General features: G+C 47.8%; 3 protein-coding genes across 5 annotated transcripts in view; all 3 read left to right on the top strand.

The window, feature by feature from the left end:
- Positions 1-1792, top strand: part of LOC109885152 (uncharacterized) — a 5293-nt gene extending 3501 nt beyond the window's left edge. The window contains exon 3 of the mRNA XM_020477006.2: positions 1-1792. This exon is cut by the window's left edge and continues 1559 nt beyond it. The gene's annotated coding sequence lies outside the window, so the exon portion shown is untranslated.
- Positions 1793-11624: 9832 nt separating this feature from the next.
- On the top strand, positions 11625-71919 carry abcb6b (ATP binding cassette subfamily B member 6 (LAN blood group) b). The gene is made up of 17 exons (XM_031803374.1): positions 11625-11850; positions 15552-15644; positions 18248-18440; positions 18732-18853; positions 20619-20728; positions 20865-20930; positions 21482-21607; positions 22608-22684; positions 23178-23241; positions 28621-28706; positions 29570-29627; positions 30213-30317; positions 46128-46302; positions 46376-46488; positions 48232-48326; positions 58836-58904; positions 70804-71919. Exons 1-17 carry the CDS (start codon positions 11652-11654, stop codon positions 70937-70939), a joined length of 1887 nt encoding a protein of 628 aa, XP_031659234.1. The 5' UTR covers positions 11625-11651; the 3' UTR covers positions 70940-71919.
- A 1098-nt stretch (positions 71920-73017) lies between these two features.
- On the top strand, positions 73018-113547 carry ttll4 (tubulin tyrosine ligase-like family, member 4). 3 transcript variants are annotated; one of them, XM_031801790.1, is made up of 19 exons: positions 73018-73213; positions 74033-75912; positions 76223-76332; positions 77334-77394; positions 81173-81297; positions 84261-84371; positions 84499-84575; positions 87905-88099; positions 96688-96770; positions 97007-97135; positions 97587-97709; positions 98428-98526; positions 103215-103349; positions 104280-104408; positions 105227-105386; positions 107831-108041; positions 109612-109679; positions 112505-112566; positions 112722-113357. In XM_031801790.1, exons 2-19 carry the CDS (start codon positions 74114-74116, stop codon positions 112870-112872), a joined length of 3828 nt encoding a protein of 1275 aa, XP_031657650.1. In that variant the 5' UTR covers positions 73018-73213; positions 74033-74113; the 3' UTR covers positions 112873-113357. The 3 variants fall into 3 exon arrangements, with proteins under 3 accessions (XP_031657650.1, XP_031657645.1, XP_031657658.1); XM_031801785.1 differs by having other exon boundaries at positions 73020-73213; positions 77331-77394; XM_031801798.1 differs by having other exon boundaries at positions 73023-73213; positions 77331-77394; positions 105227-105323; positions 112722-113547.
- Positions 113548-141171: the final 27624 nt, after the last annotated feature.

The raw sequence follows: 141171 nt of genomic DNA on the forward strand, positions 1-141171 counted from the left end.
CTACTCTGCCAGTTCTACTCTACCAGTACCAGTTATACTCTACCAGGTCTACTCTACCAGTACCAGTTATACTCTACCAGGTCTACTCTACCAGTACCAGTTCTACTCTACCAGTTCTACTCTACCAGTACCAGGTCTACTCTACCAGTACCAGGTCTACTCTACCAGTACCAGTTCTACTCTACTCTACCAGTTCTACTCTACCAGTTCCAGTTATACTCTACCAGGTCTACTCTACCAGTACCAGTTATACTCTACCAGGTCTACTCTACCAGTACCAGTTCTACTCTACCAGTTCTACTCTACCAGTACCAGGTCTACTCTACCAGTACCAGGTCTACTCTACCAGTACCAGTTCTACTCTACCAGGTCTACTCTACCAGTTCTACTCTACCAGTACCAGTTCTACTCTACCAGTTCTACTCTACCAGTACCAGTTCTACACTACCAGTTCTACTCTACCAGTACCAGTCCTACTCTACCAGTACCAGTTCTACTCTACCAGGTCTACTCTACCAGTACCAGTGCTACTCTGCCAGTTCTACTCTACCAGTACCAGTTCTACTCTACCAGTACCAGGTCTACTCTACCAGTACCAGTTCTACTCTACCAGGTCTACTCTACCAGTACCAGGTCTACTCTACCAGGTCTACTCTACCAGTTCTACTCTACCAGTACCAGTACTACTCTACCAGTTCTACTCTACCAGTACCAGTTCTACTCTACCAGTACCAGTTCTACTCTACCAGTACCAGTTCTACTCTACCAGTACCAGTACTACTCTACCAGTTCTACTCTACCAGTACCAGTTCTACTCTACCAGTAACAATAGAGCAAATGATTTGTTTTGTGGAGTCACTCCGTTGTATGGCACCCTATTCTCTATGTAGTGCACTATGTTTGACAAAGGTCTTTATGGCTCTGGTCAAAAGTAGTGCACAATATAGGGTATAGGGTGTCATTTTCAGACACAGCCTATGCCTTCTGATGCAGGGCCAATAACATGAGATATTTCAAGGGGAATTGTGTGAATGCAAAATGATCTAAATTGCCTGTGACAAATTGATCAAAAAGGCTTTTATTTTAGGATAACAGCCTAATAATGATAATTTAATTGCTTTTTTTTTAATTACCTGAGAATGTTTTAATGTACAACAACAGTATTTTTATTAAAACACATTATTTATGTTAACTTGAATAATGACCATCCCTACATGTCTTGAAATATGGAGTATAAATCACTGTACTTGGATAACTGATAGAATCGTCTTGCATCTAGGTCAAACTAATGATTTTATTTGGCAAACTTCATTGTCAATATTATTTAATCAACTGTTATTTATACATTGTATTGCTCTGCAACTGGATTTAAATCATGATAATAATATGAATAAGCTCTATTCAGATATAGGCCTATTCAATGGCATAATAGGAAACTATCCAATACATTATGAGTCACTTTTTAGAGTTATGGCCTAGTCTTTGATCAGATGGAATTTCTCTTGCTTCATTCCTCTTGTCCCTACTTGATAGTTTCATTAGCAGTGTTCAAGGTGAACAGCTGTTTCCATGAACCTGTCCTGTCAGTTATGTTTTGACAGCATTTAGAAAGTTTGCATAGAAAATAGATGGGACAATTTCCTGTTACTGTGCGTTTCCATTGTTCATGAAAACAGCTGGATGGAATGACGTCACACCTATAAAAAACACTTAGAGAAAACCGAGTGTGGAATGAAAAGGAAGTGGTTTCCATGATTGTGCGTTAATAAAATGGCGATAGCCACATCCCACCGATCTGTTTCATGTCTCAGGGAGCTGGATGGCAGAAGGATACGTTCTCTGGTGAAGAACAACCCCTTCACAACAGTTGGCCAGATCAAGAACACCCTCAAGGAGGTAGGATTATCTGTGTCAAAGTCTAGGAGGGAGCCGTATCTGTGTCAAGGAGGTAGGTCTACCTGTGTCAAAGTCTAGGAGGTAGGTGTATCTGTGTCAAGGAGGTAGGTGTATCTGTCAAGGAGGTAGGTGTATTTGTGTCAAGGAGGTAGGTGTATCTGTCGAGGTAGGTGTATTTGTGTCAAAGTCAACGAGGTAGGTGTATCTGTGTCAAGGAGGTTGGTGTATCTGTGTCAAAGTCACCAGTCAAGAGAAGACTTCACCAGAGTAAATACAGAGCGTTTACCACAAGATGCAAACCATTGGTCAGCTTGTGTAGTACTGAGAACAGTCCGACCCGGTTGATGCAAACCATTGGTCAGCTTGTGTAGTACTGAGAACAGTCCGACCCGGTTGATGTAAACCATTGGTCAGCTTGTGTAGTACTGAGAACAGTCCGACCCGGTTGATGTAAACCATTGGTCAGCTTGTGTAGTACTGAGAACAGTCCGACCCGGTTGATGTAAACCATTGGTCAGCTTGTGTAGTACTGAGAACAGTCCGACCCGGTTGATGCAAACCATTGGTCAGCTTGTGTAGTACTGAGAACAGTCCGACCCGGTTGATGTAAACCATTGGTCAGCTTGTGTAGTACTGAGAACAGTCCGACCCGATTGATGTAAACCATTGGTCAGCTTGTGTAGTACTGAGAACAGTCCGACCCGGTTGATGTAAACCATTGGTCAGCTTGTGTAGTACTGAGAACAGTCCGACCCGGTTGATGTAAACCATTGGTCAGCTTGTGTAGTACTGAGAACAGTCCGACCCGGTTGATGTAAACCATTGGTCAGCTTGTGTAGTACTGAGAACAGTCCGACCCGGTTGATGTAAACCATTGGTCAGCTTGTGTAGTACTGAGAACAGTCCGACCCGGTTGATGTAAACCATTGGTCAGCTTGTGTAGTACTGAGAACAGTCCGACCCGGTTGATGTAAACCATTGGTCAGCTTGTGTAGTACTGAGAACAGTCCGACCCGGTTGATGTAAACCATTGGTCAGCCTCAATAACAGGAAGAGCAGATTAGAGTGTTTCAAACAACATCTAAAAGCATCCTATGGACAGATGAGACAAAGATCAACTTGTACCAGAATGATGGGAAGAGAAGAGTATGGAGAAGGGAAGGAACTGCTCATCATCAGAGCATACCACCTCATCTGTGAAGCATGGAGGAGGTGGTGTTACGCTGTGGGAATGTATGGCTGCCAATGGAACTGCTTTCCTTGTATTTAGTGATGATGTGACTGCTGACAAAAACAGCAGGATGAATTCTGAAGTGTTTACGGCTGATGTTATTATCTGCTCAGATTGGACGGCGCATCACAGTGACAATGACCCAAAGCATACTGCGAAAGCAACCCAATACTTTGTTAAGGCAAAGAAGTGGAATGTTCTGCAATGGCCAAGTCAATCACCTGACCGGAATCCAACTGAGCAGGCATTTCACTTGCTGAAGGCAAAACACTCCAAGTACAAGCAGGAAGTGAAGACAGAGCGTCACCAGGGAAGAAACCCAGCATCTGGTGATGTCTATGGGTTCCCCTCAACCCCCCAACCCCTCCCATCTATCTCTGACCACCATCCAGTCCCATCCTTCAGCTACCCTCAACCCCTCCCATCTATCTCTGAACACCATCCAGTCCCATCCTTCAGCTACCCTCAACCCCTCCCATCTATCTCTGAACACCATCCAGTCCCATCCTTCAGCTCCCCTCAACCCCTCCCATCTATCTCTGACCACCATCCAGTCCCATCCTTCAGCTCCCCTCAACCCCTCCCATCTATCTCTGACCACCATCCAGTCCCATCCTTCAGCTACCCTCAACCCCTCCCATCTATCTCTGAACACCATCCAGTCCCATCCTTCAGCTACCCTCAACCCCTCCCATCTATCTCTGAACACCATCCAGTCCCATCCTTCAGCTCCCCTCAACCCCTCCCATCTATCTCTGACCACCATCCAGTCCCATCCTTCAGCTCCCCTCAACCCCTCCCATCTATCTCTGACCACCATCCAGTCCCATCCTTCAGCTACCCTCAACCCCTCCCATCTATCTCTGAACACCATCCAGTCCCATCCTTCAGCTACCCTCAACCCCTCCCATCTATCTCTGAACCCCATCCAGTCCTTCAGCTACCCTCAACCCCTCCCATCTATCTCTGAACCCCATCCAGTCCTTCAGCTACCCTCAACCCCTCCCATCTATCTCTGAACCCCATCCAGTCCTTCAGCTCCCCTCAACCCCTCCCATCTATCTCTGAACCCCATCCAGTCCTTCAGCTCCCCTCAACCTCTCCCATCTATCTCTGAACCCCATCCAGTCCTTCAGCTCCCCTCAACCCCTCCCATCTATCTCTGAACCCCATCCAGTCCTTCAGCTCCCCCCAACCCCTCCCATCTATCTCTGACCACCATCCAGTCCTTCAGCTCCCCTCAACCCCTCCCATCTATCTCTGAACCCCATCCAGTCCCAGCTCCCCTCAACCCCTCCCATCTATCTCTGACCACCATCCAGTCCTTCAGCTCCCCTCAACCCCTCCCATCTATCTCTGAACCCCATCCAGTCCTTCAGCTCCCCTCAACCCCTCCCATCTATCTCTGAACCCCATCCAGTCCTTCAGCTCCCCTCAACCCCTCCCATCTATCTCTGACCACCATCCAGTCCTTCAGCTCCCCTCAACCCCTCCCATCTATCTCTGAACCCCATCCAGTCCCAGCTCCCCTCAACCCCTCCCATCTATCTCTGACCACCATCCAGTCCTTCAGCTCCCCTCAACCCCTCCCATCTATCTCTGAACCCCATCCAGTCCCAGCTCCCCTCAACCCCTCCCATCTATCTCTGAACCCCATCCAGTCCCAGCTCCCCTCAACCCCTCCCATCTATCTCTGACCACCATCCAGTCCTTCAGCTCCCCTCAACCCCTCCCATCTATCTCTGAACCCCATCCAGTCCTTCAGCTCCCCTCAACCCCTCCCATCTATCTCTGAACCCCATCCAGTCCTTCAGCTCCCCTCAACCCCTCCCATCTATCTCTGAACCCCATCCAGTCCCAGCTCCCCTCAACCCCTCCCATCTATCTCTGAACCCCATCCAGTCCCAGCTCCCCTCAACCCCTCCCATCTATCTCTGACCACCATCCAGTCCTTCAGCTCCCCTCAACCCCTCCCATCTATCTCTGAACCCCATCCAGTCCCAGCTCCCCTCAACCCCTCCCATCTATCTCTGAACCCCATCCAGTCCCAGCTCCCCTCAACCCCTCCCATCTATCTCTGACCACCATCCAGTCCTTCAGCTCCCCTCAACCCCTCCCATCTATCTCTGAACCCCATCCAGTCCTTCAGCTCCCCTCAACCCCTCCCATCTATCTCTGAACCCCATCCAGTCCTTCAGCTCCCCTCAACCCCTCCCATCTATCTCTGACCACCATCCAGTCCTTCAGCTCCCCTCAACCCCTCCCATCTATCTCTGAACCCCATCCAGTCCCAGCTCCCCTCAACCCCTCCCATCTATCTCTGACCACCATCCAGTCCTTCAGCTCCCCTCAACCCCTCCCATCTATCTCTGAACCCCATCCAGTCCCAGCTCCCCTCAACCCCTCCCATCTATCTCTGACCACCATCCAGTCCTTCAGCTCCCCTCAACCCCTCCCATCTATCTCTGAACCCCATCCAGTCCTTCAGCTCCCCTCAACCCCTCCCATCTATCTCTGAACCCCATCCAGTCCTTCAGCTCCCCTCAACCCCTCCCATCTATCTCTGAACCCCATCCAGTCCTTCAGCTACCCTCAACCCCTCCCATCTATCTCTGAACCCCATCCAGTCCTTCAGCTCCCCCCAACCCCTCCCATCTATCTCTGAACCCCATCCAGTCCCAGCTCCCCTCAACCCCTCCCATCTATCTCTGAACCCCATCCTTCAGCTCCCCTCAACCCCTCCCATCTATCTCTGACCACCATCCAGTCCTTCAGCTCCCCTCAACCCCTCCCATCTATCTCTGACCACCATCCAGTCCTTCAGCTCCCCTCAACCCCTCCCATCTATCTCTGAACCCCATCCAGTCCTTCAGCTCCCCTCAACCCCTCCCATCTATCTCTGAACCCCATCCAGTCCCAGCTCCCCTCAACCCCTCCCATCTATCTCTGAACCCCATCCAGTCCTTCAGCTCCCCCCAACCCCTCCCATCTATCTCTGAACCCCATCCAGTCCTTCAGCTACCCTCAACCCCTCCCATCTATCTCTGAACCCCATCCAGTCCCATCCTTCAGCTCCCCTCAACCCCTCCCATCTATCTCTGAACCCCATCCTTCAGCTCCCCTCAACCCCTCCCATCTATCTCTGAACCCCATCCAGTCCTTCAGCTCCCCTCAACCCCTCCCATCTATCTCTGAACCCCAACCTTCAGCTCCCCTCAACCCCTCCCATCTATCTCTGAACCCCATCCTTCAGCTCCCCTCAACCCCTCCCATCTATCTCTGACCACCATCCAGTTTTGATTTCTAGCTGACATATATTTTTTAACTGCTGTGATGTTTGCCAAAATATCTCAACCTTTCTATTCTCAGAGTTCCTACAGATTGTAAATTAAAGATAACATTTTTGAGTATGATTATATCATTGATCGATTGACTATGACTTTTTAAATCACCCAGTAGTGCTATTTTGCAGAGTTAGCTCCAAGTAAATGTTGCCATTCCTGAACCTGCGACCAAAAACAAGCTACATATGGGCAGTACCAAAACAAGCTACATATGGGCAGTACCAAAACAAGCTACATATGGGCAGTACCAAAACAAGCTACATATGGGCAGTACCAAAACAAGCTACATATGAACAGTACCAAAACAAGCTACATATGAACAGTACCAAAACAAGCTACATATGAACAGTACCAAAACAAGCTACATATGGGCAGTACCAAAACAAGTGATCTAATGGTTCTGTCTCTTCGCAGCAAAATCTGCAGAGCAGGGAAGGTTGTATCAACCTATTATATGACATTCTATTGGTTGCAAGAATTTTGTACAATAATTTAAATTGGAAAAACTCAAGTTTTGAGTCCGGCGTTTTGCGTATCAGTTCATAAACCATGTGCCATGGAATCGGTACGTCGAAAATCCCCTCCCAACTATTTTGCAATTTATATGACACAGCTGTCAACCTGTATGGACCAGCTGTCAACCTGTATGGAACAGCTGTCAACCTGTATGGAACAGCAGTCAACCTGTATGGACCAGCTGTCAACCTGTATGGACCAGCAGTCAACCTGTATGGACCAGCAGTCAACCTGTATGGACCAGCAGTCAACCTGTATGGAACACCTGTATGGACCAGCTGTCAATGTCAAGGTTACTGCAGGGTGTTACTGCAGGGGGTTACTGCATGGTGTTACTGCAGGGTGTTACTGCAGGGTGTTACTGCAGGGGGTTACTGCAGGGTGTTACTGCAGGGTGTTACTGCAGGGTGTTACTGCAGGGGGTTACTGCAGGGTGTTACTGCAGGGGGTTACTGCAGGGGGTTACTGCAGGGGGTTACTGCAGGGGTTACTGCAGGGGTTACTGCTGTTGGATCCTGTATTTTACATTATAGCCATTAGATATATGATTAAATATGATCTGATGTTGGTTGTGTGAGGTGTCTACATTTGTGCACTGGAGCATCATTATGAGATTAAACAACTGCTTGCTACTTGCCTGTGTGTGTGTGACCTGCATGTTGCAAAACTGTAGATAACAGCCCAGCAGATGCTTTGTCCTTGTGTTTGTATGTAACAATATTGAGCACATGGTGTGACTTGCTGTATCTTACAAAGTTGTGATAGGGAGGGGTAGTCATCACGAGGTTTAACAACTTCTAGGAGAAAACACACAGGAGACAACGATACAATGTAACAATGATATAACATGTAACAACTTCTAGGAGAAAACACACAGGAGACAACGATACAATGTAACAATGATATAACATGTAACAACTTCTAGGAGAAAAACACACAGGAGACAACGATACAATGTAACAATGATATAACATGTAACAACTTCTAGGAGAAAACACACAGGAGACAACGATACAATGTAACAATGATATAACATGTAACAACTTCTAGGAGAAAACACACAGGAGACAACGATACAATGTAACAATGATATAACATGTAACAACTTCTAGGAGAAAACACACAGGAGACAACGATACAATGTAACAATGATATAACATGTAACAACTTCTAGGAGAAAACACACAGGAGACAACGATACAATGTAACAATGATATAACATGTAACAACTTCTAGGAGAAAACACACAGGAGACAACGATACAATGTAACAATGATATAACATGTAACAACTTCTAGGAGAAAACACACAGGAGACAACGATACAATGTAACAATGATACAACATGTAACAACTTCTAGGAGAAAACACACAGGAGACAACGATACAATGTAACAATGATATAACATGTAACAACTTCTAGGAGAAAACACACAGGAGACAACGATACAATGTAACAATGATACAACATGTAACAACTTCTAGGAGAAAACACACAGGAGACAACGATACAATGTAACAATGATATAACATGTAACAACTTCTAGGAGAAAACACACAGGAGACAACGATACAATGTAACAATGATATACATGTAACAACTTCTAGGAGAAAACACACAGGAGACAACGATACAATGTAACAATGATACAACATGTAACAACTTCTAGGAGAAAACACACAGGAGACAACGATACAATGTAACAATGATACAACATGTAACAACTTCTAGGAGAAAACACACAGGAGACAACGATACAATGTAACAATGATACAACATGTAACAACTTCTAGGAGAAAACACACAGGAGACAACGATACAATGTAACAATGATATAACATGTAACAACTTCTAGGAGAAAACACACAGGAGACAACGATACAATGTAACAATGATACAACATGTAACAACTTCTAGGAGAAAACACACAGGAGACAACGATACAATGTAACAATGATATAACATGTAACAACTTCTAGGAGAAAACACACAGGAGACAACGATACAATGTAACAATGATATAACATGTAACAACTTCTAGGAGAAAACACACAGGAGACAACGATACAATGTAACAATGATATAACATGTAACAACTTCTAGGAGAAAACACACAGGAGACAACGATACAATGTAACAATGATATAACATGTAACAACTTCTAGGAGAAAACACACAGGAGACAACGATACAATGTAACAATGATATAACATGTAACAACTTCTAGGAGAAAACACACAGGAGACAACGATACAATGTAACAATGATATAACATGTAACAACTTCTAGGAGAAAACACACAGGAGACAACGATACAATGTAACAATGATACAACATGTAACAACTTCTAGGAGAAAACACACAGGAGACAACGATACAATGTAACAATGATATAACATGTAACAACTTCTAGGAGAAAACACACAGGAGACAACGATACAATGTAACAATGATACAACATGTAACAACTTCTAGGAGAAAACACACAGGAGACAACGATACAATGTAACAATGATACAACATGTAACAACTTCTAGGAGAAAACACACAGGAGACAACGATACAATGTAACAATGATACAACATGTAACAACTTCTAGGAGAAAACACACAGGAGACAACGATACAATGTAACAATGATATAACATGTAACAACTTCTAGGAGAAAACACACAGGAGACAACGATACAATGTAACAATGATATAACATGTAACAACTTCTAGGAGAAAACACACAGGAGACAACGATACAATGTAACAATGATATAACATGTAACAACTTCTAGGAGAAAACACACAGGAGACAACGATACAATGTAACAATGATATAACATGTAACAACTTCTAGGAGAAAACACACAGGAGACAACGATACAATGTAACAATGATATAACATGTAACAACTTCTAGGAGAAAACACACAGGAGACAACGATACAATGTAACAATGATATAACATGTAACAACTTCTAGGAGAAAACACACAGGAGACAACGATACAATGTAACAATGATATAACATGTAACAACTTCTAGGAGAAAACACACAGGAGACAACGATACAATGTAACAATGATATAACATGTAACAACTTCTAGGAGAAAACACACAGGAGACAACGATACAATGTAACAATGATATAACATGTAACAACTTCTAGGAGAAAACACACAGGAGACAACGATACAATGTAACAATGATATAACATGTAACAACTTCTAGGAGAAAACACACAGGAGACAACGATACAATGTAACAATGATATAACATGTAACAACTTCTAGGAGAAAACACACAGGAGACAACGATACAATGTAACAATGATATAACATGTAACAACTTCTAGGAGAAAACACACAGGAGACAACGATACAATGTAACAATGATATAACATGTAACAACTTCTAGGAGAAAACACACAGGAGACAACGATACAATGTAACAATGATATAACATGTAACAACTTCTAGGAGAAAACACACAGGAGACAACGATACAATGTAACAATGATATAACATGTAACAACTTCTAGGAGAAAACACACAGGAGACAACGATACAATGTAACAATGATACAACATGTAACAACTTCTAGGAGAAAACACACAGGAGACAACGATACAATGTAACAAGCTGAATTGACCTCTATTTAAACTGGACAATGGCAGGGCAGAACCTCTCACATGACCACATGCCCCGGTCATGTGGGAAATACAACCCAATCCATACCATAGAGAATGATAGAGGCCTCTAGTGGCCAAAAGGCTGCATTAGCATGGGCAGCGCCATTGAGAGCTTCCACCATTAGAATATATTCAACTGGGTGGGACATCCAACCTCATTGGCTGATCCCTCGTGGTGACCCTGTTTGAGTCGTGTCCAGCCAGGTCATCAGGAGAGATCAGCCAATCGTGAAAAAAAAGTAACTACTTTAAAATGGTGATAGCATCAATGGCACTGCCCGTGCTGTCACAGACACTATAATGTCACAGATACAAAGATGAGTCCTCTATCTATCTCTATGATCCATCCTGACTGCTAAGTAGACATGTGTTATTATGTTCTCTCTAAAAACCAATGGTTCATATATACCACTGGAACGGTCAGTCCCTTGACAGACGTGTATGATGTCACTCTTTTAAAGCATGCGAATTCTATCATCTGTTCTCCCTGAGTGCCGTGTGGAAGTTTAGAACGCAGAACGTGCTGACGGTGCAGTTTGCCAAAAAAAAAAAGGAAAAAAAAGCCCAGCAACTTGGTAACATCGGTATGTGGCCTGCAGGCGACCCACTGTTGAACATTAGTCAGAGCTGGAGGCACGAGGAACAAGTCCTCTAGTTCAGTTTATCAAATGGCACATCAAGATGCAAAAGGAGATGGAATTACTCTGACTATTGAGGTAAACATCAATTTATTTCCATTGTTAGGCATACAAGTATAATGCCTGGAAATATGACACGATGGATGATAACGGTGTATTTTGTCATTGGTTAACCTGTTCATTTTGTTTTGTTTTTTAATGCATTACACATCAGTGTTCTTACGGCGAGCTTCAACAGTTGTAGTACGCTGAAAGGCATTTGTTACTTTGTTTCCTAAAAAAAAGTGTCACTCTTCCCTCTACAGCCTGACAATAGAAGACAACAGAAAGCCAGTGAGCCTCCATCTATGTCCTTCCCATCCACATCCAAGTCGTCCCAGACCGTGTCAACATGGCATGGTTTTGGGCAGAAGGTGCGTCTCCTGGCCCCTTACCTGTGGCCCCGAGGCAGCCTGCCTCTTCAGGTAATGGTCCTGCTCTGTCTGGCCCTACTGGCCATGGAAAGGGTCATCAACGTCTTCGTCCCCATCTACTCCAAAAACATAGGTGAGACTGTCTGTCCCCTACTCCAAAAACATAAGTGAGACTGTCCCCTACTCCAAAAACATAGGTGAGACTGTCTGTCCCCTACTCCAAAAACATAGGTGAGACTGTCTGTCCCCTACTCCAAAAACATAGGTGAGACTGTCTGACCCCTACTCCAAAAACATAGGTGAGACTGTCTGTCCCCTACTCCAAAAACATAGGTGAGACTGTCCCCTACTCCAAAAACATAGGTGAGACTGTCTGTCCCCTACTCCAAAAACATAGGTGAGACTGTCCCCTACTCCAAAAACATAGGTGAGACTGTCCCCTACTCCAAAAACATAGGTGAGACTGTCTGTCCCCTACTCCAAAAACATAGGTGAGACTGTCCCCTACTCCAAAAACATAGGTGAGACTGTCTGTCCCCTACTCCAAAAACATAGGTGAGACTGTCTGTCCCCTACTCCAAAAACATAGGTGAGACTATCCCCTACTCCAAAAACATAGGTGAGACTGTCCCCTACTCCAAAAACATAGGTGAGACTGTCCCCTACTCCAAAAACATAGGTGAGACTGTCCCCTACTCCAAAAACATAGGTGAGACTGTCCCCTACTCCAAAACCATAGGTGAGACTGTCCCCTACTCCAAAAACATAGGTGAGACTGACTGTCCCCTACTCCAAAAACATAGGTGAGACTGTCTGTCCCCTACTCCAAAATCATAGGTGAGACTGCCTGTCCCCTACTCCAAAAACATAGGTGAGACTGTCTGTCCCCTACTCCAAAAACATAGGTGAGACTGTCTGTCCCCTACTCCAAAAACATAGGTGAGACTGTCTGTCCCCTACTCCAAAAACATAGGTGAGACTGTCTGTCCCCTACTCCAAAAATACAATTTCAGAATGTAGGGGGGACGTCCCCCCCATCCCCAGTGAAAGTTGCGCCACTGTATATAGTGTGGGAGGTCACTCACCTTGCCATGGGGGGACGTCCCCCCCGTCCCCAGTGAAAGTTGCGCCACTGTATATAGTGTGGGAGGTCACTCACCTTGCCATGGGGGGACGTCCCCCCCGTCCCCAGTGAAAGTTGCGCCACTGTATATAGTGTGGGAGATCACTCACCTTGCCATGGGGGGACGTCCCCCCCGTCCCAGTGAAAGTTGCGCCACTGTATATAGTGTGGGAGATCACTCACCTTGCCATGGGGGGACGTCCCCCCCATCCCCAGTGAAAGTTGCGCCACTGTATATAGTGTGGGAGGTCACTCACCTTGCCATGGGGGGACATCCCCCCCGTCCCCAGTGAAAGTTGCGCCACTGTATATAGTGTGGGAGGTCACTCACCTTGCCATGGGGGGACGTCCCCCCCGTCCCCAGTGAAAGTTGCGCCACTGTATATAGTGTGGGAGGTCACTCACCTTGCCATGGGGGGACGTCCCCCCCGTCCCCAGTGAAAGTTGTGCCACTGTATATAGTGTGGGAGGTCACTCACCTTGCCAGTCATGATTATGGGGCTTTTAGAGGACTTAACATGCTGCTACAAGGGCAGTTTTGTTCCTGGCCCTCTCCGACCCCGTGCCAAGGCTAAAAAATCCGCACCCCTCGTCTCCCTTTACCCTCCCTCTCCTCCCCTCCATCCTGTCCCCCCCAACAAGACATAAAGGGGTACTTTCCCTCTGTGGGCTCCAGGTTTGATTGTTCTTTTATTCTCTCCATTCATGTGGTGCTGATTCTCAGTCCTAATGGGTATGAATGACAATGAACCCCTAGGGTTCTGAAACACTGCTTCCCAAAGAACTGGTAACTCTCACTGTCTGGTAGCTATTGGCTGGCACCGTTTGTCAACCTTTTATGTGATACCAAAATCAGTCACCATTTTGTTCTGCAAATCTCTTGTTCTACGTTTAAAATCAAATCTAATTTATTTGTCACATACACATGGTTAGCAGATGTTAATGCGAGTGTAGCGAAATGCTTGTGCTTCTAGTTCCGACAATGCAGTAATAACCAATGAGTAATCTAACTAACAATTCCACAACTACTACCTTATACACACAAGTGTAAAGGGATAAAGAATATTTACATAAAGATATATGAATGAGTGATGGTACAGAGCGGCATAGGCAAGATACAGTAGATGGTATCGAGTACAGTATATACATATGAGATGAGTATGTAAACAAAGTGGCATAGTTAAAGTGGCTAGTGATACATGTATTACATAAGGATGCAGTAGATGATATAGAGTACAGTATATACATATGCATATGAGATGAGTAATGTAGGGTATGTAAACATTATATTAGGTAGCATTGTTTAAAGTGGCTAGTGATATATTTTACATCAATTTCCATCAATTCCCATTATTGAAGTGGCTGGAGTTGAGTCAGTGTGTTGGCAGCAGCCACTCAATGTTAGTGGTGGCTGTTTAACAGTCTGATGGCCTTGAGATAGAAGCTGTTTTTCAGTCTCGGTCCCAGCTTTGATGCACCTGTACTGACCTCGCCTTCTGGATGATAGCGGGGTGAACAGGCAGTGGCTCGGGTGGTTGTTGTCTTTATGGCCTTCCTGTGACATCGGGTGGTGTAGGTGTCCGGGAGGGCAGGTAGTTTGCCCCCGGTGATGCGTTGTGCAGACCTCACTACCCTCTGGAGAGCCTTACGGTTGTGGGCGGAGCAGTTGCCGTACCAGGCAGTGATACAGCCCGACAGGATGCTCTTGATTATGCATCTGTAGAAGTTTGTGAGTGCTTTTGGTGACAAGCCGAATTTCTTCAGCCTCCTGAGGTTGAAGAGGCGCTGCTGCGCCTTCTTCACGATGCGGTCTGTGTGGGTGGACCAATTCAGTTTGTCCGTGATGTGTACGCTGAGGAACTTAAAACTTACTACCCTCTCCACCACTGTCCCATCGATGTGGATAGGGGGGGTGCTCCCTCTGCTGTTTCCTGAAGTCCACAATCATCTCCTTTGTTTTGTTGACGTTGAGTGTGAGGTTATTTTCCTGACACCACACTCCGAGGGCCCTCACCTCCTCCCTGTAGGCCGTCTCGTCATTGTTGGTAATCAAGCCTACCACTGTAGTGTCGTCCGCAAACTTGATGATTGAATTGGAGGCGTGCATGGCCACGCAGTCGTGGGTGAACAGGGAGTACAGGAGAGGGCTCAGAACGCACCCTTGTGGGGCCCCAGTGTTGAGGATCAGCGGGGTGGAGATGTTGTTTCCTACCTTCACCACCTGGGGACGGCCCGTCAGGAAGTCCAGTACCCAGTTGCACAGGGCGGGGTTGAGACCCAGGGACGAGTTTGGAGGGTACTATGGTGTTAAATGCTGAGCTGTAGTCGATGAACAGCATTCTCACATAGGTATTCCTCTTGTCCAGATGGGTTAGGGCAGTGTGGTTGAGATTGCGTTTATAAGTTAAAGGAGTATTTCAGATGAACCAGTCTGCTCCCTACTCTATTTAGTCTTTGAGTGTTGTATATTTTCATTTTTAATATGCTACGAGTCGATTTCATGACTAAGAAAATGTATTTAAAGTATCTTCTGAAGTTTCCTAATTGCATGTTAGTTTAACGGGAAACTTGAAAAGTTTCTGTTTTGGAGATGAGGTTTTTATCAAACAGCGACAATATCTTCCCTGTGTGTCTGTCTAGTGAATAATCTGTCCCTGTGTGTCTGTCCTATGTGTCTGTCTAATTAATAATCTGCCTCTGTGTCTGCCTAGTGAATAATCTGTCTGATGGCAGCAGCTGGAGGACCCTGGCCACCACCGTGTGTATTTATGTCCTGCTCAAGTTCCTCCAGGGTGGAGGGGCAGGTGAGGAATAACAGGACACTCCGATCACTGTTACCTACTAATGGCTACTGTTACCTATTAATGGCTACTGTTACCAACTAATGGCCACTGTTACCTACTAATGGCCACTGTTACCTACTAATGGATACTGTTACCAACTAATGGCTACTGTTACCTATTAATGGCTACTGTTACCAACTAATGGCCACTGTTACCTACTAATGGCCACTGTTACCTACTAATGGATACTGTTACCTACTAATGGCTACTGTTACCAACTTTACCTACTAATGGCTACTGTTACCTATTAATGGCTACTGTTACCTATTAATGGCTACTGTTACCAACTAATGGCCACTGTTACCTACTAATGGCTACTGTTACCTATTAATGGCTACTGTTACCAACTAATGGCCACTGTTACCTACTAATGGCTACTTTTACCTATTAATGGCTACTGTTACCAACGAATGGCCACTGTTACCTACTAATGGCCACTGTTACCTACTAATGGATACTGTTACCAACTAATGGCCACTGTTACCTACTAATGGATACTGTTACCTACTAATGGCTACGGTTACCAACTTTACCTACTAATGGAAACTGTTACCTACTAATGGCTACTGTTATCAACTTTACCTACTAATGGCTACTGTTACCTATTAATGGCTACTGTTACCTATTAATGGCTACTGTTACCAACTAATGGCCACTGTTACCTACTAATGGCTACTGTTACCTATTAATGGCTACTGTTACCAACTAATGGCCACTGTTACCTACTAATGGCTACTTTTACCTATTAATGGCTACTGTTACCAACGAATGGCCACTGTTACCTACTAATGGCCACTGTTACCTACTAATGGATACTGTTACCAACTAATGGCCACTGTTACCTACTAATGGATACTGTTACCAACTAATGGCTACTGTTACCAACTAATGGCTACTGTTACCTATTAATGGCTACTGTTACCAACTAATGGCTACTGTTACCTACTAATGGCCACTGTTACCTACTAATGGATACTGTTACCTACTAATGGCTACTGTTACCTATTAATGGCTACTGTTACCTACTAATGGCTACTGTTACCTACTAATGGCTACTGTTACCTATTAATGGCCTATCAATGGCCACTGTTACCTATTAATGGCTACTGTTACCAACTAATGGCTACTGTTACCTATTCATGGCTACTGTTACCTATTAATGGCTACTGTTACCAACTAATGGCTACTGTTACCTATTAATGGCATATTAATGGCCACTGTTACCTATTAATGGCTACTGTTACCTATTAATGGCCTATTAATGACCACAGTTACCTATTAATGGCTACTGTTACCTATTAATGGCCTATTAATGGCCACTGTTACCTATTAATGGCTACTGTTACCAACTAATGGCCACTGTTACCTACTAATGGCTACTGTTACCTATTCATGGCAACTGTTACCTATTAATGGCCTATCAATGGCCACTGTTACCTATTATTGGCTACTGTTACCAACTAATGGCTACTGTTAGCTATTAATGACTACTGATACCAACTAATGGCTACTGTTACCTATTCATAGCTACTGTTACCAACTAATGGCTACTGTTAGCTATTAATGGCTACTGTTAGCTATTAATGGCTACTGTTACCTATTAATGGCTACTGTTACCTATGAATGGCTACTGTTACCTATTCATGCCTGCTGTTACCAACTAATGGCTACTGTTACCAACTAATGGCTACTGTTACATATTAATGGCTACTGTTACCAACTAATGGCTACTGTTACCTATTAATGGCATATTAATGGCCACTGTTACCTATTAATGGCTACTGTTACTTATTAATGGCCTATTAACACAGTTACCTATTAATGGCCTATTAATAGCTACTGTTACCTATTAATGCACACTGTTACCTATTAATGGCTACTGTTACCTATTAATGGCTACTGTTACCTATTAATGGCTACTGATACCTATTAATGGCTACTGTTACCTATTAATGGCTACTGTTACCTATTAATGGCCATTGTTACCTATTAATGGCTACTGTTACCAACTAATGGCTACTGTTACCTATTAATGGCTACTGTTACCTATTAATGGCCACTGTTACCTATTCATGGCTACTGTTACCTACTAATGGCTACTGTTACCTACTAATGGCTACTGTTACCTACTAATGGCTACTGTTACCTATTAATGACCACTGTTACCAACTAATGGCTGCTGTTACCTATTAATGACCACTGTTACCAACTAAAGGATACTGTTACCAACTAATGGCTACTGTTACCTATTAATGGCCTATTAATGACCACTGTTACCTATTAATGGCCTATTAATGGCTTCTGTTACCTATTCATGGCCACCGTTACCTATTAATGACCTCTGTAATCTATTCATGGCTCCTGTTACCTATTAATGGCTACTGTTACCTATTAATGGCTACTGTTACCTATTAATGGCTTCCTCTGAGTCTCTCACTGGCTGGATTTGACTCTCTCTCTTTGCCTCCCTCCCTCCCTCCCTCCCTCCCTCCCTCCCTCCCTCCCTCCCTCCCTCCCTCCCTCCCTCCCTCCCTCCCTCCCTCCCTCCCTCCCTCCCTCCCCAGGTACATCAGGGTTTATCAGTAACCTGAGGTCCTTCCTGTGGACGCAGGTCCAGCAGTACACCAGTAGGGTGGTTCAGGTCCGTCTGTTTGGTCACCTCCACTCCCTGTCGTTGCGCTGGCACCTGGGGAGACACACTGGGGACGTTCTGAGTAGTGTAGACCGAGGAACATCTTCTATCAACAACCTGCTCAGGTACACCCCCTCCACACACACACTAACCCATATCAGCTCAATCCATCCTATCAGTATCCTGCCAGCCTCTCTCCCCTCTCTCCCCTCAGCTACATCATCTTCAGTATCCTGCCACTCTCTCTCCCCTCTCTCTCCTCAGCTACATCATCTTCAGTATCCTGCCACCCTCTCTCCCCTCTCTCTCCTCAGCTACATCATCTTCAGTATCCTGCCACCCTCTCTCCCCTCTCTCTCCTCAGCTACATCATCTTCAGTATCCTGCCACCCTATCTCCCCTCTCTCTCTCCTCAGCTACATCATCTTCAGTATCCTGCCCACCATCGCTGATATAGTCATCGCCATCCTCTACTTTGTATCCTACTTCAGTGCCTTGTTCGGCCTCATCGTCTTCATCTGCTTGCTGATCTACCTCAGTGAGTTGACTAATTCAGGTTTAGCTGATGTGGAATCGCTAGCTAATTAGTTGTGTGGCATTGCTAGCTAGTTAGTTGTGTGGCATTGCTAGCTAGTTAGTTGTGTGGAATCACTAACTAGTTAGTTGTGTGGAATCACTAACTAGTTAGTTGTGTGGAATCGCTAGCTAATTAGTTGTGTGGCATCGCTAGCTAGTTAGTTGTGTGGAATCACTAACTAGTTAGTTGTGTGGAATCACTAACTAGTTAGTTGTGTGGAATCACTAGCTAGTTAGTTGTGTGTGCACAAGTAGTGGCCGTCATGACGTCTCCAACCCGTAGAACTAGAGTTTCTGTCACCCTCAACGTATCCAGCCTGTAGAACTAGAGTTTCTGTCACCCTCGACGTATTGAACCCGTAGATCTAAAGTTTCTGTCACCCTCGATGTCTCCAGCCCATAGAACTAGAGTTTCTGTCACCCTCAACGTCTCCGCCCGTAGAACTAGAGCTTCTGTCACCCTCGATGTCTCCAGCCCGTAGAACTAGAGTTTCTGTCACCCTCAACGTATCCAGCCCATAGAACTAGAGTTTCTGTCACCCTCGACGTCTCCGCCCGTATAACTAGAGTTTCTGTCACCCTCGACGTCTCCGCCCGTATAACTAGAGTTTCTGTCACCCTCGACGTCTCCGCCCGTATAACTAGAGTTTCTGTCACCCTCGATGTCTCCAGCCCGTAGAACTAGAGTTTCTGTCACCCTCGACGTATCCAGCCCATAGAACTAGAGTTTCTGTCACCCTCGACGTATCCAGCCCGTAGAACTAGAGTTTCTGTCACCCTCGACGTATCCAGCCCGTAGAACTAGAGTTTCTGTCACCCTCGACGTATCCAGCCCGTAGAACTAGAGTTTCTGTCACCCTCGATGTATTGAACCCGTAGATCTAAAGTTTCTGTCACCCTCGATGTCTCCAGCCCGTAGAACTAGAGTTTCTGTCACCCTCGACGTATCCAGCCCGTAGAACTAGAGTTTCTGTCACCCTCGACGTATCCAGCCCGTAGAACTAGAGTTTCTGTCACCCTCGATGTATTGAACCCGTAGATCTAAAGTTTCTGTCACCCTCGATGTCTCCAGCCCGTAGAACTAGAGTTTCTGTCACCCTCAACGTATCCAGCCCGTAGAACTAGAGTTTCTGTCACCCTCGACGTATCCAGCCCGTAGAACTAGAGTTTCTGTCACCCTCGATGTATTGAACCCGTAGATCTAAAGTTTCTGTCACCCTCGATGTCTCCAGCCCGTAGAACTAGAGTTTCTGTCACCCTCGACGTATCCAGCCCGTAGAACTAGAGTTTCTGTCACCCTCGACGTATCCAGCCCATAGAACTAGAGTTTCTGTCACCCTCGATGTATTGAACCCGTAGATCTAAAGTTTCTGTCACCCTCAATGTCTCCAGCCCGTAGAACTAGAGTTTCTGTCACCCTCGACGTATCCAGCCCGTAGAACTAGAGTTTCTGTCACCCTCGACGTATCCAGCCCGTAGAACTAGAGTTTCTGTCACCCTCGATGTATTGAACCCGTAGATCTAAAGTTTCTGTCACCCTCGATGTCTCCAGCCCGTAGAACTAGAGTTTCTGTCACCCTCAACGTATCCAGCCCGTAGAACTAGAGTTTCTGTCACCCTCGATGTCTCCAGATAACGATGCATTGTGGGTGACAGTGGTCGAGGTGTTCAGAGGGTCCCTGGTTTGGAGCCCAGGTTGTCCTCTGAAAGCAGATTTTATTCCCCAGCTTTCACCATCCTGATCACTGAGTGGAGGACCAAGTACAGACGAGACATGAACACTCAGGACAACAACGCCAAGTCTAAGGCTGTGGACTCGCTGCTCAACTTTGAGACGGTACTGACTGAGCCATATCCAATACCCCCTGCTAACCCCAAACCTAAACTTTACCCAGACCCCTTTTCACATCCCAACCTCCTCTACAGCTTACTACCCAGATAAACCCTGCTTTCAGTCAAACCTTTTGTTGCAGGTGAAATATTACAATGCTGAGGGGTATGAAGTGACCTGCTTCGAGGAGGCAATTCTGAAGTACCAGGTAAAAGGATATCGAACATTCCCTGACTTTACAATCTCCAGGTCCTGCTGTTGGGGTATTGACATCTATAAAATCTGAGATTTAGATATTGTGCTCTCCTGATTGGTTGATGTTGAGGTAGCTACCTGAGGATTGTGCTCTCCTGTCCTGATTGGTTGATGTTAAGGTAGCTAGCTGAGGATTGTGCTCTCCTGTCCTGATTGGTTGATGTTGAGGTAGCTAGCTGAGGATTGTGCTCTCCTGTCCTGATTGGTTGATGTTGAGGTAGCTAGCTGAGGATTGTGCTCTCTTGTCCTGATTGGTTGATTTTGAGGAAGCTAGCTGATGATTGGACTCCCCTTTCCTGATTGGTTGAGTGTTGAGGTAGCTAGCTGAGGATTGTGCTCCTCTGTCCTGATTGGTTGATGTTGAGGTAGCTGGCTGGTGATTGTGTCCCCCTGTTCTGATTGGTTAAAGTTGAGGTAGCTAGCTGGTGATTGTGTTCCCCTGTCCTGATTGGTTGATGTTGAGGTAGCTAGCTGGTGATTGGTGTTCCCCTGTCCTGTCTGCAGCAGTCAGAGTGGAAGACCAACGCCTCGTTGGCCCTACTGAACCAGACCCAGAACCTGATCATTGGCTCAGGGCTATTAGCAGGTTCTCTGCTCTGTGCTTACATGGTCACAGAAGGCCAGTTCCAGGTACAGTCTTCTCTACCTTCATATGGGCTCACATCAGACCACATTGGCATCCTCTGATTCCTTCTCTATTTACACGTGATCTCTCTTAATGTTAGTCAGGGTGTTAGTCAGCAGGGTGTTAGTCAGCAGGGTGTTTGTCAGCAGGGTGTTAGTCAGCAGAGTGTTAGTCAGCAGGGTGTTAGTTAGCAGGGTGTTAGTCAGCAGGGTGTTAGTCAGCAGGGTGTTGGTCAGGGTGTTAGTTAGCAGGGTGTTAGTTAGTAGGGTGTTTGTCAGGGTGTTAGTCAGCAGGGTGTTGGTCAGGGTGTTAGTCAGCAGGGTGTTAGTCAGCAGGGTGTTGGTCAGGGTGTTAGTTAGCAGGGTGTTAGTTAGTAGGGTGTTTGTCAGGGTGTTAGTCAGGGTGTTAGTCAGCAGGGTGTTAGTCAGCAGGGTGTTGGTCAGGGTGTTAGTTAGCAGGGTGTTAGTTAGTAGGGTGTTTGTCAGGGTGTTAGTCAGCAGGGTGTTGGTCAGGGTGTTAGTCAGCAGGGTGTTAGTCAGCAGGGTGTTGGTCAGGGTGTTAGTCAGCAGAGTGTTAGTCAGCAGGGTGTTAGTCACAGGGTGTTAGTCAGCAGGGTGTTGGTCAGCAGGGTGTTAGTCAGCAGGGTGTTAGTCAGCAGGGTGTTGGTCAGGGTGTTAGTCAGCAGAGTGTTAGTCAGCAGGGTGTTAGTCAGCAGGGTGTTAGTCCGGGTGTTAGTCAGCAGGGTGTTAGTCAGCAGGGTGTTAGTCAGGGTGTTGGTCAGGGTGTTAGTTAGCAGGGTGTTAGTTAGTAGGGTGTTTGTCAGGGTGTTAGTCAGCAGGGTGTTGGTCAGGGTGTTAGTCAGCAGGGTGTTAGTCAGCAGGGTGTTGGTCAGGGTGTTAGTTAGCAGGGTGTTAGTTAGTAGGGTGTTAGTCAGGGTGTTAGTCAGCAGGGATGATAGTGAATTGAATGTGGTTGTGTGTTATTGGTCTGCCCACTTCTCCTTAGGTTGGTGACTATGTCCTGTTTGGCACCTACATCATCCAGCTGTACACTCCTCTCAACTGGTTTGGTACATATTACAGGTGAGATCACCTGGTCTGGTACAGATTACAGGTGAGATCAACTGGTCTGGTACATTTTACAGGTATGATCAACTTGTCTGGTACATATTACAGGTGAGATCACCTGGTCTGGTACATATTACAGGTGAGATCAACTGGTCTGGTACATATTACAGGTGAGATCAACTGGTCTGGTACATATTACAGGTGAGATCAACTGGTCTGGTACATATTACAGGTGAGATCAACTGGTCTGGTACATATTACAGGTTAGATCAACTGGTCTGGTACATATTACAAGTGAGATCACCTGGTCTGGTACATATTACAGGTGAGATCAACTGGTCTGGTACATATTACAGGTGAGATCAACTGGTCTGGTACATATTACAGGTGAGATCACCTGGTCTAGTACGTATTACAGGTGAGATCTACAATCTCACTGTAAGGGAGACAGTCACATGCATTTCGCTATGCCTCCATTACTGGATAACTCAACATATTCTCTCCACAGACTAATCCAGAGTTCCTTTATTGACATGGAGAACATGTTCAAGATCTTAACAGAACACAAAGAGGTGAGTTACTCCTGTATCTGAGGGGTAATGAGACGTGTTTATCATTTAAAGTGCTGAGGCCATGGTCAGGTTTGTGTTTGTGTCCCCGTCCGTGTGTTTGCCCCTGCTCCTGCCCTCCCTCTCCGTCTCCCTCTCCCCCCCTCTCCGTCTCCCTCTCCCCCCTCTCCGTCTCCCTCTCCCGCTCCATCTCTGTCTCCTGCTCCTGCCCTCCCTCTCCGTCTCCCTCTCCCCCCTCTCCGTCTCCCTCTCCCCCCTCTCCGTCTCCCTCTCCCCCCTCTCCGTCTCCCTCTCCCCCTCTCCGTCTCCCTCTCCCCCCTCTCCGTCTCCCTCTCCCCCCTCTCCGTCTCCCTCTCCCCCTCTCCGTCTCCCTCTCCCCCCTCTCCGTCTCCCTCTCTCCGTCTCCCTCTCCCCCCTCTCCGTCTCCCTCTCCCGCTCCATCTCTGTCTCCTGCTCCCTCTCCCCCCTCTCCGTCTCACTCTCCTCCCTCTCTGTCTCCCTCTTCCCCCTCTCTGTCTCCCTCTCCCCCCCTCTCCGTCTCCCTCTCCCCCTCTCTGTCTCCCTCTCCCCCCTCTCCGTCTCCGTCTCCCTCTCCGTCTCCGTCTCCCTCTCCCCCCTCTCCGTCTCCCTCTCCCCCCTCTCCGTCTCCCTCTCCCCCTTCTCCGTCTCCCTCTCCCCCCTCTCCGTCCCCCTCTCCCGCTCCATCTCTGTCTCCTGCTCCCTCGCCCGCTCCGTCTCCCTCTCCCCCCTCTCCGTCTCCCTCTCCCCCCTCTCCGTCTCCCTCTCCCCCCTCTCCGTCTCCCTCTCTCGCTCCATCTCTGTCTCCGTCTCCCTCTCCCCCCTCTCCGTCCCCCTCTCCCCCCTCTCCGTCTCCCTCTCCCCCCGCTCCGTCTCCCTCTCCCCCCTCTCCGTCTCCCTCTCCCCCCTCTCCGTCTCCCTCTCCCCCCTCTCCGTCTCCCTCTCCCCCTCTCCGTCCCCCTCTCCCGCTCCATCTCTGTCTCCTGCTCCCTCGCCCGCTCCGTCTCCCTCTCCCCCCTCTCCGTCTCCCTCTCCCCCCTCTCCGTCTCCCTCTCCCGCTCCATCTCCATCTCTGTCTCCTGCTCCCTCTCCCTCTCCCCCCTCTCCGTCTCCCTCTCCCGCTCCATCTCTGTCTCCCGCTCCATCTCCCTCTCCGTCTCCCTCTCCCCCCTCTCCGTCCCCCTCTCCCGCTCCATCTCTGTCTCCCGCTCCATCTCCCTCTCCGTCTCCCTCTCCCCCCGCTCCGTCCCCCTCTCCCGCTCCATCTCTGTCTCCGTCCCCCTCTCCCACTCCATCTCTGTCTCCGTCTCCCTCTCCCCCCTCTCCGTCTCCCTCTCCCCCCTCTCCGTCTCCCTCTCCCTCTCCGTCTCCCTCTCCCCCCTCTCCGTCTCCCTCTCCCTCTCCGTCTCCCTCTCCCCCTCTCCGTCTCCCTCTCCCCCCTCTCCGTCTCCCTCTCCCCCTCTCCGTCCCCCTCTCCCGCTCCATCTCTGTCTCCTGCTCCCTCGCCCGCTCCGTCTCCCTCTCCCCCCTCTCCGTCTCCCTCTCCCCCCTCTCCGTCTCCCTCTCCCCCCTCTCCGTCTCCCTCTCCCCCCTCTCCGTCCCCCTCTCCCGCTCCATCTCTGTCTCCTGCTCCCTCTCCCGCTCCGTCCCCCTCTCCCGCTCCATCTCTGTCTCCGTCCCCCTCTCCCGCTCCATCTCTGTCTCCGTCTCCCTCTCCCCCCTCTCCGTCTCCCTCTCCCGCTCCATCTCTGTCTCCTGCTCCGCCTCCCTCTCCCCCCTCTCCCTCTCCCTCTCCCCCTCTCCGTCTCCCTCTCCCCCCTCTCCGTCTCCCTCTCCCCCCTCTCCGTCTCCCTCTCCCCCCTCTCCGTCTCCCTCTCCCCCTCTCCGTCTCCCTCTCCCTCTCCGTCTCCCTCTCCCCCCTCTCCGTCTCCCTCTCCCGCTCCATCTCTGTCTCCTGCTCCGTCTCCCTCTCCGTCTCCCTCTCCCCCCTCTCCGTCTCCCTCTCCCCCCTCTCCGTCTCCCTCTCCCCCCTCTCCGTCTCCCTCTCCCGCTCCATCTCTGTCTCCTGCTCCCTCTCCCTCTCCGTCTCCCTCTCCCCCCTCTCCGTCTCCCTCTCCCTCTCCGTCTCCCTCTCCCTCTCCGTCTCCCTCTCCCCCCTCTCCGTCTCCCTCTCCCGCTCCATCTCTGTCTCCTGCTCCGTCTCCCTCTCCGTCTCCCTCTCCCTCTCCGTCTCCCTCTCCCCCCTCTCCGTCTCCCTCTCCCTCTCCGTCTCCCTCTCCCCCCTCTCTGTCTCCCGCTCCATCTCCCTCTCCCGCTCCGTCTCCCTCTCCCGCTCCCTCTCCCGCTCCGTCTCCCTCTCCCTCTCCCGCTCCCTCTCCCGCTCCGTCTCCCTCTCCCGCTCCCGCTCCCTCTCCCGCTCCCTCTCCCGCTCCGTCTCCCTCTCCCACTCTGTCTCCCTCTCCCTCTCCCACTCCCTCTCCCGCTCCATCTCCCTCTCCCGCTCCGTCTCCCTCTCCCGCTCCCACTCCGTCTCCCTCTCCGTCTCCCTCTCCCGCTCCCTCTCCCGCTCCGTCTCCCTCTCCGTCTCCCTTTCCCTCTCCCGCTCCCGCTCCGTCTCCCTCTCCCACTCCGTCTCCCTCTCCCGCTCCCGCTCCCTCTCCTGCTCCATCTCCCTCTCCCGCTCCCTCTCCCGCTCCGTCTCCCTCTCCCGCGCCCTCTCCCTCTCCCTCTCCCGCTCCCTCTCCCGCTCCGTCTCCCTCTCCCTCTCCCTCTCCCGCTCCGTCTCCCTCTCCCGCGCCCTCTCCCTCTCCCTCTCCCGCTCCCTCTCCCACTCCGTCTCCCTCTCCCTCTCCCGCTCCCTCTCCCACTCCGTCTCCCTCTTCCACTCTGTCTCCCTCTCCCGCTCCCTCTCCCTCTCCCTCTCCCACTCCGTCTCCCTCTCCCACTCCGTCTCCCTCTCCCACTCCTGCTCCCGTTCCCTCTCCCTCTCCCTCCCTGAGGCTTGTGGAGGGCCTCTCTGTGGGAAAACTCTCCCCAGTTAGTCTGTAAACTATGGGACTGTGAGCTGTGGGGCTGTGAACTGTGGGACTGTGAGCTGTGGGACTGTGGGCTGTGAACTGTGGGCTATGGGACTGTGGGCTGTGGGATTGTGGGACTGTTGGCTGTGGGACTGTTGGCTTGGGGTTGTGGGACTGTGGACTGTGGGCTGTGGGGCTATGGGACTGTGGGACTGTGGTGCTGTGGGCTGTGGGACTCAGGGTTGTGGGACTGTGGGACCTTGGGCTGTGGGACTGTGGACTGTGTTGCTGTGTGACTGTGGGACTCTGGGCTGTGGGACTGTGGGACTCTGGGCTGTGGGACTGTGGGACTCTGGGCTGTGGGACTGTGGTGCTGTGGGACTGTGGGACTGTGGTGCTGTGGGACTGTAGTGCTGTGGGCTGTGGTGCTGTGGGACTGTTGTGCTGTGGGACTGTGGGCTGTGGGACTGTGGTGCTGTGGGACTGTGGTGCTGTGGGACTGTGGGACTGTGGTGCTGTGGGACTGTAGTGCTGTGGGCTGTGGTGCTGTGGGACTGTTGTGCTGTGGGACTGTGGGCTGTGGGACTGTGGTGCTGTGGGACTGCGGTGCTGTGGGACTGTGGGACTGTGGTGCTGTGGGGCTGTGGGACTGTGGGACTGTAGTGCTGTGGGACTGTGGGCTTTGGGACTGTGGGACTCTGGGCTGTGGGACTGTGGTGCTGTGGGGCTGTGGGACTGTGGGCTTTGGGACTCTGGGTTGTGGGACTCTGGGTTGTGGGACTCTGGGCTGTGGGACTCTGGGCTGTGGGACTCTGGGCTGTGGGACTCTGGGCTGTGGGACTCTGGGTTGTGGGACTCTGGGCTGTGGGACTCTGGGCTGTGGGACTCTGGGCTGTGGGACTGTGGGACTCTGGACTGTGGGACTTTGGGTTGTGGGACTCTGGGTTGTGGGACTCTGGGCTGTGGGACTGTGGGACTCTGGACTGTGGGACTCTGGGCTGTGGGACTCTGGGCTGTGGGACTCTAGGCTGTGAGACTGTGGGACTCTGGGCTGTGGGACTCTGGGCTGTGAGACTCGAGACTGTGGGACTCTGGGCTGTGGGACTCTGGGCTGTGGGACTCTGGGTTGTGGGACTCTGGGCTGTGGGACTCTAGGCTGTGAGACTGTGGGACTCTGGGCTGTGGGACTCTGGGCTGTGGGACTCTGGGCTGTGAGACTGTGGGCTGTGGGACTGTGGGACTCTGGGCTGTGGGACTCTGGGCTGTGAGACTGTGGGACTCTGGGCTGTGGGACTCTGGGCTGTGGGACTCTAGGCTGTGAGACTGTGGGACTCTGGGCTGTGAGACTGTGGGACTCTGGGCTGTGGGACTCTGGGCTGTGGGACTCTGGGCTGTGAGACTGTGGGACTCTGGGCTGTGGGACTCTGGGCTGTTGGACTCTAGGCTGTGAGACTGTGGGACTCTGGGCTGTGGGAATCTGGGCTGTGGGACTCTGGACTGTGGGACTATGGGCTGTGGGACTCTGGGCTGTGAGACTGTGGGCTGTGAGACTCTGGGCTGTGGGACTGTGGGCTGTGGGACTGTGGGCTGTGAGACTGTGGGACTCTGGGCTGTGGGACTCTGGGCTGTGGGACTCTAGGCTGTGAGACTGTGGGACTCTGGGCTGTGGGACTCTGGGCTGTGGGACTCTGGACTGTGGGACTCTGGACTGTGGGACTCTGGGCTGTGGGACTCTGGGCTGTGGGACTCTAGGCTGTGAGACTGTGAGACTGTGGGCTGTGGGACTCTGGGCTGTGGGACTCTGGGCTGTGAGACTGTGGGACTCTGGGCTGTGGGACTGTGGGACTCTGGACTGTGGGACTCTGGGCTGTGGGACTCTGGGCTGTGGGACTCTAGGCTGTGAGACTGTGGGACTCTGGGCTGTGGGACTCTGGGCTGTGGGACTCTAGGCTGTGAGACTGTGGGACTCTGGGCTGTGGGACTCTGGGCTGTGGGACTCTAGGCTGTGAGACTGTGGGACTCTGGGCTGTGGGACTCTGGGCTGTGGGACTCTGGGCTGTGGGACTCTGGACTGTGGGACTCTGGGCTGTGGGACTCTGGGCTGTGAGACTGTGAGACTGTGGGCTGTGGGACTGTGGAGAGAGGAGTGAAGAGAGAGGAGTGAAGAGAGAGGAGGGTAAAAATGCTTTGCCAGTAACTGCAAGGCGGTGCTTTATATTGTTGTTATGTCTGAGATCCACTGTGTGCAGCTTGACCTGAGACCCTGATCCATGGAGGAAGTAGACCATCTAGTCCCTGAGTTTCACCACACTGATGATCTCATTTCCTGTCATGTTGTCTTGTCCAGGTGAAAGACGATGTCAGCGCCACAGACCTCCAGTTGACAACTGGCGAGGTGAAGTTTCAGAACGTGTGCTTCAGCTACACTGAGGGGTAGGTCATAAAAACATGTGTAGTTAATCTCTGATGTCATGAGAATGTGTGTAGTTAATCTCTGATGTCAAGAGAGTGTGTGTAGTTAATCTCTGATGTCATGAGAATGTGTGTAGTTAATCTCTGATGTCATGAGAATGTGTAGTTAATCTCTGATGTCATGAGAATGTGTAGTTAATTTCTGATGTCATGAGAATGTGTAGTTAATCTCTGTCATGAGAATGTGTAGTTAATCTCTGATGTCATGAGAATGTGTAGTTAATCTCTGTCATGAGAATGTGTGTAGTGAATTTCTGATGTCATGAGAATGTGTAGTTAATCTCTGTCATGAGAATGTGTAGTTAATCTCTGATGTCATGAGAATGTGTGTGGTTAATCTCTGATGTCATGAGAATGTGTGTGGTTAATCTCTGATGTCATGAGAATGTGTAGTTAATCTCTGATGCCATGAGAATGTGTAGTTAATCTGATATTATGAGAATGTGTAGTTAATCTCTGTTATGAGAACGTTTAGATAATCTCTGATGTCATGAGAATGTGTGTAGTTACTCTCTGATGTCATGAGAATGTGTAGTTAATCTCTGATGTCATGAGAATGTGTAGTTACTCTCTGATGTCATGAGAATGTGTGTAGTTTATCTCTGATGTTATGGACATATTCTCTCATGACAGACAATACATACATTTAGCAGATGGATGGTCATGGACAGAGCAGAACAGAGCTTGTACTACATCTAGGCATCAACCTGTCATTTCCCTTCACCTGTCAATTTAGAATCTGTAAAACTCTTGGCATTGTGTGTGCATGTGTGTGCACCCTAATCAAATGAAGTAGGACTGTGTATCTGTGTTGCTGTCCTCAGGAATGTGATTCTCAGGGGTATATCGTTCACTGTGATGGCCGGCCAGACTGTTGCTCTGGTATGTTCAACTCTTCAGATAGCCTTTCATTACATGACTAACATGAACTAAAAGGAGACCCAGACACATGACCTCCCCTTTTGGGAGACCCAGACACATGACCTCCCCTTTTGGGAGACCCAGACACATGACCTCCCCTTTTGGGAGACCCAGACACATGACCTCCCCTTTTGGGAGACCCAGACACATGACTTCCCCTTTTGGGAGACCCAGACACATGACCTCCCCTTTTGGGAGACCCAGACACATGACCTCCCCTTTTGGGAGACCCAGACACATGACCTCCCCTTTTGGGAGACCCAGATACATGACCTCCCCTTTTGGGAGACCCAGACACATGACCTCCCCTTTTGGGAGACCCAGACACATGACCTCCCCTTTTGGGAGACCCAGACACATGACCTCCCCTTTTGGGAGACCCAGACACATGACCTCCCCTTTTGGGAGACCCAGACACATGACCTCCCCTTTTGGGAGACCCAGACACATTACCTCCCCTTTTGGGAGACCCAGACACATTACCTCCCCTTTTGGGAGACCCAGACACCCACATTTAACATCCACATTCCCTGTGTGTGTCTGCAGGTGGGCCAGTCTGGTTCAGGTAAAAGCACTATCCTCCGTCTGCTGTTTCGCTTCTATGACGTCCAGGGAGGATGCATCCGTATTGATGAACAGGATATATCCAGGGTGAGTTAACTCTATAGGGTCTATATCCAGGGTGAGTTAACTCTATATCAAATCAAATCAAATCAAAGGGTCTATATAGGGTCTATATACAGGATATATCCAGGGTGAGTTAACTCTATAGGGTCTATATCCATGGTAAATTAACTCTATAGGGTCGATATACAGGGTGAGTTAACTCTATAGGGTCTATATCCATGGTAAATTAACTCTATAGGGTCTATATACAGGGTGAGTTAACTCAATAGGGTCTATATACAGGGTGAGTTAACTCTATAGGGTCTATATTCAGGGTGAGTTAACTCTATAGGGTCTATATCCAGGGTAAGTTAACTCTATAGGGTCTATATCCAGGCTATATCCAGGGTGAGTTAACTCTAGGGTCTATATACAGGGTGAGTTAACTCTATAGGGTCTATATTCAGGGTGAGTTAACTCTAGGGTCTATATACAGGGTGAGTTAACTCTATAGGGTCTATATTCAGGGTGAGTTAACTCTAGGGTCTATATACAGGGTGAGTTAACTCTATAGGGTCTATATTCAGGGTGAGTTAACTCTAGGGTCTATATACAGGGTGAGTTAACTCTATAGGGTCTATATTCAGGGTGAGTTAACTCTAGGGTCTATATACAGGGTGAGTTAACTCTATAGGGTCTATATTCAGGGTGAGTTAACTCTAGGGTCTATATACAGGGTGAGTTAACTCTATAGGGTCTATATTCAGGGTGAGTTAACTCTAGGGTCTATATACAGGGTGAGTTAACTCTATAGGGTCTATATCCAGGGTGTGTGTGTGTGTGTGTGTGTGTGTGTGTGTGTGTCAAATCAAATAAAATCAAATTTTATTTTTCACATACACATGGTGAGCAGATGTTAATGCGAGTGTAGCGAAATGCTTGTGCTTCTAGTTCCGACAATGCAGTAATAACCAACAAGTAATCTAGCTAACAATTCCAAAACTACTGTCTTATAGACACAAGTGTAAAGGGATAAAGAATATGTACATAAAGATATATGAATGAGTGATGGTACAGAGCGGCATAGGCAAGATACAGTAGATGGTATTGAGTGCAGTATATACATATGAGATGAGTATGTAAACAAAGTGGCATAGTTAAAGTGGCTAGTGATACATGTATTACATAAGGATGCAGTCGATGATATAGAGTACAGTATATACGTATGCATATGAGATGAATAATGTAGGGTAAGTAACATTATATAAGGTAGCATTGTTTAAAGTGGCTAGTGATATATTTACATCATTTCCCATCAATTCCCATTATTAAAGTGGCTGGAGTTGAGTCAGTGTCATTGTCAGTGTGTTGGCAGCAGCCACTCAATGTTAGTGGTGGCTGTTTAACAGTCTGATGGCCTTGAGATAGAAGCTGTTTTTCAGTCTCTCGGTCCCAGCTTTGATGCACCTGTACTGACCTTGCCTTCTGGATGATAGCGGGGTGAACAGGCAGTGGCTCGGGTGGTTGTTGTCCTTGATGATCTTTATGGCCTTCCTGTGACATCGTGTGGTGTAGGTGTCCTGGAGGGCAGGTAGTTTGCCCCCGGTGATGCGTTGTGCAGACCTCACTACCCTCTGGAGAGCCTTACGGTTGTGGGCGGAGCAGTTGCCGTACCAGGCGGTGATACAGCCCGACAGGATGCTCTCGATTGTGCATCTGTAGAAGTTTGTGAGTGCTTTTGGTGACAAGCCAAATTTCTTCAGCCTCCTGAGGTTGAAGAGGCGCTGCTGCGCCTTCTTCACGATGCGGTCTGTGTGGGTGGACCAATTCAGTTTGTCTGTGATGTGTACGCCGAGGAACTTAAAACTTACTACCCTGTCCACTACTGTTCCATCGATGTGTATAGGGGGGTGTTCCCTCTGCTGTTTCCTGAAGTCCACAATCATCTTCTTAGTTTTGTTGACGTTGAGTGTGAGGTTATTTTCCTGACACCACACTCCGAGGGCCCTCACCTCCTCCCTGTAGGCCGTCTCGTCGTTGTTGGTAATCAAGCCTACCACTGTTGTGTCGTCCGCAAACTTGATGATTGAGTTGGAGGCGTGCGTGGCCACGCAGTCGTGGGTGAACAGGGAGTACAGGAGAGGGCTCAGAATGCACCCTTGTGGGGCCCCAGTGTTGAGAATCAGCGTGGTGGAGATGTTATTGCCTACCCTCACCACCTGGGGGCGGCCCGTCAGGAAGTCCAGGACCCAGTTGCACAGGGCGGGGTCGTGCGTGCGGGGGGGTGCGTGCGTGCGCTCCCTCTCTCCCTCCCTCCCTCCCTGTATTCCATTTTAGCCAGAGCAGGCTACACTGTATGACCTGTAGGGGCTCCGAGTGGCGCAGCATTCTATATTACTGCATCTCAGTGTTAGAGGCGTCACAACAGACCCTGGTTCAATTCCAGGCTGTATCATAACCGGCCGTGATTGGGAGTCCCATAGGGCGGCGCACAATAGGCCCAGAGTTGTCAGGTTTAGTGTTTGGCCATCATTGTAAATAAGAAATTGTTCTTAACTCACTTGCCTAGTTAAATAAAGGTTAAATAAAATACAAATAGTCCTAACCTGTCCGCTGAGTTATGGGACCCAGACCTCTCTCTGTAATCCTAATCTGTACCATCCCTGGCTATAGGTGACCCAGACCTCTCTCTGTAATCCTAATCTGTACCATCCCTGGCTATAGGGGACCCAGACCTCTCTCTGTAATCCTAATCTGTACCATCTCTGGCTATAGGTGACCCAGACCTCTCTCTCTGTAATCCTAATCTGTACCATCTCTGGCTATAGGTGACCCAGACCTCTCTCTGTAATCCTAATCTGTACCATCTCTGGCTATAGGTGACCCAGACCTCTCTCTCTGTAATCCTAATCTGTACCATCTCTGGCTATAGGTGACCCAGACCTCTCTCTGTAATCCTAATCTGTACCATCCCTGGCTATAGGTGACCCAGACCTCTCTCTGTAATCCTAATCTGTACCATCCCTGGCTATAGGTGACCCAGACCTCTCTCTGTAATCCTAATCTGTACCATCCCTGGCTATAGGTGACCCAGACCTCTCTCTGTAATCCTAATCTGTACCATCCCTGGCTATAGGTGACCCAGACCTCTCTCTGTAATCCTAATCTGTACCATCCCTGGCTATAGGTGACCCAGACCTCTCTCTGTAATCCTAATCTGTACCATCCCTGGCTATAGGTGACCCAGACCTCTCTCTGTAATCCTAGTCTGTACTATCCCTGGCTATAGGTGACCCAGACCTCTCTCTCTGTAATCCTAATCTGTACCATCCCTGGCTATAGGTGACCCAGACCTCTCTCTGTAATCCTAATCTGTACCATCCCTGGCTATAGGTGACCCAGACCTCTCTCTGTAATCCTAATCTGTACCATCCCTGGCTATAGGTGACCCAGACCTCTCTCTGTAATCCTAATCTGTACCATCCCTGGCTATAGGTGACCCAGACCTCTCTCTGTAATCCTAATCTGTACCATCCCTGGCTATAGGTGACCCAGACCTCTCTCTGTAATCCTAATCTGTACCATCCCTGGCTATAGGTGACCCAGACCTCTCTCTCTGTAATCCTAATCTGTACCATCCCTGGCTATAGGTGACCCAGACCTCTCTCTGTAATCCTAATCTGTACCATCACTTGCTATAGGTGACCCAGACCTCTCTCTGTAATCCTAATCGGTACCATCCCTGGCTATAGGTGACCCAGACCTCTCTCTGTAATCCTAATCTGTACCATCCCTGGCTATAGGTGACCCAGACCTCTCTCTGTAATCCTAATCTGTACTATCCCTGGCTATAGGTGACCCAGACCTCTCTCTGTAATCCTAATCTGTACTATCCCTGGCTATAGGTGACCCAGACCTCTCTCTGTAATCCTAATCTGTACCATCCCTGGCTATAGGTGACCCAGACCTCTCTCTGTAATCCTAATCTGTACCATCCCTGGCTATAGGTGACCCAGACCTCTCTCTGTAATCCTAATCTGTACCATCCCTGGCTATAGGTGACCCAGACCTCTCTCTGTAATCCTAGTCTGTACTATCCCTGGCTATAGGTGACCCAGACCTCTCTCTCTGTAATCCTAATCTGTACCATCCCTGGCTATAGGTGACCCAGACCTCTCTCTGTAATCCTAATCTGTACCATCCCTGGCTATAGGTGACCCAGACCTCTCTCTGTAATCCTAATCTGTACCATCCCTGGCTATAGGTGACCCAGACCTCTCTCTGTAATCCTAATCTGTACCATCCCTGGCTATAGGTGACCCAGACCTCTCTCTGTAATCCTAATCTGTACCATCCCTGGCTATAGGTGACCCAGACCTCTCTCTGTAATCCTAATCTGTACCATCCCTGGCTATAGGTGACCCAGACCTCTCTCTCTGTAATCCTAATCTGTACCATCCCTGGCTATAGGTGACCCAGACCTCTCTCTGTAATCCTAATCTGTACCATCACTTGCTATAGGTGACCCAGACCTCTCTCTGTAATCCTAATCGGTACCATCCCTGGCTATAGGTGACCCAGACCTCTCTCTGTAATCCTAATCTGTACCATCCCTGGCTATAGGTGACCCAGACCTCTCTCTGTAATCCTAATCTGTACTATCCCTGGCTATAGGTGACCCAGACCTCTCTCTGTAATCCTAATCTGTACTATCCCTGGCTATAGGTGACCCAGACCTCTCTCTGTAATCCTAATCTGTACCATCCCTGGCTATAGGTGACCCAGACCTCTCTCTGTAATCCTAATCTGTACCATCCCTGGCTATAGGTGACCCAGACCTCTCTCTGTAATCCTAATCTGTACCATCCCTGGCTATAGGTGACCCAGACCTCTCTCTCTGTAATCCTAATCTGTACCATCCCTGGCTATAGGTGACCCAGACCTCTCTCTCTGTAATCCTAATCTGTACCATCCCTGGCTATAGGTGACCCAGACCTCTCTCTGTAATCCTAATCTGTACCATCCCTGGCTATAGGTGACCCAGACCTCTCTCTGTAATCCTAATCTGTACCATCCCTGGCTATAGGTGACCCAGACCTCTCTCTGTAATCCTAATCTGTACTATCCCTGGCTATAGGTGACCCAGACCTCTCTCTGTAATCCTAATCTGTACCATCCCTGGCTATAGGTGACCCAGACCTCTCTCTCTGTAATCCTAATCTGTACCATCCCTGGCTATAGGTGACCCAGACCTCTCTCTGTAATCCTAATCTGTACCATCCCTGGCTATAGGTGACCCAGACCTCTCTCTGTAATCCTAATCTGTAACATCCCTGGCTATAGGTGACCCAGACCTCTCTCTGTAATCCTAATCTGTACTATCCCTGGCTATAGGTGACCCAGACCTCTCTCTGTAATCCTAATCTGTACCATTTCTGGCTATAGGTGACCCAGACCTCTCTCTGTAATCCTAATCTGTACCATCCCTGGCTATAGGTGACCCAGACCTCTCTCTGTAATCCTAATCTGTACCATCCCTGGCTATAGGTGACCCAGACCTCTCTCTCTGTAATCCTAATCTGTACCATCCCTGGCTATAGGTGACCCAGACCTCTCTCTCTGTAATCCTAATCTGTACCATCCCTGGCTATAGGTGACCCAGACCTCTCTCTGTAATCCTAATCTGTACCATCCCTGGCTATAGGTGACCCAGACCTCTCTCTGTAATCCTAATCTGTACAATCCCTGGCTATAGGTGACCCAGACCCTACTCTCTGTAATCCTAATCTGTACCATCCCTGGCTATAGGTGACCCAGACCTCTCTCTGTAATCCTAATCTGTACCATCCCTGGCTATAGGTGACCCAGACCTCTCTCTCTGTAATCCTAATCTGTACCATCTCTGGCTATAGGTGACCCAGACCTCTCTCTGTAATCCTAATCTGTACCATCCCTGGCTATAGGTGACCCAGACCTCTCTCTGTAATCCTAATCTGTACCATCCCTGGCTATAGGTGACCCAGATCTCTCTCTGTAATCGTAATCTGTACCATCCCTGGCTATAGGTGACCCAGACCTCTCTCTGTAATCCTAATCTGTACCATCCCTGGCTATAGGTGACCCAGACCTCTCTCTCTGTAATCCTAATCTGTACCATCTCTGGCTATAGGTGACCCAGACCTCTCTCTGTAATCCTAATCTGTACCATCCCTGGCTATAGGTGACCCAGACCTCTCTCTGTAATCCTAATCTGTACCATCCCTGGCTATAGGTGACCCAGATCTCTCTCTGTAATCGTAATCTGTACCATCCCTGGCTATAGGTGACCCAGACCTCTCTCTGTAATCCTAATCTGTACCATCCCTGGCTATAGGTGACCCAGACCTCTCTCTGTAATCCTAATCTGTTCCATCCCTGGCTATAGGTGACCCAGACCTCTCTCTGTAATCCTAATCTGTACCATCTCTGGCTATAGGTGACCCAGACCTCTCTCTGTAATCCTAATCTGTACCATCCCTGGCTATAGGTGACCCAGACCTCTCTCTGTAATCCTAATCTGTACCATCCCTGGCTATAGGTGACCCAGACCTCTCTCTGTAATCCTAATCTGTACCATCTCTGGCTATAGGTGACCCAGACCTCTCTCTGTAATCCTAATCTGTACCATCTCTGGCTATAGGGGACCCAGACCTCTCTCTGTAATCCTAGTCTGTACCATATCTGGCTATAGGTGACCCAGACCTCTCTCTGTAATCCTAATCTGTACCATCTCTGGCTATAGGTGACCCAGACCTCTCTCTGTAATCCTAATCTGTACCATCTCTGGCTATAGGGGACCCAGACCTCTCTCTGTAATCCTAGTCTGTACCATCTCTGGCTATAGGTGACCCAGACCTCTCTCTGTAATCCTAATCTGTACCATCTCTGGCTATAGGTGACCCAGACCTCTCTCTGTAATCCTAATCTGTACCATCCCTGGCTATAGGTGACCCAGACTTCTCTCTGTAATCCTAATCTGTACCATCCCTGGCTATAGGTGACCCAGACCTCTCTCTGTAATCCTAGTCTGTACCATCTCTGGCTATAGGTGACCCAGACCTCTCTCTGTAATCCTAATCTGTACCATCTCTGGCTATAGGTGACCCAGACCTCTCTCTGTAATCCTAATCTGTACCATCCCTGGCTATAGGTGACCCAGACCTCTCTCTGTAATCCTAATCTGTACCATCCCTGGCTATAGGTGACCCAGACCTCTCTCTGTAATCCTAATCTGTACCATCTCTGGCTATAGGTGACCCAGACCTCTCTCTGTAATCCTAATCTGTACCATCTCTGGCTATAGGTGACCCAGACCTCTCTCTGTAATCCTAGTCTGTACCATCTCTGGCTATAGGTGACCTAGACCTCTCTCTGTAATCCTAATCTGTACCATCTCTGGCTATAGTTGACCTAGACCTCTCTCTGTAATCCTAATCTGTACCATCCCTGGCTATAGGTGACCTAGACCTCTCTCTGTAATCCTAATCTGTACCATCTCTGGCTATAGGTGACCTAGACCTCTCTCTGTAATCCTAATCTGTACCATCTCTGGCTATAGGTGACCCAGACCTCTCTCTCTGTAATCCTAATCTGTACCATCCCTGGCTATAGGTGACCCAGACCTCTCTCTGTAATCCTAATCTGTACTATCCCTGGCTATAGGTGACCCAGACCTCTCTCTGTAATCCTAATCTGTACCATCCCTGGCTATAGGTGACCCAGACCTCTCTCTGTAATCCTAATCTGTACCATCTCTGGCTATAGGTGACCCAGACCTCTCTCTCTGTAATCCTAATCTGTACCATCTCTGGCTATAGGTGACCCAGACCTCTCTCTGTAATCCTAATCTGTACCATCCCTGGCTATAGGTGACCCAGACCTCTCTCTGTAATCCTAATCTGTACCATCCCTGGCTATAGGTGACCCAGACCTCTCTCTGTAATCCTAATCTGTACCATCCCTGGCTATAGGTGACCCAGACCTCTCTCTGTAATCCTAATCTGTACCATCCCTGGCTATAGGTGACCCAGACCTCTCTCTGTAATCCTAATCTGTACCATCCCTGGCTATAGGTGACCCAGACCTCTCTCTGTAATCCTAATCTGTACCATCCCTGGCTATAGGTGAACCAGACCTCTCTCTGTAATCCTAGTCTGTACTATCCCTGGCTATAGGTGACCCAGACCTCTCTCTCTGTAATCCTAATCTGTACCATCCCTGGCTATAGGTGACCCAGACCTCTCTCTCTGTAATCCTAATCTGTACCATCCCTGGCTATAGGTGACCCAGACCTCTCTCTGTAATCCTAATCTGTACCATCCCTGGCTATAGGTGACCCAGACCTCTCTCTGTAATCCTAATCTGTACCATCCCTGGCTATAGGTGACCCAGACCTCTCTCTGTAATCCTAATCTGTACTATCCCTGGCTATAGGTGACCCAGACCTCTCTCTGTAATCCTAATCTGTACCATCCCTGGCTATAGGTGACCCAGACCTCTCTCTGTAATCCTAATCTGTACCATCCCTGGCTATAGGTGACCCAGTCGTCTCTCTGTAATCCTAATGTGTACCATCCCTGGCTATAGGTGACCCAGACCTCTCTCTGTAATCCTAATCTGTACCATCCCTGGCTATAGGTGACCCAGACCTCTCTCTGTAATCCTAATCTGTACCATCCCTGGCTATAGGTGACCCAGACCTCTCTCTGTAATCCTAATCTGTACCATCCCTGGCTATAGGTCACCCAGACCTCTCTCTGTAATCCTAGTCTGTACCATCCCTGGCTATAGGTGACCCAGACCTCTCTCTCTGTAATCCTAATCTGTACCATCCCTGGCTATAGGTGACCCAGACCTCTCTCTGTAATCCTAATCTGTACCATCCCTGGCTATAGGTGACCCAGACCTCTCTCTGTAATCCTAATCCGTACCATCCCTGGCTATAGGTGACCCAGACCTCTCTCTGTAATCCTAATCTGTACCATCCCTGGCTATAGGTGACCCAGACCTCTCTCTCTGTAATCCTAATCTGTACCATCCCTGGCTATAGGTGACCCAGACCTCTCTCTGTAATCCTAATCTGTACCATCACTTGCTATAGGTGACCCAGACCTCTCTCTGTAATCCTAATCGGTACCATCCCTGGCTATAGGTGACCCAGACCTCTCTCTGTAATCCTAATCTGTACCATCCCTGGCTATAGGTGACCCAGACCTCTCTCTGTAATCCTAATCTGTACTATCCCTGGCTATAGGTGACCCAGACCTCTCTCTGTAATCCTAATCTGTACTATCCCTGGCTATAGGTGACCCAGACCTCTCTCTGTAATCCTAATCTGTACCATCCCTGGCTATAGGTGACCCAGACCTCTCTCTGTAATCCTAATCTGTACCATCCCTGGCTATAGGTGACCCAGACCTCTCTCTGTAATCCTAATCTGTACCATCCCTGGCTATAGGTGACCCAAACCTCTCTCTGTAATCCTAATCTGTACCATCCCTGGCTATAGGTGACCCAGACCTCTCTCTCTGTAATCCTAATCTGTACCATCTCTGGCTATAGGTGACCCAGACCTCTCTCTGTAATCCTAATCTGTACCATCCCTGGCTATAGGTGACCCAGACCTCTCTCTGTAATCCTAATCTGTACTATCCCTGGCTATAGGTGACCCAGATCTCTCTCTGTAATCGTAATCTGTACCATCCCTGGCTATAGGTGACCCAGACCTCTCTCTGTAATCCTAATCTGTACCATCCCTGGCTATAGGTGACCCAGACCTCTCTCTGTAATCCTAATCTGTACCATCCCTGGCTATAGGTGACCCAGACCTCTCTCTCTGTAATCCTAATCTGTACCATCTCTGGCTATAGGTGACCCAGACCTCTCTCTGTAATCCTAATCTGTACCATCCCTGGCTATAGATGACCCAGACCTCTCTCTGTAATCCTAATCTGTACCATCCCTGGCTATAGGTGACCCAGACCTCTCTCTGTAATCCTAATCTGTACCATCCCTGGCTATAGGTGACCCAGACCTCTCTCTGTAATCCTAATCTGTATCATCTCTGGCTATAGGTGACCCAGACCTCTCTCTGTAATCCTAATCTGTACCATCCCTGGCTATAGGTGACCCAGACCTCTCTCTGTAATCCTAATCTGTACCATCCCTGGCTATAGGTGACCCAGACCTCTCTCTGTAATCCTAATCTGTACCATCTCTGGCTATAGGTGACCCAGACCTCTCTCTGTAATCCTAATCTGTACCATCTCTGGCTATAGGGGACCCAGACCTCTCTCTGTAATCCTAGTCTGTACCATATCTGGCTATAGGTGACCCAGACCTCTCTCTGTAATCCTAATCTGTACCATCTCTGGCTATAGGTGACCCAGACCTCTCTCTGTAATCCTAATCTGTACCATCTCTGGCTATAGGGGACCCAGACCTCTCTCTGTAATCCTAGTCTGTACCATCTCTGGCTATAGGTGACCCAGACCTCTCTCTGTAATCCTAATCTGTACCATCTCTGGCTATAGGTGACCCAGACCTCTCTCTGTAATCCTAATCTGTACCATCCCTGGCTATAGGTGACCCAGACCTCTCTCTGTAATCCTAATCTGTACCATCCCTGGCTATAGGTGACCCAGACCTCTCTCTGTAATCCATGTCTGTACCATCTCTGGCTATAGGTGACCCAGACCTCTCTCTGTAATCCTAATCTGTACCATCTCTGGCTATAGGTGACCCAGACCTCTCTCTGTAATCCTAATCTGTACCATCCCTGGCTATAGGTGACCCAGACCTCTCTCTGTAATCCTAATCTGTACCATCCCTGGCTATAGGTGACCCAGACCTCTCTCTGTAATCCTAATCTGTACCATCTCTGGCTATAGGTGACCCAGACCTCTCTCTGTAATCCTAATCTGTACCATCTCTGGCTATAGGTGACCCAGACCTCTCTCTGTAATCCTAGTCTGTACCATCTCTGGCTATAGGTGACCTAGACCTCTCTCTGTAATCCTAATCTGTACCATCTTTGGCTATAGGTGACCCAGACCTCTCTCTGTAATCCTAATCTGTACCATCCCTGGCTATAGGTGACCCAGACCTCTCTCTGTAATCCTAGTCTGTACCATCTCTGGCTATAGGTGACCCAGACCTCTCTCTGTAATCCTAATCTGTACCATCCCTGGCTATAGGTGACCCAGACCTCTCTCTGTAATCCTAGTCTGTACGATCTCTGGCTATAGGTGACCCAGACCTCTCTCTGTAATCCTAGTCTGTACCATCCCTGGCTATAGGTGACCCAGACCTCTCTCTGTAATCCTAATCTGTACCATCCCTGGCTATAGGTGACCCAGACCTATCTCTGTAATCCTAATCTGTACCATCCCTGGCTATAGGTGACCCAGACCTCTCTCTCTGTAATCCTAATATGTACCATCCCTGGCTATAGGTGACCCAGACCTCTCTCTGTAATCCTAGTCTGTACCATCCCTGGCTATAGGTGACCCAGACCTCTCTCTGTAATCGTAATCTGTACCATCCCTGGCTATAGGTGACCCAGACCTCTCTCTGTAATCCTAATCTGTACCATCCCTGGCTATAGGTGACCCAGACCTCTCTCTGTAATCCTAATCTGTACCATCCCTGGCTATAGGTGACCCAGACCTCTCTCTCTGTAATCCTAATCTGTACCATCTCTGGCTATAGGTGACCCAGACCTCTCTCTGTAATCCTAATCTGTACCATCCCTGGCTATAGATGACCCAGACCTCTCTCTGTAATCCTAATCTGTACCATCCCTGGCTATAGGTGACCCAGACCTCTCTCTGTAATCCTAATCTGTACCATCCCTGGCTATAGGTGACCCAGACCTCTCTCTGTAATCCTAATCTGTATCATCTCTGGCTATAGGTGACCCAGACCTCTCTCTGTAATCCTAATCTGTACCATCCCTGGCTATAGGTGACCCAGACCTCTCTCTGTAATCCTAATCTGTACCATCCCTGGCTATAGGTGACCCAGACCTCTCTCTGTAATCCTAATCTGTACCATCTCTGGCTATAGGTGACCCAGACCTCTCTCTGTAATCCTAATCTGTACCATCTCTGGCTATAGGGGACCCAGACCTCTCTCTGTAATCCTAGTCTGTACCATATCTGGCTATAGGTGACCCAGACCTCTCTCTGTAATCCTAATCTGTACCATCTCTGGCTATAGGTGACCCAGACCTCTCTCTGTAATCCTAATCTGTACCATCTCTGGCTATAGGGGACCCAGACCTCTCTCTGTAATCCTAGTCTGTACCATCTCTGGCTATAGGTGACCCAGACCTCTCTCTGTAATCCTAATCTGTACCATCTCTGGCTATAGGTGACCCAGACCTCTCTCTGTAATCCTAATCTGTACCATCCCTGGCTATAGGTGACCCAGACCTCTCTCTGTAATCCTAATCTGTACCATCCCTGGCTATAGGTGACCCAGACCTCTCTCTGTAATCCATGTCTGTACCATCTCTGGCTATAGGTGACCCAGACCTCTCTCTGTAATCCTAATCTGTACCATCTCTGGCTATAGGTGACCCAGACCTCTCTCTGTAATCCTAATCTGTACCATCCCTGGCTATAGGTGACCCAGACCTCTCTCTGTAATCCTAATCTGTACCATCCCTGGCTATAGGTGACCCAGACCTCTCTCTGTAATCCTAATCTGTACCATCTCTGGCTATAGGTGACCCAGACCTCTCTCTGTAATCCTAATCTGTACCATCTCTGGCTATAGGTGACCCAGACCTCTCTCTGTAATCCTAGTCTGTACCATCTCTGGCTATAGGTGACCTAGACCTCTCTCTGTAATCCTAATCTGTACCATCTTTGGCTATAGGTGACCCAGACCTCTCTCTGTAATCCTAATCTGTACCATCCCTGGCTATAGGTGACCCAGACCTCTCTCTGTAATCCTAGTCTGTACCATCTCTGGCTATAGGTGACCCAGACCTCTCTCTGTAATCCTAATCTGTACCATCCCTGGCTATAGGTGACCCAGACCTCTCTCTGTAATCCTAGTCTGTACGATCTCTGGCTATAGGTGACCCAGACCTCTCTCTGTAATCCTAGTCTGTACCATCCCTGGCTATAGGTGACCCAGACCTCTCTCTGTAATCCTAATCTGTACCATCCCTGGCTATAGGTGACCCAGACCTATCTCTGTAATCCTAATCTGTACCATCCCTGGCTATAGGTGACCCAGACCTCTCTCTCTGTAATCCTAATATGTACCATCCCTGGCTATAGGTGACCCAGACCTCTCTCTGTAATCCTAGTCTGTACCATCCCTGGCTATAGGTGACCCAGACCTCTCTCTGTAATCCTAATCTGTACCATCCTTGGCTATAGATGACCCAGACCTCTCTCTGTAATCCTAATCTGTACCATCCCTGGCTATAGGTGACCCAGACCTCTCTCTGTAATCCTAATCTGTACCATCCCTGGCTATAGGTGACCCAGACCTCTCTCTGTAATCCTAATCTGTACCATCTCTGGCTATAGGTGACCCAGACCTCTCTCTGTAATCCTAATCTGTACCATCCCTGGCTATTGGTGACCCAGACCTCTCTCTGTAATCCTAATCTGTACCATCCCTGGCTATAGGTGACCCAGACCTCTCTCTGTAATCCTAATCTGTACCATCCCTGGCTATAGGTGACCCAGACCTCTCTCTCTGTAATCCTAATCTGTACCATCCCTGGCTATAGGTGACCCAGACCTCTCTCTGTAATTCTAATCTGTACCATCCCTGGCTATAGGTGACCCAGACCTCTCTCTCTGTAATCCTAATCTGTACCATCCCTGGCTATAGGTGACCCAGACCTCTCTCTCTGTAATCGTAATCTGTACCATCCCTGGCTATAGGTGACCCAGACCTCTCTCTGTAATCGTAATCTGTACCATCCCTGGCTATAGGTGACCCAGACCTCTCTCTGTAATCCTAATCTGTACCATCCCTGGCTATAGGTGACCCAGACCTCTCTCTGTAATCCTAATCTGTACCATCCCTGGCTATAAGTGACCCAGACCTCTCTCTGTAATCCTAATCTGTACCATCCCTGGCTATAGGTGACCCAGACCTCTCTCTCTGTAATCCTAATCTGTACCATCCCTGGCTATAGGTGACCCAGACCTCTCTCTGTAATCCTAATCTGTACCATCCCTGGCTATAGGTGACCCAGACCTCTCTCTGTAATCCTAATCTGTACCATCCCTGGCTATAGGTGACCCAGACCTCTCTCTCTGTAATCCTAATCTGTACCATCCCTGGCTATAGGTGACCCAGACCTCTCTCTCTGTAATCCTAATCTGTACTATCCCTGGCTATAGGTGACCCAGACCTCTCTCTGTAATCCTAATCTGTACCATCCCTGGCTATAGGTGACCCAGACCTCTCTCTGTAATCCATGTCTGTACCATCTCTGGCTATAGGTGACCCAGACCTCTCTCTGTAATCCTAATCTGTACCATCTCTGGCTATAGGTGACCCAGACCTCTCTCTGTAATCCTAGTTTTACCATCCCTGGCTATAGGTGACCCAGACCTCTCCCTGTAATCCTAGTCTGTACTATCCCTGGCTATAGGTGACCCAGACCTCTCTCTGTAATCCTAATCTGTACCATCCCTGGCTATAGGTGACCCAGACCTCTCTCTGTAATCCTAATCTGTACCATCCCTGGCTATAGGTGACTCAGACCTCTCTCTCTGTAATCCTAATCTGTACCATCCCTGGCTATAGGTGACCCAGACCTCTCTCTGTAATTCTAATCTGTACCATCCCTGGCTATAGGTGACCCAGACCTCTCTCTCTGTAATCCTAATCTGTACCATCCCTGGCTATAGGTGACCCAGACCTCTCTCTCTGTAATCCTAATCTGTACCATCCCTGGCTATAGGTGACCCAGACCTCTCTCTGTAATCGTAATCTGTACCATCCCTGGCTATAGGTGACCCAGACCTCTCTCTGTAATCCTAATCTGTACCATCCCTGGCTATAGGTGACCCAGACCTCTCTCTGTAATCCTAATCTGTACCATCCCTGGCTATAAGTGACCCAGACCTCTCTCTGTAATCCTAATCTGTACCATCCCTGGCTATAGGTGACCCAGACCTCTCTCTCTGTAATCCTAATCTGTACCATCCCTGGCTATAGGTGACCCAGACCTCTCTCTGTAATCCTAATCTGTACCATCCCTGGCTATAGGTGACCCAGACCTCTCTCTGTAATCCTAATCTTTACCATCCCTGGCTATAGGTAACCCAGACCTCTCTCTCTGTAATCCTAATCTGTACCATCCCTGGCTATAGGTGATCCAGACCTCTCTCTGTAATCCTAATCTGTACCATCCCTGGCTATAGGTGACCCAGACCTCTCTCTCTGTAATCCTAATCTGTACCATCCCTGGCTATAGGTGACCCAGACCTCTCTCTCTGTAATCCTAATCTGTACTATCCCTGGCTATAGGTGACCCAGACCTCTCTCTGTAATCCTAATCTGTACCATCCCTGGCTATAGGTGACCCAGACCTCTCTCTGTAATCCTAATCTGTACCATCCCTGGCTATAGGTGACCCAGACCTCTCTCTGTAATCCTAATCTGTACCATCCCTGGCTATAGGTGACCCAGACCTCTCTCTGTAATCCTAATGTGTACCATCCCTGGCTATAGGTGACCCAGATCTCTCTCTGTAATCCTAATCTGTACCATCCCTGGCTATAGGTGACCCAGACCTTTCTCTGTAATCCTAGTCTGTACCATCCCTGGCTATAGGTGACCCAGACCTCTCTCCGCTCCTACATCGGTGTGGTTCCTCAGGACACGGTGCTCTTCAATGACAGCATAAGAAACAACATCCGGTACGGACGCATTCCCGCTAGCGACCAGGAGGTGGAGGAGGCTGCCCTCGCTGCGGACATACACTACAAGATCCTGTCACTGCCCGAGGGTGAGGAAGAGGATGATGAAGATGATGAAGATGACGAGGAGGACGAGGAGGATAATGTGTGTTGTCTCCACAGGGTATGAGACCCAGGTGGGAGAGAGGGGTCTGAAGCTGAGTGGAGGAGAGAAACAGAGAGTAGCCATCGCCCGTACAATCCTGAAGGACCCCCGTATTATACTGCTGGATGAGGTCAGAGATAGGGGGGGTTGGGAAGAGGGCTGGTAGGAGGGAGGAGGGCAGGGGGGAAGAGGGCTGGTGGGAGGGAGGAGGGCAGGGGGGAAGAGGGCAGGTGGGAGGGAGGAGGGCAGGGGGGAAGAGGGCAGGTGGGGGGAGCAGGGGTGAAGAGGGCAGGTGGGAGGGAGGAGGGCAGGGGGGAAGAGGGCTGGTGGGAGGGAGGAGGGCAGGGGGGAAGAGGGCAGGTGGGAGGGAGGAGGGCAGGGGGGAAGAGGGCAGGTGGGGGGAGCAGGGGTGAAGAGGGCAGGTGGGAGGGATGAGGGCAGGGAGGAAGAGGGCAAGTGGGAGGGAGGAGGTCAGGGGGGAAGAGGGCAGGTGGGAGGGAGGAGGGCAGGGGGGAATAGGGCAGGTGGGAGGGAGGAGGGCAGGGGGGAAGAGGGCAGATGGGTGGGAGGAGGGCAGGGGGAAGAGGGCGGGTGGGAGGGAGGAGGGCAGGGGGGAAGAGGGCAGGTGGGAGGGAGGAGGGCAGGGGGGAAGAGGTCAGGTGGGAGGGAGGGGGGCAGGGGGGAAGAGGGCAGGTGGGAAGGCAGGGGGGAAGAGGGCATGTGGAAGGGAGGAGGGCAGGGGGGAGAGAGGAGGGCAGGGAGGAAAAGGGCAGGTGGGAGGGCAGAGGGGAAGAGGGCAGATGGGGGGGGCAGGGGGGAAGAGGGCAGGAGGAGGGAGGAGGGCAGGAGGAGGGAGGAGGGCAGGAGGAGGGAGGAGGGCAGGAGGGCAGGAGGAGGGAGGAGGGCAGGTGGGAGGGAGGAGGGCAGGAGGAGGGAGGAGGGAGGAGGGCAGGAGGGCAGGAGGAGGGAGGAGGGCAGGTGGGAGGGAGGAGGGCAGGAGGTGGGAGGAGGGCAGGTGGGAGGAGGGCAGGAGGAGGGAGCAGGGCAGGAGGAGGGAGGAGGGTGGAGGGCTGGAGGGCAGGAGGAGGGAGGAGGGAGGAGGGCAGGAGGGCAGGAGGAGGGAGGAGGGCAGGTGGGAGGGAGGAGGGCAGGTGGGAGGAGGGCAGGAGGAGGGAGGAGGGCAGGAGGGCAGGAGGAGGGAGGAGGGCAGGTGGGAGGGAGGAGGGCAGGAGGAGGGAGGAGGGCAGGTGGGGGGGGCAGGGGGGAGTCATGTCAGGGACCATGTGTGTATAAAACCCTCCTCGTCTCTGTCACACAGGTCCTCAACCTAGCTTTACATTGCTTTGCTGTAGATAGAAGGGCCAATGGTTCTTTGAGCTGGAAACCAATAATGTGTGTTCTGAGGTTTCTGTTGAATTGCAGCCAAACCCTGCTGGTTGGGAAACAATAGGACTTACAGTCTGATAGACTTCATATCATAACTTTTTGTTATATTCTCATGTTGCTCCCATGTTATTATTTTCTATGCTACAGGCTACATACTACCCCTCTCTCTCTCCCCCTGTCTCTCTCTCTCCCTGTCTCTCTCTCTCCCTGTCTCTCTCTTTCCCTGTCTCTCTCTCTGCAGGCTACATACTACCCCTCTCTCTCTCTCCCTGTCTCTCTCTCTGCAGGCTGCATACTACCCCTCTCTCTCTCTCTCTCCCTGTCTCTCTCTCCCTGTCTCTCTCTCTCCCTGTCTCTCTCTCTCCCTGTCTTTCTCTCTGCCTGTCTCTCTCTCTCCCTGTCTCTCTCTCCCTGTCTCTCTCTCTGCAGGCCACGTACTAACTCTCTCTGTCTCTCTCTCTCCCTGTCTTTCTCGCTCTCTCTGCAGGCCACGTCAGCCCTGGACACACAGACAGAACGCAACATCCAGGCTTCACTCTCCAAAGTCTGTGCCAACAGGACCACTATAGTAGTAACGCACAGGTAACGCTTTCAGAGAGCCAGTCAGTCATCAGCTGTTGTGTTAACAGATGTACCCTGTGTCTCCCAGCTGTCTACATGTGTTTACAGTGATGTAATGTCACAGATCGACCCCTAACACTGTGTGTTTCTGGCCTTTAAATCTCAGGATGCATAAGGGAATTGGGTATCTGACTAAAGGGAATAGGGTACCTGACCAAAGGGAATAGGGTACCTGACCAAAGGGAATAGGGTACCTGACCAAAGGGAATAGGGTACCTGACCAAAGGGAATTGGGTATCTGACTAAAGGGAATAGGGTACCTGACCAAAGGGAATAGGGTATCTGACTAAAGGGAATAGGGTATCTGACTAAAGGGAATAGGGTACCTGACCAAAGGGAATAGGGTACCTGACCAAAGGGAATAGGGTACCTGACCAAATGGAATTGGGTATCTGACTAAAGGGAATTGGGTATCTGACTAAATGGAATAGGGTACCTGACCAAAGGGAATAGGGTACCTGACCAAAGGGAATAGGGTATCTGACCAAAGGGAATAGGGTACCTGACCAAAGGGAATAGGGTACCTGACCAAAGGGAATTGGGTATCTGACTAAAGGGAATAGGTTCTTTGACTAAAGGGAATAGGGTATCTGACTAAAGGGAATAGGGTACCTGACCAAAGGGAATAGGGTACCTGACCAAAGGGAATAGGGTACCTGACCAAAGGGAATAGGGTACCTGACCAAAGGGAATATGGTACCTGACCAAAGGGAATAGGGTATCTGACCAAAGGGAATAGGGTGCCTGACCAAAGGGAATAGGGTACCTGACCAAAGGGAATAGGGTACCTGACCAAAGGGAATAGGGTATCTGACTAAAGGGAATAGGGTGCCTGTTTGGGACGCAGTGTCAGTTTAAGGGCATGAAAACAGAAAGAGTGCCAGACAGACATCCAGCTGCCTCAGCTCTAAATCCCCTGATCTTGTGTGCCTCTTCGAGCGGTCATTGTGACACTTTCAGACAGTCCCAAATTTGATAGTCCTATACACAATTCATTACATAGGCACCTCTGTCACAGACATGAAGTCTGTTAACGATTCAGAGGCCATGATGGAAAAGTCTATGTTCTCCGGTCCTTCCTTTCCAATCCCACTGAAACCCAAAATCCTGACTCCAGTCTTGCATCAAAATCCCTGACTTTATTCTTTAATTCATAGGTTACATTATCAAACCAGTCTTGCCAATGCAAATGAATGAAAATGAAAATACCTCTACAACATGTCCCCCACTTCTCTCTGCTGTCTCCTAGATATCAAATAAAATCATATTTTATCAGTCAAATGCTGAATACAACAGGTGTAGTAGACCTTACAGTCAAATGCTGAATACAACAGGTGTAGTAGACCTCACAGTGAAATGCTGAATACAACAGGTGTAGTAGACCTTACAGTGAAATGCTGAATACAACAGGTGTAGTAGACCTTAAAGTGAAATGCTGAATACAACAGGTGTAGTAGACCTTACAGTGAAATGCTGAATACAACAGGTGTAGTAGACCTTACAGTGAAATGCTGAATACAACAGGTGTAGTAGACCTCACAGTGAAATGCTGAATACAACAGGTGTAGTAGACCTCACTGTGAAATGCTGAATACAACAGGTGTAGTAGACCTTACAGTGAAATGCTGAATACAACAGGTGTAGTAGACCTTACAGTGAAATGCTGAATACAACAGGTGTAGTAGACCTCACTGTGAAATGCTGAATACAACAGGTGTAGTAGACCTTACAGTGAAATGCTGAATACAACAGGTGTAGTAGACCTTACAGTGAAATGCTGAATACAACAGGTGTAGTAGACCTTACAGTGAAATGCTGAATATAACAGGTGTAGTAGACCTCACAGTGAAATGCTGAATACAACAGGTGTAGTAGACTATATATAGGGGGTACCGGTACAGAGTCAATGTGGAGACTATATACAGGGGGTACCGGTACAGAGTCAGTGTGGAGACTATATACAGGGGGTACCGGAACAGAGTCAGTGTGGAGACTATATACAGGGGGTACCGGTACAGAGTCAGTGTGGAGACTATATACAGGGGGTACCGGTACAGAGTCAATGTGGAGGCTATATACAGGGGGTACCGGTACAGAGTCAGTGTGGAGACTATATACAGGGGGGTACCGGTACAGAGTCAGTGTGGAGACTATATACAGGGGGGTACCGGTACAGAGTCAGTGTGGAGACTATATACAGGGGGTACCGGTACAGAGTCAATGTGGAGGCTATATACAGGGGGTACCGGTACAGAGTCAGTGTGGAGACTATATACAGGGGGTACCGGTACAGAGTCAGTGTGGAGACTATATACAGGGGGGTACCGGTACAGAGTCAATGTGGAGACTATATACAGGGGGTACCGGTACAGAGTCAATGTGGAGACTATATACAGGGGGGGTACCGGTACAGAGTCAATGTGGAGACTATATACAGGGGGGGTACCGGTACAGAGTCAAATCAAAATCAAATCACATTTTATTGATCACATACACATGGTGAGCAGATGTTAATGCAAGTGTAGCGAAATGCTTGTGCTTCTAGTTCTGACAATGCAGTAATAACCAACAAGTAATCTAGCTAACAATTCCAAAACTACTACCTTATAGACACAAGTGTAAGGGGATAAAGAATATGTACATAAGGATATATGAATGAGTGATGGTACAGAACGGCATAGGCAAGATACAGTAGATGGTATTGAGTACAGTATATACATATGAGATGAGTATGTAAACAAAGTGGCATAGTTAAAGTGGCTAGTGATACATGTATTACATAAAGATACAGTAGATGATATAGAGTACAGTATATACATATACATATGAGATGAATAATGTAGGGTATGTAAACATTATATTAGGTAGCATTGTTTAAAGTGGCTAGTGATATATTTTACATCATTTCCCATCAATTCCCATTATTAAAGTGGCTGGAGTTGAGTCAGTGTGTTGGCAGCAGCCACTCAATGTTAGTGGTGGCTGTTTAACAGTCTGATGGTCTTGAGATAGAAGCTGTTTTTCAGTCTCTCGGTCCCTGCTTTGATGCACCTGTGCTGACCTCACCTTCTGGATGATAGCGGGGTGAACAGGCAGTGGCTCGGGTGGTTGTTGTCCTTGATGATCTTTATGGCCTTCCTGTGACATCGGGTGGTGTAGGTGTCCTGAGTTTGAGTAGTTTGAGTCAATGTGGAGGCTATATACAGGGGGTACCGGTACAGAGTCAATGTGGAGGCTATATACAGGGGGGTACCGGTACAGAGTCAATGTGGAGGCTATATACAGGGGGTACCGGTACAGAGTCAATGTAGAGGCTATATACAGGGTACCGGTACAGAGTCAATGTGGAGGCTATATACAGGGGGTACCAGTACAGAGTCAATGTGGAGGCTATATACAGGGTGTTACGGTACAGAGTCAATGTAGAGGCTATATACAGGGGGTACCGGTACAGAGTCAATGTGGAGGCTATAAACAGGGGGTACCGGTACAGAGTCAATGTGGAGGCTATATACAGGGGGTACCGGTACAGAGTCAATGTGGAGGCTATATACAGGGGGTACCGATACAGAGTCAATGTGGAGGCTATATACAGGGGGTACCGGTACAGAGTCAATTTGGAGGCTATATACAGGGGGTACCGGTACAGAGTCAATGTGAAGACTATATACAGGGGGTACCGGTACAGAGTCAATGTGGAGGCTATATACAGGGTGTTACAGTACAGAGTCAATGTGGGGGCTATATACAGGGTGTTACGGTACAGAGTCAATGTAGAGGCTATATACAGGGTGTTACGGTACAGAGTCAATGTGGAGGCTATTTACAGGGGGTACCGGTACAGAGTCAATGTGGAGGCTATATACAGGGTGTTACGGTATAGAGTCGATGTGGAGGCTATATACAGGGTGTTACGGTACAGAGTCAATGTAGAGGCTATATACAGGGTGTTACGGTACAGAGTCAATGTGGAGGCTATATACAGGGGGGTACCGGTACAGAGTCAATGTGGAGGCTATATACAGGGGGTACCGGTACAGAGTCAATGTGGAGGCTATATACAGGGTGTTACAGTACAGAGTCAATGTGGGGGCTATATACAGGGTGTTACGGTACAGAGTCAATGTAGAGGCTATATACAGGGTGTTACGGTACAGAGTCAATGTGGAGGCTATTTACAGGGGGTACCGGTACAGAGTCAATGTGGAGGCTATATACAGGGTGTTACGGTATAGAGTCGATGTGGAGGCTATATACAGGGTGTTACGGTACAGAGTCAATGTAGAGGCTATATACAGGGTGTTACGGTACAGAGTCAATGTGGAGGCTATATACAGGGGGGTACCGGTACAGAGTCAATGTGGAGGCTATATACAGGGGGTACCGGTACAGAGTCAATGTGGAGGCTATATACAGGGGGTACCGGTACAGAGTCAATGTGGAGGCTATATACAGGGGGGTACCGGTACAGAGTCAATGTGGAGGCTATATACAGGGGGTACCGGTACAGAGTCAATGTAGAGGCTATATACAGGGTACCGGTACAGAGTCAATGTGGAGGCTATATACAGGGGGTACCAGTACAGAGTCAATGTGGAGGCTATATACAGGGTGTTACGGTACAGAGTCAATGTAGTGGCTATATACAGGGGGTACCGGTACAGAGTCAATGTGGAGGCTATATACAGGGGGTACCGGTACAGAGTCAATGTGGAGGCTATATACAGGGGGTACCGATACAGAGTCAATGTGGAGGCTATATACAGGGGGTACCGGTACAGAGTCAATGTGAAGACTATATACAGGGGGTACCGGTACAGAGTCAATGTGGAGGCTATATACAGGGTGTTACAGTACAGAGTCAATGTGGGGGCTATATACAGGGTGTTACGGTACAGAGTCAATGTAGAGGCTATATACAGGGGGTACCGGTACAGAGTCAATGTGGAGGCTATATACAGGGTATTACGGTACAGAGTCAATGTGGAGGCTATATACAGGGTATTACGGTACAGAGTCAATGTGGAGGCTATATACAGGGTGTTACGGTACAGAGTCAATGTGGAGGCTATATACAGGGGGTACCGGTACAGAGTCAATGTGGAGGCTATATACAGGGTGTTACGGTACAGAGTCAATGTGGAGGCAATATACAGGGGGTACCGGTACAGAGTCAATGTAGAGGCTATATACAGGGTACCGGTACAGAGTCAATGTGGAGGCTATATACAGGGGGTACCAGTACAGAGTCAATGTGGAGGCTATATACAGGGTGTTACGGTACAGAGTCAATGTAGAGGCTATATACAGGGGTACCGGTACAGAGTCAATGTGGAGGCTATAAACAGGGGGTACCGGTACAGAGTCAATGTGGAGGCAATATACAGGGTGTACCGGTACAGAGTCAATGTGGAGGCTATATACAGGGGGTACCGATACAGAGTCAATGTGGAGGCTATATACAGGGTGTTACGGTACAGAGTCAATGTGGAGGCTATATACAGGGTTTTACGGTACAGAGTCAATGTAGAGGCTATATACAGGGTGTTACAGTACAGAGTCAATGTGGAGGCTATATACAGGGGGGTACCGGTACAGAGTCAATGTGGAGGCTATATACAGGGGGTACCGGTACAGAGTCAAGGTGGAGGCTATATACAGGGGGGTACCGGTACAGAGTCAATGTGGAGGCTATATACAGGGGGTACCGGTACAGAGTCAGTGTGGAGGCTATATACAGGGGGTACCGGTACAGAGTCAATGTAGAGGCTATATACAGGGTACCGGTACAGAGTCAATGTGGAGGCTATATACAGGGGGTACCAGTACAGAGTCAATGTGGAGGCTATATACAGGGTGTTACGGTACAGAGTCAATGTAGAGGCTATATACAGGGGGTACCGGTACAGAGTCAATGTGGAGGCTATATACAGGGGGTACCGATACAGAGTCAATGTGGAGGCTATATACAGGGGGTACCGGTACAGAGTCAATTTGGAGGCTATATACAGGGGGTACCGGTACAGAGTCAATGTGAAGACTATATACAGGGGTACCGGTACAGAGTCAATGTGGAGGCTATATACAGGGTGTTACAGTACAGAGTCAATGTGGGGGCTATGTACAGGGTGTTACGGTACAGAGTCAATGTGGAGGCTATATACAGGGTGTTACAGTACAGAGTCAATGTGGGGGCTATATACCGGGTGTTACGGTACAGAGTCAATGTAGAGGCTATATACAGGGTGTTACGGTACAGAGTCAATGTGGAGGCTATATACAGGGTGTTACGGTACAGAGTCAATGTGGAGGCTATATACAGGGTGTTACGGTACAGAGTCAATGTGGAGGCTATATACAGGGTGTTACGGTACAGAGTCAATGTAGAGGCTATATACAGGGTGTTACGGTACAGAGTCAATGTGGAGGCTATATACAGGGGGGTACCGGTACAGAGTCAATGTGGAGGCTATATACAGGGGGTACCGGTACAGAGTCAATGTGGAGGCTATATACAGGGGGTACCGGTACAGAGTCAATGTGGAGGCTATATACAGGGGGTACCGGTACAGAGTCAATGTGGAGGCTATATACAGGGGGTACCGGTACAGAGTCAATGTGGAGGCTATATACAGGGGGTACCGGTACAGAGTCAATGTGGAGGCTATATACAGGGGGTACCGGTACAGAGTCAATGTGGAGGCTATATACAGGGGGTACCGGTACAGAGTCAATGTGGAGGCTATATACAGGGGGTACTGGTACAGAGTCAATGTGGAGGCTATATACAGGGCTCCTGGTACAGAGTCAATGTGGAGGCTATATACAGGGTATTACGGTACAGAGTCAATGTGGAGGCTATATACAGGGGGGTACCGGTACAGAGTCAATGTGGAGGCTATATACAGGGGGTACCGGTATAGAGTCAGTGTGCGCCGGTTAGTTGAGGTAATATGTACATGTAGGTAGAGTAATTAAATGACTATGCATAGATGATAACAACAGAGAGTAGCAGCAATGTAGAGGGGGGGGGGAACAATGCAAATTGGGTAACCATTTGATTAGATGTTCAGGAGTCTTATGTGGGGGTAGAAGCTGTTTAGAATCCTTTTGGACCTAGACTTGGCGCTCCGGTACCGCTTGCCGTGCGGTAGCAGAGAGCTTAGTGATGTGCTTTGAGGGCACTATGGTGTTGAACGCTGAGCTGTAGTCAATGAACAGCATTCTCACATAGGTGTTCCTTTTGTCCAGGTGGGAAAGGGCAGTGTGGAGTGCAATAGAGTTTGCATCATCTGTGGATCTGTTGCGGTATGCAAATTGGAGTGGGTCTAGGGTTTCTGGGCTAATGGTGTTGATGTGAGCCATGACCAACCTTTCAAAGCATTTCATGGCAACAGACATGAGTGCTACGGGTTGGTTGTCATTTAGGCAGGTTACCTTAGTGTTCTTGGGCACAGGGACTATGGTGGTCTGCTTTAAAACATGTTGGTATTACAGACATCCTACGTGTGTCAGAGCCGGTGTAGTACGATTAGATCTTAGTCCTGAATTAACGCTTTGCCTGTTTGATGGTTCATCGGAGGGCATAGCGGGATTTCATATAAGCTTCCACGTTAGAGTCCCACTCCTTGAAAGCGGCAGCTCTACCCTTTAGCTCAGTGCGAATGCTACCTGTAATCCATGGCCTCTGGTTGGGGTATGTACGTACAGTCACAGTGGGGACGACATCATCAATGCACTTATTGATAAAGCCAGTGACTGATGTCGTGTACTCTTCAATGCCATCGGAGGAATCACAGAAAATATTCCAGAATGTGCTGCAAAACAGTCCTGTAGCATCTGCTTCCACTGACCTTCCATTGATCTAGTCACTGGTGCTTCCTGCTTTAATTTTAGCTTGTAAGCAGGAATCAGGAGGATAGAATTATGGTCAGGTTTGCTAAATGGAGGGCGAGGGAGATCTTTGTATGCGTCTCTGTGTGTGGAGTAAAGATGGTGTAGAATTGTTTTCCTTCTGGTTGCACATTTAACTTGCTGATAGAAATTTGGTAAAACGGATTTAAGTTTCCCTGAATTAAAGTCACCGGCTACTAGGTGCGCCGTCTCTGGGTGAGCGTTTTCTTGTTTGCTTATGGTGCAGTACAGTACAGTCTGTGGTGGTATGTAAAACAGCTACGAAAAATACAGATGAAAACTCTAGGTAGATAGTGTGGTCTACAGCTTATCATGAGATACTCTACCTCAGGCAAGCAATAGCTTCAGACTTCCTTAGATATCGTGCACCAGCAGTTGTTTACAAAACTACATAGTCGCTGCCCCTTGTCTTACCAGAGGCTGCTCTTCTATCCTGCTGATAGTGTATAACCCACCAGCTGTATGTTTTTAATGTTGTCGTTCAGCCACGACTCTGTGAAACATAAGATATTACAGTTTTGAATGTCCCGTTGGTAGTTTAATCTTCTGCGTAGGTCATTGATTTTATTCTCCAAAGATTGCAGGTTTGCTAGGAGAATGGAAGGAAGTGGGGGTTTATTAGATCGCCTATGAATTCTCAGGAGGCAGCCCGCCCTCTGGCCCCTTTTTCTTCACACAAATCACGGGGATCTGGGCCTGTTCCTGGGCCTGTTCCTGGGCCTGTTCCTGGGAGAGCACTGTATCATTCGCGTCGGGCTCGTCAGACTCGTTAAAGGAAAAAAAGGATTTGTCCAGTTGTCCAATCGCAGTTCTGATGTTCAGAAATTATATACATATTAATAAGAGATGGCAGCGGCAACATAATGTACCATTTTTTTGTTTGTTTTAAGATACAAAGTTACTGCTGTTGGTTGAGCAGTATGTTGTCCTATGGGCCCTGGTCAAATGTAGTGCCCTATAAAGGGAATAGAGTGCCATTTCAGACGCAACCTAGGTGGAAACATGGATAAGCCTTCCTTTGATCAAGGTCTAGATTAAATATTGAAGAAAAGACGATAGCACCACTAGCATCTAATACCGTTAAGATGATAAGATGATAGCACCACTAGCATCTAATACCGTTAAGATGAAAGCACCACTAGCATCTAATACCATTAAGATGATAGCACCACTAGCATCTAATACCGTTAAGATTATAGCACCACTAGCATCTAATACCGTTAAGATGATAGCACCACTAGCATCTAATACCGTTAAGATGATAGCACCACTAGCATCTAATACCGTTAAGATGATAGCACCACTAGCATCTAATACCATTAAGATGATAGCACCACTAGAATCTAATCCCGTTAAGATGATAAAATGATAGCACCACTAGCATATAATACCGTTAAGATGATAGCACCACTAGCATCTAATCCCGTTAAGATGATAAGATGATAGCACCACTAGCATCTAATACCATTAAGATGATAGCACCACTAGCATCTAATACCATTAAAATGATAGCACCACTAGCATCTAATACCATTAAAATGATAGCACCACTAGCATCTAATACCGTTAAGATGATAGCACCACTAGCATCTAATACCATTAAGATGATAGCACCACTAGCATCTAATACCGTTAAGATGATAGCACCAGTAGCATCTAATCCCGTTAAGATTATAAAATGAGAGCACCACTAGCAGCTAATACCGTTAAGATGTTAGCACCACTAGAATCTAATCCCGTTAAGATGATAAAATGATAGCACCACTAGCATCTAATACCGTTAAGATGACAAGATGATAGCACCACTAGCATCTAATACCGTTAAGATGATAGCACCATTAGCATCTAATACCGTTAAGATGATAGCACCATTAGCATCTAATACCATTAAGATGATAGCACCATTAGCATCTAATACCATTAAGATGAAAGCAGTATAAGTTGATTCTAACCAAGTTCTTATAGTGTTCCATTCTACACTGATGCTGGTTATAACCACGTCATTCTTATAGTGTTCCATTCTATACCGATGCTGGTTCTAACCAGGTCATTCTTATAGTGTTCCATTCTACACCAATGCTGGTTCTAACCAAGTCATTCTTATAGTGTTCCATTCTACACCGATGCTGGTTCTAACCAGGTCATTCTTATAGTGTTCCATTCTACACCGATGCTGGTTCTAACCAAGTCATTCTTATAGTGTTCCATTCTACACCGATGCTGGTTCTAACCAAGTCATTCTTATAGTGTTCCATCTACACCGATGCTGGTTCTAACCAAGTCATTCTTATAGTGTTCCATTCTACACCGATGCTGGTTCTAACCAAGTCATTCTTATAGTGTTCCATTCTACACCGATGCTGGTTCTAACCAAGTCATTCTTATAGTGTTCCATTCTACACCGATGCTGGTTCTAACCAAGTCATTCTTATAGTGTTCCATTCTACACCGATGCTGGTTCTAACCAGGTCATTCTTATAGTGTTCCATTCTACACCGATGCTGGTTCTAACCAAGTCATTCTTGCTGAAGTGCATGTTATTGTGTTTTGTTTCAGACTGTCAACCATCGTTGGCTCAGACCAGATCCTGGTAGTCCATGATGGCCAGATTGCCGAGAGAGGGAGGTGAGTAACTGGCTTTAGTGATAGTAAACCCTATACAAGATGCTATACACTTTCAAAAGATCCAGTCTGTCAGGCAGTTAACCTCCAGCTTCAGTGTAGTAGAGGGTGCCACTACCTGTGAAATAGTGTCCTGGTGTGATTTTCCATTATGCCGAGAGCTGTTCCCTTGCTGTACAACTGAAAGCACAAAACTGTTCCATTGGGTTCTATTCTACTGGTAGAAACAGGCTTTTACTATACAGTCATTTGCACGTTTGCTGAGCAAACTTGACCTCTTGTTCCCATCTCATTGCTGCATTTCGTTCTTGCGCTTTCAACAAATCTGTGAGAAACTGTTTTAAGAGGTGTCTTTGAAAAGAGAGAGTTAAAGGAACGTTCCACAGCTTGTCTCCACGACTCCAGAGAAAGGTTTTAGTGGCCCTAGTTATCCAAATTGCCCAAAATTATTCAATTACTACAGTTACCATGATGCTTGGCTGTTAGAATACTGAGATTACTACAGTTACCATGATGCTTGGCTGTTAGAATACTGAGATTACTACAGTTCCCATGATGCTTGGCTGTTAGAATACTGAGATTATTACAGTTTCCATGATGCTTGGCTGTTAGAATACTGAGATTACTACAGTTCCCATGATGCTTGGCTGTTAGAATACTGAGATTACTACAGCTTCCATGATGCTTGGCTGTTAGAATACTGAGATTACTACAGTTCCCATGATGCTTTGGTGTTAAAATAATGAAGGTATGTAGAGCGAGGAGCATCTAAACTAGATGGGCGCTAGCTTTGTGTTTAAACAAACCAGACAGAACTGGAAGTGGATATAGGAAAGATACACAACATATAAAAACATAAGCTAGCAGGCTAAACAATTACTCTACCGCCCCGTATCCATGACTACCACCCTGTATCACTCATGACTACCACCCTGTATCACTCATGACTACCACCCCGTATCACTCATGACTACCACCCCGTATCACTCATGACTACCGCTCTGTATCCATGACTACTGCCCCGTATCACTCATGACTACCGCTCTGTATCCATGACTACCACCCTGTATCACTCATGACTACCGCTCTGTATCACTCATGACTACCGCTCTGTATCCATGACTACTGCCCCGTATCACTCATGACTACCGCTCTGTATCCATGACTACCACCCTGTATCACTCATGACTACCGCTCTGTATCACTCATGACTACCACCCCGTATCACTCATGACTACCACCCCGTATTACTCATGACTACCGCCCTGTATCCATGACTACCACCCCGTATCACTGATGACTACCGCCCCGTATCACTCATGACTACCACCCCGTATCACTCATAACTACCGCCCCGTATCACTCATGACTACCTCCCTGTATCCATGACTACCACCCCGTATCACTCATGACTACCGCCCCGTATCACTCATGACTACCTCCCTGTATCCATGACTACTACCCTGTATCACTCATGACTACCACCCCGTATCACTCATGACTACCACCCCGTATCACTCATGACTACCGCTCTGTATCCATGACTACTGCCCCGTATCACTCATGACTACCGCTCTGTATCCATGACTACCACCCTGTATCACTCATGACTACCGCTCTGTATCACTCATGACTACCACCCCGTATCACTCATGACTACCACCCCGTATTACTCATGACTACCGCCCTGTATCACTCATGACTACCACCCTGTATCACTCATGACTACCACCCCGTATCACTCATGACTACCACCCCATATCACTCATGACTACCGCCCCGTATCACTCATGACTACCGCCCCGTATCCATGACTACCACCCTGTATCCCTCATGACTACCACTCTGTATCACTCATGACTACCGCCCCGTATCACTCATGACTACCGCCCCGTATCCATGACTACCACCCTGTATCACTCATGACTACCGCTCTGTATCACTCATGACTACCACCCCGTATCACTCATGACTACCACCCCGTATTACTCATGACTACCGCCCTGTATCCATGACTACCACCCCGTATCACTGATGACTACCGCCCCGTATCACTCATGACTACCACCCCGTATCACTCATAACTACCGCCCCGTATCACTCATGACTACCTCCCTGTATCCATGACTACCACCCCGTATCACTCATGACTACCGCCCCGTATCACTCATGACTACCTCCCTGTATCCATGACTACTACCCTGTATCACTCATGACTACCACCCCGTATCACTCATGACTACCACCCCGTATCACTCATGACTACCGCTCTGTATCCATGACTACTGCCCCGTATCACTCATGACTACCGCTCTGTATCCATGACTACCACCCTGTATCACTCATGACTACCGCTCTGTATCACTCATGACTACCACCCCGTATCACTCATGACTACCACCCCGTATTACTCATGACTACCGCCCTGTATCACTCATGACTACCACCCTGTATCACTCATGACTACCACCCCGTATCACTCATGACTACCACCCCATATCACTCATGACTACCGCCCCGTATCACTCATGACTACCGCCCCGTATCCATGACTACCACCCTGTATCCCTCATGACTACCACTCTGTATCACTCATGACTACCGCCCCGTATCACTCATGACTACCGCCCCGTATCCATGACTACCACCCTGTATCACTCATGAATACCACTCTGTATCACTCATGACTACCGCCCCGTATCACTCATGACTACCACTCCGTATCACTCATGACTACCACCCCGTATCACTGATGACTACCGCCCCGTATCACTCATGACTACCTCCCTGTATCCATGACTACCACCCTGTATCACTCATGACTACCGCTCTGTATCACTCATGACTACCACCCCGTATCACTCATGACTACCGCTCTGTATCACTCATGACTACCACCCCGTATCACTCATGACTACCGCCCCGTATCACTCATGACTACCGCCCCGTATCACTCATGACTACCTCCCTGTATCCATGACTACCACCCCGTATCACTGATGACTACCGCCCCGTATCACTCATGACTACCACCCCGTATCACTCATAACTACCGCCCCGTATCACTCATGACTACCTCCCTGTATCCATGACTACCACCCCGTATCACTCATGACTACCGCCCCGTATCACTCATGACTACCTCCCTGTATCCATGACTACTACCCTGTATCACTCATGACTACCACCCTGTATCACTCACTTCTGTAATCATGAAGTGCTTTGAAAGGCTGGTAATGGCACACATCAACCAGACGCCCTAGAACCACTCCAGTTTGCATAGCGCCCCAACAGATCCATAGACAATGTAATCTCATTTGCACTCTACACTTCCCTCAACCACCTGTATAAGAGGGACACCTATGTGAGAATGATATTCATTGACAACAGCTCAGTGTTCAACACCATTGTTCCCTCCAACATCGTCACCTCCAACATCATCACCATTGTCCCCTCCAACATCGTCTCCATTGTCACCTCCAACATCGTCTCCATTGTCCCCTCCAACATCGTCACCATTGTCCCCTCCAACATCGTCTCCATTGTCCCCTCCAACATCGTCTCCATTGTCCCCTCCAACATCGTCACCATTGTCCCCTCCAACATCGTCTCCATTGTCCCCTCCAACATCGTCTCCATTGTCCCCTCCAACATCGTCACCTCCAACATCGTCACCATTGTTCCCTCCAACATCGTCTCCATTGTCCCCTCCAACATCGTTACCATTGTCCCCTCCAACATCGTCACCTCCAACATCGTCACCCTTGTCCCCTCCAACATCGTCACCTCCAACATCATCACCATTGTCCCCACCAACATCGTCCCCTCCAACATCGTCACCATTGTTCCCTCCAACATCGTCTCCATTGTCCCCTCCAACATCGTCTCCATTGTCCCCTCCAACATCGTCTCCATTGTCACCTCCAACATCGTCACCATTGTCCCCTCCAACATCGTCACCATTGTCCCCTCCAACATCGTCTCCATTGTCCCCTCCAACATCGTCTCCATTGTTCCCTCCAACATCGTCACCATTGTCCCCTCCAACATCGTCTCCATTGTCCCCTCCAACATCGTCACCATTGTCCCCTCCAACATCGTCACCTCCAACATCGTCTCCATTGTTCCCTCCAGCAACGTCTCCATTGTCCCCTCCAACATCGTCTCCAATGTTCCCTCCAACATCATCACCATTGTCCCCTCCAACATCGTCACCATTGTCCCCTCCAACATCGTCACCATTGTCCCCACCAACATCGTCTCCATTGTTCCCTCCAACATCGTCACCTTTGTCCCCACCAACATCGTCTCCATTGTTCCCTCCAACATCGTCACCTCCAACATCATCTCCATTGTCCCCTCCAACATCGTCTCCATTGTCCCCTCCAACATCGTCTCCATTGTCCCCTCCAACATCGTCACCATTGTCCCCTCCAACATCGTCTCCATTGTCCCCTCCAACATCGTCTCCATTGTCCCCTCCAACATCGTCTCCATTGTCCCCTCCAACATCGTCACCATTGTCCCCTCCAACATCGTCTCCATTGTCCCCTCCAACATCGTCACCTCCAACATCGTCACCATTGTCCCCTCCACCATCGTCTCCATTGTCCCCTCCAACATCGTCACCATTGTTCCCTCCAACATCGTCACCATTGTCCCCTCCAACATCGTCACCATTGTCCCCTCCAACATCGTCTCCATTGTCCCCTCCAACATCGTCTCCATTGTCCCCTCCAACATCGTCTCCATTGTCCCCTCCAACATCGTCTCCATTGTCCCCTCCAACATCGTCACAATTGTCCCCTCCAACATCATCTCCATTGTCCCCTCCAACATCGTCACCATTGTCCCCTCCAATATCGTCTCCATTGTTCCCTCCAACATCGTCTCCATTGTTCCCTCCAACATCGTCACCATTGTCCCCTCCAACATCGTCACCATTGTCCCCTCCAACATCGTCTCCATTGTCCCCTCCAACATCGTCTCCATTGTCCCCTCCAACATTGTCTCCATTGTCCCCTCCAACATCGTCTCCATTGTCCCCTCCAACATCGTCACCATTGTCCCCTCCAACATCATCTCCATTGTCCCCTCCAACATCGTCACCATTGTCCCCTCCAATATCGTCTCCATTGTCCCCTCCAACATCGTCTCCATTGTTCCCTCCAACATCGTCACCTCCAACATCGTCTCCATTGTCCCCTCCAACATCGTCTCCATTGTCCCCTCCAACATCGTCTCCATTGTCCCCTCCAACATCGTCACCATTGTCCCCTCCAACATCATCACCATTGTCCCCTCCAACATCGTCACCATTGTCCCCTCCAACATCGTCACCATTGTCCCCTCCTAAATCGTCACCATTGTTCCCTCCAACATCGTCTCCATTGTCCCCTCCAACATCGTCTCCATTGTCCCCTCCAACATCGTCACCATTGTCCCCTCCAACATCGTCTCCATTGTCCCCTCCAACATCGTCACCTCCAACATCGTCACCATTGTCCCCTCCAACATCGTCACCATTGTTCCCTCCAACATCGTCACCATTGTCCCCTCCAACATCGTCACCATTGTCCCCTCCAACATCGTCTCCATTGTCCCCTCCAACATCGTCTCCATTGTTCCCTCCAACATCGTCACCATTGTCCCCTCCAACATCGTCACCATTGTCCCCTCCAACATCGTCTCCATTGTCCCCTCCAACATCGTCTCCATTGTCCCCTCCAACATTGTCTCCATTGTCCCCTCCAACATCGTCTCCATTGTCCCCTCCAACATCGTCACCATTGTCCCCTCCAACATCATCTCCATTGTCCCCTCCAACATCGTCACCATTGTCCCCTCCAATATCGTCTCCATTGTCCCCTCCAACATCGTCTCCATTGTTCCCTCCAACATCGTCACCTCCAACATCGTCTCCATTGTCCCCTCCAACATCATCTCCATTGTCCCCTCCAACATCGTCACCATTGTCCCCTCAAACATCATCACCATTGTCCCCTCCAACATCGTCACCATTGTCCCCTCCAACATCGTCACCATTGTCCCCTCCTAAATCGTCACCATTGTTCCCTCCAACATCGTCACCATTGTCCCCTCCAACATCGTCTCCATTGTCCCCTCCAACATCGTCTCCATTGTCCCCTCCAACATCGTCTCCATTGTCCCCTCCAACATCGTCTCCATTGTCCCCTCCAACATCGTCACCATTGTCCCCTCCAACATCATCTCCATTGTCCCCTCCAACATCGTCACCATTGTCCCCTCCAATATCGTCTCCATTGTCCCCTCCAACATCGTCTCCATTGTTCCCTCCAACATCGTCACCTCCAACATCGTCTCCATTGTCCCCTCCAACATCGTCTCCATTGTCCCCTCCAACATCGCCACCATTGTCCCCTCCAAAATCGTCTCCATTGTCCCCTCCAACATCGTCTCCATTGTCCCCTCCAACATCGTCTCCATTGTCCCCTCCAACATCGTCTCCATTGTCCCCTCCAACATCGTCTCCATTGTTCCCTCCATCATCGTCACCATTGTCCCCTCCAACATCGTCACCATTGTCCCCTCCAACATCGTCACCTCCAACATCGTCACCATTGTTCCCTCCAACATCGTCACCTCCAACATCGTCACCATTGTCCCCTCCAACATCGTCTCCATTGTCCCCTCCAACATCGTCTCCATTGTCCCCTCCAACATCGTCTCCATTGTCCCCTCCAACATCGTCTCCATTGTCCCCTCCAACATCGTCTCCATTGTCCCCTCCAACATCGTCACCATTGTCCCCTCCAACATCGTCTCCATGGTCCCCTCCAACATCGTCTCCATTGTCCCCTCCAACATCGTCTCCATTGTCCCCTCCAACATCGTCTCCATTGTCCCCTCCAACATCGTCACCTCCAACATCGTCACCATTGTCCCCTCCAACATCGTCCCCTCCAACATCGTCTCCATTGTCCCCTCCAACATAGTCTCCATTGTCCCCTCCAACATAGTCTCCATTGTCCCCTCCAACATCGTCTCCATTGTCCCCTCCAACATCGTCACCATTGTCCCCTCCAACATCGTCACCATTGTCCCCTCCAACATCGTCTCCATTGTTCCCTCCAACATCGTCTCCATTGTCCCCTCCAACATCGTCACCATTGTCCCCTCCAACATCGTCACCATTGTCCCCTCCAACATCGTCACCATTGTCCCCACCAACATCGTCTCCATTGTTCCCTCCAACATCGTCACCATTGTCCCCTCCAACATCGTCACCTCCAACATCGTCTCCATTGTCCCCTCCAACATCGTCTCCATTGTCCCCTCCAACATAGTCTCCATTGTCCCCTCCAACATCGTCTCCATTGTCCCCTCCAACATCGTCTCCATTGTCCCCTCCAACATCGTCACCATTGTCCCCTCCAACATCGTCACCATTGTCCCCTCCAACATCGTCTCCATTGTTCCCTCCAACATCGTCTCCATTGTCCCCTCCAACATCGTCACCATTGTCCCCTCCAACATCGTCACCATTGTCCCCTCCAACATCGTCACCATTGTCCCCACCAACATCGTCTCCATTGTTCCCTCCAACATCGTCACCATTGTCCCCTCCAACATCGTCACCTCCAACATCGTCTCCATTGTCCCCTCCAACATCGTCTCCATTGTCCCCTCCAACATCGTCACCATTGTCCCCTCCAACATCATCACCATTGTCCCCTCCAACATCGTCACCATTGTCCCCTCCAACATCGTCACCATTGTCCCCTCCAACATCGTCACCATTGTCCCCTCCAACATCGTCACCATTGTCCCCTCCAACATCGTCACCATTGTCACCTCCAACATCGTCTCCATTGTTCCCTCCAAGCTTGTCACCAGTGGGACGTGTGGTGCCGGGACAACAACCTCTCCCTCAACATCAGTAAGACAATGGAGCTGATCGTTGACTACAGGAAACAGGGTGGCAAGAACGCCCCCATCCACATCAACCGGGCTGTAGTAGAGCGGGTCGAGAGCTTCAAGTTCCTCGGTGTCCAAATCACTAATGACAGCACCTCTTTCCCCTCAGGAGGTTGAAAAGATTTGGCATGGGCCCTCAAATCCTCAAAAAGTTCTACAGCTGCACCATTGAGAGCACTGGCTGCATAACTGCTGGTTATGGCAACAGCATTGCCTTCAATCGCATGGCGCTACAGAGGGTGGTGCGGCCAGCCCGGTATATCACTGGGACTGAGCTCCCTGCCATCCAGAACCTCTATATCAGAGGGTGGTGTGGCCAGCCCGGTACATCACTGGGGCCAAGCTCCTTGCCATCCAGGACCTCTATATCAGGCGGTGTGAAAGGAAGTCCCGGAAAATCGTTAAAGACTCCAACCACCCAAGACATCGACTATCCTCTCTGCTTCCTGATGGCAGGCGGTACCGGAGCATCAAGTCTGACACCAACAGGCTCCTGAACAGCTTCTATCCCCAAGACAGGAAAATCAAAATAAAAAAATTGTAGACCTCCACATGTCTGGTTCATCCTTGGGAGTAATTTCCAAACCCCTGAAGGTACCACGTTCATCTGTACAAACAATAGTACGCAAGTATAAACACCATGGGACCACGCAGCCATCATACCGCTCAGGAAGGAGACGCGTTCTGTCTCCTAGAGATGAACGTACTTTGGTGCGAAAATTGAAAATCAATCCCAGAACAACAACAAAGGACCTTGTGAAGATACTGGAGGAAACACGTACAAAAGTATCTATATCCACAGTAAAATGAGTCCTACATCGACATAACCCGAAATGCCACTCAGCAACGAAGAAGCCACTGCTTCAAAACCACCATAAAAAAGCCAGACTACGGTTTGCAACTGCACATGGGGACAAAGATCGTACTTTTTGGAGAAATGTCCTCTGATCTGATGAAACAAAAATAGAACTGTTTGGCCATAATGACCATCGTTATGTTTGGAGGAAAAAGGGGGAGGCTTGCAAGCCGAAGAACACCATGCCATCCGTGAAATATGGGGGTGGCAGCATCATGTTGTGGGGGTGCTTTGCTGCAGGAGGGACTGGTATACTTCACAAAATAGATGTAATCATGAGGAATGAAAATTATGTGGATATATTGAAGCAATATCTCAAGACATCAGTCAGGAAGTTAAAGCTTGGTCACAAATGGGTCTTCCAAATGTACAATGACCCCAAGCATACCTCCAAAGTTGTGGCAAAATGGCTTAAGGACAACAAAGTCAAGGTATTGGAGTGGCCATCACAAAGCCCTGACCTCATTCCTATAGAACATTTGGGGGCAGAACTGGAAAAGTGTGTGTGAGCAAGGAGGCCCACAAACCTGACTCACTTACACCAGCTCTGTCAGGAGGAATGGGCCAAAATTCACCCAACTTATTGTGGGAAGCTTGTGGTAGGCTACCTGAAACATTTTAAACGTCTGACCCAATGAGAATGTGAGGAAAGAAATAAAAGCTGAAATAAATCATTCTCTCTACTATTATTCTGACATTTCACATTCTGAAAATAAAGTGGTGGTCCTAACTGACCTAAGACAGGGCATTTTTACCAGGATTAAATGTCAGGAGTTGTGAAAAACTGAGTTTAAATGTATTTGGTTAAGGTGTACGTAAACTTCCGACTTCAACTGCATCTACCTCCATCACTCCAGTGTATATAGTATTAACTGACCCTGTATATAGTATGGTATTAACTGACCTTGTATATAGTATGGTATTAACTGACCCTGTATATAGTATGGTATTACCTGACCCTGTATATAGTATGGTATTAACTGACCCTGTATATAGTATGGTATTAACTGACCCTGTATATAGTATGGTATTAACTGACCCTGTATATAGTATGGTATTAACTGACCCTGTATATAGTATGGTATTAACTGACCCTGTATATAGTATGGTGCTAACTGACCCTGTATATAGTATTAACTGACCCTGTATATAATATGATATTAACTGACCCTGTATATAGTATGGTACTAACTGACCCTGTATATAGTATGGTATTAACCAACCCTGTATATAGTATGGTATTAACCAACCCTGTATATAGTATGGTATTAACTGACCCTGTATATAGTATGGTATTAACTGACCCTGTATATAGTATTAACTGACCCTGTATATAGTATGGTATTAACTGACCCTGTATATAGTATGGTATTAACTGACCCTGTATATAGTATGGTATTAACTGACCCTGTATATAGTATGGTATTAACTGACCCTGTATATAGTATGGTATTAACTGACCCTGTATATAGTATGGTATTAACTGACCCTGTATATAGTATGGTATTACCTGACCCTGTATATAGTATGGTATTAACTGACCCTGTATATAGTATGGTATTAACTGACCCTGTATATAGTATGGTATTAACTGACCCTGTATATAGTATGGTATTAACTGACCCTGTATATAGTATGGTATTAACTGACCCTGTATATAGTATGGTATTAACTGACCCTGTATATAGTATGGTATTAACTGACCCTGTATATAGTATGGTATTAACTGACCCTGTATATAGTATGGTACTAACTGACCCTGTATATAGTATGGTATTAACTGACCCTGTATATAGTATGGTATTAACTGACCCTGTATATAGTATTAACTGACCCTGTATATAGTATGGTATTAACTGACCCTGTATATAGTATGGTATTAACTGACCCTGTATATAGTATGGTATTAACCAACCCTGTATATAGTATGGTATTAACTGACCCTGTATATAGTATGGTATTAACTGACCCTGTATATAGTATGGTATTAACTGACCCTGTATATAGTATGGTATTAACTGACCCTGTATATAGTATGGTATTAACTGACCCTGTATATAGTATGGTATTAACTGACCCTGTATATAGTATGGTATTAACTGACCCTGTATATAGTATGGTATTAACTGACCCTGTATATAGTATTAACTGACCCTGTATATAGTATGGTATTAACTGACCCTGTATATAGTATGGTATTAACTGACCCTGTATATAGTATGGTATTACCTGACCCTGTATATAGTATGGTATTAACTGACCCTGTATATAGTATGGTATTAACTGACCCTGTATATAGTATGGTATTAACTGACCCTGTATATATTATTAACTGACCCTGTATATAGTATTAACTTCTCCTTCCCCCTACACATATCTACCTCCATCACTCCAGTATCCCTGTACATATTCAGTAGTATGCTTCTTACATTGTGATGTTATTTTTAGGTTTATTTCTGTTTGTTCTACCTTGTTATCTTCACATTGATATTGATTACTGCATTGGTGGGGGTAGAACTTGCAAGAAAGGCATTTCACTGTACTTAACAGGTGACATTGACTTGAAACTCTCCCCTCTCCTTCTCCTGCTGCCTTTCTCTCCTCTCTCTCTCTCTCTCTCTCGCTCTCTCTCTCTCTCTCTCTCTCTCTCTCTCCTCTTTGATTCCTCCCTCTCTCCTCTTTGACTCCCCCTCTCCTCTTTGACTCCCCCTCTCTCCTCTTTGACTCCCCCTCTCTCATCTTTGACTCCCCCTCTCCTCTTTGACTCCCCCTCTCCTCTTTGACTCCCCCCCTCTCCTCTTTGACTCCCCCCTCTCCTCTTTGACTCCCCCCTCTCTCCTCTTTGACTCCCCCCTCTCTCCTCTTTGACTCCCCCTCTCTCCTCTTTGACTCCCCCTCTCTCCTCTTTGACTCCCCCTCTCTCCTCTTTGACTCCCCCTCTCTCCTCTTTAACTCCCCCTCTCTCCTCTTTGACTCCCCCTCTCTCCTCTGACTCCCCCTCTCTCCTCTTCCACTTCCCTCTCTCTCCTCTTTAACCTCTCTCTCTCCCCTCCCTCCCTCCCTCCCTCCCTCCCTCCCTCCCTCCAGGCATGAGGAGTTGCTGTCCCAGGGAGGTTTGTACTCTGCTATGTGGCTGAAACAGCAGCACAGCACAGCCAAGACAGAGACATACAACTCTAACCCAGAGGGTCAGCAGGCCACTACTCCCCACCACGGTCCCTGAGCCAGTATCCCAGCACAGAGCTAACATACAGCTAACCAGGGAACAGAGGAGCAGATTGAGCCCAGGATAGAGCTCAACCATCTGAAGGAAAAGATTCAAATCATATTGTGGCATTTTGGGCGGGTACGGCGAGGTTCTGAGGCGAGTTTCAAACTTAGCATCCTAAGGTACATCTAGCATCCAAGATACATTACTGCTGCTCCAAGAAAAGCTGGTTACACTAGACGGTGACTTTAGAAAACTAGTTACACTAGATGGTAACTTTACAAAGCTAGTTACACTAGATGGTAACTTTACAAAGCTAGTTACACTAGATGGTAACTTTACAAAGCTAGTTACACTAGATGGTAACTTTACAAAGCTAGTTACACTAGATGGTAACTTTACAAAGCTAGTTACACTAGATGGTGACTTTACAAAGCGAGTTACACTAGATGGTAACTTTACAAAGCTAGTTACACTAGATGGTAACTTTACAAAGCTAGTTACACTAGATTGTAACTTTACAAAGCTAGTTACACTAGATTGTAACTTTACAAAGCTAGTTACACTAGATGGTAACTTTACAAAGCTAGTTACACTAGATGGTAACTTTACAAAGCTAGTTACACTAGATGGTAACTTTACAAAGCTAGTTACACTAGATGGTAACTTTACAAAGCTAGTTACACTAGATGGTAACTTTACAAAGCGAGTTACACTAGATGGTAACTTTACAAAGCTAGTTACACTAGACGGTGACATTACAAAGCGAGTCACACTATATTTAATGATAACACATGGTGTATGTGGGAAGCAGACTCCCAACTCTGGATAAGCTGTGTCAAATACCCTCAGACCAAAGATGATGAATTGTGTGTTAGAGGAAACACTCCAACTTTAACTGTGAATTCTACTGCTGTTCTATTAAACTGATTGTGACGGACATTTATTAAAGTCTTGATCAGTTGCACATCACCCATAAGTACATTGCAATAAATACAAACATACCTACCACTGTATCTACAAAAGTGTATTTATTTGGAATATATTCATCTGCTCACACAAGCTAAGGCTTTAAAATTACACAGAAAATGTATATTTAAAATCCAGTTTCCATTGAAACTCATGAATCAGTAACATACAGTACACTTTGAATTTCAATGGTTTTCTTAAAGCCGAGTGGAACATGGGATTTACATGAAAGATATGGGGGGAGTAACTTATTGCTATTTATTGTGAGAGCTCGGGTGAGTCAGTTTTTCCATGTATTCATTCAACATGGTAAATGAACTTGAACGTGTGACTCCCACATCCATACATCACCACAAAACATGTAGCTAGAGAGATCATTAACATCAAAACATGTAGCTAGAGAGATCATTAACATCACAACATGTAGCTAGAGCTAGAGGGTTCAGCCCTAACCTGAACCCTTTCAGCTAACCTTAACCTGAACCCTTTAGCTAAACCTTCCCCTATCCTGAATCCTTTTAGCTAAACCTTCCCCTAACCTGAATCCTTTTAGCTAAACCTTCCCATATCCTGAATCATTTCAGCTAACCCTTCCCCTAACCTAAACCCTTTTAGCTAACCTTAACCTGAACCCTTTTAGCTAACCCTAACCTGAACCCTTTTAGCTAACCCTAACCTGAACCCTTTTAGCTAACCCTAACCTGAACCCTTTTAGCTAACCCTAACCTGAACCCTTTTAGCTAACCTTAACCTGAACCCTTTTAGCTAACCCTAACCTGAACCCTTTTAGCTAACCCTAACCCATAGAGCTGTCTACCTAGCCACCTAGATCAGTGGTTTCCAACCAGGGGTACTAGGACCCCTGGGGGTACTTCAGAAGACTCATGAGACCATAGGCCTACTGGTAAAATGCACATGGGGAGTACTTCAGGGGTACTCCTGGCAGAGCAAAATTCAGTTGGTGGTGCAGTAAAGCAAAATTACTTTAGACACAACAAATTGCAACTCGTAACATATCATACGAATTGTATTTTCGTAACCTATCATACGAATTGTACTTTCGTAACATATCCTACGAATTGTATTTTCGTGACATATTATACGAATTGTATTTTCGTGACATATAATACGAAATGGATGATGGAAGTCCACCGACTACGAAACGTGACAAATACTAAATAGTCTGTGTTTGTCGGGTTTTACCTCCAGGATAATACGCCATGCTCTGAGCACGTTGAGGGAGGGAGTCCCTTGTGGTAATAGACACTTTGTTATGGTGTGAAAAGCACCACTACTACTGTTGCCACGCTTCGGGCGCAGGTAAATATTAACATGATCAATTTTAACCATGTGCCAGTTTTTAATATTAAGTAACTTGCTAGGTCTCTGAAATTCGTTAATGTTATTAGGAGGTTGTTGGCTCTAGTTGATAGTTTTTTTTGAGGAGGGGAGAGTCGTCCTGAGTATGTAAAGTTAAAGAGTTCATATTTCACACCTAGCTAGCTAACGTCAACTAGCTTGTTGCTAGGCCCTTAAGACGTGCTTCAGGAAACCCTTTCAGTTTGACTTGAGTCTAATTTCTAGTCATCGTAACGTTAACGATATGTAACGTTAACGATTTGATCTATTCCATTGGAATTGATTCTGAATCACGAATTTAATATACCTTTAGCTAACGCTAGCTGGCTAGCTAGTGTTTGACAGCAAGCTAGCGACTAGCTAACCTGACGTTAGCTTCACGATGAAACCACATGGCTGCCTACCGGTTCGCTAACGTTAGCTGACGACCGGCTTTTTCCCTTAGTCGCCGTGCATTTAAAAGTGCATATACATTCGGTCGTGATACTTGTAAATTGGCTAGCGTATTGCTAAGCTAACGTTACCGGTGCTAACTAACTTTTCTCTGCTTACATTGATTGTCAAAGATATTTAGCCACTTACTACCTAGTTAGCATGTTGGCTAACTTACCAAGCTAACTATGAACTAGGATTGCTTGCAATTTATCTAGCTAGCTGTTATTCCACATGCCGTTGTATTTATAGATTCATGTTGTCACTTAATCAGACCACTTGTGTCAACTTTCATTGTTCAGTTTATTTTATTTTTTAAATATAATCTATGGATTTGTTTTGTTTCAGTGGCATGGTGATCCCCTGGTTCCCTCAATTCCCTGATGTGTCAGCCAAAGTCCATGCCAGGAGGGTGTGAGATGGCACTTGATGGCCTCCAATGGAGCTGAAGACAAGTTGAATACAAGGGCCTCCTGCTCCCGGTCATCAACTCTCATTATTCGAGCCAAGTCAGCAGTGTTTCATACTGCTGACAGTCCCACTAGGCCCTTCAGCTCGCATGAGAAGAAGACCCTTAAATCCTGTGCCAGTGTACCCCGGGTCACCAGTGACTCTATAGGTCAGCTGAATGCGAGGGTGGGTCAGACTCAGAACAACCACCTCCATACTGCCTCAGGGACCCCTCTACAACGTGCCTACAGCCGTTCTGTGCCTGCTGCCACTTACCTAGCTAACAAGCCACAGCGTCCTGGTAGCGCAGCTGCTAATTTAGCTAATGGTCATAGTAATGGTCACTGTCAACCAACTGTTCTCTCTAAGAGTACACAGATATCTAGTGCTGACATTATCTCATACAGACATAACCCTGGTGTGTTAGAGCCAACCGTAAATAGCTATCGGCCCAGCTGCAACTTGGAATCACTCAATTTAAGATCACGGATCCTGGCCCGAAAAAGAGCCTTGTCGCCCCAGCCTGCTCCCTATCCAACGTGCCCCTGTCCACCAAAGGCAGAACGTGTCCCAGACTCGCAGAACAACACTGCTTCACAGCCTGCTGAAAGCACCACCACCACCAGCATGCCCACCAACCAGTCAGTCCCCTGGACCAGTGGCAAGCTGAGAGACAATAGCAAAGGGTTTATGAGGCCCACTATGGGTAAAGTGCCTTCCTGTCCCAGACAGGAGACTACCCAGACAAGAGACTCAGCAAAACCTTTGTCTCCCCAGACCAAATCGGCCTCCTATTGCCGTAGCGGGGACAATGGGGATGGCAAAACCCAGACTAAGTTCACACACCACCCCCCCAACACTGTGCCTTTGCAGGATAGGTCATCCCACCACCAGGATGTGTCACTGGATCAGACATGGAGGCTCCAGGACCCGCATCAGTTTGGGAGCCTGATGGCAGCAGACATGGAGGGTCACTCCCAGAAGCTAGGCTTTTGTGCTGCTGTCCATGGGGCTCCTGGAGCTCCTCATAACACATCAACAGAGAGGATCAGGAAGGTCAACTCTGAGGTGGAGTTTACTGAGGCTGTGAGGAAGCTGACCCAGTCACGGAGCGCACTCACCCCTCATCCCAGGAACGGGACTGTTAATAGTTTTACTACTGGAAAACCAGGTTCCAACGTGGATCCAGTCCAGATTGGCAAAGCAATGACTAATAGCCCTGTCATCTCTGTCAGCCACAGCCCTGCTCCAGCCAAACCCTCTGTACCACTCTGCCTTACTATGAGAGACCAGCCTGTGTCCATGGAGACCTCCAGTGCCTCTGGCCTCGACAGTAACACCACAACAAACAGTAGTAGCACAACAGCCTCCATGGCACCTCTACCCCATGCAGGGATAACTCCAACACAGTCCTCTACCCAGGCCAGTGCCACAGCTATTTCTACTGCAGGGACAACTCCGACCCAGCCCTATACCCAGGCCACTGCCACAGCTAGTTCTGGTGCAGGGATAACTCCAACCCAGTCCTATACCCAGGACAGTGCCACAGCTAGTTCTGGTGCTAGTTCCATCCCAGAGAACACTGAGATGGGTTCTGAGTCCGCCTCAGATACTTCTCAGAGTCAGAGGCCTTCTGTCACCTCGGTGACCACCCAGATATCAGCCATACACCTGACCAAGGAGAGGAGCGTCCTGTCTCTACAGGGGGGCTACAGCTCCTCCCGGTCCCCCCCTGGCCTGGGGGAGGAACAACGGGCTGAGTCACCTCAGCTCTCCAGGTCAGTTCTGTTCTCCCACATACTACGAGCTGTTGTTAGACAAGATGGCGTAGTGTGTTTTGAGAGCTGGAACGGGACTATATAAATCCATTCCATTATTTGAATTAAGTAGATCAGTGCTGAATGTATTGTCACGTGAATTGAATTAATTCATTAAGCTCTGTTGTCTTAACCAGCTGAAGTATTGGTGTCTGGAGAGTATGTTCTGTCATGTCCGTTTGTCTAGGGAACTCAGTGAGTCAGGTTGTGTGAAGCTTTTTTACTATCATGTGTCTTGCTTTGTCTTTGAGTTTCCTGTCTGTCCATACAGTCCACAGAGTGTTGCCATGCAGGAGGATGGAGACAGAGAGGAAGAGGACTATCCTGATGATGAGCTGGAGAATGACTGCAGTGGTGGTGATGATGATGATGATGATGATGGTGAGGAAGACTCCTTTAACTACTCATTTAAACCCTAATCAACTAGACATGTGAAAATTACACCACTTAATTGGACTGGTGTAGCTAGGCTAACATAGTTGGACCGGTGTAGCTAGGCTAACATAGTTGGACCGGTGTAGCTAGGCTAACATAGTAGGACCGGTGTAGCTAGGCTAACATAGTAGGACCGCTGTAGCTAGGCTAACATAGTAGGACCGGTGTAGCTAGGCTAACATAGTAGGACCGGTGTAGCTAGGCTAACATAGTAGGACCGGTGTAGCTAGGCTAACATAGTAGGACCGGTGTAGCTAGGCTAACATAGTAGGACCGGTGTAGCTAGGCTAACATAATTGGACCGGTTTAGCTAGGCTAACATAGTTGGACCGCTGTAGCTAGGCTAACATAGTAGGACCGCTGTAGCTAGGCTAACATAGTTGGACCGCTGTAGCTAGGCTAACATAGTAGGACCGCTGTAGCTAGGCTAACATAGTAGGACCGCTGTAGCTAGGCTAACATAGTAGGACCGCTGTAGCTAGGCTAACATAGTTGGACCGCTGTAGCTAGGCTAACATAGTAGGACCGCTGTAGCTAGGCTAACATAGTAGGACCGCTGTAGCTAGGCTAACATAGTTGGACCGCTGTAGCTAGGCTAACATAGTAGGACCGCTGTAGCTAGGCTAACATAGTAGGACCGCTGTAGCTAGGCTAACATAGTAGGACCGCTGTAGCTAGGCTAACATAGTAGGACCGCTGTAGCTAGGCTAACATAGTAGGACCGGTGTAGCTAGGCTAACATAGTAGGACCGGTGTAGCTAGGCTAACATAGTAGGACCGGTGTAGCTAGGCTAACATAGTAGGACCGGTGTAGCTAGGCTAACATAGTAGGACCGGTGTAGCTAGGCTAACATAGTAGGACCGCTGTAGCTAGGCTAACATAGTAGGACCGCTGTAGCTAGGCTAACATAATGAATCCAATGCTCTACCTTCTTTCTCCTCAGAAGGGTCTGACTGCTCCTCTATGAATGATGCCTCGTCCACAGCCTCCATACCCGTCCTGCCAAAGTAAGTTGAATCGTTTTTCTGTGTGAATTGTTTTTCTAAACCATTTTTTTTTAGTCGTTGACATTGTTGGAATGATTTGTGCATTTTGAAGATATGATTTATTATCCTATTCAGGCAGTTTGTTTAGATTGATTGACAGAAAACATGTTATTACTATTCTATTGTGTTCTTACATATTTTGACAATGTTTTTAATTCAACTGTATTTTGGTAATTTACAAGACCACAAGTTCACCTGGGTCATACCAGAAACCTGAAACGGTTTGTAGAGTAGCCTTAATCCCCAGTCATGGTTTCAGGCCATCAAATCAAACGTTATTTGTCACATGCACTGAATACAACAGGTGTAGTAGACCTCACAGTGAAATGCTGAATACAACAGGTGTAGTAGACCTCACAGTGAAATGCTGAATACAACGGGTGTAGTGGACCTCACAGTGAAATGCTGAATACAACAGGTGTAGTAGACCTTACAGTGAAATGCTGAATACAACAGGTGTAGTAGACCTCACAGTGAAATGCTGAATACAACAGGTGTAGTAGACCTCACAGTGAAATGCTGAATACAACAGGTGTAGTAGACCTCACAGTGAAATGCTGAATACAACAGGTGTAGTAGACCTCACAGTGAAATGCTGAATACAACAGGTGTACTAGACCTTACAGTGAAATGCTAAATACAACAGGTGTAGGTAGACCTTACAGTGAAATGCTGAATACAACAGGTGTAGTAGACCTTACAGTGAAATGCTGAATACAACAGGTGTAGTAGACCTTACAGTGAAATGCTGAATACAACAGGTGTAGTAGACCTCACAGTGAAATGCTGAATACAACAGGTGTAGTACACCTCACAGTGAAATGCTGAATACAACAGGTGTAGTAGACCTCACAGTGAAATGCTGAATACAACAGGTGTAGTAGACCTCACAGTGAAATGCTGAATACAACAGGTGTACTAGACCTTACAGTGAAATGCTAAATACAACAGGTGTAGGTAGACCTTACAGTGAAATGCTGAATACAACAGGTGTAGTAGACCTTACAGTGAAATGCTGAATACAACAGGTGTAGTAGACCTTAGAGTGAAATGCTGAATACAACAGGTGTAGTAGACCTTACAGTGAAATGCTGAATACAACAGGTGTAGTAGCCCTCACAGTGAAATGCTGAATACAACAGGTGTAGTAGCCCTCACAGTGAAATGCTGAATACAACAGGTGTAGTAGCCCTCACAGTGAAATGCTGAATACAACAGGTGTAGTAGCCCTCACAGTGAAATGCTGAATACAACAGGTGTAGTAGACCTCACAGTGAAATGCTGAATACAACAGCTGTAGTAGACCTCACAGTGAAATGCTGAATACAACAGGTGTAGTAGACCTCACAGTGAAATGCTGAATACAACAGGTGTAGTAGACCTCACAGTGAAATGCTGAATACAACAGGTGTAGTAGACCTTACAGTGAAATGCTGAATACAACAGGTGTAGTAGACCTCAAATTGAAATGCTGAATACAACAGGTGTAGTAGACCTTACAGTGAAATGCTGAATACAACAGGTGTAGTAGCCCTCACAGTGAAATGCTGAATACAACAGGTGTAGTAGACCTCACAGTGAAATGCTGAATACAACAGGTGTAGTAGACCTCACAGTGAAATGCTAAATACAACAGGTGTAGTAGACCTTACTGTGAAATGCTAAATACAACAGGTGTAGTAGACCTTACTGTGAAATGCTGAATACAACAGGTGTACTAGACCTTACAGTGAAATGCTGAATACAACAGGTGTAGTAGACCTCAGTGAAATGCTGAATACAACAGGTGTAGTAGACCTCACAGTGAAATGCTGAATACAACAGGTGTAGGTAGACCTCACAGTGAAATGCTGAATACAACAGGTGTAGTAGACCTCACAGTGAAATGCTGAATACAACAGGTGTAGTAGACCTCACAGTGAAATGCTGAATACAACAGGTGTAGTAGACCTTACAGTGAAATGCTGAATACAACAGGTGTAGTAGACCTTACTGTGAAATGCTGAATACAACAGGTGTAGGTAGACCTTACAGTGAAATGCTGAATACAACAGGTGTAGTAGACCTCACAGTGAAATGCTGAATACAACAGGTGTAGTAGACCTCACAGTGAAATGCTGAATACAACAGGTGTACTAGACAATAACGAGGCTATATATCAGGTTCACGAACTAGGTAAATAGTCCAGGTAACCATTTGATTAATTGTTCAGCAGTCTTATAGCGGGTCGAAGCTGTTACGGCCCTCCGGTACCGCTTATCGTGCGCTAGCAGAGACAACCGTCTGTGACCTGGTCCTCCGGTACCGCGCTAGCAGAGACAACCGTCTGTGACCTGGTCCTCCGGTACAGCTTGTCGTGCGCTAGCAGAGACAACCGTCTGTGACCTGGTCCTCCGGTACAGCTTGTCGTGCGCTAGCAGAGACAACCGTCTGTGACCTGGTCCTCCGGTACCGCTTGTCGTGCGCTAGCAGAGACAACCGTCTGTGACCTGGTCCTCCGGTACCGCTTGTCGTGCGCTAGCAGAGACAACCGTCTGTGACCTGGTCCTCCAGTACCGCTTGTCGTGCGCTAGCAGAGACAACCGTCTGTGACCTGGCTGACTGGGGTCTTTCACCATTTGACTTTGACAGTCATTACGTGTCGTTGATTATTTTTATAAACAGAAGGTTCAGTTCGTTATAGTCTATAACTTAAAGATTATGATGATTTACAATACTAGGAAGTTATGTTGATCTGTACACTTAAAACAGAGCAACTTCTGACAAAAAAACCCCACAAATGATTTGAGAGAAATAGCCATTTATTAATCTGTGAAGACAGTAGTGTCATGTTGCATCCTATTGTGACTAGATCTCTGTAGAAGCACCATTCATAACTCATATAGCCCTGGTACGATGATGACAAAACCCAAGAGAATTGAACCTTATTTTGTTGTTCTAGTGGTTGCTGCCGGTGAAAGGTTGAAAACAGAGGCTCGTGGAAAGGTCTCCCAATTGTAAATCAGTGATAAAAGTGGAACTATCCGTCAATAATGGGCACATGAGTCTCTGTGTGGTCGAATAGTGCTTGGACTGTGGGATCATTGTCATACCGTGACGTCCCAGCTGATTGGAGGATTAGTATTAGGCTGTTTTTGTTTTCTTCACAGCAAAAGCCAATGTAGAGTAGGTCCATTACCTCCAATTTAATGCCACTCACTCTCAGTAGAGAGTTGGACTATATTTTGAAGCAGGTGGACCAAGCAGGACCAACAGAATCCTACATGACTGTCATGTGAGTGTTGTTGTTTCAATTCTTATTTTGATAATTTATGATTTATCTGACAAGTGTTTTTACTTTGAAGATGCTGAATGAAGACTTTTGTCATCGAATGCGATTGGTGTTTTATTGATTGATCTTGAGGGAGTTGGTTTGGTTCGAAAATACTTTTTAATTCAAAATGTCTCCTGCCTTTCCAAAGACCTCTTGAGTTAAACGGTAGTATTTAAACCTGTGAGTTATCCTGCCTGTTTCTTGTTTTATTCCTCTGGGCATTGATGCCCAGGCAGTAGTTGTGTTGTCTGTGGCACGGTGGCAAAACATGTGACACCGTGTTGAACATAACAGTTGGCAGGGAAGAAATCTGTTCCATATCAAACAAGTATCTTTTATAGTCTGTCTGTTTTGGTAATATTCCCAGTATCCCCGTTGTTTGCAGATTTAGTACAGAGTCATAGCTTTAATGCCTCTGTGTTCCAGTATAACGGATGAGGAGCTGATGAGCCCTGAATTAGAGGATGAGGGGGAGCTGAAGCCAGCTCTGGTCCCCAGCATGTTCCCCCTCATTCCCCCTACACTGTATTTCAGCACTGCCAACCAGAGAGGTAAGACACCCCTTCACTGTGTCCTATGGCACTCTATTCCATAGGAATTCACTCTGTTCTCTATTCCCTATGTAGTGCACTACTTTAGACCAAAGCCCTATGGCACCCTATTCCCTATATAGTGCACTACTTTAGACCAGAGCCCTATGGCACCCTATTCCCTATATAGTGCACTACTTTAGACCAGAGCCCTATGGCACCCTATTCCCTATGGCACCCTATTCCCTATATAGTGCACTACTTTAGACCAGGGCCCTATGGCACCCTATTCCCTATATAGTGCACTACTTTAGACCAGAGCCCTATGGCACCCTATTCCCTATATAGTGCACTACTTTACACCAGGGCCCTATGGCACCCTATTCCCTATATAGTACACTACTTTAGACCAGGGCCCTATGGCACCCTATTCCCTATATAGTGCACTACTTTAGACCAAAGCCCTATGGCACCCTATTCCCTATGGCACCCTATTCCCTATGTAGTGCACTACTTTAGACCAGGGCCCTATGGCACCCTATTCCCTATATAGTGCACTACTTTAGACCAGGGCCCTATGGCACCCTATTCCCTATGGCACCCTATTCCCTATGTAGTGCACTACTTTAGACCAGGGCCCTATGGCACCCTATTACCTATGGCACCCTATTCCCTATATAGTGCACTACTTTAGACCAGGGCCCTATGGCACCCTATTCCCTATATAGTGCACTACTTTAGACCAGGGCCCTATGGCACCCTATTCCCTATATAGTGCACTACTTTAGACCAAAGCCCTATGGCACCCTATTCCCTATGGCACCCTATTCCCTATGTAGTGCACTACTTTAGACCAGGGCCCTATGGCACCCTATTCCCTATGTAGTGCACTACTTTAGACCAGGGCCCTATGGCACCCTATTCCCTATGGCACCCTATTCCCTATGGCACCCTATTCCCTATGTAGTGCACTACTTTAGACCAGGGCCCTATGGCACCCTATTCCCTATGTAGTGCACTACTTTAGACCAGGGCCCTATGGCACCCTATTCCCTATGTAGTGCACTACTTTAGACCAGGGCCCTATGGCACCCTATTACCTATGGCACCCTATTCCCTATATAGTGCACTACTTTAGACCAGGGCCCTATGGCACCCTATTCCCTATATAGTGCACTACTTTAGACCAGGGCCCTATGGCACCCTATTCCCTATATAGTGCACTACTTTAGACCAAAGCCCTATGGCACCCTATTCCCTATGGCACCCTATTCCCTATGTAGTGCACTACTTTAGACCAGGGCCCTATGGCACCCTATTCCCTATGTAGTGCACTACTTTAGACCAGGGCCCTATGGCACCCTATTCCCTATGGCACCCTATTCCCTATGTAGTGCACTACTTTAGACCAGGGCCCTATGGCACCCTATTCCCTATGTAGTGCACTACTTTAGACCAGGGCCCTATGGCACCCTATTCCCTATGTAGTGCACTACTTTAGACCAGGGCCCTATGGCACCCTATTCCCTATGGCACCCTATTCCCTATGTAGTGCACTACCTTTGACCAGCGCTCATAGGATGCCATTTGGGAAGCAGATAATAAACAATTCTTTGGGGGGAAAATAAGCTTCTACAGAAAAGTACTTCCTTCCAATTCCAAGTATGAGCTGATGTGGTTGTTTTTTGCTGTTACTTGGGGTTGGTTGGGATTTTGGACACATTATGGCCTTGCTTATATCAACATGTTCTACAGGACATTGTGTGGTAATATATTGGGTCGCGTTTGAGTAAGGGGAAGTCAGCACCCCCCCCCCCCAGACTGGGAGACTGCTGCCTCCTATCCCCCCAGTAGAGAGGCTGCTGCCTCCTATCCCCCCAGTAGAGAGGCTGCTGCCTCCTATCCCCCCCAGTAGAGACTGCTGCCTCTAGACCTATCCCCCCCAGTAGAGACTGCTGCCTCTAGGCCTATCCCCCTCAGTAGAGACTGCTGCCTCTAGGCCTATCCCCCCAGTAGACTGCTGCTTCTAGACCTATCCCCCCAGTAGAGACTGCTGCCTCTAGTCCTATCCCCCCTGTAGACTGCTGCCTCTAGACCTATCCCCCCACTAGACTGCTGCCTCTAGACCTATCCCCCCACTAGAGACTGCTGCCTCTAGACCTATCCCCCCCAGTAGAGACTGCTGCCTCTAGGCCTATCCCCCCACTAGAGACGGCTGCCTCTAGACCTATCCCCCCCAGTAGAGACTGCTGCCTCTAGGCCTATCCCCCTCAGTAGAGACTGCTGCCTCTAGACCTACCCCCCCCCCCCACTAGAGACTGCTGCCTCTAGACCTATTCCCCCCACTAGAAACTGCTGCCTCTAGACCTATCCCCCCCACTAGAGACTGCTGCCTCTAGACCTATCCCCCCCAGTAGAGACTGCTGCCTCTAGGCCTATCCCCCTCAGTAGAGACTGCTGCCTCTAGACCTACCCCCCCCCCCCCCCACTAGAGACTTCTGCCTCTAGACCTATCCCCCCACTAGAGTCTGCTGCCTCTAGACCTATCCCCCCAGTAGAGACTGCTGCCTCTAGGCCTATCCCTCTCAGTAGAGACTGCTGCCTCTAGGCCTATCCCCCTCAGTAGAGACTGCTGCCTCTAGGCCTATCCCCCTCAGTAGAGACTGCTGCCTCTAGACCTATCCCCCCCACTAGAGACTGCTGCCTCTAGACCTATCCCCTCAGTAGAGACTGCTGCCTCTAGGCCTATCCCCCTCAGTAGAGACTGCTGCCTCTAGACCTATCCCCCCCAGTAGAGACTGCTGCCTCATATCCCCCCAAGTGGTGAGCCTTCGTTCTCTAGCCCCATCGATAGCTCTATTGTATATAATTTGAATCCAAATGACACCCTTCTCTCTTCATAGTGCACTTCGTTCTACCAGGGCCTGTAGGGAATGTGCTTCCATCCGTAGTCCTATTCCTGCAGCTGTAATGTGTTGTTTCAGTGGAGCCCCTGCCACCAGAACAGAGGAAGCTGCTCAAATGGAAGATGAGCACTGTGACTCCCAACATAGTCAAACACACCATCGCCAGGTCACACTTTAAAGTCACCAAGAGTGAGTTTCTTAAGGGGTTTGAAATCCCTCCGGCTTTTGCCTATTTGCCATTTTAAAGACGTCTTGTATGTTTGTTCATATCTGTTCATAAAAAAAAAAACATTAATGAAGGTAATTGTTGTTGCAGAAAGTCATGATTGGCTTGGCTGCTGGGGTCACCATATGAAGTCTCCTGGGTTCAAGGCCATCAGGGAATACCAGAAGGTAAGCTAGATAGGACTGGGAACAGGGTTGGAAATTTAACACCTGACACTCGCTAAATATGTTGGCACACAGAGCATTTCATAACTTTTTTTTGTTGATTTATGATCTTTCTTTTTTTTAAGGCCACATGTAGAAGTTGATGGAATTGGCAAAGTACTACTACAAAAATTACTTTGTCCATGTGTTTCTTTGCTCGTTATGTTGTTTTGTTCAAACTCTAATTTGTTTTTCTAAATGTTAGTTTGAGTTAGCTGCAGCTGTCTGCTGCTAGGAAGTCATCACAGTCCGAGATTCCAAGTTACCACGGTAACGGCCCTTTCTTTAAAGGGGCATCTGAATATTTGTCTCACTTAATGATTGTGTGTGATTTGAGCATGGATAACTCCTAATCTTTTATTCATGAACTTTTAGTCATTTTGTTATCGTTAAAACACTCATACTTTCATTGTTCTAGATTTATTTGTGTGCCTCTACGTTTCTATTTAAGAGCACATCGTGTACTTCTTGTAAAGCGCGTGAGCGTGGTCCTAAACTCTGATAATAAGGAAGCTGTAAAATTCTGTGTTTTTGTTGCAGGGCACTTTTTGTTGATTTATTTATGTTCAGTTGTATAACTGTTTTTACTATTGTATCTCAAATGATTTATTTTAACATGCATTGATTAAATTAAGTAGATTACAAAAATGAAATGAAGAAATATACTCTATTTACTTCTTACTTGTAAGTCTTTGTTTTAGAAAAACAAAACTCATGTTAATTTTGTGTGTAATTATGGGGGAAAATATTTTGTCTGGTAAAAAATCTGAGTGGCTGGTAGATGTATTTGTGTCTGCCACAGTGGCTGGTGGATGTATTTGTGTCTGCCACAGTGGCTGGTGGATGTATTTGTGTCTGCCACAGTGGCTGGTGGATGTATTTGTGTCTGCCACAGTGGCTGGTGGATGTATTTGTGTCTGCCACAGTGGCTGGTGGATGTATTTGTGTCTGCCACAGTGGCTGGTGGATGTATTTGTGTCTGCCACAGTGGCTGGTGGATGTATTTGTGTCTGCCACAGTGGCTGGTGGATGTATTTGTGTCTGCCACAGTGGCTGGTGGATGTATTTGTGTCTGCCACAGTGGCTGGTGGATGTATTTGTGTCTGCCACAGTGGCTGGTGGATGTATTTGTGTCCTGCCACAGTGGCTGGTGGATGTATTTGTGTCTGCCACAGTGGCTGGTGGATGTATTTGTGTCTGCCACAGTGGCTGGTGGACCAAAACGTTTCCCAGCCTGCCTGGGTTTCGCCAGGGACATCCGAATACAATATTATCATGATACTTGTGCTGGTTCTATATATATTGCTATTCTATACTGTGATTTTATTGTGATTGGTTATTCCAAACATATTGCTCACCATATACTGCATTCAGAAACTATTCAGCCCCTTCACTTTTTCCACGTTTTGTTACGTTACAGCCTTATTCTATAAATAGATTTCCCCCCTCATCAATCTAAACAAAATACCCCATAATGACATCACAATACCCCATAATGACATCACAATACCCTACCCCATAATGACATCACAATACCCCATAATGACATCACAATACCCATACATCACAACCCATAATGACATCACAATACCCCATAATGACATCACAATACCCCATAATGACATCACAATACCCCATAATGACATCACAATACCCCATAATGACATCACAATACCCCATAATGACATCACAATACCCCATAATGACATCACAATACCCCATAATGACATCACAATACCCCATAATGACATCACAATACCCCATAATGACATCACAATACCCCATAATGACATCACAATACCCCATAATGACGTCACAATACCCCACAATGACGTCACAATACCCCACAATGACGTCACAATACCCCATAATGACGTCACAATACCCCATAATGACATCACAATACCCCATAATGACATCACAATACCCCATAATGACAAAGCAAAAACTGTTTTTTTGGAAATGTTTGCAAATGTATGAAAAGCTTAAATATCACATTTGCATAAGTATTCAGACCCTTTACTCAGTACTTTGTTGAAGTACCTTTGGCAGCGATTACAGCTTCCAGTCTTCTTGGGTATGACGCTACAAGCTTGGCACACCTGTATTTGGTTAGTTTCTCCCATTCTTCTCTGCAGATCCGCTCAAGCTCTGTCAGGTTGGATGGGGAGTGTTGCTGCACAGCTATTTTCAGGTCTCTCCAGAGATGTTCGATCGGGTTCAAGTCCAGGCTCTGGCTGGGCCACTCAAGCACATTCAGAGACTTGTCCCGAAGCCACTTCTGCGTTGTCTTGGCTGTGTGCTTAGTGTCGTTGTCCTGTTTGAAGGTGAACCAGAGAATCTTGTTTCTCATGGTCTGAGAGTCCTTTAGGTGCCTTTTGGCAAACTCCAAGCAGGCTGTCGTGTGCCTTTTACTGAAGAGTGTTTCTCCCATCTCCACAGAGGATCTCTGGAGCTCTGTCAGAGTGACCATTAGGTTCTTGGTCACATCCCTGTCCAAAGCCCTTCTCCAATTACTCAGTTTGGCCGGGTGGCCAGCTCTAGGAAGAGTCTTGGTGGATCCGAACTTCTTCCATTCAAGAATGATGGAGGCCCCTGTGTTCTTGGGGACCTTCAATGCTGCAAAATTATTTGGTACCCTTTCCCAGATCTGTGCCCCGACACAATCCTGTCTCGGAGCTCTACGGACAATTCCTTCGACCTCATGGCTTGGTTTTTGCTCAGACATGTACTGTCAACTGTGGGACCTTATATAGACAGGTGTGTGCCTTTCCAAATCATGTCCAATCAATAGAATTTACCTCAAGTGGACTCCAATCAAGTTATAGAAACATCTCAAGGGTGATTCATGGAAACAGGAGGCAAAGGGTCTGAGTACTATAAAAGGTATTTCTGTTTTTTTACTGTGAATACATTTGCAAATATATGTGGGGTACTGTGTAGATTGATGAGTGAAAATATTTATTTAATCCATTTTAGAATAAGTAGTAATTCCTTTATGAATCCACTGTCTGCTACTGAGAGACGAGATGTTTTTATCATTCATGGAAATAAAATTGCTTAAAAGAAATTGGCTCCATATTTAAAAAATAACCTATGAAGGGATATTGCTAGCCTGGTCCCAGATCATTTTGTGCCATATTGCCAACTCCTTTCGTCATTGTCACGCCCCGAGGGCGTCACGCCCCGAGGGATCTGGGACCAGATAAAAGCACCAGCCAAACAAGAATCATATTGATTATTATTGATTCAATCTGCATATTGACTTGTCTCTCTGTGTGTCCTCTCTCTAGTTAAACCACTTCCCCGGCTCGTTCCAGATCGGTCGTAAGGACCGTCTGTGGAGGAACCTGTCTAAGATGCAGGCTCAATTTGGTAAGAGGGAATTCAGCTTCTTCCCTCGCTCCTTCGTTCTTCCTCAGGACATCAAGCTACTGAGGAAAGCCTGGGAGGACAGTGGTAGCAGGCAGAAATGGATCATCAAGCCGGTAGGTGGATAGTGTATCTAAATCAGTTTTGTGCTGTGTCTGAAATGGGGTCCATTCCCAGGTGATGGTGCCTTTCTCCTGGGGACCATTCCCAGGTGATGGTGCCTTTCTCCTGGCTACCATACCCAGGTGATGGTGCCTTTCTCCTGGCTTCCATTCCCAGGTGATGGTGCCTTTCTCCTGGCTTCCATTCCCAGGTGATGGTGCCTTTCTCCTGGCTTCCACTCCCAGGTGATGGTGCCTTTCTCCTGGCTTCCACTCCCAGGTGATGGTGCCTTTCTCCTGGCTTCCACTCCCAGGTGATGGTGCCTTTCTCCTGGCTTCCACTCCCAGGTGATGGTGCCTTTCTCCTGGCTTCCACTCCCAGGTGATGGTGCCTTTCTCCTGGCTTCCACTCCCAGGTGATGGTGCCTTTCTCCTGGCTTCCACTCCCAGGTGATGGTGCCTTTCTCCTGGCTTCCATTACCAGGTGATGGTGCCTTTCTCCTGGCTTCCATTACCAGGTGATGGTGCCTTTCTCCTGGCTTCCATTACCAGGTGATGGTGCCTTTCTCCTGGGTTTGGACCTTTCTGTTTAAGGAGTCTGAAATGACACTTCCCTATATAGTGCGCTGTAGTGAACTACTTTTAGCTATGGTTCTAGGGAATAATGGCATTTGGGACATAGCCTTGGTGTTTATTCTGAAGTGTATTTGTACCTGATGTATAGGGGATGTGTGTTGGTATAGGGGATGTGTGTTGGTATAGGGGATGTGTGTTGGTATAGGGGATGTTTGTTGGTATAGGGGATGTGTGTTGGTACTGGTGGTATAGGGGATGGGTGTTGGTATAGGGGATGTGTGTTGGTACTGGTGGTATAGGGGATGTGTGTTGGTACTGGTGGTATAGGGGATGGGTGTTGGTATAGGGGATGTGTGTTGGTACTGGTGGTATAGGGGATGTGTGTTGGTACTGGTGGTATAGGGGATGTGTGGTGGTACTGGTGGTATAGGGGATGTGTGGTGGTACTGGTGGTATAGGGGATGTGTGGTGGTATAGGGGATGTGTGTTGGTATAGGGGATGTGTGTTGGTATAGGGGATGGGTGTTGGTATAGGGGATGGGTGTTGGTATAGGGGATGTGTGTTGGTACTGGTGGTATAGGGGATGTGTGTTGGTATAGGGGATGGGTGTTGGTATAGGGGATGTGTGTTGGTATAGGGGATGTGTGTTGGTATAGGGGATGGGTGTTGGTATAGGGGATGTGTGTTGGTACTGGTGGTATAGGGGATGTGTGTTGGTACTGGTGGTATAGGGGATGGGTGTTGGTATAGGGGATGTGTGTTGGTACTGGTGGTATAGGGGATGTGTGTTGGTACTGGTGGTATAGGGGATGTGTGGTGGTACTGGTGGTATAGGGGATGTGTGGTGGTACTGGTGGTATAGGGGATGTGTGGTGGTATAGGGGATGTGTGGTGGTATAGGGGATGTGTGGTGGTATAGGGGATGTGTGGTGGTATAGGGGATGTGTGGTGGTACTGGTGGTTTAGGGGATGTGTGGTGGTATAGGGGATGTGTGGGGCTATAGGGGATGTGTGGTGGTACTGGTGGTATAGGGGATGTGTGGTGGTACTGGTGGTATAGGGGATGTGTGGTGGTACTGGTGGTATAGGGGATGTGTGGTGGTACTGGTGTTATAGGGGATGTGTGTTGGTACTGGTGGTTTAGGGGATGTGTGGTGGTATAGGGGATGTGTGGGGCTATAGGGGATGTGTGGTGGTACTGGTGGTATAGGGGATGTGTGGTGGTACTGGTGGTATAGGGGATGTGTGGTGGTACTGATGGTATAGGGGATGTGTGGTGGTACTGGTGGTATAGGGGATGTGTGGTGGTACTGGTGGTATAGGGGATGTGTGGTGGTATAGGGGATGTGTGGTGGTATAGGGGATGGGTGGTGGTATAGGGGATGTGTGGTGGTACTGGTGTTATAGGGGATGTGTGGTGGTACTGGTGTTATAGGGGATGTGTGGTGGTATTGGTGTTATAGGGGATGTGTGGTGGTACTGGTGTTATAGGGGATGTGTGGTGGTACTGGTGGTATAGGGGGTGTGTGGTGGTATAGGGGATGTGTGTTGGTATAGGGGATGTGTGGTGGTACTGGTGGTATAGGGGATGTGTGGTGGTATAGGGGATGTGTGGTGTTATAGGGGATGTGTGGTGGTACTGGTGTTATAGGGGATGTGTGGTGGTATTGGTGTTATAGGGGATGTGTGGTGGTACTGATGGTATAGGGGATGTGTGGTGGTACTGGTGGTATAGGGGATGTGTGGTGGTATAGGGGATGTGTGGTGGTATAGGGGATGTGTGGTGGTACTGGTGTTATAGGGGATGTGTGTTGGTACTGGTGGTTTAGGGGATGTGTGGTGGTATAGGGGATGTGTGGGGCTATAGGGGATGTGTGGTGGTACTGGTGGTATAGGGGATGTGTGGTGGTACTGGTGGTATAGGGGATGTGTGGTGGTACTGGTGGTATAGGGGATGTGTGGTGGTACTGGTGTTATAGGGGATGTGTGTTGGTACTGGTGGTTTAGGGGATGTGTGGTGGTATAGGGGATGTGTGGGGCTATAGGGGATGTGTGGTGGTACTGGTGGTATAGGGGATGTGTGGTGGTACTGGTGGTATAGGGGATGTGTGGTGGTACTGGTGGTATAGGGGATGTGTGTTGGTACTGGTGGTATAGGGGATGTGTGTTGGTACTGATGGTATAGGGGATGTGTGGTGGTACTGGTGGTATAGGGGATGTGTGGTGGTACTGGTGGTATAGGGGATGTGTGGGGCTATAGGGGATGTGTGGTGGTACTGGTGGTATAGGGGATGTGTGGTGGTACTGGTGGTATAGGGGATGTGTGGTGGTACTGGTGGTATAGGGGATGTGTGGTGGTACTGGTGTTATAGGGGATGTGTGTTGGTACTGGTGGTTTAGGGGATGTGTGGTGGTATAGGGGATGTGTGGGGCTATAGGGGATGTGTGGTGGTACTGGTGGTATAGGGGATGTGTGTTGGTACTGGTGGTATAGGGGATGTGTGTTGGTACTGGCCGTATAGGGGATGTGTGTTGGTACTGGCCGTATAGGGGATGTGTGTTGGTACTGGCCGTATAGGGGATGTGTGTTGGTACTGGCCGTATAGGGGATGTGTGGTGGTACTGGCCGTATAGGGGATGTGGTGGTTTAGGGGATGTGTGGTGGTACTGGCCGTATAGGGGATGTGGTGGTATAGGGGATGTGTGGTGGTACTGGCCGTATAGGGGATGTGTGTTGGTACTGGCCGTATAGGGGATGGGTGTTGGTATAGGGGATGTGTGTTGGTACTGGTGGTATAGGGGATGTGTGTTGGTACTGGTGGTATAGGGGATGTGTGGTGGTACTGGTGGTATAGGGGATGTGTGGTGGTACTGGTGGTATAGGGGATGTGTGGTGGTATAGGGGATGTGTGGTGGTATAGGGGATGTGTGGTGGTATAGGGGATGTGTGGTGGTATAGGGGATGTGTGGTGGTACTGGTGGTTTAGGGGATGTGTGGTGGTATAGGGGATGTGTGGGGCTATAGGGGATGTGTGGTGGTACTGGTGGTATAGGGGATGTGTGGTGGTACTGGTGGTATAGGGGATGTGTGGTGGTACTGGTGGTATAGGGGATGTGTGGTGGTACTGGTGTTATAGGGGATGTGTGTTGGTACTGGTGGTTTAGGGGATGTGTGGTGGTATAGGGGATGTGTGGGGCTATAGGGGATGTGTGGTGGTACTGGTGGTATAGGGGATGTGTGGTGGTACTGGTGGTATAGGGGATGTGTGGTGGTACTGATGGTATAGGGGATGTGTGGTGGTACTGGTGGTATAGGGGATGTGTGGTGGTACTGGTGGTATAGGGGATGTGTGGTGGTATAGGGGATGTGTGGTGGTATAGGGGATGGGTGGTGGTATAGGGGATGTGTGGTGGTACTGGTGTTATAGGGGATGTGTGGTGGTACTGGTGTTATAGGGGATGTGTGGTGGTATTGGTGTTATAGGGGATGTGTGGTGGTACTGGTGTTATAGGGGATGTGTGGTGGTACTGGTGGTATAGGGGGTGTGTGGTGGTATAGGGGATGTGTGTTGGTATAGGGGATGTGTGGTGGTACTGGTGGTATAGGGGATGTGTGGTGGTATAGGGGATGTGTGGTGTTATAGGGGATGTGTGGTGGTACTGGTGTTATAGGGGATGTGTGGTGGTATTGGTGTTATAGGGGATGTGTGGTGGTACTGATGGTATAGGGGATGTGTGGTGGTACTGGTGGTATAGGGGATGTGTGGTGGTATAGGGGATGTGTGGTGGTATAGGGGATGTGTGGTGGTACTGGTGTTATAGGGGATGTGTGTTGGTACTGGTGGTTTAGGGGATGTGTGGTGGTATAGGGGATGTGTGGGGCTATAGGGGATGTGTGGTGGTACTGGTGGTATAGGGGATGTGTGGTGGTACTGGTGGTATAGGGGATGTGTGGTGGTACTGGTGGTATAGGGGATGTGTGGTGGTACTGGTGTTATAGGGGATGTGTGTTGGTACTGGTGGTTTAGGGGATGTGTGGTGGTATAGGGGATGTGTGGGGCTATAGGGGATGTGTGGTGGTACTGGTGGTATAGGGGATGTGTGGTGGTACTGGTGGTATAGGGGATGTGTGGTGGTACTGGTGGTATAGGGGATGTGTGTTGGTACTGGTGGTATAGGGGATGTGTGTTGGTACTGATGGTATAGGGGATGTGTGGTGGTACTGGTGGTATAGGGGATGTGTGGTGGTACTGGTGGTATAGGGGATGTGTGGGGCTATAGGGGATGTGTGGTGGTACTGGTGGTATAGGGGATGTGTGGTGGTACTGGTGGTATAGGGGATGTGTGGTGGGTACTGGTGGTATAGGGGATGTGTGGTGGTACTGGTGTTATAGGGGATGTGTGTTGGTACTGGTGGTTTAGGGGATGTGTGGTGGTATAGGGGATGTGTGGGGCTATAGGGGATGTGTGGTGGTACTGGTGGTATAGGGGATGTGTGGTGGTACTGGTGGTATAGGGGATGTGTGGTGGTACTGGTGGTATAGGGGATGTGTGTTGGTACTGGTGGTATAGGGGATGTGTGTTGGTACTGATGGTATAGGGGATGTGTGGTGGTACTGATGGTATAGGGGATGTGTGGTGGTACTGGTGGTATAGGGGATGTGTGGTGGTATAGGGGATGTGTGGTGGTATAGGGGATGTGTGGTGGTATAGGGGATGTGTGGTGGTATAGGGGATGTGTGGTGGTACTGGTGTTATAGGGGATGTGTGGTGGTATTGGTGTTATAGGGGATGTGTGGTGGTACTGGTGGTATAGGGGGTGTGTGGTGGTATAGGGGATGTGTGTTGGTATAGGGGATGTGTGGTGGTACTGGTGGTATAGGGGATGTGTGGTGGTATAGGGGATGTGTGGTGGTACTGATGGTATAGGGGATGTGTGGTGGTACTGGTGATATAGGGGATGTGTGGTGGTATAGGGGATGTGTGGTGGTACTGGTGTTATAGGGGATGTGTGGTGGTATAGGGGATGTGTGTTGGTATAGGGGATGTGTGGTGGTACTGGTGGTATAGGGGATGTGTGGTGGTATAGGGGATGTGTGGTGGTATAGGGGATGTGTGGTGGTACTGGTGGTATAGGGGATGTGTGGTGGTATAGGGGATGTGTGGTGGTATAGGGGATGTGTGGTGGTACTGGTGGTATAGGGGATGTGTGGTGGTATAGGGGATGTGTGGTGGTATAGGGGATGTGTGGTGGTACTGGTGGTATAGGGGATGTGTGGTGGTATAGGGGATGTGTGGTGGTATAGGGGATGTGTGTTGGCACTGGTGGTTTAGGGGATGTGTGTTGGTACTGGTGGTATAGGGGATGTGTGTTGGTATAGGGGATGTGTGTTGGTACTGGTGGTATAGGGGATGTGTGGTGGTATAGGGGATGTGTGGTGGTATAGGGGATGTGTGGTGGTACTGGTGGTATAGGGGATGTGGTGGTATAGGGGATGTGTGGTGGTACTGGCCGTATAGGGGATGTGTGGTGGTATAGGGGATGTGTGGTGGTATAGGGGATGTGTGTTGGTACTGGCCGTATAGGGGATGTGTGTTGGTACTGGCCGTATAGGGGATGTGTGTTGGTACTGGCCGTATAGGGGATGGCTGTTGGTACTGGCCGTATAGGGGATGTGTGGTGGTACTGTCCTTATAGGGGATGTGTGTTGGTACTGGCCGTATAGGGGATGTGTGTTGGTATAGGGGATGTGTGTTGGTACTGGCCTTATAGGGGATGGCTGTTGGTACTGGCCGTATAGGGGATGTGTGTTGGTACTGGCCGTATAGGGGATGTGTGGTGGTACTGGCCGTATAGGGGATGTGTGGTGGTACTGGCCGTATAGGGGATGTGGTGGTTTAGGGGATGTGTGGTGGTACTGGCCGTATAGGGGATGTGGTGGTATAGGGGATGTGTGGTGGTACTGGCCGTATAGGGGATGTGTGTTGGTACTGGCCGTATAGGGGATGTTGTGGTGGTATAGGGGATGTGTGGTGGTATAGGGGATGTGTGGTGGTATAGGGGATGTGTGGTGGTACTGGTGGTATAGGGGATGTGTGGTGGTACTGGTGGTATAGGGGATGTGTGGTGGTATAGGGGATGTGTGTTGGTACTGGCCGTATAGGGGATGTGTGGTGGTTTTGGGGATGTGTGTTGGTACTGGCCGTATAGGGGATGTGTGTTGGTACTGGCCGTATAGGGGATGTGTGTTGGTACTGGCCGTATAGGGGATGTGTGTTGGTACTGGCCGTATAGGGGATGTGTGTTGGTACTGGCCGTATAGGGGATGTGTGGTGGTACTGGCCGTATAGGGGATGTGGTGGTTTAGGGGATGTGTGGTGGTACTGGCCGTATAGGGGATGTGGTGGTATAGGGGATGTGTGGTGGTACTGGCCGTATAGGGGATGTGTGTTGGTACTGGCCGTATAGGGGATGTGTGGTGGTACTGGTGGTATAAGGGATGTGTGGTGGTATAAGGGATGTGTGGTGGTATAGGGGATGTGTGGTGGTATAGGGGATGTGTGGTGGTACTGGTGGTATAGGGGATGTGTGGTGGTACTGGTGGTATAGGGGATGTGTGGTGGTATAGGGGATGTGTGGTGGTATAGGGGATGTGTGGTGGTACTGGTGGTATAGGGGATGTGTGGTGGTACTGGTGGTATAGGGGATGGCTGTACACTGCATTCAGAAAGTATTCAGACCCCTTGACCTTTTTCCCACATTTTGTTACGTTACAGCCTGATTCAAAAATGGATTAAATTGTTTCTTTCCCTCATCAATCTACACACATACCCCATAACGACATCACAATACCCCATAACGACATCACATACCCCATAACGACATACAATACCCCATAACGACATCACAATACCCATAACGACATCACAATACCCCATAACGACATCACAATACCCCATAACGACATCACAATACCCCATAACCACATCACAATACCCCATAACCACATCACAATACCCCATAACCACATCACAATACCCCATAACCACATCACAATACCCATAACCACATCACAATACCCCATAACCACATCACAATACCCCATAACCACATCACAATACCCCATAACGACATAGCAAAAACAGGTTTGTTGAATTTTACATAAGTATTCAGACCCTTTACTCAGTACTTTGTTGAAGCACCTTTGGCAGCGATTAACAGCCTCCAGTCTTCTTGGGTATGATGCTACAAGCTTGGCACACCTGTATTTGGGGAGTTTCTCCTGTCCTTCTCTGCAGATCCTCTCAAGCCCTGTCAGGTTAGATGGGGAGTGTCGACACACAGCTATTTTCAGGTCTCTCCAGAGATGTTCGATCGGGTTCAAGTCCGGGCTCTGGCTGGGCCACTCAAGCACATTCAGATACTTGTCCCAAAGCCACTCTTATGTTGTCTTGGCTATGTGCTTAGGGTCGTTGTCTTGTTGGAAGGTGAACCTTCACTCCAGTCTGAGGTCCTGAGTGCTCTGGAGCAGGTTTTCATCAAGGATCTCTCTGTACTTTGCTCCGTTCATCTTTACCTCAATCCTGACTAGTCTCCCAGTCATCCCCACAGCATGATGCTTCACCGTAGGGATGGTGCCAGGTTTAATAATCCTCTCTCTCTCTCTCCTGTAGCAGGCGTCTGCTCTGGGTAAAATAATCCTCTCTCTCTCTCTCCTGTAGCAGGTGTCTGCTCTGGGTAAAATAATCCTCTCTCTCTCTCCTGTAGCAGGCGTCTGCTCTGGGTAAAATAATCCTTCTCTCTCTCCTGTAGCAGGTGTCTGCTCTGGGTAAAATAATCCTCTCTCTCTCTCCTGTAGCAGGCGTCTGCTCTGGGTAAAATAATCCTTCTCTCTCTCCTGTAGCAGGTGTCTGCTCTGGGTAAAATAATCCTCTCTCTGTCTCTGTGTCTCTCTCTGTCTCTCTGTCTCTGTCTCTCTGTCTCTGTCTCTCTGTCTCTCTCTCTCTGTCTCTCTCTCTCCTGTAGCCTGCGTCTGCTCGGGGTATTGGAATCCAGGTTATTCACAAGTGGAGTCAGATGCCATGCAAGAGACCACTCCTGGTTCAGAAGTATGTCAGCACCCTGAGAATGATACTTCTAGTGTTGTGAATGTGATTTTTAGCCTGGTCCCAGCCCGGTTTGTGCCGTCTTGCCATCTCATGACTATAGGAGTTGGCAAGACGGATCAAGCAGATCTGGGACCAGCCAGTCTAGAGTGACCAGTAACCTGCAATGGATTATGCTGACGTCATACCATTGTTTGGGGATTTGTCTCCGAGTCTAAACGTTGTTGTGTCTCTCTCAGGTATCTGCACAAGCCGTATCTCATCAGTGGGAATAAGTTTGACCTGCGTATCTATGTCTATGTGGCATGTTACGACCCGCTCCGCGTTTACATCTTCCAGGACGGACTTGTCCGCTTCGCCAGCTGCAAGTAAGTCTTTTAATAGGTTGCATGTTTCAGTCAGTCGCCCGTTTCAGTTATTTAGCTCCATCTTTGAAATGTGTTTTGTTATATAGCATGTTATATAGCATGTTATATAGCATGTTATATAGCATGTTATATAGCATGTTATATAGCATGTTATATAGCATGTGTGAGCTTTTATAATGGCTTGTACTGTGTGTATCTCTGTCAACATGTTCCCATATGTTCAGCGTAATGATTGGTCACTGTGACGGGTGTTCAGTGTAATGATTGGTCACTGTGCTGGGTGTTCAGTGTAATGATTGGTCACTGTGCTGGGTGTTCAGTGTAATGATTGGTCACCGTGCTGGGTGTTCAGTGTAATGATTGGTCACTGACGGGTGTTCAGTGTAATGATTGGTCACTGTGTCGGGTGTTCAGTGTAATGATTGGTCACACTATTTGTTCTCCTCTGTAGGTACTCGTCGTCTATGAAAAGCCTTGGCAACAAGTTCATGCACCTGACCAACTACAGCGTGAACAAGAGGAACTCAGACTATCAGAACAATGACAGTGACAAGGCCTGCCAGGGACACAAGTGGTAACCATGTTTTAATGGATATTTCAAACTGGGTGGTTCGAACCCTGAATGCTGATTGGCTGACAGCCGTGGTATATCACCCCCGTGCCTTATTGCTTAAATATATGCCATTTGGCTGACTCTTTTGTCTAAAGCGACTTAATGCATGTCAGTAGCCCATAACAGACACATACATACATACATACATACATACAGTGCCTTGCGAAAGTATTCGGCCCCCTTGAACTTTGCGACCTTTTGCCACATTTCAGGCTTCAAACATAAAGATATAAAACTGTATTTTTTTGATGAAGAATCAACAACAAGTGGGACACAATCATGAAGTGGAACGACATTTATTGGATATTTCAAACTTTTTAACAAATCAAAAACTGAAAAATTGGGCGTGCAATACATACATAACGTGTCGTAAAGACACGTTTTTCAAAACTATGAAATAACACATATATGGAATCATGTAGTAACCAAAACAATATATATATAGAAAAATATCATTTCAATTTCAATATACAATTTCTAATATACATATTAGAAATTCTTCAAATAGCCACCCTTTTCCTTGATGACAGCTTTGCACACTCTTTCAAAAACAAGGACATTTCACCCCAAACTTTTGAACGGTAGTGTACATGCATGTCGGTAGCACATGACAGGGTTTTCATTCTATAATTGGACATCTGTGTGTGTGTCTGTGTGTGTGCACCTGTGTTTGTGGCAGGGCTCTGAAGGCGCTGTGGCACTACCTGGGTTGTAAGGGAGTCAACACCACGCTGATCTGGGAGAAGATCAAGGACATCGTCATGAAAACCATCATTGCGTAAGTCGGAGTTAAATGCAACAGTATATCAAATGAAATGTTATTTGTCACATACACATGGTTAGCAGATGTTAATGCGAGTGTAGCGAAATGCTTGTGCTTCTAGTTCCGACAATGCAGTAATAACCAACAAGTAATCTAACTAACAATTCCAAAACTACTACCTTATACACACAAGTGTAAAGGGATAAAGAATATGTACATAAAGATATATGAGTGAGTGATGGTACAGAGCAGCATAGGCAAGATACAGTAGATGATATTGAGTGCAGTATATACATATGAGATGAGTATGTAAACAAAGTGGCATAGTTAAAGTGGCTAGTGATACATGTATTACATAAGGATGCAGTCGATGATATAGAGTACAGTATATACATATACATATGAGATGAATAATGTAGGGTAAGTAACATTATATAAGGTAGCATTGTTTAAAGTGGCTAGTGATATATTTACATCATTTCCCATCAATTCCCATTATTAAAGTGGCTGGAGTTGAGTCAGTGTCATTGACAGTGTGTTGGCAGCAGCCACTCAATGTTAGTGGTGGCTGTTTAACAGTCTGATGGCCTTGAGATAGAAGCTGTTTTTCAGTCTCTCGGTCCCAGCTTTGATGCACCTGTACTGACCTCGCCTTCTGGATGATAGCGGGGTGAACAGGCAGTGGCTCGGGTGGTTGTTGTCCTTGATGATCTTTATGGCCTTCCTGTGACATCGGGTGCTGTAGGTGTCCTGGAGGGCAGGTAGTTTGCCCCCGGTGATGCGTTGTGCAGACCTCACTATCCTCTGGAGAGCCTTACGGTTGTGGGCGAAGCAGTTGCCGTACCAGGCGGTGATACAGCCCGACAGGATGCTCTCGATTGTGCATCTGTAGAAGTTTGTGAGTGCTTTTGGTGACAAGCCAAATTTCTTCAGCCTCCTGAGGTTGAAGAGGCGCTGCTGCGCCTTCTTCACGATGCTGTCTTTGTGGGTGGAAAAATTCAGTTTGTCCGTGATGTGTACGCCGAGGAACTTAAAACTTACTACCCTCACCTCTACTGTCCCGTGGATGGGGGGGTGCTCCCTCTGCTGTTTCCTGAAGTCCACAATCATCTCCTTTTGTTTTGTTGACGTTGAGTGTGAGGTTATTTTCCTGACACCACACTCCGAGGGCCCTCACCACCTCGTCGTTGTTGGTAATCAAGCCTACAACTGTAGTGTCGTCCGCAAACTTGATGATTGAGTTGGAGCCGTGCGTGGCCACGCAGTCGTGGGTGAACAGGGAGTACAGGAGGGGGCTGAGAACGCACCCTTGTGGGGCCCCAGTGTTGAGGATCAGCAGGGTGGAGATGTTGTTTCCTACCTTCACCACCTGGGGACGGCCCGTCAGGAAGCCCAGGACCCAGTTGCACAGGGCGGGGTTGAGACCCAGGGTCTCTAGCTTGATGATGAGTTTGGAGGGCACTATGGTGTTAAATGCTGAGCTGTAGTCGATGAACAGCATTCTCACATAGGTATTCCTCTTGTCCAGATGGGTTAGGGCAGTGTGGTTGCGATTGCGTCGTCTGTTGACCTATTGGGGCAGTATGCAAATTGGAGTGGGTCTAGGGTGTCAGGTAGGGTGGAGGTGATATGGTCCTTGACTAGTCTCTCAAAGCACTTCATGATGACGGAAGTGAGTGCTACGGGGCGGTAGTCGTTTAGATCACCTTAGCTTTTTTGGCACAGGAACAATGGTGACCCTCTTGAAGCATGTGGGAACAGCAGACTGGGATAAGGTTTGATTGAATATGTCCGTAAACACAACAGCCAGCTGGTCTGCTGTGAGGACGCGGCTGGGGAGGCCGTCTGGGCCGGCAGCCTTGCGAGGGTTGACACGTTTAAATGTTTTACTATGGCTTACGTGTTTTAACGAGGTATGTCCCAGAATGCCCGGCGACTGTAAAAAGAATGGACAACTCATCGATCACATGACACCATTCATTCCTATGTGAAGACTCAATAGCTCATTGAAGCTTAATGAAGACAGATGGCGTCTCATGGGGACAGTTTGAGCCACTCCAGGAAGTGACGGTGGAGGCTCAGTGCTGCCCCCTGTCTTTGTTGTAAAGGCAGCTACAAACATCACGTAGACGGAATGACGGACCGCCGTATACAGTCTGTTCCAAAGTTTGACTACACTACATGACCAACAGGATCACCTGCTCGTCCAACATCTCATTATAAAATCATGGGCATTAATATGGAGTTGGTCCCCCCCCTTTGCTGCTATAACAGCCTCCACTCTTCTGGGAAGGCTTTCCACTAGATGTTGGAACATTGCTGCTATAACAGCCTCCTCTCTTCTGGGAAGGCTTTCCACTAGATGTTGGAACAATGCTGCTATAACAGCCTCCTCTCTTCTGGGAAGGCTTTCCACTAGATGTTGGAACATTGCTGCTATAACAGCCTCCACTCTTCTGGGAAGGCTTTCCACTAGATGTTGGAACATTGCTGTTATAACAGCCTCCTCTCTTCTGGGAAGGCTTTCCACTAGATGTTGGAACATTGCTGCTATAACAGCCTCCACTCTTCTGGGAAGGCTTTCCACTAGATGTTGGAACATTGCTGCTATAACAGCCTCCACTCTTCTGGGAAGGCTTTCCACTAGATGTTGGAACATTGCTGCGGGGACTTGCTTCCATTCAGTCACAAGAGCATTAGTGAGGTTGGGCACTGTTGATGAGCGATTAGGCCTGGCTTACAGTCTGCATTCCAATTCATTCCAAAGGTGTTTGATGGAGTTGAGGTCAGGGCTCTGTGCAGGCCAGTCAAGTTCTTCCACACAGGTTTCCACTGCCCCAGAGAACGCGTTTCCACTGCTCCAGAGAACAGGTTTCCACTGCTCCAGAGAACAGGTTTCCACTGCTCCAGAGAACAGGTTTCCACTGCTCCAGAGAACAGGTTTCCACTGCTCCAGAGAACAGGTTTCCACTGCTCCAGAGAACAGGTTTCCACTGCTCCAGAGAACAGGTTTCCTGGTTTCCAATAGACCCAGATTAGTCCGTCGGACTGCCAGATGGTGAAACGTGTTTCCACTGCTCCAGAGCCCAATAGCGGCGAGCTTTACACCACCCCAGCCGACGCTTGGCATTGAGCATGGTGATCTTTAGGCTTGTGTGCAGCTGCTCGGCCATGGAAACCCATTTCATGAACCTCCTGATGTACAGTTGTTGTTTGGAATTCGTTGGTGAGTGTTGAAACCAAGGACAGATGATTTTTACGCGCTTCAGCACTCCGCGGTCCCGTTCTGTGAGCTTGTGTGGCCTACCACTTCGCGGCTGAGGGGTTGTTGCTCCCAGACGGAATTTGACCAACTGACTTGTTGAAAAGGTTTCATCCTATGACTGTGCCACGTTGAAAGTCATCGAGCTCTTCAGTAAGGCCATTCTACTGACAATGTTTGTCTATGGAGACTGCATGGCTGTGTGCTCGATTTTTATACACCTGTCAGCTCCTCCAAAAACAATTTGTTCTCAAAAGTGATCTCACACTGTCTAAACGTGATCTCACATCAATGCCGTTCCGGTATGCAGCAGGGGGTCTGTAGCAGGGGGTCTGTAGCAGGGGGTCTGCAGCAGGGGGTCTGGGCAGGGGGTCTGGGCCTGGGAAGGGGGGGCCTGGGCGGGGGGTCAGGGAGAGGGGGTCTGGGCAGGGGGTCTGGGCCTGGGCAGGGGGCCTGGGCGGGGGGTCGGGGCCTGGGCAGGGGGCCTGGGAGGGGGGTCAGGGCGAGGGGGTATGCAGCAGGGGGCCTGGGCAGGGGGTCTGGGCCTGGGCAGGGGGCCTGGGCGGGGGGTCAGGGCGAGGGGGTCTGGGCAGGGGGTATGCAGCAGGGGGCCTGGTCCTGGGCGGGGGGTCAGGGCGAGGGGGTCTGGACGGGGGGTCTGGACGGGGGGTACACAGCTCTGTCTGTTTAAATAAGCTGGAATTGGTTGGCCCAGTCTTATTTTTTTTATTTCTACTGCCCCCCCCCCCCCCCCCCCCCCCCCCCACACAAAAAAAAAATACACAAAAGATTGACATTTTCTCATTCGCTATAATCCTGTTCTTCTGCAAACAATGCCCACAGTACCGCTGTCAGCTTTGATCTTCCGTGGTTTTAATGAGAGGGGGGCAGTCGTTCTCCTCTGGGCATTTATGTCATGAATTCTGCATGTCTTGGTAAACATGCAGGTGCAATGCTTTAGCTTGTTATAGGGCATATGAGCCTTTATAATGTCCTCTCTCTTTATGTATCAGGTCTGACCCGTGCAGTTATAACGCTCCATAGATCGTTAGAAGCACATATGAGCCTTTATAATGTCCTCTCTCTTTATGTATCAGGTCTGACCCGTGCAGTTATAACGCTCCATAGATCGTTAGAAGCACATATGAGCCTTTATAATGTCCTCTCTCTTTATGTATCAGGTCTGACCCGTGCAGTTATAACGCTACATAGATCGTTAGAAGCACATATGAGCCTTTATAATGTCCTCTCTCTTTATGTATCAGGTCTGACCCGTGCAGTTATAACGCTTCATAGATCGTTAGAAGCACATATGAGCCTTTATAATGTCCTCTCTCTTTATGTATCAGGTCTGACCCGTGCAGTTATAACGCTCCATAGATCGTTAGAAGCACATATGAGCCTTTATAATGAGTTCTAATGTTTTGTCTCTGTGTTTCAGGTCTGACCCGTATGTCAACACGCTGGTCAAGCTTCACCTGCGTTCCCCCTACAGCTGTCACGAGCTGTTTGGCTTTGACGTCATGCTGGATGAGAACCTCAAGCCTTGGGTTCTGGAGGTCAACATCTCACCAAGGTAACAAACAGTACAGCCTTCAGTACAGACCAGACATTCTGCCTGGTTGGTAGAGTCCCTCCTTGTTGGTAGGTAGCCTAGTGGCTAAGGAGTTGGACCTGTACCCGGAAGGTAGTTGGTTCAAATCTCAAGCCAGGTGCTGGAAAAATATTAGGGGCGATTTGATCTGGGAACTGGAGTGCTGCTGAGTTTATATCCTAAAGACATTAATTCCCATATCGTTGGGCCCTTGACCCCGCAACGTGCTCTCCATCATTGGGTAACAGAGCAGAAGACTGGTGTTCTCTGTCTGAGGGGTGTTGGAGAAGACTGGTGTTCTCTGTCTGAGGGTGGATTGGAGAAGACCGGTGTTCTCTGTCTGAGGGGTGTTGGAGAAGACAGGTGTTCTCTGTCTAAGGGTATGTTGGATAACAGAGCAGAAGACTGGTGTTCTCTGTCTGAGGGTGGGTTGGAGAAGACTGGTGTTCTCTGTTAGGGTGGGTTGGAGAAGACAGGTGTTCGTTGTCTAAGGGTGGGTTAGAGAACAGAGCAGAAGACTGGTGTTCTCTGTCTGAGGGGTGTTGGAGAAGACAGGTGTTCGTTGTCTAAGGGTGGGTTGGATAACAGAGCAGAAGACAGGTGTTCGCTGTCACCTGGCCGGTGCCTCTCACCAACGGTGCCAGTACTGTCTTCCTTCCTCTCTCCTAACAGCCTCTCACCGACGGTGCCAGTACTGTCTTCCTTCCTCTCTCCTAACAGCCTCTCACCGATGGTGCCAGTACTGTCTTCCTTCCTCTCTCCTAACAGCCTCTCACCGACGGTGCCACTACTGTCTTCCTTCCTCTCTCCTAACAGCCTCTCACCGACGGTGCCAGTACTGTCTTCCTTCCTCTCTCCTAACAGCCTCTCACCGACGGTGCCAGTACTGTCTTCCTTCCTCTCTCCTAACAGCCTCCACTCCAGCACTGCTCTGGATGTGGCCATTAAGGGCCAGATGATCAGAGATGTGTTGAACCTGGCAGGTTTCCTTCTGCCTCAGAGAGAAGAGGTGCTTCCCTCCGCCAGCAGCTCTGCCAGCAGGTATGTAGAGAGGGTTATATGCTGGCTTCCACCATATCTTTTAGCCAGTGTTTCCTTATGCATGGTTCTGGGGACCTAAATGTTGACACCTTTCACCTGGCACCACTAATGAACTCATCATCAAAACCATTGATTAGTGGAATCCGTTTTTTCTTTTCTTCACTCGGAACCAAACAGAAACTGAATTTGTCAAATAGAAACTGTAGTTTTTGTTGCACAACATTTGGAGCAAACGGATTCCGTTGCGAAACGTTTTCTGTTTGGAGCAAACGGATTGCGTTTTGGATAATGATTCCACCACAGGTGTGCAGTGTTAGGACCCCCTAATAAACACTGGACTAAAGTCCTCAGACACAGAGACCAAAGCCGGTTCCATTTAGCTCCTTGGCCCTAATCCTTCAATGTCAAATCTGAAGGGTCTGGATTGGTTTAAACAGTGTAATCTGAAGGGTCTGGATTGGTATAAACAGTGTAATCTGAAGGGTCTGGATTGGTTTAAACAGTGTAATCTGAAGGGTCTGGATTGGTTTAAACAGTGTAATCTGAAGGGTCTGGATTGGTATAAACAGTGTAATCTGAAGCGTCTGGATTGGTTTAAACAGTATAATGGTTGAGCTTTTCACCTTTTTCTTTAATTTGACAGACGTACGAACATTGAAGGGTTCGAGGGCGAAGGAGTGAATTGGGGCCGGCAGGGTCTGTCTCTTTCACACTCTGGGCTCAAATCCACATAATCCGTCAACAAAAGAGTTGTTCATTGATGCCTTGTTGTTTCTGCTGTGTGGATTGGTAATAACGGGTTGAATTCTGCTGTGTAGTCTGTGTGGAGGGACACGGGAGAGATCCAGACCTGAGATTTCAACTGATGAGAAAGTCAAGCGGGCCTTCTACCTGAGCCAGCGCTTCGCAGATCAGGTACAGTCATGCAGCCGTCTGAAGAGCCAAGGAACTACTGGGAAGTTTCCCAGACAGGAAGTCGTAAGTCCCGACATGATTGTGTTCAAATCCCGTTATGAAGTCGTAAGTCCTGACATGATTGTGTTCAAATCCCGTTATGAAGGCGTAAATCCCGACATGATTGTGTTATTATTTTTTATTAAATTTTTCTTCCCAATTTCGTGATATCCAGTTGGTATTTAGTCTTGGCCCATCGCTGAAACTCCCGTACGGACTCGGGAGAGGCGACGGTGGAGAGCCGTGCGTCCTCCGAAACACAACCCAGCCAAGCCGCACTGTTTCTTGACACAATGCTCGCTTAACCCCGGAAGCCAGCCGCACCAATATGTCGGAGGAAACACCGTACACCTGGCGACCGTGTCAGCGTGGACTGCGCCCGGCCCGCCACAGGAGTTGCTAGAGCGCGATGGGACAAGAACATCCCTCCCGGCCAAACCCTCCCCTAACCCGGACGATGCTGGGCCAAACCCTCCCCTAACCCGGACGATGCTGGGCCAAACCCTCCCCTAACCCGGACGATGCTGGGCCAAACCCTCCCCTAACCCGGACGATGCTGGGCCAAACCCTCCCCTAACCCGGACGACGCTGGGCCAAACCCTCCCCTAACCCGGACGACGCTGGGCCAAACCCTCCCCTAACCCGGACGACGCTGGGCCAAACCCTCCCCTAACCCGGACGACGCTGGGCCAAACCCTCCCCTAACCCGGACGACGCTGGGCCAAACCCTCCCCTAACCCGGACGACGCTGGGCCAAACCCTCCCCTAACCCGGACGACGCTGGGCCAAACCCTCCCCTAACCCGGACGACGCTGGGCCAAACCCTCCCCTAACCCGGACGACGCTGGGCCAAACCCTCCCCTAACCCGGACGACGCTGGGCCAAACCCTCCCCTAACCCGGACGACGCTGGGCCAAACCCTCCCCTAACCCGGACGACGCTGGGCCAAACCCTCCCCTAACCCGGACGACGCTGGGCCAAACCCTCCCCTAACCCGGACGACGCTGGGCCAAACCCTCCCCTAACCCGGACGACGCTGGGCCAAACCCTCCCCTAACCCGGACGACGCTGGGCCAAACCCTCCCCCTAACCCGGACGACGCTGGGCCAAACCCTCCCTAACCCGGACGACGCTGGGGCCAAACCCTCCCTAACCCGGACGACGCTGGGCCAAACCCTCCCCTAACCCGGACGACGCTGGGCCAAACCCTCCCCTAACCCGGACGACGCTGGGCCAAACCCTCCCCTAACCCGGACGACGCTGGGCCAAACCCTCCCCTAACCCGGACGACGCTGGGGCCAAACCCTCCCCTAACCCGGACGACGCTGGGCCAAACCCTCCCCTAACCCGGACGACGCTGGGCCAAACCCTCCCCTAACCCGGACGACGCTGGGCCAAACCCTCCCCTAACCCGGACGACGCTGGGCCAAACCCTCCCCTAACCCGGACGACGCTGGGCCAAACCCTCCCCTAACCCGGACGACGCTGGGCCAAACCCTCCCCTAACCCGGACGACGCTGGGCCAAACCCTCCCCTAACCCGGACGACGCTGGGCCAAACCCTCCCCTAACTAGGACGACGCTGGGCCAAACCCTCCCCTAACCAGGACGATGCTGGGCCAAACCCTCACCTAACCCGGACGATGCTGGGCTAATTGTGCGCCGTCTCATGGGTCTACGGGTCGCGCCTGGCTGTGACAGAGCCTGGACTCTAACCCAGAATCTCTCGTGACACAGCTAGCACTGCGATGCAGTGCCTTAGACCACTGCGACACTCGGGAGGCCTCAAGTGCTTTTAAAGTCTGAATAATTCTTCAACCAGTAAGGTTTTGTCTAGATAGATGAGCTAGCTAACATTGCTAAAAAATAAAGTGAATTAGTTTGCTTAACGTTGACAATAGGGTCAAACTAGCTACATTATTATCCACATTGATGAGTTTAAAATCTTTTTGTTGAAATGGTTCAAGGTCAGTGATGAAACGTCACAACTTGTTAACTCTGGCGTCCATCTCTGACTTTCCCACCTGGCGTCATCTCCATCTCTGACTTTCCCACTGAGGAGTCCATCTCCATCTCTGACTTTCCCACTGAGGAGTCCATCTCCATCTCTGACTTTCCCACTGAGGAGTCCATCTCCATCTCTGACTTTCCCACTGAGGAGTCCATCTCCATCTCTGACTTTCCCACTGAGGAGTCCATCTCCATCTCTGACTTTCCCACTGAGGAGTCCATCTCCATCTCTGACTTTCCCACTGAGGAGTCCATCTCCATCTCTGACTTTCCCACTGAGGAGTCCATCTCCATCTCTGACTTTCCCACCTGGCGTCAATCTTGGAAGGGTCGTTCCACTGCTTCTTTCTCAGTCAGACCCTCCGTATTGTACAGTTAGGATGGGAGTTATTGATGTACCTGCCTATGAAATCAATCTGTAGTATAAAGTATAACCAACCCCCTCCTCTGCCTCTGTAGGACTTCTTCTCCTCCATCCTGGACGTTCTGACTCCAGAGGACGTACGTGTCCTGGCTGAGACGGAGGACGAGCTGAGCAGGAAGGGAGAGTTTGAACGAGTCTTCCCCTCCCACTGCTCCTCACGATACCTGCGCTTCTTCAAACAACCACGCTACCTCAACATCCTGCTCAACCAGTGGGAGACGAAGTACGGACAGAACAGGAGAGAAGGTAGGTCTCTGTCTGTTTCTCTGTCTCTCTGTTTCTGTCTCTCTGTTTCTGTCTGTCTCTGTTTCTCTGTCTGTCTCTGTTTGTCTGTGTTTTTCTGTCTGTCTTTCTGTCTGTCTTTCTCTGTTTGTCTTTCTCTGTCCCTCGGTCGTCTGTCTGTCCCTCGGTCGTCTGTCTGTCCCTCGGTCGTCTGTCTGTCCCTCGGTCCGTCTGTCTGTCCCTCGGTCGTCTGTCTGTCCCTCTGTCGTCTGTCTGTCCCTCGGTCGTCTGTCTGTCCCTCGGTCGTCTGTCCGTCTGTCCCTCGGGCGTCTGTCCGTCTGTCCCCCGGGCGTCTGTCCGTCTGTCCCCCGGGCGTCTGTCCGTCTGTCCCCCGGGCGTCTGTCCGTCTGTCCCCCGGGCGTCTGTCCGTCTGTCCCCCGGGCGTCTGTCCGTCTGTCCCCCGGGCGTCTGTCCGTCTGTCCCCCGGGCGTCTGTCCGTCTGTCCCCCGGGCGTCTGTCCGTCTGTCCCCCGGGCGTCTGTCCGTCTGTCCCCCGGGCGTCTGTCCCCCGGGCGTCTGTCCCCCGGGCGTCTGTCCCCCTGGCGTCTGTCCGTCTGTCCCCCTGGCGTCTGTCCGTCTGTCCCCGGGCGTCTGTCCGTCTGTCCCCCGGGCGTCTGTCCGTCTGTCCCCCGGGCGTCTGTCCGTCTGTCCCCCGGGCGTCTGTCCGTCTGTCCCCCGGGCGTCTGTCCGTCTGTCCCCCGGGCGTCTGTTCCCCGGGCGTCTGTCCCCCGGGCGTCTGTCCCCCGGGCGTCTGTCCGTCTGTCCCCCGGGCGTCTGTCCGTCTGTCCCCCGGGCGTCTGTCCGTCTGTCCCCCGGGCGTCTGTCCGTCTGTCCCCCGGGCGTCTGTCCGTCTGTCCCCCGGGCGTCTGTCCGTCTGTCCCCCGGGCGTCTGTCCGTCTGTCCCCCGGGCGTCTGTCCGTCTGTCCCCCGGGCGTCTGTCCGTCTGTCCCCCGGGCGTCTGTCCGTCTGTCCCCCCGGGCGTCTGTCCGTCTGTCCCCCGGGCGTCTGTCCGTCCGTCCCCCGGGCGTCTGTCCGTCCGTCCCTCGGTCGTCTGTCCGTCCGTCCCTCGGTCGTCTGTCCGTCCGTCCCTCGGTCGTCTGTCTGTCTGTATAAGAGCAAAGGTACTTTCTATGTCTTAAATGACACCCATTTTCATAGGTTTCTGGTTAAGGCCAGTGCACTATAGAGGGCCATAGGTTTCTGGTCAAGGCCAGTGCACTATAGAGGGCCATAGGTTTCTGGTCAAGGCCAGTGCACTATAGAGGGCCATAGGTTTCTGGTTAAGGCCAGTGCACTATAGAGGGCCATAGGTTTCTGGTCAAGGCCAGTGCACTATAGAGGGCCATAGGTTTCTGGTCAAGGCCAGTGCACTATAGAGGGCCATAGGTTTCTGGTCAAGGGCAGTGCACTATAGAGGGAATAGGTTTAATTTAGGGTGTAAACTGGTCTAAAGCAAGTTGACAGTATGGCAGAATGTTTAATGCACTACCATATGCTACCACTACCGCTACTCATTACCATTGTCTTGTTTGTAGGAATCTGTGTGCTGAGGAGTCTGTGTCAGAAAGGAGTCCATCTAGGAACCACCGACCCTGCACATCTAGTGAGTATTGTCTCTCTGGCTGTTCAAGTAGATGTCTATATGTGGATGACATTACACACAGTCATCCTGAGGCCACGATTCAATCCGTCGCGGGTTGAAGGCAAGCTTTAAGAGTCTAAGTAACATAATAATAAAATCTAAATCTGTAAATTTATCCACAGAGGTATCTGTTATTTCCCCATGGGCTGCGTTTCAATCCACCTAGAGATGTTATTTCCCCATGGGCTGCGTTTCAATCCACCTAGAGATGTTATTTCCCCATGGGCTGCGTTTCAATCCACCTAGATCTGTTATTTCCCCATGGGCTGCGTTTCAATCCACCTAGATCTGTTATTTCCCCATGGGCTGCGTTTCAATCCACCTAGAGATGTTATTTCCCCATGGGCTGCGTTTCAATCCACCTAGATCTGTTATTTCCCCATGGGCTGCGTTTCAATCCACCTAGATCTGTTATTTCCCCATGGGCTGCGTTTCAATCCACCTAGAGATGTTATTTCCCCATGGGCTGCGTTTCAATCCACCTAGAGATGTTATTTCCCCATGGGCTGCGTTTCAATCCACCTAGAGATGTTATTTCCCCATGGGCTGCGTTTCAATCCACCTAGAGAGATCTGTTATTTCCCCATGGGCTGCGTTTCAATCCACCTAGAGATGTTATTTCCCCATGGGCTGCGTTTCAATCCACCTAGAGAGATCTGTTATTTCCCCATGGGCTGCGTTTCAATCCACCTAGAGATGTTATTTCCCCATGGGCTGCGTTTCAATCCACCTAGAGATGTTATTTCCCCATGGGCTGCGTTTCAATCCACCTAGAGATGTTATTTCCCCATGGGCTGCGTTTCAATCCACCTAGAGATGTTATTTCCCCATGGGCTGCGTTTCAATCCACCTAGAGATGTTATTTCCCCATGGGCTGCGTTTCAATCCACCTAGAAAGATCTGTTATTTCCCCATGGGCTGCGTTTCAATCCACCTAGAGATGTTATTTCCCCATGGGCTGCGTTTCAATCCACCTAGAGATGTTATTTCCCCATGGGCTGCGTTTCAATCCACCTAGAGATGTTATTTCCCCATGGGCTGCGTTTCAATCCACCTAGAGATGTTATTTCCCCATGGGCTGCGTTTCAATCCACCTAGAGATGTTATTTCCCCATGGGCTGCGTTTCAATCCACCTAGAGATGTTATTTCCCCATGGGCTGCGTTTCAATCCACCTAGAGATGTTATTTCCCCATGGGCTGCGTTTCAATCCACCTAGAGATGTTATTTCCCCATGGGCTGCGTTTCAATCCACCTAGAAAGATCTGTTATTTCCCCATGGGCTGCGTTTCAATCCACCTAGAGATGTTATTTCCCCATGGGCTGCGTTTCAATCCACCTAGAGATGTTATTTCCCCATGGGCTGCGTTTCAATCCACCTAGAGATGTTATTTCCCCATGGGCTGCGTTTCAATCCACCTAGAGATGTTATTTCCCCATGGGCTGCGTTTCAATCCACCTAGAGAGATCTGTTATTTCCCCATGGGCTGCGTTTCAATCCACCTAGAGATGTTATTTCCCCATGGGCTGCGTTTCAATCCACCTAGAGATGTTATTTCCCCATGGGCTGCGTTTCAATCCACCTAGAGAGATCTGTTATTTCCCCATGGGCTGCGTTTCAATCCACCTAGAGAGATCTGTTATTTCCCCATGGGCTGCGTTTCAATCCACCTAGAGATGTTATTTCCCCATGGGCTGCGTTTCAATCCACCTAGAGATGTTATTTCCCCATGGGCTGCGTTTCAATCCACCTAGAGATGTTATTTCCCCATGAGCTGCGTTTCAATCCACCTAGAGAGATCTGTTATTTCCCCATGGGCTGCGTTTATATCCACCTCATCTGCCCACGGTATGTCGACCTTCCACATCTGCGGTGGAAAATGGTCTTCTCACGAAAACATCTGTAGCTTCCAAACGGTTTGGCCTGTTAACTAATGAACCACTATGGAAAGATGAGACTCTTGTCAGTGCTATTTAATTAAAAGTAAATCATATTTAACCTTTTATTTAACTAGGCAAGTCAGTTAAGAACATACTTACAATGACGGCCTACCCCGGCCAAACGCGGATGACGCTGGGCCAATTGTGTGCCGCCCTGTGGGACGGAGATGGTGTTCTCCGTTTTGCACTACGACCCCCACAAGTGTCACGGGACAAAATATGTAAAATGGGGCAAAAAAGTATTTAGTCAGCCACCAATTGTGCAAGTTCTCCCATTTAAAAAGATGAGAGGCCAGTAATTTTCATCATAGGTACACTTCAACTATGACAGACAAAATGAGAAAAAAAATCCTGAAAATCACATTGTAGGATTTTTAATGAATTTATTTGCAAATTATGGTGGAAAATAAGTATTTGGTCAACAAAAGTTTCTCAATACAAGGTTATATACCCTTTGTTGGCAAAGACAGAGGTCAAACGTTTTCTGTAACTCATCACAAGGTTTTCACACACTGTTGCTGGTATTTTGGCCCATTCCTCCATGCAGATCTCCTCTAGAGCAGTGATGTTTTGGGGCTGTTGCTGGGGAACACGGACTTTCAATTCCCTCCAAAGACTTTCTATGGGGTTGAGATCTGGAGACTGGCTAGGCCACTCTTTTACCTATGATGAAAATTACAGGCCTCATCTTTTTAAGTGGGAGAACTTGCACAATTGGTGGCTGACTAAATCTTTTTTTGCCCCACTGTATGTATATATATTTATTTATTTCCATAGCTTATATCTCCTAGATAGGACAGACACTTCAAAACCTTTATTCCTTATGATTTATTTGTTATTTTCTAGTGGTCCAAGTCGACCTACGTTCCCAAGTCTGATCACCCCAGGCAGGAGCCACGCAGATCGAGGTGAGTGGACACACACACACACACACACACACACACACACCTAGTGGCTCTAACTTCACAGCTTCTCTATAGTGTAGCTACACACACAGCGCCAGTGGGAAAATAACTTGTTTACCTTTGATCTCTAATCTCTGTTTCCACCTCCTCTATTCCAGTGTGGTGGTGAGTCACAGAACCAGGCCCCAGCCAGACCAGGAGGAGTACTGTTTCTCCCAGGAGGTCACCACCTCCCTCCTGGGCTCCTCCAGCCTGGCCACCGAGTCTACAGCCAGTGTGCCACCCAGAGATGAGGAGTTCGAGGGTTAACCGTCTCTCACTGCACCCTAACACTGTTGACTTCTTAAAGAAGGCATAATGCCCCGTTTGGGCAGGGGATGTGAACGCCGTAGGTGTGATGGAGGGTCAACATGAACACCTTTCTCTCTCTCTCTCTCCATACATATTCCTCTTTTCACTACTATTGTCTGAACTGGAGAGGGACAAACAGCTGTGGTTTTTTCATATGTGGAGTGTTAGTCCTGGATAAGGGGGAGGGGCTTCTCTGGACCGGGTGGACAGACAGCAGCTTTGGCCAATCGGCCGAGGAGAAAATCCAAGGCTGCTCTGCCTACTTAGAGCCAGTCCAATCAGATTCCACTCCTAGGTGTGTTTACATCAAATATAAATCAACATTTATTGGTACACAAATTTTGTTATTGCAGGTGCAGTGAAATGCTTGTTTCTAGCATTTCAGGCTTGTTACTATGGGATGGGTAACTGCATTTCAGGCTTGTTACTATGGGATGGGTAACTGCATTTCAGGCTTGTTACTATGGGATGGGTAACTGCATTTCAGGCTTGTTACTATGGGATGGGTAACTGCATTTCAGGCTTGTTACTATGGGATGGGTAACTGCATTTCAGGCTTGTTACTATGGGATGGGTAACTGCATTTCAGGCTTGTTACTATGGGATGGATGGGTAGATATAACTGCATTTCAGGCTTGTTACTATGGGATGGGTAACTGCATTTCAGGCTTGTTACTATGGGATGGGTAGGTAGATATAACTGCATTTCAGGCTTGTTACTATGGGATGGGTAGGTAGATATAACTGCATTTCAGGCTTGTTACTATGGGATGGGTGGGTAGATATAATTGCATTTCAGGCTTGTTACTATGGGATGGGTAACTGCATTTCAGGCTTGTTACTATGGGATGGGTAACTGCATTTCAGGCTTGTTACTATGGGATGGGTAACTGCATTTCAGGCTTGTTACTATGGGATGGGTAACTGCATTTCAGGCTTGTTACTATGGGATGGGTAACTGCATTTCAGGCTTGTTACTATGGGATGGATGGGTAGATATAACTGCATTTCAGGCTTGTTACTATGGGATGGATGGGTAGATATAACTGCATTTCAGGCTTGTTACTATGGGATGGGTAACTGCATTTCAGGCTTGTTACTATGGGATGGGTGGGTAGATATAACTGCATTTCAGGCTTGTTACTATGGGATGGGTAACTGCATTTCAGGCTTGTTACTATGGGATGGGTAACTGCATTTCAGGCTTGTTACTATGGGATGGGTAACTGCATTTCAGGCTTGTTACTATGGGATGGGTAACTGCATTTCAGGCTTGTTACTATGGGATGGGTAACTGCATTTCAGGCTTGTTACTATGGGATGGGTAACTGCATTTCAGGCTTGTTACTATGGGATGGGTAACTGCATTTCAGGCTTGTTACTATGGGATGGGTAACTGCATTTCAGGCTTGTTACTATGGGATGGGTAACTGCATTTCAGGCTTGTTACTATGGGATGGGTAACTGCATTTCAGGCTTGTTACTATGGGATGGGTAACTGCATTTCAGGCTTGTTACTATGGGATGGGTGGGTAGATATAACTGCATTTCAGGCTTGTTACTATGGGATGGGTGGGTAGATATAACTGCATTTCAGGCTTGTTACTATGGGATGGGTGGGTAGATATAACTGCATTTCAGGCTTGTTACTATGGGATGGGTGGGTAGATATAACTGCATTTCAGGCTTGTTACTATGGGATGGGTAACTGCATTTCAGGCTTGTTACTATGGGATGGGTGGGTAGATATAACTGCATTTCAGGCTTGTTACTATGGGATGGGTGGGTAGATATAACTGCATTTCAGGCTTGTTACTATGGGATGGGTGGGTAGATATAACTGCATTTCAGGCTTGTTACTATGGGATGGATGGGTAGATATAACTGCATTTCAGGCTTGTTACTATGGGATGGGTAGGTAGATATAACTGCATTTCAGGCTTGTTACTATGGGATGGGTGGGTAGATATAACTGCATTTCAGGCTTGTTACTATGGGATGGGTAACTGCATTTCAGGCTTGTTACTATGGGATGGATGGGTAGATATAACTGCATTTCAGGCTTGTTACTATGGGATGGGTGGGTAGATATAACTGCATTTCAGGCTTGTTACTATGGGATGGGTAACTGCATTTCAGGCTTGTTACTATGGGATGGGTAACTGCATTTCAGGCTTGTTACTATGGGATGGGTAACTGCATTTCAGGCTTGTTACTATGGGATGGGTAACTGCATTTCAGGCTTGTTACTATGGGATGGGTAACTGCATTTCAGGCTTGTTACTATGGGATGGGTAACTGCATTTCAGGCTTGTTACTATGGGATGGGTAACTGCATTTCAGGCTTGTTACTATGGGATGGGTAACTGCATTTCAGGCTTGTTACTATGGGATGGGTAACTGCATTTCAGGCTTGTTACTATGGGATGGGTAACTGCATTTCAGGCTTGTTACTATGGGATGGATGGGTAGATATAACTGCATTTCAGGCTTGTTACTATGGGATGGATGGGTATATATAACTGCATAACATGCTTCACAATTTTTTACAATTTGAAGTTGTAACAATAATTGTTATGAATAAATAATTTAATTAACAGTTGTTCTATCAGTCCCAGATTAGGGAAATAACTGCTCAGGTTCATACATTAAAACTGATATTTGAAGAATGACTCATTTTAGTCTTTTCCTTTTAAATAATTCAAAGGGATTTATTTATTTTTTACCTTTTTATTTAACCAGGAAGGGCTCATTGAGATTAACATCTCTTTTTCAAGAGCGTCCTGGCCAAGATAGGCAGCACCAAGTCATTACAAAAACAACATGAAAAACTACAAGTAATCTAGTAAAAACCATTGAATTCACAAGAGTATAAAACAGCAAATGAAAAACATTGACAGGTCAGGGAATCAGCCTCAAAATCCTTCACCAGTGATTTAACTTCTTGCGTCGAGCCATCCCGGATCCGGGATCGTGAATACAGCCTCAAGCTCATTACCATAACGCAACGTTAACTATTCATAAAAATCGCAAATGAAATGAAATTAATATGCTAGCTCTCAAGCTTAGCCTTTTGTTAACAACACTGTCATCTTAGATTTTCAAAATATGCTTCTCAGCCATAGCAAAACAAGCATTTGTGTAACAGCTAGCGCAGCTAGTGTAGCATTTAGCGTTAGCATTAGCAGGCAACATTTTCACAAAAACCAGAAAATCATTCAAATAAAATCATTAACTTTGAAGAACTTCAGATGTTTTCAATGAGGAGACTCTCAGTTAGATAGCAAATGCTCCGTTTTTCCTGAAAGATTATTTGTTTAGGAGAAATTGCTCCGTTTGGTGCGGCACGTTTGGCTACCAAAAAAAAACAAAAATTCAGTCTTCAAAACGCCAAACTTTTTTCCAAATTAACTCCATAATATCGACTGAAACATGGTAAACGTTGTTTAGAATCAATCCTCAAGGTGTTTTTCATCTCTTCATGATATATCGTTCATTGAAAGCCTCCTCTCTCCTCTCAATCACTGGATGACTGCGTGCAGCTTGTAGATTACGCACCAATTTAGACAAAGGACACCGGGCGGACCCCTGGTAAATGTAGTCTCTTATGGCCAATCTTCCAATGATATGCCTACAAATACGTCACAATGCTGCAGACACCTTGGAGAAACGATAGAAAGGGCAGGCTCATTCCCGGCGCATTCACAGCCATCTAAGGAGACAATGGAAAACAGAGCTTCAAAAATTCTTCAGTTTCATCTTGGTTTCGCCTGTAGCATGAGTTCTGTGGCACTCACAGATAATATCTTTGCAGTTTTGGAAACGTCAGCGTGTTTCTTTCCAAAGCTGCCAATTATATGCAGTCGAGCATCTTTTCGTGACAAAATACTGCGCTTAAAACGGGCACGTTTTTTAATCCATAAATTAAAAGAGCGCCCCCTATATCCACGAAGATATAAACACCAGTCAGGACAAGTTCTTCCAGTTTAAAAGTATTTTGTAAGGCGTTCCAAGACGATGGCACAGAGGACATAAAAGCCCCTTTACCAAATTCAGTTTGGACATTTGAAACAGTTAGCAGGATTACAGTCCAGCGAACGAAGATACGACCCACCACATTTCTGAACAATAAAAATGCCCAAATAAAAAGGTAGTAAACCCAAAATGGCTTTGTAAATAAAAGTATACCGCTTTAAAATACATCTCAAGGTTGTTACATTGCAGTTTTCAACATTTTAAAGGAAAAATGTACTGCATGTTTAGATAAAATGACTTAACATATTTATACAACAATCTACCAACCAAGCAACTATTAAAAGGTCAAAGTTGACCCCCTGTGGATGCTTGACACACGGCTGTGTGGAATGCCCCTGGGCACCCTGGGTGGGAAACGAATAAAGTTGACCCCCTGTGGATGCTTGACACACGGCTGTGTGGAATGCCCCTGGGCACCCTGGGTGGGAAACGAATACTTAAGACGCTTAGTGGTGAAGGAAGGCAACATCTCCTGAGAACTGCAAGCTGCCAACGGTGGATGACTCAAATAATTCACTTCTTTTCCCTCAACCGTCTCATGAGACCGACATTGACGTGCCTCAGCAGAATCCAAAGGTTACATAATTTGCAAATAAATTCATAAAAAAATCCTACAATGTGATTTTCTGGAATTTTTTTTCTCATTTTGTCTGTCATAGTTGAAGTGTACCTATGATGAAAATTACAGGCTTCTCTCATCTTAAGTGGGAGAACTTGCACAATTGGTGGCTGACTAAATACTTTTTTTGCCTCACATATATATATATATATATATATATACACACACACACACACACACACTAGATGACTGCCAGGGGGTGCTGTTTTGAGACTCAACCAGTGATGTGTGTATACACTGCTCAAAAAAGTAAAGGGAACACTTAAACAACACAATGTAACTCCAAGTCAATCACACTTCTGTGAAATCAAACTGTCCACTTAGGAAGCAACACTGATTGACAATAAATGTCACATGCTGTTGTGCAAATGGAATAGAAAAACAGGTGGAAATTATAGGCAATTAGCAAGACACCCCAATAAAGGAGTGGTTCTGCAGGTGGTGACCACAGACCACTTCTCAGTTCCTATGATTCCTGGCTGATGTTTTGGTCACTTTTGAATGCTGGCGGTGCTTTCACTCTAGTGGTAGCATGAGACGGAGTCTACAACCCACACAAGTGGCTCATGTAGTGTAGCTCATCCAGGATGGCACATCAATGCGAGCTGTGGGAGGAAGGTTTGCTGTGTCTGTCAGCGTAGTGTCCAGAGCATGGAGGCGCTACCAGGAGACAGGTCAGTACATCAGGAGACGTGGAGGAGGCCGAGGAGGGCAACAACCCAGCAGCAGGACCGCTACCTCCGCCTTTGTGCAAAGAGGAGCACTGCCAGAGCCCTGCAAAATGACCTCCAGCAGGCCACAAATGTGCATGTGTCTGCTCAAACGGTCAGAAACAGACTCAACGAGGGCCCGACGTCCACAGGTGGGGGTTGTGCTTACAGCCCAACACCGTGCAGGACGTTTGGCAATTGCCAGAGAACACCAAGATTGGGAAATTCGCCACTGGCGCCCTGTGCTCTTCACAGATGAAAGCAGGTTCACACTGAGCACATGTGACAGACGTGACAGTCTGGAGACGCCGTGGAGAACGTTCTGCTGCCTGCAACATCCTCCAGCATGACCGGTTTGGCGGTGGGTCAGTCATGGTGTGGGGTGGCATTTCTTTGGGGGGCCGCACAGCCCTCCATGTGCTCGCCAGATGTAGCCTGACTGCCATTAGGTACCGAGATGAGATCCTCAGACCCCTTGTGAGACCATATGCTGGTGCGGTTGGCCCTGGGTTCCTCCTAATGCTAGACCTCATGTGGCTGGAGTGTGTCAGCAGTTCCTGCAAGAGGAAGGCAATTGATGCTCTGGACTGGCCCGCCCGTTCCCCAGACCTGAATCCAATTGAGCACATCTGGGACTTCATGTCTCGCTCCATCCACCAACAGACTGCACCACAGACTGTCCAGGAGTTGGTGGATGCTTTAGTCCAGGTCTGGGAGGAGATCCCTCAGGAGACCATCCGCCACCTCATCAGGAGCATGCCCAGGCGTTGTAGGGAGGTCATACAGGCACGTGGAGGCCACACACATTACTGAGCCTCATTTTGACTTGTTTTAAGGACATTACATCAAATTTGGATCAGCCTGTAGTGTGGTTTTCCACTTTAATTTTGAGTGTGACTCCAAATCCAGACCTCCATGGGTTGATAAATTTGATTTCCATTCATAATTTTTGTGTGATTTTGTTGTCAGCACATTCAACTATGTAAAGAAAAAAGTATTTCATAAGAATATTTCATTCATTCAGATCTAGGATGTGTAAAATACTTGCTCTCCCCACTGTATATACTGTACTCTATACCATCTACTATGTAAATATATATTATGACTCTTTAAATAATGCTCCTCCTCTTTTGACCATGTAAATATCTGTCTTCTTTGCGATGGTGATCCAGTCTGGGAATCAGTGGTCAGTACATAGGAGTGGGTGATCCAGTCATTGAATCAGTGGTCAGTACATAGGAGTGGGTGATCCAGTCATTGAATCAGTGGTCAGTACATAGGAATGGGTGATCCAGTCATTGAATCAGTGGTCAGTACATAGGAATGGGTGATCCAGTCATTGAATCAGTGGTCAGTACATAGGAATGGGTGATCCAGTCATTGAATCAGTGGTCAGTACATTGGAGTGGGTGATCCAGTCATTGAATCAGTGGTCAGTACATAGGAGTGGGTGATCCAGTCATTGAATCAGTGGTCAGTACATAGGAGTGGGTGATCCAGTCATTGAATCAGTGGTCAGTACATAGGAGTGGGTGATCCAGTCATTGAATCAGTGGTCAGTACATTGGAATGGGTGATCCAGTCATTGAATCAGTGGTCAGTACATTGGAATGGGTGATCCAGTCATTGAATCAGTGGTCAGTACATTGGAATGGGTGATCCAGTCATTGAATCAGTGGTCAGTACATAGGAATGGGTGATCCAGTCATTGAATCAGTGGTCAGTACATTGGAATGGGTGATCCAGTCTGGGAATCAGTGGTCAGTACATAGGAGTGGGTGAGAATGGGTGATCCAGTCATTGAATCAGTGGTCAGTACATTGGAGTGGGTGAGAATGGGTGACCCAGTCTGGGAATCAGTGGTCAGTACATAGGAGTGGGTGAGAATGGGTGATCCAGTCATTGAATCAGTGGTCAGTACATTGGAGTGGGTGAGAATGGGTGACCCAGTCATTGAATCAGTGGGTCAGTACATTGGTGTGGGTGAGAATGGGTGTATCAGTGGGTCAGTACATTGGTGTGGGTGAGAATGGGTGATCCAGTCATTGAATCAGTGGTCAGTACATTGGTGTGGGTGAGAATGGAATGGAATAAAGTAGAAACAAATAACTGTAGAAATACCCAGGTTGGTCTGTGGTGTAATGTTTAGTAGGGGGTGAGTGGCAAGGAGTCTGCCAGGACAGGAGTCGGACAGGAGTCTCCTGACTGACCCTACCCCCTGGTCTTCTGATACAGACAGGAGTCTCCTGACTGACCCTACCCCCTGGTCTTCTGATACAGACAGGAGTCTCCTGACTGACCCTACCCCCTGGTCTTCTGATACAGACAGGAGTCTCCTGACTGACCCTACCCCCTGGCCTTCTGATACAGACAGGAGTCTCCTGACTGACCCTACCCCCTGGTCTTCTGATACAGACAGGAGTCTCCTGACTGACCCTACCCCCTGGTCTTCTGATACAGACAGGAGTCTCCTGACTGACCCTACCCCCTGGCCTTCTGATACAGACAGGAGTCTCCTGACTGACCCTACCCCCTGGTCTTCTGATACGGACAGGAGTCTCCTGACTGACCCTACCCCCTGGTCTTCTGATACAGACAGGAGTCTCCTGACTGACCCTACCCCCTGGTCTTCTGATACAGACGAGTCTCCTGACTGACCCTACCCCCTGGCCTTCTGATACAGACAGGAGTCTCCTGACTGACCCTACCCCCTGGTCTTCTGATACAGACAGGAGTCTCCTGACTGACCCTACCCCCTGGTCTTCTGATACAGACAGGAGTCTCCTGACTGACCCTACCCCCTGGTCTTCTGATACGGACAGGAGTCTCCTGACTGACCCTACCCCCTGGTCTTCTGATACAGACAGGAGTCTCCTGACTGACCCTACCCCCTGGTCTTCTGATACAGACAGGAGTCTCCTGACTGACCCTACCCCCTGGTCTTCTGATACAGACAGGAGTCTCCTGACTGACCCTACCCCCTGGTCTTCTGATACAGACAGGAGTCTCCTGACTGACCCTACCCCCTGGTCTTCTGATACAGACAGGAGTCTCCTGACTGACCCTACCCCCTGGTCTTCTGATACAGACAGGAGTCTCCTGACTGACCCTACCCCCTGGTCTTCTGATACAGACAGGAGTCTCCTGACTGACCCTACCCCCTGGTCTTCTGATACAGACAGGAGTCTCCTGACTGACCCTACCCCCTGGTCTTCTGATACAGACAGGAGTCTCCTGACTGACCCTACCCCCTGGTCTTCTGCACAGATACTGTAAATACTTCTCATGGATGCTGAAATTATACTTTATAGGTAAAAAAAACTAAACATTTTAGCTGACAATTTAATATAACAGAAGGCGTCTGTAATTTAATAAACATGACAAAAACAAATATAGCCATTAATGCATTTCTACAGCTTTCAAAATAAAATGACTGCTGTGGGGGAGAGCCAAGATGGTGAAAACAGCGCCCCCTAGCAGTCATCTAGTGTGTGTATATATATATATATATATATATATATATACACACACATACACATCACTGGTTGAGTCTCATAACAGCGGCCCCTGGCAGTCATCTAGTGTGTGTATATATATATATATATATATATACACACACATACACATCACTGGTTGAGTCTCATAACAGCGGCCCCTGGCAGTCATCTAGTGTGTGTATGTATATATATATATATATATATATAGGTTTTCTCACACTGTTGCTGGTATTTTGGCCCATTCATCCATGCAGATCTCCTCTAGAGCAGTGATGTTTTGGGGCTGTTGCTGGGCAACATGGACTTTCAACTCCCTCCAAAGATTTTCTATGGGGTTGAGATCTGGAGACTGGCTAGGCCACTCCAGGACCTTGAAATGCTTCTTACGAAGCCACTCCTTCGTTGCCCGGGCGGTATGTTTGGGATCATCGTCATGCTGAAAGACCCAGCCACGTTTCATCTTCAATGCCCTTGCTGATGGAAGGAGGTTTTCACTCAAAATCTCACGATACATGGCCCCATTCATTCTTTCCTTTACACGGATCAGTCGTCCTGGTCCCTTTGCAGAAAAACAGCCCCAAAGCATGATGTTTCCACCCCCATGCTTCACAGTAGGTATGGTGTTCTTTGGATGCATCTCAGCATTCTTTGTCCTCCAAACACAACGAGTTGAGTTTTTACCAAAGCTCTATTTTGGTTTCATCTGACCATATGACATTCTCCCAATCTTCTTCTGGATCATCCAAATGCTCTCTAGCAAACTTCAGACGGGCCTGGACATGTACTGGCTTAAGCAGGGGGACAAGTCTGGCACTGCAGGATTTGAGTCCCTGGCGACGTAGTGTGTTACTGATGGTATACTTTGTTACTCTGGTCCCATTCACTAGGTCCCCCCGTGTGGTTCTGGGATTTTTGCTCACCGTTCTTGTGATAATTTTGACCCCACGGTGTGAGATCTTGCGTGGAGCCCCAGATCGAGGGAGATTATCAGTGGTCTTGTATGTCTTCCATTTCCTAATAATTGCTCCCACAGTTGATTTATTCAAACCAAGCTGCTTACCTATTGTAGATTCAGTCTTCCCAGCCTGGTGCAGGTCTACAATTTTGTTTCTGGTGTCCTTTGACAGCTCTTTGGTCTTGACCATAGTGGAGTTTGGAGTGTGACTGTTTGAGGTTGTGGACAGGTGTCTTTTATACTGATAACAAGTTCAAACAGGTGCCATTAATACAGGTAACGAGTGGAGGACAGAGGAGCCTCTTAAAGAAGAAGTTACAGGTCCGTGAGAGCCAGAAATATTGCTTGCTTGTAGGTGACCAAATACTTATTTTCCACCATCATTTGCAAATAAATTCATTAAAAAATCCTACAATGTGATTTTCAGGATTTTTTTTCTCAGTTTGAAATCGCCGGAAAATGCTACCATTACAACGCCGAACTTTTTTTCAAAGTTTGCTCCATAATATCGACAGAAACACGGCAAACGTTGTTTAGGATCCATCCTCAAGGTGTTTTTAACATATCTATTCGATAATATATCCGTCGAGGCAATTGGTTTCTCATAAGAAGCGATTGGAAAAATGGCTACCTCAGTATTTTACGCAAGATTTTCTGCGGGAGACACCATGTGACCACTTGCTATATATGGTCCCTTACGGCTATTCTTCAATGGAAATGCGTAAAAAGACGTCACAATGCTGTAGACACCTTGGGGAATACGTGGAAAACGTAAGCTCATTCGTAGCTCATTCACAGCCATATAAGGAGTCATTGGCATGAGGCGGTTTCAAAAAATGCGTCACTTCCTGGTTGGATTTTTATCTGGGTCTCGCCTGTAACATCAGTTCTGTTGCACTCACAGACAATATCTTTGCAGTTTTGGAAACGTCAGAGTGTTTTCTATCCAAAGTTGTCAATTATATGCATAGTCGAGCATCTTTTCGTGACAAAATATCTTGTTTAAAACGGGAACGTTTTTCATCCAAAAATTAAAATAGCGCCCCCTAACACTTAATACCAGCACCACTCAGCCCTGTGAGCAGAAAAATAAAAAAAATGTTAGTCATTTAGAGGCCACTCATACATTTTCCCCCCAACTTAGCTCGCTAGTTGAAGTTATTTGTGTTGTATAACCTGAGTGATTTATGCTACACATTGAACATATTTGACAGATGACATCTCCATGATATCTACCCTAGCTAGCTAGTAGTTTAGCCAACATGACTTATTTACTTTTACAAAATCCACTTACCAAAGACAAAGTTATCTGGTCTAAATATTTGTCCAAATAGTCCAGACCGAACTGAATCCATGGTGCCTGGCTCCAGATCCACCAGGTCTGGGGACATATTTTCCTCCTGTTGTTGATACTCAAACTACAATAGAATCAATGTCAGATACTCAAACTACAATAGAATCAATGTCAGATACTCAAACTACAAAAGCTCCCAAGTTACATTTTTGTAACTTTGTAAAACTGTTGATGCAGTTTTATTTGTTGTGTTTTTACCCACCTCATTGTAGTAGACATGTATTCCCTCCAGCAGAAGGTCGCTGTCCCCATGGTGTGTCCCGGTTGGGTCTATTCCATGCTCCTCGTGCTCCTCACTAATCACCTCCCAAAGCTAATACAAAAAGAAAATCAGTTGGCTACGTTAGTTAGCTAGGACGGTGGCAAACTGAGCAGACATAGCTAGCTAGGACGGTGGCAAACTGAACAGACATAGCTAGCTAGGACGGTGTCAAACTGAGCAGACATAGCTAGCTAGGACGGTGGCAAACTGAGCAGACATAGCTAGCTAGGACGGTGGCAAACTGAGCAGACATAGCTAGCTAATGTGGCAAACTGAGCAGACATAGCTAGCTAATGTGGCAAACTGAACAGACATAGCTAGCTAATGTGGCAAACTGAGCAGACATAGCTAGCTAATGTGGCAAACTGAGCAGACATAGCTAGCTAATGTGGCAAACTGAGCAGACATAGCTAGCTAATGTGGCAAACTGAGCAGACATAGCTAGCTAATGTGGCAAACTGAGCAGACATAGCTAGATAATGTGGCAAACTGAACAGACATAGCTAGCTAATGTGGCAAACTGAACAGACATAGCTAGCTAATGTGGCAAACTGAACAGACATAGCTAGCTAACATTAATCAATGTGGCAAAGTTGGTAGCTAGCTAACGTTAGTTACCTGTGATTAGCAAACTAATATTTGCTAGCTAAGTTAGCAAGCTCAAGGTGAAATAACGTTAGCTAATACATAATTAGCAAACTGCAGATCGCTACATTACACCACCTTGGCGTCCGATCTGATTTCCACATTGACCCGCTTTGTAGGTGAACAATTTCCCTCATTGTACTTATATGTGACGACAAATAGTCGTGAAAATATTTAATTAAATGACATCTCTACTGGCATCTCTCTCTTCCATCTTCTTCTTCCATTCATCTTATAGCTTTAGAACCAGTAGCCTAGCCCAACCAGTAGCCTAACCCAACCAGTAGCCTAACCCAACCAGTAGCCTAGCCCAACCAGTAGCCTAGCCCAACCAGTAGCCTAACCCAACCAGTAGCCTAACCCAACCAGTAGCCTAGCCCAACCAGTAGCCTAACCCAACCAGTAGCCTAACCCAACCAGTAGCCTAGCCCAACCAGTAGCCTAGCCCAACCAGTAGCCTAACCCAACCAGTAGCCTAACCCAACCAGTAGCCTAGCCCAACCAGTAGCCTAGCCCAACCAGTAGCCTAGCCCAACCAGTAGCCTAGTCCAACCAGTAGCCTAGCCCAACCAGTAGCCTAACCCAACCAGTAGCCTAGCCCAACCAGTAGCCTAGTCCAACCAGTAGCCTAGCCCAACCAGTAGCCTAGTCCAACCAGTAGCCTAACCCAACCAGTAGCCTAGCCCAACCAGTAGCCTAACCCAACCAGTAGCCTAACCCAACCAGTAGCCTAGCCCAACCAGTAGCCTAACCCAACCCAATGCATGTCCTGTCCCCACATGCATTGGGTTGGGTCCCCAACTTCTACAGATGCACAATCGAGAGCATCCTGTCAGGTTGTATCACTGCCTGGTACGGCAACTGCTCCACCCACAACCTTTACCAATAACATCTGCTAACCATGTTACCAATAACATCTGCTAACCATGTGACCAATAACGTCTGCTAACCATGTGACCAATAACATCTGCTAACCATGTGGCCAATAACATCTGCTAACTGTGTGTGTGTGACCAATAACATCTGTTAACCATGTGTATGTGACCATTAACATCTGCTAACCATGTGACCAATAACATCTGCTAACCATGGGACCATTAACATCTGCTAACCATGTGACCAATAAAATGTGATTTGATTTGAAACCAACATCTGATCACAAAACATTAACATTGTGGATGAAGGTACATTACCACAGTGCCACCGTGTGGACATATATCAAACTGCAGTGACATTATATACACTGAGTGCACAAAACATTAAGAACACCTTCCTAACCCCTTTGTCCCCAGAACAGCCTCAATTCATCAGGTCATGGACTCTACAAGGTGTCGCAAGTGTTCCACAGGGATGCTGGTCCATTTTGACTCCAAAGCTTCCCACAGTGGTGTCAAGTTGTCTGGATGTCCTTTGGGTGGTGGACCATTCTTGATACACACGGGAAACTGTTGAGCGTGAAAAACACGGCAGCGTTGCCATTCTTGACACCAACCAGTGCACCTGGCACCTACTACCAGACCCCGTTCACCCTCTGAATGGCAGACAAACACAATCCATGTCTCAAGGCTTAGAAATGCTTATTTAACCCGTCTCCCACCCTACACTATTTAACAAGTGACATCAATAAGGACTCATAGCTTCACCTGGATTCACCTGCTCAGTCTATGGCATGGAAACGCAGGTGTTCATGTTTTGTATGCTCAGTGTATTTAGTCGTTTTAACCACACACACACACACACATTTTGAAGTGTTGCTGCTATAGAATGAGAGTCATAAAATCCATAGTAATCCATGTGAATAGTGAACAGAGAGAATGTGGGCTCCAGCTTCCTCAACAAAAGCTCAATTTAAGACCCATTTCTTCAGTTTATTTTTCCAATCCAAGCCCTGTCATTTACCGCATGGGACCAGAGAGAAATGGAATGAAATGCAGCACAACAGAAAGGCAAAAAAAGAAGTAAAATGAGAAAAATGTTGTGTGTGAGAGAGAGAGAGAGAGAGTAGAGATGGTAGAGAGGGTAGAGAGAGGAGAGAGTAGAGAGGGTAGAGAGGGTAAAGAGAGAGAGAGAGGAGAGAGTAGATAGAGAGACAGAGGGGGGGAGAGTAGAGAGAGAGAGTAGAGAGGGTAGAGAGAGGAGAGAGTAGAGTGTAAAGAGAGAGAGAGGGGGGAGAGTAGAGAGACAGAGGGGGGAGAGTAGAGAGAGAGAGAGAGAGAGCAGAGAGAGAGGAGAGAGAGGGGGAGAGTAGAGAGAGTGGGATAGTGAGAGAGAGAGGAGAGAGAGAGAGTGGGATAGTGTGAGAGAGAGTAGAGAGAGTAGAGGGAGAGAGGGGGGGGAGAGTAAGAGAGAGAGAGAGAGAGAGAGGAGAGAGAATGATGACAGTAGATTAGGCCGGTGGGTTTCTAGGATGGGGAGAGTTACAGATAGCTACAGTTATATCGACTGTGTGTGTAATGAACAGCCTATCTGTCTGTGTGTGTGGTGCTTGTATGTGTGGTGCAGTCTCTCTGTCGTGAAAGTCTATGTCCCAGAGAGCACGGCGGCGCTGTCCATCACACCGCTCATCTTTCCACCTCTTTGTTCTCTGTCCCTCTCCAGTCTTGTTGCCAGGCCCAGTGAGTCCCTCTCCAGTCTTGTTGCCAGGCCCAGTGAGTCCCTCTCCAGTCTTGTTGCCAGGCCCAGTGAGTCCCTCTCCAGTCTTGTTGCCAGGCCCAGTGAGTCCCTCTCCAGTCTTGTTGCCAGGCCCAGTGAGTCCCTCTCCAGTCTTGTTGCCAGGCCCAGTGAGTTCCTCTCCAGTCTTGTTGCCAGGCCCAGTGAGTTCCTCTCCAGTCTTGTTGCCAGGCCCAGTGAGTTCCTCTCCAGTCTTGTTGCCAGGCCCAGTGAGTTCCTCTCCAGTCTTGTTGCCAGGCCCAGTGAGTTCCTCTCCAGTCTTGTTGCCAGGCCCAGTGAGTTCCTCTCCAGTCTTGTTGCCAGGCCCAGTGAGTCCCTCTCCAGTCTTGTTGCCAGGCCCAGTGAATTCCTCTCCAGTCTTGTTGCCAGGCCCAGTGAGTCCCTCTCCAGTCTTGTTGCCAGGCCCAGTGAGTCCCTCTCCAGTCTTGTTGCCAGGCCCAGTGAGTCCCTCTCCAGTCTTGTTGCCAGGCCCAGTGAGTTCCTCTCCAGTCTTGTTGCCCGGTGGGAACGTGAGGCTGCGCCAGAACCTCTTTCTTTCTCCATCCCTCTTTCTCCATCCCTCTCTTTCTCTATCCCTCTCTTTCTATATCCCTCTCTTTCTATATCCCTCTCTTTCTCTATCCCTCTCTTTCTCTATCCCTCTCTTTCTCTATCCCTCTCTTTCTCTATCCCTCTCTTTCTCTATCCCTCTCTTTCTCTATCCCTCTCTTTCTATATCCCTCTCTTTCTATATCCCTCTCTTTCTCTATCCCTCTCTTTCTCTATCCCTCTCTTTCTCTATCCCTCTCTTTCTCCATCCCTCTCTTTCTCCATCCCTCTCTATCTCTATCCCTCTCTTTCTCTATCCCTCTCTTTCTCCATCCCTCTCTTTCTCTATCCCTCTCTTTCTCCATCCCTCTCTTTCTATATCCCTCTCTTTCTCTATCCCTATGTTTGTCTATCTGCTGATTCCCCCTCCTTTGTGATCCATCCCAACCAGGATGTCATTTGGAGGTGGAAGGAGAGCAGAAAAATCTATCTAATCCCCAGGGAGACACGTCTGTTGGTCGGACTGGAAGAAAGAGACCAAGAGACAATTTGAGAGATTGGTCTTTTTTTTTCCGATTCTGAGCTGAGCACAAAAGGGGCGAATGAGGAGGCTTATTTCATCTCACTCAAGTCTTTGTCCCGTTTTTAAATCACCCCACTGTCTGTCAGCACCACGTCAGGTCTTTATGTACCTGCTTAACTTCCACCAGCACATCATCTTTCTGCATTTTACACAACACAGTCCTGTCCTCTTTTACCTCTACTTTCTCTGTTTGTCTCTGTGTTACAGGGTGCTGCTCTGTCTTCCTGTTGCTGCTGCCTTTATATCTCAACCTGGTCTCATAGACTACATGTAACATAGTACATGTAAATCCAGGACACTCAAATTAGTTCGGTATGGTTACGTTAGACAGAAGATGACTTTTTAAGGCGTAAAATGAAAGGAGGATGGTTGGTTGTGGTGGATGGGTAGGGTTATAATGTGACATCTAGCAATCCAAAGGTTGTGTTGGAATCTCATCATTAATGACTTTAACTCTTTAGCTACTTTGCACCAACTTAGCATGTTAGCTAACCCTTCCCGTAACACTGACCTTTACCTTTTAACCTAACTCCTAATGTTAACGCTAACCTAGCTAACATTAGCCACCTACCTAATATTAGCATTAGCCACCTAGCTAACATTAGCCACCCACCTAATATTAGCATTAGCCACCTAGCTAACATTAGCCACCTACCTAATATTAGCATTAGCCACCTAGCTAACATTAGCCACAACAAATTGGAATTTGTCACATATCATACATTTAGCAAATTCATAGCTTATTGTAAGACATAGTTTGTTAGATTATTTTAAGGGGTAGATCACCTTTAATATTGCAGATAGATTGTGGCTTCTAACAATGTAATTTTTCAGCATAATTTCCAATACATATTTTTTTTGTAAATATCAAATCAAATCAAATTGTATTTGTCACATGCCCCGAATGCAACAGGTGAAATTCTTACTTACAAGCCCTTAACCAACAATGCAGTTCAAGAAATAGAGTTAAGAAAATATTTACTAAACAAACTTAAGTAAAAATTTAAATAAAATTTAAAAGTATCACAAGAAAATGACATAATATTAACAAGGCTATATACAGGGTGTTACGGTACAGAGTCAATGTGGAGGCTATATACAGGGTGTTACGGTACAGAGTCAATGTGGAGGCTATATACAGGGTGTTACGGTACAGAGTCAATGTGGAGGCTATATACAGGGTGTTACGGTACAGAGTCAATGTGGAGGCTATATACAGGGTATTACGGTACAGAGTCAATGTGGAGGCTATATACAGGGGGTACCAGTACCGAGTCAATGTGGAGGCTATATACAGGGTGTTACGGTACAGAGTCAATGTGGAGGCTATATACAGGGGGTACTGGTACAGAGTCAATGTGGAGGCTATATACAGGGTGTTACGGTACAGAGTCAATGTGGAGGCTATATACAGGGGGTACTGGTACAGAGTCAATGTGGAGGCTATATACAGGGTGTTACGGTACAGAGTCAATGTGGAGGCTATATACAGGGGGTACCGGTACAGAGTCAATGTGGAGGCTATATACAGGGTATTACGGTACAGAGTCAATGTGGAGGCTATATACAGGGTATTACGGTACAGAGTCAATGTGGAGGCTATATACAGGGTATTACGGTACAGAGTCAATGTGGAGGCTATATACAGGGTATTACGGTACAGAGTCAATGTGGAGGCTATATACAGGGTATTACGGTACAGAGTCAATGTGGAGGCTATATACAGGGTATTACGGTACAGAGTCAATGTGGAGGCTATATACAGGGTGTTACGGTACAGAGTCAATGTGGAGGCTATATACAGGGTGTTACGGTACAGAGTCAATGTGGAGGCTATATACAGGGTGTTACGGTACAGAGTCAATGTGGAGGCTATATACAGGGTGTTACGGTACAGAGTCAATGTGGAGGCTATATACAGGGTGTTACGGTACAGAGTCAATGTGGAGGCTATATACAGGGTGTTACGGTACAGAGTCAATGTGGAGGCTATATACAGGGGGTACCGGTACAGAGTCAATGTGGAGGCTATATACAGGGTGTTACGGTACAGAGTCAATGTGGAGGCTATATACAGGGTATTACGGTACAGAGTCAATGTGGAGGCTATATACAGGGTGTAACGGTACAGAGTCAGTGTGGAGGCTATAAACAGGGTATTACGGTACAGAGTCAATGTGGAGGCTATATACAGGGTGTTAACGGTACAGAGTCAATGTGGAGGCTATATACAGGGTGTTACGGTACAGAGTCAAGTGGAGGCTATATACAGGGTGTTACGGTACAGAGTCAATGTGGAGGCTATATACAGGTGTTACGGTACTGAGTCAATGTGGAGGCTATATACAGGGTGTTACGGTACAGAGTCCAATGTGGAGGCTATATACAGGGTGTTACGGTACAGAGTCAATGTGGAGGCTATATACAGGGGGTACCGGTACAGGTCAATGTGGAGGCTATATACAGGGGGTACCGGTACAGAGTCAATGTGGAGGCTATATACAGGGGGTACCGGTACAGAGTCAATGTGGAGGCTATATACAGGGTGTTACGGTACAGAGTCAATGTGGAGGCTATATACAGGGTGTTACGGTACAGAGTCAATGTGGAGGCTATATACAGGGTGTTACGGTACAGAGTCAATGTGGAGGCTATATACAGGGTGTTACGGTACAGAGTCAATGTGGAGGCTATATACAGGGTGTTACGGTACAGAGTCAATGTGGAGGCTATATACAGGGTGTTACGGTACAGAGTCAATGTGGAGGCTATATACAGGGTGTTACGGTACAGAGTCAATGTGGAGGCTATATACAGGGTGTTACGGTACAGAGTCAATGTGGAGGCTATATACAGGGTGTTACGGTACTAGAGTCAATGTGGAGGCTATGATACAGGGTGTTACGGTACAGAGTCCAATGTGGAGGCTATATACAGGGTGTTACGGTACAGAGTCAATGTGGAGGCTATATACAGGGTATTACGGGTACAGAGTCAATGTGGAGCTATATACAGGGTGTACGCGGTACAAGAGTCAATGTGGAGGCTATATACAGGGTTGTTTACGGTACAAGAAGTCAATGTTGGAGGGCTATATACAGGGTGTTACGGTACAGAGTCATGTGGAGGCTATATACAGGGTGTTACGGTAGCAGAGTCAATGTGGGAAGGCTATAACAGGTATTACGGTAACACGAGTCAATGTAGAGGCTATATACAGGGTGTTTACGGTACAAGAGTCATATGTGGAGGCTATATACAGGGTTGTACCAGGTACACGATGTCAATGTGGAGGCTATATAACAGGGTGGTAAACGGTACAGAGTCAATGTGGAGGCTATATACAGGGTGTAACGGTACAGAGTCAATGTGGAGGGCTATATACAGGGTGTTACGGTACAGAGTCAATGTGGAGGCTATATACAGGGTGTTACGGTACAGAGTCAATGTGGAGGCTATATACAGGGTGTACCGGTACAGAGTCAATGTGGAGGCTATATACAGGGTGTTACGGTACAGAGTCAATGTGGAGGCTATATACAGGGTGTTACGGTAACAGAGTCAATGTGGAGGCTATATACAGGGTGTTACGGTACAGAGTCAATGTGGAGGATAAATACAGGGTGTTTACGGTACAGAGTCCATAGTGGAGGCTATAATACAGGGTTTTACGGTACAGAGTCAATGTGGGGGCTATATACAGGTGTTACGGTACAGAGTCAATGTGGAGGCTATATACAGGGTGTTACGGTACAGAGTCAATGTGGAGGCTATATACAGGGTGTACCGGTACAGAGTCAATGTGGAGGCTATATACAAGGGGGTACCGGTACAGAGTCAATGTGGAGGCTATATACAGGGTGTACCGGTACAGAGTCAATGTGAGGCTATATACAGGGTGTTACAGTACAGAGTCAATGTGGAGGCTATATACAGGGGGTACCGGTACAGAGTCAATGTGGAGGCTATATACAGGGTATTACGGTACAGAGTCAATGTGGAGGTTATATACAGGGTGTTACGGTACAGAGTCAATGTGGAGGCTATATACAGGGTGTACCGGTACAGAGTCAATGTGGAGGTTATATACAGGGTGTACCGGTACAGAGTCAATGTGGAGGTTATATACAGGTGTTACGGTACAGAGTCAATGTGGAGGCTATATACAGGGTGTACCGGTACAGAGTCAATGTGGAGGCTATATACAGGGGTGTTACGGTACAGAGTCAATGTAGAAGGCTATATACAGGGTGTTACGGTACAGAGTCAATGTGGAGGCTATATACAGGGTGTTACGGTACAGAGTCAATGTGGAGGCTATATACAGGGTACCGGTACAGAGTCAATGTGGAGGCTACATACAGGGGGTATCGGTACAGAGTCAATGTGGAGGCTATATACAGGGTGTTACGGTACAGAGTCAATGTGGAGGCTATATACAGGGTGTTACGGTACAGAGTCAATGTGGAGGCTATATACAGGGTGTTACGGTACAGAGTCAATGTGGGGGCTATATACAGGGTATTACGGTACAGAGTCAATGTGGAGGCTATAGACAGGGTGTTACGGTACAGAGTCAATGTGGAGGCTATATACAGGGTGTTACGGTACAGAGTCAATGTGGAGGCTATATACAGGGTATTACGGTACAGAGTCAATGTGGAGGCTATATACAGGGTGTTACGGTACAGAGTCAATGTGGAGGCTATATACAGGGGGTTATCGGTACAGAGTCAATGTGGAGGCTATATACAGGGGGTACCGGTACAGAGTCAATGTGGAGGCTATATACAGGGTATTACGGTACAGAGTCAATGTGGAGGTTATATACAGGGTGTTACGGTACAGAGTCAATGTGGAGGCTATATACAGGGTGTTACAGTACAGAGTCAATGTGGAGGCTATATACAGGGGGTACCGGTACAGAGTCAATGTTGGAGGCTATATACAGGGTATTTACGGTACAGAGTCATGTGGAGGTTATATACAGGGTGTTACGGTACAGAGTCAATGTGGAGGCTATATACAGGGTGTACCGGTACAGAGTCAATGTGGAGGTTATATACAGGGTGTACCGGTACAGAGTCAATGTGGAGGTTATATACAGGGTGTTACGGTACAGAGTCAATGTGGAGGCTATATACAGGGTGTACCGGTACATGAGTCAATGTGGAGGCTATATACAGGGTGTTCGGTACAGAGTCAATGTAAGGCTATATACAGGGTGTTACGGTACAGAGTCAATGTGGAGGCTATATACAGGGTATTACGGTACAGAGTCAATGTGGAGGGTTAATGTGGAGGTTATATACAGGGGTGTTACGGTACAGAGTCAATGTGGAGGCTATATACAGGGTGTACCGGTAACAGAGTCAATGTGGAGGCTATATACAGGGGTGTTACGGTACAGAGTCAATGTGGAGGCTATATACAGGGTGTTACGGTACAGAGTCAATGTGGAGGCTATATACAGGGTATTACGGTACAGAGTCAATGTGGAGGCTATATACAGGGTGTTACGGTACAGAGTCAATGTGGAGGCTATATACAGGGGGTACCGGTACAGAGTCAATGTGGAGGCTATATACAGGGTGTACCGGTACAGAGTCAATGTGGAGGCTATATACAGGGTGTTACGGTACAGAGTCAATGTGGAGGCTATATACAGGGTGTACGGTACAGAGTCAATGTGGAGGCTATATACAGGGTGTTACGGTACAGAGTCAATGTGGAGGCTATATACAGGGTGTTACGGTACAGAGTCAATGTGGAGGCTATATACAGGGGGTACGGTACAGAGTCAATGTGGAGGCTATATACAGGGTGTTACGGTACAGAGTCAATGTGGAGGCTATATACAGGGTGTTACGGTACAGAGTCAATGTGGAGGCTATATACAGGGTGTTACGGTACAGAGTCAATGTGGAGGCTATATACAGGGTGTTACGGTACAGAGTCAATGTGGAGGCTATATACAGGGTGTACCGGTACAGAGTCAATGTGGAGGCTATATACAGGGGGTACGGTACAGAGTCAATGTGGAGGCTATATACAGGGTGTACGGTACAGAGTCAATGTGGAGGCTATATACAGGGTGTTACGGTACAGAGTCAATGTGGAGGCTATATACAGGGGGTACGGTACAGAGTCAATGTGGAGGCTATATACAGGGTATTACGGTACAGAGTCAATGTGGAGGCTATATACAGGGTGTTACGGTACAGAGTCAATGTGGAGGCTATATACAGGGTGTACCGGTACAGAGTCAATGTGGAGGCTATATACAGGGGGTACCGGTACAGAGTCAATGTGGAGGCTATATACAGGGTGTACCGGTACAGAGTCAATGTGGAGGCTATATACAGGGTGTTACGGTACAGAGTCAATGTGGAGGCTATATACAGGGGGTACGGTACAGAGTCAATGTGGAGGCTATATACAGGGTATTACGGTACAGAGTCAATGTGGAGGCTATATACAGGGTGTTACGGTACAGAGTCAATGTGGAGGCTATATACAGGGGGTACCGGTACAGAGTCAATGTGGAGGCTATATACAGGGTGTACCGGTACAGAGTCAATGTGGAGGCTATATACAGGGTGTTACGGTACAGAGTCAATGTGGAGGCTATATACAGGGTGTACCGTACAGAGTCAATGTGGAGGCTATATACAGGGGTTACGGTACAGAGTCAATGTGGAGGCTATATACAGGGTGTACGGTACAGAGTCAATGTGGAGGCTATATACAGGGGGTACGGTACAGAGTCAATGTGGAGGCTATATACAGGGTGTACGGTACAGAGTCAATGTGGAGGCTATATACAGGGTGTTACGGTACAGAGTCAATGTGGAGGCTATATACAGGGGGTACCGGTACAGAGTCAATGTGGAGGCTATATACAGGGTGTTACGGTACAGAGTCAATGTGGAGGCTATATACAGGGTGTTACGGTACAGAGTCAATGTGGAGGCTATATACAGGGTGTACCGGTACAGAGTCAATGTGGAGGCTATATACAGGGTGTACGGTACAGAGTCAATGTGGAGGCTATATACAGGGTGTTACGGTACAGAGTCAATGTGGAGGCTATATACAGGGGTACCGGTACAGAGTCAATGTGGAGGCTATATACAGGGTGTTACGGTACAGAGTCAATGTGGAGGCTATATACAGGGTGTTACGGTACAGAGTCAATGTGGAGGCTATATACAGGGTGTTACGGTACAGAGTCAATGTGGAGGCTATATACAGGGTACCGGTACAGAGTCAATGTGGAGGCTACATACAGGGGGTATCGGTACAGAGTCAATGTGGAGGCTATATACAGGGTGTTACGGTACAGAGTCAATGTGGAGGCTATATACAGGGTGTTACGGTACAGAGTCAATGTGGAGGCTATATACAGGGTGTTACGGTACAGAGTCAATGTGGAGGCTATATACAGGGTATTACGGTACAGAGTCAATGTGGAGGCTATATACAGGGTGTTACGGTACAGAGTCAATGTGGAGGCTATATACAGGGTGTACCGGTACAGAGTCAATGTGGAGGCTATATACAGGGGGTACCGGTACAGAGTCAATGTGGAGGCTATATACAGGGTTTACGGTACAGAGTCAATGTGGAGGCTATATACAGGGTGTTACGGTACAGAGTCAATGTGGAGGCTATATACAGGGTGTTACGGTACAGAGTCAATGTGGAGGCTATATACAGGGGGTACCGGTACAGAGTCAATGTGGAGGCTATATACAGGGTGTTACGGTACAGAGTCAATGTGGAGGCTATATACAGGGTGTTACGGTACAGAGTCAATGTGGAGGCTATATACAGGGTGTACCGGTACAGAGTCAATGTGGAGGCTATATACAGGGTGTACGGTACAGAGTCAATGTGGAGGCTATATACAGGGTGTTACGGTACAGAGTCAATGTGGAGGCTATATACAGGGTGTACCGGTACAGAGTCAATGTGGAGGCTATATACAGGGTGTTACGGTACAGAGTCAATGTGGAGGCTATATACAGGGTGTTACGGTACAGAGTCAATGTGGAGGCTATATACAGGGTGTTACGGTACAGAGTCAATGTGGAGGCTATATACAGGGTGTTACGGTACAGAGTCAATGTGGAGGCTATATACAGGGTGTACCGGTACAGAGTCAATGTGGAGGCTATATACAGGGTGTACCGGTACAGAGTCAATGTGGAGGCTATATACAGGGTGTTACGGTACAGAGTCAATGTGGAGGCTATATACGGGGTGTACCGTACAGAGTCAATGTGGAGGCTATATACAGGGTGTTACGGTACAGAGTCAATGTGGAGGCTATATACAGGGTGTTACGGTACAGAGTCAATGTGGAGGCTATATACAGGGGGTACGGTACAGAGTCAATGTGGAGGCTATATACAGGGTGTTACGGTACAGAGTCAATGTGGAGGCTATATACAGGGTGTTACGGTACAGAGTCAATGTGGAGGCTATATACAGGGTGTTACGGTACAGAGTCAATGTGGAGGCTATATACAGGGTATTACGGTACAGAGTCAATGTGGAGGCTATATACAGGGTGTTACGGTACAGAGTCAATGTGGAGGCTATATACAGGGTGTTACGGTACAGAGTCAATGTGGAGGCTATATACAGGGTATACGGTACAGAGTCAATGTGGAGGCTATATACAGGGTGTTACGGTACAGAGTCAATGTGGAGGCTATATACAGGGGTTACGGTACAGAGTCAATGTGGAGGCTATATACAGGGGGTACCGGTACAGAGTCAATGTGGAGGCTATATACAGGGTATTACGGTACAGAGTCAATGTGGAGGCTATATACAGGGTGTTACGGTACAGAGTCAATGTGGAGGCTATATACAGGGTGTTACGGTACAGAGTCAATGTGGAGGCTATATACAGGGGGTACCGGTACAGAGTCAATGTGGAGGCTATATACAGGGTATTACGGTACAGAGTCAATGTGGAGGCTATATACAGGGTGTTACGGTACAGAGTCAATGTGGAGGCTATATACAGGGTGTACCGGTACAGAGTCAATGTGGAGGCTATATACAGGGTGTACCGGTACAGAGTCAATGTGGAGGCTATATACAGGGTGTTACGGTACAGAGTCAATGTGGAGGCTATATACAGGGTGTACCGGTACAGAGTCAATGTGGAGGCTATATACAGGGTGTTACGGTACAGAGTCAATGTGGAGGCTATATACAGGGTGTTACGGTACAGAGTCAATGTGGAGGCTATATACAGGGTGTTACGGTACAGAGTCAATGTGGAGGCTATATACAGGGTACCGGTACAGAGTCAATGTGGAGGCTACATACAGGGGGTATCGGTACAGAGTCAATGTGGAGGCTATATACAGGGTGTTACGGTACAGAGTCAATGTGGAGGCTATATACAGGGTGTTACGGTACAGAGTCAATGTGGAGGCTATATACAGGGTGTTACGGTACAGAGTCAATGTGGAGGCTATATACAGGGTATTACGGTACAGAGTCAATGTGGAGGCTATATACAGGGTGTTACGGTACAGAGTCAATGTGGAGGCTATATACAGGGTGTTACGGTACAGAGTCAATGTGGAGGCTATATACAGGGGTTACGGTACAGAGTCAATGTGGAGGCTATATACAGGGTGTTACGGTACAGAGTCAATGTGGAGGCTATATACAGGGGGTTACGGTACAGAGTCAATGTGGAGGCTATATACAGGGGTTACGGTACAGAGTCAATGTGGAGGCTATATACAGGGTGTACCGTACAGAGTCAATGTGGAGGCTATATACAGGGGGTACCGGTACAGAGTCAATGTGGAGGCTATATACAGGGTGTACGGTACAGAGTCAATGTGGAGGCTATATACAGGGTGTACCGGTACAGAGTCAATGTGGAGGCTATATACAGGGGGTACCGGTACAGAGTCAATGTGGAGGCTATATACAGGGTATTACGGTACAGAGTCAATGTGGAGGCTATATACAGGGTGTTACGGTACAGAGTCAATGTGGAGGCTATATACAGGGTGTTACAGTACAGAGTCAATGTGGAGGCTATATACAGGGTATTACGGTACAGAGTCAATGTGGAGGCTATATACAGGGTGTTACGGTACAGAGTCAATGTGGAGGCTATATACAGGGTGTACCGGTACAGAGTCAATGTGGAGGCTATATACAGGGTGTACCGTACAGAGTCAATGTGGAGGCTATATACAGGGTGTTACGGTACAGAGTCAATGTGGAGGCTATATACAGGGTACCGGTACAGAGTCAATGTGGAGGCTACATACAGGGGGTATCGGTACAGAGTCAATGTGGAGGCTATATACAGGGTGTTACGGTACAGAGTCAATGTGGAGGCTATATACAGGGTGTTACGGTACAGAGTCAATGTGGAGGCTATATACAGGGTGTTACGGTACAGAGTCAATGTGGAGGCTATATACAGGGTTTACGGTACAGAGTCAATGTGGAGGCTATATACAGGGTGTTACGGTACAGAGTCAATGTGGAGGCTATATACAGGGTGTTACGGTACAGAGTCAATGTGGGGCTATATACAGGGTGTTACGGTACAGAGTCAATGTGGAGGCTATATACAGGGGGTTACGGTACAGAGTCAATGTGGAGGCTATATACAGGGGGTACCGGTACAGAGTCAATGTGGAGGCTATATACAGGGTATTACGGTACAGAGTCAATGTGGAGGCTATATACAGGGGGTTACGGTACAGAGTCAATGTGGAGGCTATATACAGGGTGTTACGGTACAGAGTCAATGTGGAGGCTATATACAGGGGTACCGGTACAGAGTCAATGTGGAGGCTATATACAGGGTATTACGGTACAGAGTCAATGTGGAGGCTATATACAGGGGTTACGGTACAGAGTCAATGTGGAGGCTATATACAGGGTGTTACCGGTACAGAGTCAATGTGGAGGCTATATACAGGGGTACCGGTACAGAGTCAATGTGGAGGCTATATACAGGGTGTTACGGTACAGAGTCAATGTGGAGGCTATATACAGGGTGTACCGGTACAGAGTCAATGTGGAGGCTATATACAGGGTGTTACGGTACAGAGTCAATGTGGAGGCTATATACAGGGTGTTACGGTACAGAGTCAATGTGGAGGCTATATACAGGGTGTTACCGGTACAGAGTCAATGTGGAGGCTATATACAGGGTACCGGTACAGAGTCAATGTGGAGGCTATATACAGGGGGTACGGTACAGAGTCAATGTGGAGGCTATATACAGGGTGTTACGGTACAGAGTCAATGTGGAGGCTATATACAGGGTTACGGTACAGAGTCAATGTGGAGGCTATATACAGGGTTAACGGTACAAGAGTCAATGTGGAGGCTATATACAGGGTATTACGGTACAGAGTCAATGTGGAGGCTATATACAGGGTGTTACGGTACAGAGTCAATGTGGAGGCTATATACAGGGTGTTACGGTACAGAGTCAATGTGGAGGCTATATACAGGGGTATTACGGTACAGAGTCAATGTGGAGGCTATATACAGGGTGTACGGTACAGAGTCAATGTGGAGGCTATATACAGGGGGTACGGTACAGAGTCAATGTGGAGGCTATATACAGGGGGTTACGGTACAGAGTCAATGTGGAGGCTATATACAGGGTGTACGGTACAGAGTCAATGTGGAGGCTATATACAGGGTACGGTACAGAGTCAATGTGGAGGCTATATACAGGGTGTTACGGTACAGAGTCAATGTGGAGGCTATACAGGGTGTTACGGTACAGAGTCAATGTGGAGGCTATATACAGGGTGGTTACGGTACAGAGTCAATGTGGAGGCTATATACAGGGTGTACGGTACAGAGTCAATGTGGAGGCTATATACAGGGGGTACCGGTACAGAGTCAATGTGGAGGCTATATACAGGTGTTACCGTACAGAGTCAATGTGGAGGCTATATACAGGGTGTACGGTACAGAGTCAATGTGGAGGCTATATACAGGGGGTACCGGTACAGAGTCAATGTGGAGGCTATATACAGGGGTTACGGTACAGAGTCAATGTGGAGGCTATATACAGGGTGTTACGGTACAGAGTCAATGTGGAGGCTATATACAGGGTGGTACCGGTACAGAGTCAATGTGGAGGCTATATACAGGGTGTTACGGTACAGAGTCAATGTGGAGGCTATATACAGGGGGTACGGTACAGAGTCAATGTGGAGGCTATATACAGGGTGTTACGGTACGAGTCAATGTGGAGGCTATATACAGGGTTACGGTACAGAGTCAATGTGGAGGCTATATACAGGGTGTAACGGTACAGAGTCAATGTGGAGGCTATATACAGGTGTTACGGTACAGAGTCAATGTGGAGGCTATATT

Source organism: Oncorhynchus kisutch, linkage group LG2 (assembly GCF_002021735.2).
Source record: "Oncorhynchus kisutch isolate 150728-3 linkage group LG2, Okis_V2, whole genome shotgun sequence".
Lineage (NCBI taxonomy): Eukaryota > Metazoa > Chordata > Actinopteri > Salmoniformes > Salmonidae > Oncorhynchus > Oncorhynchus kisutch.

Excerpts from the sequence above, each read along its gene's own strand:
- abcb6b (XM_031803374.1), top strand. The coding sequence starts at position 11,652 with ATGTCCTTCCCATCCACATCCAAGTCGTCCCAGACCGTGTCAACATGG. Across the intron at positions 30,318-46,127 it reads ATGAACAGGATATATCCAGG|GTGACCCAGACCTCTCTCCG; the intron begins GTGAGTTAACTC and ends CCCTGGCTATAG. Across the intron at positions 46,303-46,375 it reads GATCCTGTCACTGCCCGAGG|GGTATGAGACCCAGGTGGGA; the intron begins GTGAGGAAGAGG and ends TTGTCTCCACAG.
- ttll4 (XM_031801785.1), top strand. The coding sequence starts at position 74,114 with ATGGCCTCCAATGGAGCTGAAGACAAGTTGAATACAAGGGCCTCCTGC. Across the intron at positions 105,387-107,830 it reads AGTTTCCCAGACAGGAAGTC|GACTTCTTCTCCTCCATCCT; the intron begins GTAAGTCCCGAC and ends CTGCCTCTGTAG. Across the intron at positions 112,567-112,721 it reads CAGGAGCCACGCAGATCGAG|TGTGGTGGTGAGTCACAGAA; the intron begins GTGAGTGGACAC and ends CCTCTATTCCAG.